The 144,179-nt window shown below is 39.7% G+C and overlaps 4 protein-coding genes across 9 annotated transcripts in view; 2 read left to right on the top strand and 2 right to left on the bottom strand.

Moving 5' to 3' along the window:
• The first annotated feature begins 4,244 nt into the window (after positions 1-4,244).
• Positions 4,245-40,233, top strand: RARRES1 (retinoic acid receptor responder 1). 2 transcript variants are annotated; one of them, XM_032146490.2, is made up of 6 exons: positions 4,245-4,671; positions 22,862-22,924; positions 25,787-25,982; positions 31,943-32,079; positions 39,157-39,219; positions 39,300-40,233. In XM_032146490.2, the coding sequence occupies exons 1-6, from the start codon at positions 4,396-4,398 to the stop codon at positions 39,447-39,449; spliced, it is 885 nt and encodes a 294-aa protein (XP_032002381.1). In that variant the 5' UTR covers positions 4,245-4,395; the 3' UTR covers positions 39,450-40,233. The 2 variants fall into 2 exon arrangements, with proteins under 2 accessions (XP_032002381.1, XP_032002382.1); XM_032146491.2 differs by having other exon boundaries at positions 25,799-25,982; positions 39,300-39,994.
• LOC116463403 (elongation factor G, mitochondrial) lies at positions 22,305-90,596 on the bottom strand. 3 transcript variants are annotated; one of them, XR_009212040.1, is made up of 19 exons: positions 90,432-90,595; positions 89,383-89,535; positions 88,871-89,003; positions 88,220-88,424; positions 86,015-86,131; positions 82,957-83,107; positions 81,735-81,892; positions 80,574-80,658; positions 76,172-76,309; positions 74,256-74,357; positions 72,594-72,650; positions 69,818-69,955; positions 68,909-68,991; positions 52,887-53,049; positions 50,379-50,523; positions 47,272-47,432; positions 46,406-46,459; positions 45,951-46,263; positions 22,305-22,400 (listed from the first exon to the last, which is right to left on the bottom strand). XR_009212040.1 is itself a non-coding variant. In XM_058434617.1 (18 exons), exons 1-18 carry the CDS (start codon positions 90,510-90,512, stop codon positions 46,132-46,134), a joined length of 2,256 nt encoding a protein of 751 aa, XP_058290600.1. In that variant the 5' UTR covers positions 90,513-90,596; the 3' UTR covers positions 45,029-46,131. The 3 variants fall into 3 exon arrangements, 2 of the variants coding, with proteins under 2 accessions (XP_058290600.1, XP_032002380.1); XM_058434617.1 differs by lacking the exon at positions 22,305-22,400 and having other exon boundaries at positions 45,029-46,263; positions 81,735-81,888; positions 82,953-83,107; positions 90,432-90,596; XM_032146489.2 differs by lacking the exon at positions 22,305-22,400 and having other exon boundaries at positions 45,029-46,263.
• LOC116463407 (latexin) lies at positions 62,672-68,902 on the top strand. Of its 2 annotated transcripts, none has more exons than XM_032146495.2 (6): positions 62,672-63,017; positions 64,348-64,410; positions 65,739-65,916; positions 66,214-66,350; positions 68,223-68,285; positions 68,548-68,902. In XM_032146495.2, exons 1-6 carry the CDS (start codon positions 62,889-62,891, stop codon positions 68,644-68,646), a joined length of 669 nt encoding a protein of 222 aa, XP_032002386.1. In that variant the 5' UTR covers positions 62,672-62,888; the 3' UTR covers positions 68,647-68,902. The 2 variants fall into 2 exon arrangements, with proteins under 2 accessions (XP_032002386.1, XP_058290601.1); XM_058434618.1 differs by lacking the exon at positions 62,672-63,017 and adding an exon at positions 63,028-63,640.
• A 34,270-nt stretch (positions 90,597-124,866) lies between the features above and the next one.
• LOC116463406 (myeloid leukemia factor 1) overlaps positions 124,867-144,179 on the bottom strand; it is a 40,447-nt gene continuing 21,134 nt past the window's right edge. The window contains exons 2-7 of one of the 2 annotated variants that reach the window (XM_032146492.2): positions 137,469-137,616; positions 133,106-133,189; positions 131,845-131,973; positions 129,900-130,059; positions 127,153-127,285; positions 124,867-124,985 (exon numbers count right to left, since the gene is read on the bottom strand). In XM_032146492.2, the coding sequence (XP_032002383.1) occupies positions 124,883-124,985; positions 127,153-127,285; positions 129,900-130,059; positions 131,845-131,973; positions 133,106-133,189; positions 137,469-137,616 (757 nt within the window). In that variant the 3' untranslated portion in view covers positions 124,867-124,882. The remainder of the gene's footprint in view (positions 124,986-127,152; positions 127,286-129,899; positions 130,060-131,844; positions 131,974-133,105; positions 133,190-137,468; positions 137,617-144,179) is intronic. The other variant, XM_058434622.1, reaches the window with a different exon arrangement.

Here is a 144,179-nt window from a genome sequence, read left to right on the forward strand (position 1 = left end):
TGTGAGACTTCTAGGAAATCCATAAAGGGAGCCCTGCTGATGGCTAGTGCCCATCTTGGACCCTGAGGGCAAGGGGTTCACCCTCAGGATGTGGGAGCAGAGATCTGGAAAAGGCCTGGACCTCTAACAACCTCATGGATCTGCCAATACCAATCACAGATTGTCTACCACCCCACCTTTACCCCACAACTTCTTTTATGTCAGAAATAAGTTTCTCTCCTGTTTAAGCCAATGTCATTCAGGTGTTTATTCCATGCAGTTAAATTTAATCCTAGTTTACAGACCAGACCATTGACTCTGAAAAACGACAGATACTCAGTTTGCCAGCCTCCCTTGCAGCTAGGCTTTGCCAGTGTAACCCAGATCTGGCTGAGGAGGTATAAAGGAAGGTCTGTGAAGGGGTGGCCTTCCCCTCCACAACTGTGGATATTCCTAGTCGGGTGGCACAAGAGACTGAGAAAAGAAATAAGACACAGAGACAAAGTACAGAGAAAGAACAGTGGGCCCAGAGGACCAGCACTCAGCATACTGAGGACCTGCACCGGCACCAGCCTCTGAGTTCCCTCAGTTTTTATTATTATTTTCATTATTTCAGCAAAAAGGAATGTAGTAGGAGAGCAGGGTGATAATAAGGAGAAGGTCGGCAAAAAACATGAGCAAAAGAATCTATGTCATAGTTAAGTTCAAGGGAAGGATGTGCACGTAGGCCAGATTTATGTTTCTCTCCATCCAAACATCTCAGCAGAGTAAAGAATAACAAGGCAGCATTACTGCAAACATGTCTCGCCTCCCACCATAGGGCGGTTTTTCTCCTATCTCAGAATTGAACAAATGTATAATCCGGTTTTATATCGAGACATTCAGTTCCCAGGGGCAGGCAGGAGACAGTGGTCTTCCTCTATCTCAACTGCAAGAGGCTTTCCTCTTTTACTAATCCACCTCAGCACAGACCCTTTACGGGTGTCGGGCTGGGGGACGGTCAGGTCTTTCTCATCCCACAAGGCCATATTTCAGACTATCACATGGGGAGAAACCTTGGACAACACCCCGCTTTCAAGGGCAGAGGTCCCTGTGGCTTTCCACAGTGCATTGTGCCCCTGGTTTATTGAGACTAGAGAATGGAGATGACTTTTACCAAGTATACTGCTTGTAAACATTTTGTTAACAAGGCACGTCCTGCACAGCCCTAGATCCCTTAAACCTTGATTTCATACAACACATGTTTTTGTGAGCTCCAGGTTAGGTCAAAGTGGCTGGGGCAAAGCTACAAATTAACAACATCTCAGCAAAGCAATTATTTAAAGTACAGGTCTTTTTCAAAATGGAGTCTCTTATGTCTTCCCTTTCTACATAGACACAGTAACAGTCTGATCTCTCTTTCGTTTCCCTACAGTCTGGGGGGGAAGAAAGGTGCAGACAGGAGGTTCTGGAAAAGATATTTGTTCCTGATGCAAAAAACAAACAGGTGCCTAACGTCCAGCTCTCTTTCCACTCTGGCAACCTATTCCCTGCTACCTGCCTTTGGCTGCAGCATGTGAAGATGTGCTGTCTGCAGCTGTGGCAGCCATTCTATAACCAAGAAACTACAAGTGCATGGACAAAAAGCCAACCAGCTGAGGATGACTGTGCAGAAGGATGGAGAGAGCCTGGGTCTTTCAGAAACTCACTGAGATCTCCCACTCCAGACCAATAAATAGTCCACACTGTTAACGGGTTTTCCATTACATACAGTTGAAAGCAATCTAACATACAGGGAACAAAGGACTGAAGTAAAATCACCTGGAGGTGATCAATTCTCAAAAAGCCTGCTACTATAACCTCTTGGAGGGTGCTATAGTTTGGGTGTTGTTGTCCCCTCCAAAATTCATGTTGAAACTAAATTCCCAATGCAAGAGTGTTGGGAGGTGGGGCCTAGAGTGAGGTGTTTAGGTCATAAGAATGGGTTCTCTCTCACTCTTCCAGCATGTGAGGACACAGCGTTCCTCCCCTTCATGGGATGAAGCATGCAAAGCCCCATTTTGGAAGCAGAGACAGAGCTAAGCCCCACCAGACACCAAGCCTGTTGGTGCCTGGATCTTGGAGTTCCAACCTCCAGAACTTTGAGAAATAGATATCTGTTCTTCATAAATTACCCAGTCTCAGGTATTCTATTATCGCAGCACACAACAAACTATGGGGAGATGACTGGGTTCTGGGAGGTGATTACCTGTGCTAGGCTTGCCTCTGAGGGCAAGAAACAGCAACTCCAGCTTCAAAGAAATCAAACAATAAGAAATAAGCTCTGGGATCAGCTGATTCCTGTGTTCAACAATGCCATCAGGAACCCAGGGCCCTCCCCTCTCTCTGCTCTGCCACTCTTGAAATGGGCTTCATTCTCAGGCAGCCAGAAAGACAGAGGCATGCTTCTGGGCAGCACAGCCAGACCTAACTGGGGCCTATTGAGGGCCTGCACTCTCCCCCTTGGCTTCTCCCTCCAGCTGGATTTTCTTGCTTTTCTTCAAACATGCCAGGTAGACTCCTGCCCCAGCCTCTGCACTTGCGTTCCCTCTGCCTACAGTGCTTTTGCATACATGTCCACCTGGCTCCCTCGCCTCCTTCAGGTCGTCACCCAAATATCACCTCCCCAGAGAGGCCTGCCCTGACCACACCTTTTAAGATTAACCACCTCCTAACTCCCCACTTCTTTTTTGGGCTTAATTTTTCTCCCTGGCAGGTAACTGCGTCCAACATAGAGCACATTCCCTTGGCCTCATTGAGTGTCTGGGCCCCACTTGCCTAGAAGGTGTGCTCCAGGAAGGCAGAGATGTTTAAGATTGTTCACCCTCATTTCCCCAGGGCCTGGCAGAGTAGGTGTTTCACAATTATCTGCAGAAGGAAGGAAAGACGGCCAAGGGACAGATAACAGCCAGAGGAAGAAGTGCAGTGAGACAGGATCTTTCCAGAGATGGCACCACATCCATCAACCCACAGGCTTTGCTCACCATGCAGAACTGGCACATGCCCACTCTCAACCAGCCACTGGCAAGAAGGGATTTCCTTTAGCCCCACAATGGCACTGGGGTCCAGGTTTGGCGCAGGGGTAGACCCCTGAACAAAATGCAGGATGGAGAAATGGATGTTGGGAGTGCCTAGCAGTACCAGTTCTCCTCCCTCAGCCCTGGTTCTCCAGGGCTTTTTCTCTTGTCTATGGTTTAAAAACAATGGCTATCTCAGCCCTTCACTGCCACCTGTCTAAAAAGAGTTGCCGCCGGGCACGGTGGCTCACGCCTGTAATCCCAGCACTTTGGGAGGCCCAGGCGGGCGTATCATGAGGTCAGGAGTTTGAGACCAGCCTGACCAACATGGTGAAACCCCATCTCTACTAAAAATACAAAAATCAGCCGGGCATGGTGGCGGGCGCCTATAGTCCCAGCTACTTGGGAGGCTGAGATAGGAGAATTGCTTGAACCTGGGAGGCAGAGGTTGCAGTGAGCCAAGATTGCGCCACTGCACTCCAGCCTGGGCGACAGAGCAAGACTCGGTCTCAAAAAAAAAAAAAGAGTTGCCAACACTTGCTGCCTCCATTCCCTGAAGCCCCATCCATGCCTCACCCCGCTGGAATCCGACTTCCACCCCCGGCCTTTAAATCTGCCTCGCACAGGGGTTATCAATATATCAATGACCTACTTGCTTCTGAGACAAATGGGACTCTCAGGCCTTATCTTACCCTGCCTTGCTGCCCACTCCTCCTGCCTCTCCTCCTGGGCAGGACCGGCAGGTGCTCAGGCCCGTCCCCAGCCGCTGGCTCGGGCGTCCCAGGCTCCCTGCCGGCGTCCACCTTCAGCCTCCTCTCCAGCCCCAGCCCTCTGGCGACTTCTCCCACCTCCACAGTGGCTGTGCCACGATGAGCCCCATCAATGCCCGCTGCAGCCTGCCCCTTTCTCCGCCGGTCACCTGCTGGGAAATCACACAGCCCTAAGGCTTGGAGAATCCAAGAAGTTTCCCTCTAAAACCCCAGGGTTGCGAAACCGCAGGGGAAACGCCAAGTCCCTGAGCTGGGCTAGGGGCGCTGTACGAGGTAGCACGGGCGGGACGCGATTCCTCGGGGGAGGCGTCCCCACTGTCCCCCCAACCCCGTCCCTCTCCCCCTGCGGCCCGGGCCAGAAGCACCCGGCCCCGCGCCGCAGAGGCGATGCCGCATCCTGGCACCAAGCCCGCCAGCGGGGAGGGGCAGAGAGAACCCAGGGGCTGCGCGAAGCGTGGAAAGGGAGTGGCCCCAAGGGGACCCGGGCTCGCTCCAGACCTTCGCCCCGGGGGCGGAGGGGAGGGGCCCACCACGGCCTTATTTCCGCGCGCGCCGGCACTGCCCGTTCCAAGCCCGGGTCTGTCCGGTGCCGCGCCAACTTTCTTGCGTCCATGGAGCCCCGCCGGCAACCGCTGCCCGCTCCCTGGTCCGGGCCCGGGGGCCCGCGCCCCACCGCCTCGCTGCTCGCGCTGCTGCTGTTGCTCGCCCCGGTGGTGGCGCCCGCGGGGTCCGGGGGCACCGACGACCCTGGCCAGCCTCAGGATGCGGCGGTCCCGCGCAGGCTCCTGCAGCAAGCGGCGCGCGCGGCGCTTCACTTCTTCAACTTCCGGGCCGGTTCGCCCAGCGCGCTGCGAGTGCTGGCCGAGGTGCAGAAGGGCCGCGCGTGGGTGAGTGCGGAGCGACGCGCCGGGGCACGCGCCTGCCTGTCCGCGCACGGCGCTGGGCGGTGACACCTGGGTGCGCGCGCCTGCCGGCCCCACGGCTGATCCGCCAGGGAAGGTGCAGTGCGCACGACGCCCGGGGAGATCCCAGCTGGGCCTAGCGCCCCCGAAGTATCCCAGGGCCTGGAAGGGGCCCTTTGGAGCACAGCCTCTGCAGAAATCTGGCTTGTTCCTTCCAGCATTTATGAGGCCATAGGTTTTTCACAGGGCAGCGCTCTTGACTGCTCCCATACCTGGGAAAGAGATGCTTTGGGAAACTGAGGAACAGGCTGAAAGGGCAACATTTAATTTTTTCTGGAGGTACCCAGAGTTGGTTGCTATGGGTGTGCTTATTGTGCGCGCGCCCTACTGGTGGCTGCAGCCAAAGTTTTGGGCGGGATTTCCAAAATCTAAGCCAGTAGCCATACCATACCGCGGACGACTCTCACTTGTTAATTGTAGTCCACCACGCTAGGGCTTCGGGGTAATGTGGTTGGAATTTACACGTAGGCCTGGGCAGAAACCTGCTAATGCTGGCCTCTGCTTTGATCTAATAGAAGTGAGTGAATCCGGGCTCAGTGTTCTATATGAACCGAATGAATGAGAACTTTGCAACCCGTTGTTTGGTTGCTGATTTCAAGGCATTCACGGTAGGAATTGTCTTGTATGTGTCAAACTACTTTGCGTTCTTCATCCTATAGATTACAAAAGTTACAGGACTACACTAAGTCTATCCCAAAAGCAAAGTTGCTCCTTCTACAACCCCCAGATATTCCACAAAGCCTGCAGACACACGGCCTCAAAGAATCTGGAATTGAGTATCGCATGTATTTAATAAATAGGTGGAATTTTAAAGCGTAGCAGCAGGATTTTCATTTAACAGTACCGAACGCCTGGTAGCAGACACCATTGGAAAGTCCTTCAAGAAGCTCAGCCTCGGTTCTTCAAAACTTATTCCTGCAGCCGGCATGGCTATATTTATTGAATGATTAAATCAAATTGTTCCTAGAAAAAGGCAACCTGGCACGGCACGGTGGCTCATGCCTGTAATCCCAGCACTTTGGCAGGCCAAGGCGGGTGGATCACCTGAGGTCGGGAGTTCGAGACCAGCCTGACCAACATGGAGAAACCCTGTCCCTACTAAAAATACAAAATTAGCTGGGTGTGGTGGCACATGCCTGTAATCCCAGCTACTTGGGAGGCTGAGGCAGGAGAATTGCTTGAACTCGGGAGGCGGAGATTGCGGTGGGCCGAGATTGCGCCATTGCACTCCAGCCTGGGTAATAAGAGCAAAACTCCCTCTCAAAATAAAATAAATAAAATAAAATAAAATAATAAAGAAAAAGGCAACCTGGTGGGGCATGGTGGCTCACGCCTGTAATCCCAGCACTTTGGGAGGCCAAGGTGGGCAAATCACTTGAGCTCAGGAGTTGTAGACCAGTCTGGGTAACATGGCAAAATACAATCTCTGCCAAAAATAAAAAAATTTAAAAATTAAAAAAAAAGTTAGCCGATGTGGTGGCATGGGCCCATGGTCCCAGCTACTCAGGAGGCTGAGATGGGAGGATTGCTTGAGCCCAGGACCCCAGGACCTGGAGGTTGCAGTGAGCAGAGAATGCGCCACTGCCCTCCAGCCTAGGCAACAGAGCAAGACCCTATGGGGAAAAAAAGAGAGAGAGAAAAAGAGAGAGAGGAAGGAAGGAAGGAGCAACTTATTCTTGTCACCTTTTTGTTTGTTTGCTTGTTTTTGTTTTTGTTTTGAGACAGAGTCTTGCTCTGTTGCCCAGGCTGGAGTGCAGTGCCACGATCTCAGCTCACTGCAACCTCCGCCTACCAGGTTCAAGTGATTCTCCTGCCTCAGCCTCCTGAGTAGCTGGGATTACAGGCATGTGCCACCATGCCCGGCTAAGTTTTGTATTTCTAGTAGAGACGGGGTTTCACCATGTTGGTCAAGCTGTTCTTGAACTCCTGACCTCGTGATCTGCCCGCCTGGGCCTCCGAAAGTGCTGGGATTACAGGCATGAGCCACCGCGCCCGGCCATCTTGTCACCTATCTTAACAATCCTTGCTGTCTGAGATACAAAAAAGTTCAGTTTTCCTAGTCCAACAGAGCAGTGAGATAATGGAGCTTGAGAACTTTCTATCAAGGTAGGAGAGTAGCCAATGCCCAGAGCCTAAAGAAGGGGCCTCTGAGGATTTGCTCCCTGGTTACCAGGGGCAGGATTCCCTACAGAAAACCAAGCTCACTCAGATTTCTAAGTTACACCAGTTTTCAATCCCAGAGATTTTTTTCCCCCTTCCAAACCCATTTTATAAAAGAATAATAGGCTGGGCATGGTGGCTCACGCCTCTAATCTCAGCACTTTGGGAGGCCGAGGTGGGCAGATTACAAGGTCAGGAGTTCAAGACCAGCCTGGCCAAGATGGTGAAACCCCTTCTCTACTAAAAATACAAAAAAAAGTCAGCCGGGCATGGTGGCAGCCACCTGTAATCCCAGCTACTCGGGAGGCTGAGATAGAGAATGGCTTGAACCCGGGAGGTGGAGGTTGCAGTGAGCCAAGATGGCGCCACTGCACTCCAGCCTGGGTGACAGAGCGAGACTCTCATCTCAAAAAAAAAAATGGGGGGAATAATAAAATAGCTTGCATTATCATGCACTTAGTCACCCCCTTGAAAATAAAATAAGACACTTGACATCCTTCATAAAATAATCAAACTAGCTCTCAAAACCTGAGTGAATAAAGTAAAAATTCCCAGCCTCTGCATTGCTCCAATGAGGACGCAGGGGCTGGGAATTTTATGTAAGTTATATAAATCTTAAAGAGGTCTTAAACATCATTTAGTCCAATGGCTTTGGGGAAGGTTATTTAAGTCTTTTCTGGCTATTTCCCTGTTTAGAATGGAAATAATTCATGTTCTGCCAACAATGTCAGGTGGTCTGAGGAGTCATATAAGATGATATGAGTGCCAATTAGAAACTATAAAAATGTGAGTTCAGGGGTAGTCTGTTCATCCATTAGCTATGTATTGAATGCTTACTCTGTGCCAGGAACTGGGCTAGATAGTATGGCCTGATTCACATTTAGCATAGGGTCATTAGGGAAGGCCTCTTTGAGATTCCCTCAGTTTTGAAGCACTCTGCTGCCTGAGTGAAGAGTGAGACACACCCACATGGTGCTTTCAGTGTAGTCTTAAGAAATTCCTGCCTCCATTATAAGAGCAGTCATAGCACTGGGGAGAAGTAAAACATGGGCCAGGTGCGGTGGCTCCCGCATGTAATCCCAGTACTTTGGGAGGTTGAGGCAAGCAGATCACTTGAGGTCAGGAGTTCGAGACCAGCCTGGCCAACATGGTGAAACCCCCATCTCTACTAAAAGTACAAAAATTAGCCAGGCATGGTGATGCGTTTCTATAATCCTAGCTACACAGGAGGTTGAGGCATGAGAATCACTTGAACCCAGGAGGCAGAGGTTGCAGTGAGCAAAGATCATGCCACTGTACTCCAGCCTGGGTAACAGAGCAGGAATCTGTCTCAACAACAAAAAAAAAACCACGATTGATCTCCAAACGCAGGTTTGCACTCTACCCAACCAGTGCATTGTTGGACTGAGTGCTCAGCTGCTGCAAAATGTCTATCATCCATCCAGAACTGACCCTGAGGGGCAAGCAGGTAGCCAGGTAGGGGAGAGAAGTGTAGCTCATGGGTATCCCTCCCCATTCTAGGGGTCGCTGCATTCCTTTGTAAGATGAGAGGCTGAGATGAAGTCAGGGCTTTTCAAACTAAGGGCTCACTAGGGTTATAACGTCAATTTAGTGTGGGATCCGGTTTTTTTTTTTTTTTTTAACGAAATAGTATAGACTACAAACGATTAGAGTGTATTGCAAAAGCAAGGATAAGTAGTGTCTCCAAATATGTTTCAGATATATATGTGTGACCTAGGTCACAATGAGAAATGCAGTTCTTGCTGTGGGTTGCAGCTTTTAAAAGTTTTGAAAGCCTTTAGACTAAATGATGTTTAAGACCTCTTCTCCCTCTGAAATTCTTTGATTCCGTGAGCTGTTGGCACGTCATCTTTCATTTTAAAAACACTGTTGCCCTCTGGTGGTGAAATGCAGCAATAGCTGTGGTTGTAAATTCAAGGAAGAACTAAGTGCTAGCTGGAGTTGGGTGGAGTGGAGGAAGTGTTGTTTTGTTTTGTTGCTAATTGCAGGCGAGATCACAGACCACGATTTGTGTTCCCTCACTGCCCCCACCTGATGCCTTGCCTTTCTTACCTGGCCTTACACTACCTTTCCATAACCAATGAGGCTTTTACTTTTCTAATATTACATGGCATAGGCTCAGGACCCACAGTTGGAGTGGTGGGAGATTTTGGATGGTGCTGAGCGATCTTATGCTTCCCAGGGTTTCCTGGATCACCCCCCACAATGTTTGCCCTGCTCCTGACTATTCGAGGCTGTTCCTTACTTGGAGACAAGTCTCCTCTTGCCACTCAGCAAGTTCTGGGACCACTGGCTCTGCGTGGAGCATTTGGTGAGAGGCCGGCCTTTTACTAACATTTTGAGAGACTAGCTGAAATCTTCAAGTTCATACACTCTATAAGAAAGTCAACCCATTCTGGAATCCGCTATTGTTTAGGAATTGGCCACTTAAACAAAAAACCCTCTGACCCGGCCAAGACCAGTGGTTGGAAACATACTTTAAACAGTTGATCAAAGCATATGGGGAGAGGGGAGCTATGCCCATACCTTAATTGCTTCAATTTAAAATAAAATCTGTAAGTGTACATTTATCATCTATCTTTTGATATAGGGCCAAGGCCATTTAATTGGAGCTCCTTGCAGTCTGCATTGGTCATTTCTTGCATTGTTATAAAGGAATATTTGAGACTGGGTAATTTATAAAGAAAAGAGCTTTGATTGGCTCATGGTTTTGCAGGCTCCCCAAGAAGTGTGGTGCTGGCATCTGCTTCTGGTGAGGCCTCAAGGAGCTTACAATCATGGCGGAGGGCGGCAGGGAGCCAGCATGTCACATGGCAAGAACGGGAGCAAGAGAGCAAGTGGGGAGCTGCCACACACTTAAACAACCAGATCTCAGAGCAAGAATTCACATATCACTAAGGGGATGGTGCCAAACCATTAATGAAGGACCCACCTCCATAATCCAGTCACCTCCCAGCAGGGCCCTCTCATCTCCAAATTGGAAAGCACATTTCAACATGAGATTTGAAGAGGACAAACATCCAAACCATATCACAGTCTTTCTAGTAAGAAAACACACCCATAGGGAATCGTTTGTGGTTTCCATTTTTGTTTACTTATGGTAGAATGAGCTCTCAAAGAATACACTGAACAATCCTCTGCTTTTACTTTTTCTTGCCTAATCTCAGCTAATTGACACCAATTCAACAGCTAAATTTCTAAAGCATTTAACTTGATTTCATGGACACGACATCTTTCTTTGTACCCGCTCTTCACCAGTTTACATAATATTTACTTATGTAATTAGGTACTAAGTACATCTGATATATGCAAGTTTGGGAGCAAAGCAGCTGGCTTTGCGTAAGCATCAGGCCAGGCCCATACAGGCCACACCCGTGCTCTGGGGTTCAGGCCACCGTGGGTCTGACAGCAAGCATGGAGCCCTGTCCACTAGGCCACAAGGCAGTTAGGAGAGCACTTACTCTACTATGAAAAACTTTATTCCTTTGTGATTTCTCAATCTATAAAGCACATCTATAAAGCACGTTAATACACCATAATTTATCTAATTACTGCTCTTGAGGTCTTCTCTCCATTAATGTCAATAATTCAGAGGTGATCATTCAGGAGACTAGGAAAGCAAAACATTAAATTGTCCATAGAAACAAAAACTGGAGAATTAAAAAGGCTGCAATGATCATAGAGGGAGAAGATAAGTAATAAAATACTCAAGTGAACTAGTCTTAATTTTCATGTAAGGAAAGCTCCCAAGGGCTTTTATAAGCATTAGGAAAGAACGGCAGGGAGGGGGATATTTGCAAGATAAACTAGGATCTCTTCAGTGCCCTCACACTGCCCTAAGGATGAAACATAACAATTCTGAAAGCACTGAACAGACAGGCAGGAATCTCTCCTTCCAGGCAATGTTTGTGCCGAAATAGCACAGATGTGCCCATGGTCTCCACCCCACCACCCACCACAGCACCCACTTGGTCCGCAGACTCTGATCGCAGAGTCTGGGTCTAGCATGGGGTGGGAAAGGCCACTAGGTCCTGGAGTTAAAGCTTTGACTTTGACCTCCTTGGCACTTTGCCCCAATCTCCTAAGCTAACTGCACCCGGATGAGCTAGCCAGTAGGAATTTTTTTTTTACCATTTTATTATAAATTGTTTTTAAACCACAATTTTTTATTTACCAGCCCACGATATTTTCCACTTGGCTTTCCACATGTGGAGCCATAGCCAAGGATGCATGTAATCACAGAGCATTAGTAATGTCCCACATCAAGACCGGTGGTGGTGGGTCATGATTGTTAACTGCCAGAAGTCTGGCTTGGCTGCAGCCTCATCCTTTAAGGACCTAGGTCGTTCTTCTGGAGACTGCATGTAAATAATCAGCCCACAACGACTGACATTGTGAGGGATGGAAGGTTATACATACACACACACTCACCCAAATCCAACCTGACCCTTGATCTCACTTGCTGTTAAGCAGTGTATCACCCCAGAGATGTATGACACTTATGTGACCTCGGCATTTATTTGCCTTTTTGGATGGTGCCTCAGTTGAAGAATGTTTCACAGAGATGGTCCCACAGTGGTTGGGGACAGTAGCCATAACAAGTCCACTGGCTGACTTGCTATGGTTGTTCAGGATGTCCCTAGCCAGAAAAGTCAGATTACAAAAGGAAAATCTTGGCCGGGCATTTGGCTCACGCCTGTAATCCCAGCACTTTGGGAGGCCAAGGTTGGAGGACTGCTTGAGCCCAGGAGTTCAAGACCAGCCTGGGCAACGTGATGAGACCCCATCTCTACAAAAAATAAATTAGCCACATGTGGTGGCACATACTTGTAGTCCCAGCTACTTGGAAGGCTGAGGTGGGAGGATCACCTGACCCTGGGAAAGCTGAGGCTGCAGTGAGCCCTGATTGCACCACTGCCTTCCAGGCTGGGCTAAGAGTGAGACCCTGTCTGAAAAAATAAAAAAAGAAAGGGAGTCCTGTACCATGGCTGTGTATGGGATGTATGTGATCCATGGTCATCCCAAGGGCACATGCCCACACAGAACGTGACATTAAGGATCACAGTAATTCTGTATCGGTATTGTGTCCTATTGCTGCTGTAACAAATGACCTCAGATTTAGTGAGTCAAAACAACACAAACTTACTCACTTATGGTTCTGGAGGGTAGAGGCCTGAAACGGGTCTCCCTGGGCTAAAATTAAGGTGTCTTCAGGGCTTTGTTCCTTCTGGAGGCTCTAGGGGAGAATCCATTTCCGGCTTCTAGAGACCACCTGTGCTTCTTGGCTCATGACTCGATCCTCCATCAAAGCAAGCAGCATAGCATCTTCTGATTATGACACTACTGTCTGCTTCTCATAGGACCCTTGTGATTACTTTGTGCCCACAGGAATAATCCAGGATAATCCCATCTCAAGATCCTTAATCACATTGGCAAAATCCTTTTTGCCATGTCAAATAACATAGTCACAGATGCCAGGGATTAGGAAGTGGACATCTTTGGGCGCAAGGTGTGGTGGGGCATTATTCAGCCTACCACCCCCAGTGTCCAGACTGGCTGTGAGCTCCTGCAAATATTTACCACTCTGCCTGACATATGCCGGTACCCAGAAAATGCAGCTCTTGCTCCCACCTCCTGTCTTGCTGACCTCTGCAGCCTTGCTAACCTCACATGTGAACCCACCTGCCCTCTCCTCTCTCAGTACTCGACCATAGGCTGCTTTGTCAAAGCTCTTCAACAGCCAATTTTCTTTCCACTCTGCCCATGTGCTTGCCTATCCCAAATGAGATGGTCAGCTTCTACAGGGCGCCAGGTATTATATCATGTCTCTATCTCCTTCATTGCACTAGCACACAGCCTGCTAGAGACAAATATTAGATATTTGTTAAATTAAATGAAGGTAGCTGGAAGTGTGCTGAAATCATTGAGGCATCTGCAACAGGGAGACAGGCAAGACCCAGCCCATTCCCATTGCTCCCAGCAGGCGAAAAGGAGACCTGAAGCCTCGTGTCCCACTCTCAACCAGCCTTTTCTGATTATCCCCACCTGAGGCCAGAGGGGACGTGGAGGGGGCAGCTGCCTCTGGCCACTTCCACTCACTTCCTACCCCAAATCAAGAAAGTGGGACCCAGGCAGGGTTGGCTGAGAGAGAGGACACACAGTATTCTGGCTCTCCTCTCCACTGCTACTTAGCCTGAGAAAGCAAAGCATTCGCACGCAAAGGGCTCCTTGGGCCCCACTGCCTTAGCCTGATCAGAAGGTAACTGACTTCTGTTCCATAAACTGTATTTGCTTTATCTGGCCTTGCCCGAGAGAAGGAAAATGCAATAAGATGATTCCAGAGTATAATATAATATACTGATGCTGTCTCCGTCTGGAACATAAGGATAGCACAGCAATTTCTATGCACAAATGAGTTGTTTACTTGTCTCCAACCAAGCCTGACTCATAAAAGTAACCTTATAAAATGAAGAAGTTTGCTTTTACTGGAATAGCCTGACATTTATGTTTTCTTATCAAATGTGAATGCTGGAGGCGACATTTAGGAGCTGAGTCTGTTAGACCAGTGAGTCCCAAGATGCGTGGAGGGAGACTGGAATTACCTGTGAGCTCATCCCCATCCACCCACTGCCAGCCTGAGAACAGGAAATTTAACGTTGTCACAACCGGCACTAACACAACAGGAAGGACCAGCGCTTAGCAACCAGTGACAGACACCGCAGAGAGGGGGAAAATGGGAAGTGTTTTCTGTAGAGGAGCTTTGGGCAGAATCATGTCTTTGGAGACTCCTCCATGGGGTGGTACACAGCGAGCTTTCTCCAGGACACCATCCCTGCTCTTTCATTTGCTCCACGTTTTTGTGTTGTTTTGAGAGAGTTTAAAGGGGATGTTAGATTTTTTTCTTTTTTTTTTTGAGACGGAGTCTCGCTCTGTCGCCCAGGCTGGAGTGCAATGGCGTGATCTTGGCTCACCGCAACCTCCACCTCCCGGGTTCAGGCATTCTCCTGCCTCAGCCTCCCAAGTAGCTGGGACTACAGGTGCCCACCACCATGCCCAGCTAACTTTTTGTATTTTTAGTAGAGACGGGGTTTCACCATGTTGGCGAGGATGCTCTCAATCTCCTGACCTCGTGATCCACCCACTTCAGCCTCCCAAAGTGCTGGGATTACAGGCATGAGCCACCGCGCCCGGCCAGGATGTTCGATGTTTTAAATGTGCTCTTAGAATACATAAATACCTATTCTCTATCCCTCATCAAGTTCCTTGGGTTCATTTCTAACACACCCAATATTTCAGTAACTTTACCCAATCTTTCAAATATTGGAAAATATTTAAATATTTTAATATTTCAAATGGACTTTATGCAATTTTGGTGATTTTATGCAATATTTCAAAAAAAGTGGGTAGCATCTAATGTAAAGATAGTACAGACACCTACTGGAAGAAAAATCTTTGATCCATTAATATGAAAACAAAGCTTTGTGGTTTAGTATAAACAGCTTTCACTGAAAACAGGACATGACATTGTAGAGTTGCTATTAGAGTAAGCAGTTTTAACTTCTTGGTGCATATACAAATGTCATTATAAAACAAAGTAGTTACCCATCTAACAGGAAGCAAGGAGGGAATTTTCTTTAAAAATTATTTTAGTCCAAACTGCCTTCTTCAAGTGTTCCTTCTGGATACTCATTTTTTTTTTTTTTTTTTTTTTTTTTTTTTTTTTTTGTTGCCCAGGCTGCAGTGCAATGACGCCATCTCGGCTCACCCGCAAACTCCACCTCCTGGATTCAAGCGATTCTTCTGCCTCAGCCTCCCGAGTAGCTGGAATTACAGTTGTGCGCCACCACGCCCAGCTAATTTCGTATTTTTAGTAGAGATGAGGTTTTCTCCATGTTGGTCAGGCTGGTGGTCTTGAACACTGGACCTCAGGTGATCTGCCCACCTTGGCCTCCCAAAGTGCTGGGATTACAGGCATGGGCCACCATGCCCAGCCCAAGTGTTCCTTCTCGAAGAACAGCACATACTTTGTCACCATGGAGTTTATCAGTTGCAACTGCTGAAGCAGAGGGTAGACCTGTCATCTGCACTTTCTAAGGTATCATAATCTGATTCACCAGAAACTCCAGGGTCCTGAAGTCACCACACTTTGAAAGAACACTCCTCCATTTCATTTGGTCCTGATGATATTCTCAGGCATTTGGAGAGAATTAATGGTCCCGGTGTCAATCTCCTAATTAGCCGTCAGCTGTATCCTAGTGATTATCATCTGATCTACATGTCACTTCCTACCTGCACCCCTTAGACCTTCAGTGGTTCCACTCAGTAGCTAGAGAGTTCTCAAAGTGTAGTCCCTGGACCAACGGGATCAGCATCATGTGGAACTTGTTAAAATGGAAGTTCTCAGGCCCCACCCCAGACCTCCCGAATCAAAACTCTGGGTGTGGACCCAGCATGCTGGGTCTTAGCAAGCCCTGTAGGGGATTGCATGGCACACTCAGGTTTGAGACTCACTGCTCTAGAATGAAGTCCCTGTAAGAGACCATCTCTAATCGGATCCCCCACCCACCATTGTGACCTCAACCCCAAGTCTACCCTGACTTAATCTGCTAACTGCCCCAGGCTGGGCTGCTCGCTTCCATGCCCTAGCACACATGCTACCTTTCCAGAGCACCCTCTCCCTCTCTCTTGTCTAATCCTAGTCCTTCCTGGAGATGTCCCCACCTGCACTGGGTTATACTTTCATTTATACCTTGTCTGAAAGGGTCTGCATCCAGGGGCTCCTTCTAAAGTCTTAGATCACCTTTTGTTATGAGTTGAGGTGTGTCTTCTAAAAAGAAATGTTATATCCAAAAAGTTCTAACCCTCAGTGACTAGGAATGTGACCTTAGTTGTAAACAGAGTCTTTGAAGATGTAATCAAGTTAAGATGAGGTCATACTGGATTAGAATGGGCCCTAAATCCAATGGCTCCTGTCCTTATATAATATTAAGGCCATGTGGATATGCAAACAGACTTAGACGAAGACCACCATTTAAAGATAAAGGCGGTCTGGAGGATCCCTTGAGCCCAGGAGTTTGAGGCTGCAGTGAGCTATGATTGCACCACTGCACTCCAGCCTGGGCAAAAAGAGCAAGACCCATCTCAAAAACAAACAAACAATAATAGAGGCAGAGATTGGAGTGATTCAGTTGCAAACTAAAGAATGCCAAGATTGACAGCCACCACCTAAAACTAGGAAGAGGCAAGGAGGGATTCTACCCAGAGTCTCAGAGGAAGCATGGCCCTGCTGACACCTTGAGATTGGCCTTCTGGCCTCCAGAACTGTATGAGAATAAATATCTGTTGTTTTAAGCCACCTAGTTTGTGGTACTTTGTTATAGTAGCCCTAGCACACTAACACACACACCATGCCTGGCAGTCTCCCTTCCAGAGGAAGGTTCGGAGTGGTTCTTGTCCACAGGGACCTTGGTTACAAGCACAGTCCAAGAGCATCCCAGCTCTCTCTCTCTCTCTCTCTCTCACACACACACACACACACCAGCGACAGCTTTTATTCTTCCTTTTCTTAGAGAGGTTGCTGGGCTCTATTTTTCTGTGCAGTCCTGTGTGGTATTTGGGAAGAACGGGGCTCGGCAGGCCAGTTTTCCTGCTTCCTGTGTTGTGACTTTGGCCAATTCCTTAACTTTGGTCAAGTGCTTCCATTTCTTCATCCCTAAAATGGTGATAACAATCATACCTACTAAAGGGCTTTAGTGATGTAATAGGTTAGTACATGGGTACCATGTTGGGTCGGGTGAGGCACATAGTAAGAGTACAACATGTAATCACTTTTATCATGATTCCCTCCGATGGTGGCAGGAAGCTTCATATGTAAGCACTGAATGAATGCTTAATATTGATTTGCTAAGGATTTGCGGATCATTTACCAAAAAATAAATAAATAAAATCTAGTGTGATGAGTTCAGGTCTTTGAAAGCATTCCATTGTACATTCTCTCAAACAGGTCTTTGAAAGTGGCCTGTTTCCCTCCAAACTGATTGCAAATCAAACCAAAATCAAAGTGCTGATCAGTCACTAAAGAGTACATGGTGGTATGGCGTACAAGGAAGGGGAGGTGGAAGGTATACGGGGAGGGGGATGGGACTGCCTCTTCTCACTGTCCAGTGGGGCCAAAACTCACCTGTAAAATAAACACACAAAAAGTAAGGGCCGGGTGCGGTGGCTCAAGCCTGTAATCCCAACACTTTGGGAGGCCGAGGCAGGTGGATCACCTGAGGTCAGGAGTTCAAGACCAGCCTGGCCAAAATGGTAAAACCCCGTCTCTGCTTGAAATACAACAATTAGCCGGGTGTGGTGGCAAATGCCTGTAATCCCAGCTACTCGGGAGGCTGAGGGAGGACAATCACTTGAGCCCGGGAGGTGGAGGGTGCAGTGAGCTGAGACTACACCATTGCACTCCAGCCTGGGTGAGAGAGTGAGACTCTGTCTCAAAAAAAAAAAAAAAATTAGAGCATAAATCATGTTATTAGTGGCCCATGATTATGAAGAATTTAGTTCCAGGCTGTAGTACACAAGTCTTCTTTTATACATAATTTTTTAAAAATCTGCAGTGAAGAGCTACTAATTAATTCCTGCAGGTTATACAGTCATATGGTCATTTGCTTGCTTTTTCTTATTAAATAGCCCTTTTCCGAAAAATACTGGAACAATGTGCTCTGCCTTTGGCTGTGTTTAAAGAAAGGGATGTCAAGTTTCCTGATCTGTTTCACAGATGGGCAGTTATGGCAGTGTGTTGGGGAAAGGAATGAAATCACTGTAATCTATATTACAGGAATCCTTCTTTCCTCAGGAAAGCTAGAATTGTTGGTCACCTTTCCTCGTGTCAGATTTGGCTGTTTCAAAAAAGTCTACTTACTTTTTTCATGGCTTTGAATTTAATGGATTAGCTTTACACCATGTGGCTGCAGCAACCTGCTGTGTAAGTCCCGGAGGAAGCATCCCTGGGCAAGACCAGAGGTCTTTATAAGGTGAGTGCCTCCAAAGCCCCACCTCCCCACACGGTGCCTCAGGGAACATCCTTATATGAGTCAGTTTCTTCACAGACCTCCATCATAATTTCTCTAGGATACATGCCCAGAGTGGTATTTCTAGGTCACAGGGCATTCACACATAAGCTTGATTTGACCACGTATGCCAGATTGCATATGCCAGACTGCAGTCGTAAAGCCCCAAACCCCGCCCAGCAATGGGCCCTGTCCACTTTCTGATTGCCAGTCTACTAGTGGTACTGTACTAACTCATTGCTTATTTAATTTGCATTTTTATATTTCTGTAATTACTAGTGAGTTTGAGCAGGCCTTCAGAGCTTTGTTAGCATACTTAATACATGTGGGGTGCTTAGAACGGTACCAGGCAATTGGCCAAATTATTGGGCTACTTGCATTATTCTGTACACACAAGCATATTTTAAATGACACAATGTTAAAAATGTTGTTTTAAGGCCAGGCGCAGTGGCTCACACCTGTAATCCCAGCACTTTGGGAGGCCGAAGCGAGCGGATCATGAGGTCAGGAGATCAAGACCATCCTGGCTAACATGGTGAAACTCCGTCTCTACTAAAAATACAAAAAACTAGCTGGGCATGGTGGCATGTGCCTGTAGTCCCAGCTACTCGGGAGACTGAGGCAGGAGAGTCTCTTGAACCCAGGAGGGAGAGGTTGCAGTGAGCTGAGATCATGCAACTGTGCTCCAGCCTGGGCGACAGAGCAAGACTGTCTCAAAAAAAAAAAAAAAAAAAGTTGTCTTAATATAAAGTGTATTCTAGTGATGATTTCTGATCTTGAATTACCTGCTTATTTTTTACTTTCTGATAGGACTTGGGATTTGGTGGTTTGACTGCTCTCACATGGCTGGTGGGAGGGTGGCCTGCTGCAGCCTGGCTGGGGGGCAACCTGGCATACTTGGTCCACCATATGCTTCTCTCCATTTCCACTGTCGTCACCTTGGCTCCAAGCCCTGCTCCCTCTCCCCCGCCCCCTCAGCCAGCCTCCTGCTCTCTCTACATTCACTCTGCCCAAGCCCTCACTCCAGCATCATTCTCCACACTCCAGCTAGAGGGATCTTTTCAAAATCCCTCCTTCTGGTCCCTGGCTTTCCATTTCTCTCAGAACAAAATCCTCTCTGTGGCCTGCAGGTGTGGCCCTTGCCACCCAGTCAGCCTCTTACAGTGTCCCAGCTCCAGCTCCAGTCTTTCTGCCCTGGGGCCCCATGGCTGCTCCTCAGGCCCTTGCCAGCTCTCCTCCCCCAACCAAGACCAAGTCCTTCTTCACCTTCAGAGTTCAGCTCAAATGTCGCTTCCCTGATCCCTAGACTAGACCAATTCTCCAGCTATCCTCTCATAGCTCTTAAGTCAGCCACAATCAAATAATCAATCCTACAATGCTCTGTTTAAGGCCCTCTCCCACTAGGCTGCCCTGAGAGCAGCCACTGCTGTTTTGCTCTGTCTTTCCTGCACCCAGCACAGTACTTGGAATAAGGTAGAAGCTGAAATCATGGAGTGATGTTGCTGAACATCAAGGACCCCTTTATCACAGAACATTTTAAATCAAGGACAGCCAAAGTTCAACACAATCCTAAAACCACTGGAGAGCAAGTGCGAGACACTGTGTCCAGAGGAAGGTGGCCCTGGCTCCTGCCCACCCCACACACAGGCCTGTGGCTGTGTGGCTCATCTCACCAGAGCAAAACAGCACGGGGCACTTGTGACTCAGAGGAAGGGAGAAGGGATAGGCCTTTGTGAGAGATAAAAGCACTGTGTCTTGATACATGATAAAGTACAACCAAAAATATAAACATTTTATTTTGGATGAAATGTGGACACTTTTAAGAGTGCCTTGTTAACCGGGCGCAGTGAGTCACGCCTATAATCCTAGTACTTTGGGAGGCCGAGGCAGGTGGATTGCCTGACCTGAGGAGTTCGAAACCAGCCTGGGCAACACGGTGAAAACCTGTCTCTACTAAAATACAAAAAATTAGCCAGGTGTGGCAGCGTGCACCTGTAGTCCCAGCTACGCAGCAGGCTGAGGCAGGAGAATTGCTTGAACTCAGGAGGCAGAGGTTGCAGTGAGCCGAGATCGTGCCACTGCACTCCAGCCTGGGTGACAGAGCAAGACTCTGCCTCAAAAAAAAAAAAAAAAAGAGTGCTTCCTTAAAATAAAATAAATCAAATCAGCAAAGAAAATAACTCTTTAAAAAAAGGACAGACTCCACACCAGCTCAAAGCCCTTCTCACTTTGCCTCCATGTGTTTCCAGAACACTGTTGCGTCAAATCATATCTTAAGTCCTGTATTTAAAATATGCACAATTATATCAAGAATAAGGAAGACTTTAGTGAATCTTTTTGCATAGCATATAACCATGCCCCAACGTATCGACGTGAAGGCTGATGTTCCTCAGGATTCTTATTCTCTTATTCTACACATCTTCCCTGGGGGATTGCATCAAATTCTATGGCTTTCACCACCTCTGCTGATCCTACTTCTATAACCCTCAGCATTTTCCGAGACATCTCAAATTTCCCCACGTGCCAGAGATTGAACCCTCCCAACTCGGCTTCTTCCTCATCTCATGAATGGCCTCCGCGCCCACCCCTGCCCACCTCACAGCTAGAAACCTGAGGGTGTCGCTGACTCCTCTGCAGGAGGCTGTACCTAGGAAGCCCCTACTCAACAGGACAGGCAGACTCCCAGGTGCTGCGGTGCACAGAGCAGGGGCGGGGCTGGTGCAGCGACCCATTCAAGGCTTAGAACCCACTGGCAAGCAGAAGTGTCGCCTTCTGAGTGTTAGTTGTTTGTGGGTGCCCATGTGGCTGGGAGTGTGAGAGGCAGCAAGCCACAGCCCTGTGTTCCTCCCACACTGGCAGGTACTAAGGATGCTGAACTTCAGGAATCTTTGAGATAGAGATCATGGGAGCCTTGTCCAGCCACTGTCAGGAATGTCTCATTTATATCCTTTCACTACTCATTGGGTGTTTCAGGAGCAACCCTGATGGGAGCCCATGTTATATAACGTCCCCTATCCTTGAACTTGGGTCAGTCTCGTGTTTAGCCCAGTTCTTCTGCTCTCTCATGCCTATAGATTTTAGTAATAATAAAAATAGTAAACAGACATTGAAGTTTGCGTTGACCCAGGCACTGTCCTAAACCCTGTTTATGCTGTATCCTACTGTTCACAACACCCTGTGTACTGTGGATATGTTTAATGTTACTCTTGCAGACTTTGGGATCAAGTTCCAAGTCATCTTCAAAAAAAGTGAGGCTTTCCATGCCCTTGCACCCACCTCCCCAGACACCTTTTCTCCAGCTTCACTGTCCCCCTGGAATTACAAACCCTACATCCCACTCCCACACCTTTGTCTAACACTGGCTCCTCAAAGAGTTAGTTTAGGCCTCACCCACTCTAGAAAGCCTCCCGCAGGCTGCGCTCTACCACACTGATCAGCTACACTACAAAACTGTTTCCAAGATAGAAGTAGATCTCTGGAAAGGCCGGGCTGGATGTCATATTTCTTCATATCTCCCCAAGGCCTGGCATAGGAGGTGATAAACAGCGAATGAGTGAATAGACAGACTTGTGTATGTGTGTTGTGTAAACCAAAATCAGTGCTTCAGCTTACAACAGAACTCGTTTGAAGACTGACGATGAGCCCTCAGCAAACTGCTCTGTGTGCAATGCTCTCGGGAATTCTCTCTCCTTCCCCAGCAACATCTATACATGTACAAGCTTAAATATTCCCTACATAAATAACTGCCAAGGAATCCTTTCCTTCCCTTCTCCAGTTTCCCAGCATTTTTTAAGAATCTATAATAGGAATGGATGCTATCCGGTCTATTTAAAATAAAATAATGCTGTTTGTTTATTGCATTGCTACGCTAAGATGCAAAGGAAACTGGTGTTTCCAGAGTCCAACCTTAATCAATGCTATGTGAAGTAACTTCAGCTGTATACGACAGCAAGTTCCCTTTCCTCTCTAGGAAATATTTGTTTTTACTGATTTATCATTTTGCTCTCTTAAAAAAAAGATGGCAAATAATAAGAACTTCTTCTAAACAGTTTAAATTGCCATAATGACACAGATATGTATATTCCAAAATATGCATTGGAATCAATTCAACAGTTTTAAAAAGCTAAACATTAACATTTCTGAAGTTTAAAAGTATGCTTGCCTGTAAAAACTGCAAACGAAAGAAAGAGGATAGCATTGGAAGACTTCTTCAGTGTTGCTGATTCATCCTGTTGCAGACTGAAGTTCCACCTCACGCCTGCACTTGTGGGTCCTCTCTGCCTGTACCAGGCATCCCCCACCTAGATCTGGGATGGCTGCTTCCTTCCTGTCCTGCCGGTCTCATCTTTGAGATCGCCTTGTGCCAAGCACCTTCCTACACCACCGCTGTCTTTCTTCATTCATCAGCCCCTGAAAGCATAATTATTACTTGTTGTGCGTTTGTTGCCAGCATCCCCCATTGGGCTATGGGTGGCAGGAGGGCAAGTCCTTGTCAGTCCTGCTCACTGATGTGGCCCCAGGACAGGGCGTGGAGCAGGCACTGAGGAGTTGGGGATGAAGAAATTCCCTCCAGCTCCCTGCACACACTTGTTCATTTCTCCTTTAGCTGCTCTCACAAAGTCACTTCAGTCAGAACGCAACCATTTCCCTTTCTCAGCCTCCCTCTTTGTGAGTAGGTGTCAAACTAGCAAGCAGAATGGCACAATCAGAACAAAATTTGAGATCTTTCTTCCAAGCAATCACCAATTTTATTCAGGTATAAATGCTACAGCCACCATTTGTGTGCCATGTTATCCTAAGAGTGTGATTCCTGGATATGAAGATGTTTAAGGGAGCTTCTACTACACTAAGATTCAGTTTCTGTGTTCCAGATTAATCCAAAAGAGGGATGTAAAGTTGACGTGGTCTTCAGCACAGAGCGCTACAACCCAGAGGTAAGCTGCCACAATTGGCAAAGTATCCTATTAGCAACTGCCATAAATATGGCTTTGTAAAAAAGTGAGAATCTTAATATATAGTGATCTGGAGGTTTGCTTTTGTTTTTTCCTGATTTATTTCCTATTTGTTATCAAGAACTAAACAGAACTAGGCAAGAGCTCAATATTTAACTACTTCAACTTCATGGTCTTACGCAGGGTTGCATTTAAAACAATCCATATAAGCGATCACCTTCCTCTTCCTTGGGACCCCTGGGAGGGAATTTCACAGCTCCCTCTGGTATCCCTCCTAGCTCCTCAGAGTCCTCAGAATGACTCACTCTCAAATGCCAACTTATTCTCTTCCTGTCAGATGGTGATATTTCTGGTTAGCAGGCCAGCATAGCGTGAGACCAACCCCATGAGCTAACGTACACAGAGGCACTCTGTAAAACACCAGCACGTGCTCCAGCCGTTATCAGCCTCACTACAGCTTTGACCAAGCAGACCATGTTTTGCCAAGTTTCCTTTTCCCTGTTTTCAAGAAGAGAGTAAAGAGAAAACTCGTATAGAAATTAGAGCCAGATGAACTTCCTTGTGCTAGGCCAAGCTGAAAGGCAGCAATCAGAGCATGGACAGAGAGAAGACCAGCCCAAATGCTCTTTGTCTTGTGCTGAGAAGCAGCCTAAAGCAGGCAGCATCCAGGATTAAAGTGTTCCAGGGTGACAGAGTTTCAGGAGTTGAAGGCATGACTCCCCCAACCCCATGCTTCTGGAAGAATGCTCACACTCAAGTTCCAACAAGTTCCAACATGACAGCAGTATGCTCTGACTCTGTTTATTAACCTATGAATTAAAATTTCCTTAAAGCATACGAAAGATGACTTTGATTGTTAGTGTTGCAAACTGAAAGTATTAAAGCTAGAGGGAATACAATTACTAGATTATTTTCACCAACAATATGCTTCCCTGGATTTGATCCTGCAGATGCGTTAAGAGCAGAGCCAGCTAATTGAAACTTTCCATTTCAGGGGGTGAAGGGCAGTTCTTTTAACCTCAGGCAACGGCTTTGATTCCATGGAGATGTTTTGAGGGGGAAATGGAAAGGAAAATGAAAGGGGGCAGTACCTGGTTCTTTTTCTCTTCTCTGGAAATGGCTTTGACAACAGAGGAGGCCATGTACTAGGTTCCTTCTGCCCTTTCATAAGCCTCTTCCTGAATGCTTCCTTCACTGTTTTTCTATGTTGCACCAATAATTAACATCTTAAAGCAGTAATGAAATCCCCTCTCACGCAAAACCGGCACTCACAGGAGGAAAAGTTGCCCACTGGAAAGTGTTTCTCAGTTTTTTGAGGTAGTTTTAGAAACAGGCTTATTAAGCAGATCCAATTTTTTTATTTTTAATTTTTATTTATTTATTCTTTTTGAGACAGGGTCTTGCTCTCCTGGCTGGAAGGAAGTGGGACAATCACGGCTCACTGCAACCTTGACTTCCTGGGCTCAAGCAGAGAGAGAATTTTGATTACAATTTGTTTCCTCATGGACTTTTTTCTTTTTATTTTTGGTGGTTGTTTTCACTGGGACTTCACCCAGTTTAAACAACCACAGAAGTAAAAAGAAGATTATCACCTCAACAGCGCAACCAGCCAATGAGAGTTGGATTTGGGTAGGGCCAAGACTAGTGGCCCATGAACTTCCTCAAATGCTAGGCCCAGTGCTGATATGTGCATTTTTCAGGGAATAGGTTCCCTGGCTTTTCTTATCTGGTTAAGGAATCTGGGGAATTCCTTAAAAGGGGGAAGAACCACTATGCTAGAAATGAGTCATATATCTGATGTCTAGTTGAAGCTCCAGATGTTTCTGGATTATAAAATAAGTGAGGGAGATCCAAGAATATCCAAAACATCTACATTTAAACATGAATGCAAGGCTAGGGGTGGTGGCTCATGCCTGTAATCCCAGCACTTTGGGAGGCCAAGGCAGGCAGATCACGAGGTCAGGAGGTCGAGACCAGTCTGGCCAACATAGTGAAACCCCATCTCTACTAAAAATACACACAATTAGCCAGGCATGGTGGTGGGCGCCTGTAATCCCAGCTACTCAGAGGCTGAGGCAGGAGAATCGCATGAACCCAGGAGGCAGAGGTTGCAGTAAGCCAAGATCATGCCATTGCACTCCCACCCAGGCAGGACTCCGTCTCAAAAAAAAAAAAAGATGAATGCAAATAAACATCACTCAGGCAGTTGAATGAATCCCATGTGGATGATCAGTGCTCCCATTTCTTCTGCATTAGATCTTGGCATAGAGAGATAAAGTTAGTACAGACAGCCTGGGCTTCAGTGTTAGAAGTGAGGTCAAGCCCTGGCTTATTAGCTGTGAGACATGGAGTAGGTTCCTCCTTAAACTTCAGTATCTTAATCTTTCAAACTGGAATCAGAGGACCTAATTCACAAGGCAGCATGAAGATGTTGTTGTTATTTTTGTAAATAGGAGCCAGCTTCATCTTTTAGTTCAAGTTAGTAACTTTGACGTCCACCTAAGCATTATGTTGGTCCACATTAGACAGTAAAGTGGCCACTACTCTAGAGGTTTGAGCCAAGCAGTGCTCAATGGATGTCAATGATATTTCTTTGGAAATATGCCCAACGTCATTTTATAAAGTCACAATCAGAAGACGAGAGTTTAAATGACAGCAAAGAGAGAAGGACTGTTGTATTCAGCTGTGAGCACAAAAACCACTTTCTATAAAGCAAAACCCGCTACATCTATTGATGCCAGAGCCTGCCTGCCTTGTACAATGAACTCTTCTCAATCTTATGTGTGCTTGTGTGCATTGGGGTGAGTGGGAGGTGATAAGAAAGTATCCTGTTTAACTCCACAGTCTTTACTTCAGGAAGGTGAGGGACGTTTGGGGAAATGTTCTGCTCGAGTGTTTTTCAAGAATCAGAAACCCAGACCAGCCATCAATGTAACTTGTACACGGCTCATCGAGAAAGAGAAAAGACAACAAGAGGATTACCTGCTTTACAAGCAAATGAAGCAACTGAAAAACCCCTTGGAGATAGTCGGCATACCTGGTATGAATCAGCATTTGGAATTTCTATATTCAGGAATGTATGTAATAACTAAATCTTTAAAAGAAAGATCATTAATCTTTAAAAGAAAGATCATTTAAGTTTTTATCCCTCAAGTGGCACTTTCATTCAACTAAAGACTGTGATATCCCCCTTAATTTAAACAAAACTCAGAGGTATCATCTTTCTGTTCTTCATTTCTAGTCCAATGCAGTAACTCCACCAACAGTATGTATCCCTTTAATCTCCTCATTGTCCAGCCGGGCACGGTGGCTCACATCTGTAATCCCAGCACTTTGGGAGGCCGAGGCGGGTGGATCACAAGGTCAGGAGTTCGAGACCAGCTTGGCCAACATGGTGAAACCCCGACTCTACTAAAAACACAAAAGTTAGCCAGGCGTGGTGGCGCACGGCTGTAATCCCAGCTACTCAGGAGGCTAGGCAGGAGAATCCCTTGAACCCTGGAGGCGGAGGTTGCAGTGAGCTGAGACTGTGCCACCGCACTCCAGCCTGGACAACAAGAGCGAAACTCCATCTCCAAAAAAAAAAAAAAAAACTCCTCATTTTCCATCCCAGAATGAGGGGCACAGTAAGAATTGAACTCCCAGGTAAGAGGTACAGGATTTTGAAACAGGATATGCATATAGGGGTGCTGTTTTCATGGTTGAGTCCAGGAGCTGAGGTGACATCTCTATTTTTGGCAGCGGCTTTGGAAACTTTAGACGACAGCCTCCAGAGCCTCTACTCTACTCATCACAGCCTTATGCTCCAAGGCCGGATGAGCCCTCTCTGGGATGCTGCAGGGGAGTCATGTTTATCTCATTTCAGGTCAGTGGTTAATGGGCAGTAGTGCTGTCTCTAACGAAGGAGCCCTGCCCTCTGAAGTGACTCAGCTGAAGTGAAGCAGAGCTCATTTGTTCCTGCACTCACCAGAATGTGTGGGCAGCAGTTGAGACTCAGCACATTTACTGGCAAATCCAATTTTCAAAACCACGAAAGTCATCTCTTGGGTATTAAGCTTGATGTCTGACCGCTACAGCACTCATCGCCCCACCCTTTCCCACAGTTCACTCATTTGCCCAGATTCTGTGGCAAACCCATGTCAACAATGGAGGCTCTGTAGTCTCCATTCCTGAATGTCTCTGCTCCCCATCGATTTACTGAGACTAAATGTCCTTAAAAACCTCGAAGTGGAGTACTGCTTCTTCCATTTCTAAAATTCTGAACCCTGAATGATTCTCACATGATAGTTCTCTGACAACTCGGATCAAATCCTGTGCCAAGGAATCAAGGGGAGCAATTAAAATCTTATGTTGTAGCAGAATTTGTTTATATTTAGTATTGCTTGAAATAAATGAGCTGATGACTGATACTTATAAATCTACACTTATTTAGGTATTGTTTTCCTTTAGTTGGGAAAATAGGGCTTATCTATACTCCTTAAAACACAAATTTTAGAAACTGTATTGGATCTTTTCTTTGAATATTTGCCACAGGATCATGAGATTTTAGACACTCTTTAATAGCGCAGGTTAACTGAATTATGTTTAGTTAATAAGTCCTGTATATCCATAGGGGCCATTCTATAATAATCTAACTTAATGTAGCTACTGTGAAACTTCAAAAAACTTTTTAATAGAGGGCAATTTTTCATCAAAAAACTTACAAGTTTTGCTGTCATAGTAAATTCAGCAGAGACATTTAATGGTGCTATCTATAGCTTGTCTGTGTATGTAAAATAATCTACTTAAAACCAAAAAGGTTTGGATTTAGATAAATTTTACCCAGTTCAAATCTCAGGGGGGCCAGGCGCGGTGGCTCACGCCTGTAATCCCAGCACTTTGGGAGGCCAAGGTGGGCAGATCACAAGGTCAGGAGATCGAGACCATCCTGGCTAACACAGTGAAACCCCATCTCTCCTAAAATTACAAAAAATTAGCCAGGCATGGTGGCATGTGCCTGTAGTCCCAGCTACTTGGGAGGCTGAGGCAGAAGAGTCGCTTGAACCAGCGAGGTGGAGGTTGCAGTGAGCCAAGATTGCACCACTGCACTCCAGCCTGGGCAACAGAGCGAAACTCCATCTCAAAAAAAAAAAAAAAAAAATCTCAGCAGATTCCTATTCAGTATTTAATGGATCCAAGGCACTGGACTGTTGTAGTACAATGGAGAAGTGAGAAGATCTAATCCATTTTGGAATATCCTTGCTCCACATTGTTTTTTTCCCCTTAAGTTGTCTGTTTTTTACGAATGAAAGTTTCACTTCTAATGAATTTGCAAACTTCCTAGCAATGAATCTAAGTATACTACATACAGAGGGCAAGACTGAAGACCTGGGAATAACCAGCTAAAGTTGTGTCTGCCCAAGTGATTCTACAGCAGTGTTGCCAGCACTTACCCCTTCAAATGTTCTCATTATTCACAGTATTTAGTATAACTGATTTATCTTCTAGGGTGATGGGTTTTTTTTTTTTTTTATTATACTTTAGGTTTTAGGGTACATGTGCACAATGTGCAGGTTTGTTACATATATATCCATGTGCCGTGTTGATTTCCTGCACCCATTAGCTCATCATTTAGCATTAGGTATATCTCCTAATGCTGTCCCCGCCCCCCCACCCCCCACCCCACAACAGTACCCGGAATGTGATGTTCCCCTTCCTGTGTCCATGAGTTCTCATTGTTCAATTCCCACCTATGAGTGAGAACATGCGGTGTTTGGTTTTTGATCTCACAAATCTGAACTCACAGCAGCACCATAAGATAGAACACGTGATGATGAGCTGGATCAAGGAAGTTTTCAGCGGCTCATAGCAATGAGGAAAAACAAATTCATTCATGAAATGCTGATATTCTTGTCAGGAAGTAGAAGTCTAAAACACATTTTCTACAATAACATCTGTAAAAATAGTCACAGCTCCCTATTGATTACTTATCATATGGTGACAGGAAAAAAATGACATTACCAGGTTAAAGAAACTACAAAGAAAAGCCAGTGAAGAGTACTGAAAGTCCTCAGTTCCAAGTTTGAAGGCACTTCGATATTAACAGGAAAGCATTATGGAACCAAAAAACTTACATATGTCACGTAAGGGTGATATGATGACAATGAAAGGCAACAAATAGCTTTTGCTTTATTCTCAACAGGTATTTTCTTCTAAAAGATTTCTCCAAGTGCTGAGCCCTCGATGCTGCTCGCTGTTTATTTCTAACATCTTACTACACTCCACATGACAGCTATGTTGAAGCTTTTCCATTTTTTCAAGGGCCACACCCCGGCTTCATGCACTTTCAGGAGACAGTCTTGCCTCCTGCTTTACTGAGATTGAGACATTTGATTCTGTCATTTCTTCCCACCTCACAAAGTCGCTACGTCTTCCCCAACCTTTTCTTTAATTCTAAGACTCCTTTTATTTATACCCTTGGTTCTAGTTTATCTGGTTCTTTCATAATTTTGCCCCATCAGTATCCTTCCCACCTTGAGAATCTTCAGCAACCAGTTCCTTCTCTTGTCCTATAAAGATCGTCAAGATCAGAGTTGTGTTGACCAATTTCTTCATAGACCCATCACCCCCTCTTTTTCCTTATTCTGTCTACTTTTCAAAAGTAGATTTTATACACATTGCCTCAAACTCAAACTCTTCCTATTTGGCTTCTACTCTATGTACATAAAGAGACCACCCAGATCACCAAAAACCCTAACCAGACATTGCTTCTTATCCTTCTTATCTGTAGCACTTTTTTTTTTTTTTTGAGACAGAGTCTCCCTCTGTCCAGTGTGCGGTGGTGCAATCTTGGTTCACTGCAACGTCTGTCTCCTGGGTTCAAGCCATTCTCCTGCTTCAGCCTCCCCAGTATCTGAGATTACAGGAGTGTGCCACCACACCCAGCTAATTTTTATATTTTTAATAGAGGTGGGGTTTCACCATGTTGTCCAGGCTGGTCTTCAACTCCTGACCTCAGGTGATCCACCCACCTCGGCCTCCCAAAGTGCTGGGATTACAGGCATGAGCCACCATGCCCGGCCTATCTGTAGCACTTTACATCATCCACCTTCATGACTTTCTTGACACTGTATTTAATACACCTAATAACAAACTCAACTTGTTTTCACCCAAAACGTTCCCACTTTCTGTCCTACATTTAATGGTATTACTATTCTCCTAGAGTTGGCTAGAAACTTTGGTCATTATCAACTAATCTCCTAACATTTAATAACTTGCCATTTCCTATCAAGCCTGCATTCACAAAGTATTTTGGACTAATCTTGTCATCTCCAAATCCACTGTCACCATCCTTCATGCCTGGGCTTCTTCTCCCTGAGACCACTGCATCCAGCAGTCAAAGTCATCTTCTACACTTACTACTCAATTGCAGTTCATATCCACTCTGGCAGCTCTGCAAACAAGGCCTTTCAAAATCTGCTGCCAGTATACTGTATACTCTACCAAGACCAGTCACTGAGGCTGCCCCTGCCTGGTGCCTTCCTACCTTCACATGCTCGCTTTCTCACTCAGACCCCCACAGACGTGACAGCAATTCAAGGCCCAGCCAAAATCTCATCTCTGTGAAGTTTCCCCCAACCCTCTCCAGCCCAAAGAAACCTGGTCCTTCCCTGCTGTCCCTCAGCTTTCTGATCCTCCCTCTCTTAAGGAATGTATCAACTATAACCCCACCATGCCAACATGTGAAGGGTGGGGACCCATCTTGGTATCCTACATAGATCCCAAGAAATCAGTGAATGCTGTCTGAATTACCTCTGAGTATAAACTAGCCAAGTTCTACCAATACAGAATAGAATTTATGCTAAGGATTACTTTACCCAGAAGGATTAGTTTCCTAATAAGCTTGTTAGTATTCCTCATGTATTGTGCTATTATTAGGGCTTAATATAGTATCTCTGCAAAACTGCATAAAATGATGGTTCATGAACAGTCATCTCATAAAATTTGAGCTCCTAAAAGTCACAAATAGTAATGTATTAGTCACTGTATCCCTAACCTCTCACAGTGTCTAATATTGTGCAAGTTTTAAGAAAGATGTTTGCCAAATTTAAAAGATTTTAGGTCCGAAAACAATGCCACAGAAAAAATCCACTTGATTTCTTCACGTGTTAAACAAGAGTGAGAGATGCTGCCAACATATTGATTAGCTTTAAAGCCAATGATCAGAGAAGCACAAAGATATTTTGGCAGACTGGAAGCAAAGACCACCATCACATTGACTGTAGACCTAAACCAGAAGGTAAGGTGGAGATTATCAGTGATAGAGTTTTCAACCTAATTAAAAATGTTTCTTGGCCAGCAGAGTGGCCCTCACCTGTAATCTCAGCACTTTGGGAGGCCATGGCAGGAGGATCGCTTGAGTCCAGGCATTCAAGGCTACTGTGAAGTACAATTGTGGAACTGCATTCTAGCCTGGGCAACAGAGCAAGACCCTGTCTCCTAAAAAAAGCTTCTTAACAAGACTAAGTTAAATTGAATGTCATCTTTGAGTATTCAGTAATGAGTATGGAAAAGTCACTTTAGCTCCTAGGTGCGAGACAGCTGGAAGGAGGAGACTGAAATCTGAGAGATTTGTAGCAGACTGTGGCCGTGGTCTCAGGGAGAAGCAGCCCAGGCCTGAAGGGTGGTGGCAGTGGGTTTGGAGAAGACAAGATGGGTCCAAGATACTTTGTGGACACAGGCTTGATAGAACGTAGGCTTCATGGCTCTTACTTTGCATGTACACAGTACAGCAAATGACCATTGATTTATAATAGATTTACTCAGTTTGGCAAGTTGAAGAATATAAATCTACATACTAACATAGAAACAGATACAAACAAATCACATATCTGGCTCAAGGTCTTGCTGTGAGAGAGATGACTGGTATGACTAAGTTTAAACCCTATTTCATTTCTGCAGCTTCTGAGATTTTGTCTCAAAAATGCATTAATACAAATGTGCTTTTTTTGTCTCTCTCAGATAATCATGGACATATTGATCCCTCTCTGAGACCCATCTGGGATTTGGCTTTCCTTGGAAGCTCTTATGTGATGTGGGAAATGACAACACAGGTGTCACACTACTACTTGGCACAGCTCACTAATGTGAGGCAGTGGGTAAGAAAAACCTGAAAATTAACATGTGCCACAAGAGTTACAATCAATGCGGTCTCCTTAGACTGAATTCATGTGAACTTCTAATTTCATATCAAGAGTTTTAATCACATTTATTTCAATAAATATTTGAGTTCCTGCAATGGGCCAAGTATTGTTTCAGGGGCTGGGGATACAGGCGTGAACAAAGACACAATGTTGCTGCCCTCATTGAGATTAATTCTAGTGAGAGAAGATAAAAAGAGACAGTGAGCTAATAAATAAATATGTATCATATGATGGTAAATGCTACGAAAAAAATTAAGTAGCCAAGGTGGAAGGATCATTTGAGGTCAGGAGTTTGAGACCAGCCTGGGTAGCATAGCAAGGCCCTATCTCTACAAAAAAATTAAAAATTAGCCAGATGTAGTGGCACATGCCTGTAGTCCCAGCATCTTGGGACACAGAGTTGGGAGGATTGCTTGATCCAGGAGTTGGAGGTTGCAATAAGCTATGATTGAGCTACTGTACTCTATCCTGGGCAACAGAGTGAGATGCCGTCTCTGTCTCAAAAAAAAAAAGGTATTGCAATATTCTAGGCAAGGCCTGGTGTTGGCTTGGACCAGAGTGGTAGCAATGGGGCTGGAGAGATGTTTGGATTCTGGCAGACTGACAGTATTTGCTCATGGGTTGGATATGGATATCAGAGATGAGAGGAGTTAAGGATGATTTTTAGGATTCTGGCATGATTAACTAGAAGGACACAGTTCTCATTTACCGATTGGGGAAACTTATAGGAGGAACAGAATTGAGGGAGAATTATCTTGATTTGGGGCATTCTAAATTCTATACAGAGAATTTGTATAATCTTCTGGACAGAAGAGTCTGAAGTTCAGGGGAGAGATCTTGGCTGTAGTTGTCACCATATAGTATTTAAAGCCACAAGACTGGATGAGATCACAGGTAATGAGTGTAGACAAAGAGGGTAAGTTATGTAAGGATTAGATCATGGAACACTTCTGACTTAAGCAGTTGGAGATATGGGAAAAGAAAGTATTTCAAGGATGAGGACTGGCTGGTAGTACTAAATGCTGCTGGAAAGTCAAGTAAGATGAGGACTGAGAACTGTCCATTTCATTGAGCAACTGGAGTCAATGAATGGAGAGCTTATCAAGAGCCCTCTCACTGGCACAGTGGGGACAAAAGCCTAATTGGGGTAGGTTCAGGAAAGGATGGGAGGAGAGGAAGTGGACATTCCATCCTTTCAAGAAATTTAGCTATAATAAAGGAGAGTAAAAGGAAGGAAGAGGACTACAGCTGGATGATGGGTGAGCATAGGGCTGAAAGGGTTTTTTCTTTGCATTTTTTTGGTTGGGAGACGTAACAGCATGTATATATGTTGACGAGGAAAAGTCCGGCATACAGAGGCAAAGTAAGACTTGCATGAAAGAGAGGGAAAAGTTGTTAGAGTTACTATCTTCGAGTAGGCAAGAGATGATGTGATTAATCCAGATGATATTAGAAACACGGAGAGTTCACCTAGAGGGAAAGCAGGAAACAGTGGCCCAGTGCTAGGACGGCAGATATCAAAGTGGGAGCCTGTGGAAGCTCTATTCTAACTGCTTCTGTCTTCTCAGTGAAAAAGGAGGCAAAGTAATCAGCTGAGAGCAGGATGACAGCAAAGGTGTTGGGAGTATTAGAGAGGCAAGCTGAACTAATCATAAGCACCAATTTAAAAAATGCGTTTTGTTCATAGGTTCACCCATGGATGGATCATCAGTGAATATCTTCTGAGCACAGGATTTACCCAGCATTAAGTCTCCATTTTAATGTCAATAATAAATAGTTTGGTTTGCTTTCCAAAGACCACATGTACAACACACATCGACTAGAAACCTAGATTTTGTCTTTACTTATCAAAATGAACATGTCTTTCCCCATATAGAGTGCTTTTAAATAGAAATTACCATCTAATTGATTGTTGCCATATAACAAGTCAAGATACACTACTAGTTCTTTTGCTAGATAAGTTTCTATCTGTTTCTGATACACTCTCATCTACCAAGGTAACCACATCCTCAACAGGAGGCTTTTACTGTACCTGATTTTAAAGTTATAGGGAAGAGGTTGTTTTAAGCATAGAAAATGGGGTCAAGATAATATAGAACTAATTGTAGTAAATGTGAGAGGAAAACTTAATAGGAATAGAGCAACACATTGAGATAACAGAAAAAACTAGGACTTTTAACATGTTTCCCTTTCTTTCGCAGTTGCATATGACACATTTTTACCACTAGGACATACTAGGGTACAAAAAATAGCAGGTGTATTTCTCTCCCATTCTAACCAGTCTTTCATGTCCATCATCTGTCCACTAATATCCCTCAACCAAACTGCACATAGGAAAGCAAGGACATACGAGTAACTAGACAGTTAAAAAGCAGAAATGCAGGCTGGGCGCAGTGGCTCACGCCTGTAATCCCAGCACTTTGGGAGGCTGAGGCAGGCGGATCATGAGGTCAGGAGATGGCGACCATCCTGGCTAACATGGTGAAACCCCGTCTCTACCAAAAATACAAAAAATTAGCCGGGCATGGTGGCACGCGCCTGTAGTCCCAGCTACTTGGGAGGCTGAGGTAGGAGAATCACTTGAACCCGGGAGGCGGAGGTTGCAGTGAGCTGAGATCGTGCCAGTGCACTCCAGCCTGGGTGACAGAGCAAGACTCTGTCCCAAAAAAACAAAACAAACAAAAACAAATGCAGAGGGAGAATGGTCATTGACTAAGAGTTTTACATTTTTTTTTCCCCCTGTGATGTCTGGGTGTTAGATAAATAATAGTTGAATATGCAGCTGACTTGCTGGGTCACCCAAGGCAAATCATTTAATCTCTTAGGGCCTATTAAATGAGGACTCACAAATGGATTGAAGTGAAACTAATACAAATTTAAATCCCTGGAGCAATTAGGATATTTCGTTTCAAGGTTAATATGCATTTCAGCTTAGAGTTCTCTTAAAGAAAAGTATGCACATATCCACAAAGATTTTCAAATTCTGCTATTCAGTGGCCACTAAGGTCTCCTGTGACCGACCCTTCATCAAAAGAAGCAACACAAGCAACAAGCAATGATTTTTTAAAAGACATTATGAGCAGAAGGTCTAAATACTGTTCTGAGAGACTAGCAACAGGACACTAGGGCTGAGAAAGCCAGTACGGCACGGAGGCAGGAAGTGACTGGAGGTGTTCTTGGCCCAAGGTAACTCAAAAAAGTATAAAGATTATAATTTTTCCAAAAACTTCCTAGGAATTACTATCTTGATACTCAGGGCTAATTTCACCTTTTAATGCAACTGTGTAAGGAAGTACAAGCTTATAAACTCACAGCCCCAAATGAACAAGGCCTGAGGGAAGAGTGTGCAAAAAAAAAAAAAAAAAAGACTGAAATGCAAATATAAAGTAAGACCCATCTTACTGGCACAACTCTTTCCTTAGAACTGAAGAATAGATGTCATTCCCAATACTATGAGGACAGTGCCAAGAATAAGGGATATATGCTGGCTAGGGAAAAAAATGGATAAGCCCATACGTTTTGCCTTTAATATGAATTGAGAAAAGTCAAGCTGAGTATTGTTCTAACTCTTATCAATCAGTACCAGATTTGTAAGCACCCCAAACTATCTAACCGGCAGCACATCACTATCAGTCAGCTCATCTTCACATTAAGTAGAAGTCTCCATTAGCCAAAGCTACATATAGAAACCATCCTATCTACCTTATCTGTTATGCTGAAATAGACTTTTGATAACTTCTATTACTAACTTAAGCCTAATTCTTCTCTACTAAAACCACCCTGGTTCTGTTAGAGATCCTTTGCTCCCTTTTGGGGGAAGCAGGGTGGAGGGGCATGGGGTGGGTTGGGTTATGACCAAGTAAAAGGGAACAAACAAAACACTTCCAGTCTGTCTGCAACAAGATTAAGTGCTGAGTTACCAGGAAATGTAACAACAAATCATCATCCATTTGGGCTACAAGATTTGGCACTTGTGATGATCTGAATTGAAGCCAAAAAGATAATTTCTGAATAACATTAAAAACGACTTCTTGGCAGAGCTTGACACGGGGAGGGCAGTCCGATCTTGGCATCCTTTGCCAGGCTGGGATGTGCAATGTCCTCTTCTGCAGTTTTTTTAATAAGCTGTGCTTTTTGGTTTGGTTTAAAGGTGATTCCTCCTAAAGGAGGAGGAATCTATAAAAACAAAAATGTAAGGGGATGTTTTGATAACTTTATTGAGGAAGTTCTCAATCAAATGATATAGGGTTTTACCAGCATTATCACGACTCACATTTTTGTATTTAAAAATGGGTAACACTCTTTCTGCTTTTACCAAAGTAGTCTGTCAAATGGGGCTGGAATCCTAACATTTGTTTTAAGCTCTGCCTCATTTTTGCCTCAATGAAGACTGCCAGGATTTCCTTCAGAAATGCCATTTTCAAAAGCAGAATAAGGCATTGTTCTCAAAAAAACATTTTAAGTGTATAAGTAAAACCAATTTATATATATATATATAGTTATTTATTAGTATTTTTTTAAATAAAGACGAGGTGGTCTCTATTAAAAAATAATAATATTGCCCATGCTGGTCTCGAACTCCTGGGCTCAAGTGATCCTCCCACAGCGCTGGGATGACAGGCGTGAGCCACCATGTCCAGCCTAAAACCAATTTTTAAATTATAAAAATACATGGTAAACAGTCAAGACTGTGCAGACAGCATAAAAGTCTGAGACAAATATCCAGCTGGTGTGGGACATCTTGGGATAGATAATCATGTCCTTCCAAGGTCAAGACATCCACCAAATGAAGGTCTAACAAGGCTAAACACACTCTCAAAGCGACAATGCCAGACTGATTACTGGAACCTCCAGTAACTGTTCCCTTAAGAAAGAGACACTGAATTTTCTCTCATGAATTCTCTGACTTTCCAGCTTGTGCCTCAGATGTTTGCTTTGAACATTCGTGGGTACACTGTGAGACAGGAGGGAAACCTACCGAGTATTGCCAAGAAGAATCATAGAAAATGCAGTTGATTTCTGATTTATCCAGGCCCTCTGGGGAAGGAACTGCCTCCTTTCCTTCAGGCATTTCTGAAGGAAATCATCGCCGTCTCCAGCGAGGCAAAGAAGAGGCAGAGCTTAAAACAAATGTTAGGATTCCAGCCTGTATCTTCCCTCCAGACTTCCTCACCTACTGGCCATTTCACGGCTTGTAAAAATCTCCATCAATGTAGGCAAAGGGGAGTCTAAACTTTTTTGGTGGTGGGGGTGGGGGGCGTTGCTTTTTTTGTGTTCTTTAGTAGTCTTAATAGAAACCTGGTAATGTAACCAAAATGCAAGTTTAGTCCCTTGCTGCTTGCAGAATCCAGTTCACAAGAGTGAGGTCTGGTATGAAGAAAGTGACTTTATTCCAAAGCTAGCTTAGGGGAATTAAGTATAGGCTCCTGCCTTTAAGGTACTGTTTCCCTTTTGGGACAAAAAACAAGGGCTTTTACAGGGGGACTTGGCATAAATGGCATGCGGAAGAGGGAGCAAGCAGGTGCAGGGTCTATGTGACTTCTTGGGTGCCTTCTCTACCGGGTGGTCAAGCTGGCGCCATTGTGGGCAGAGCTAGATTGTAAAATGGCCATTGTTTCAAGACACTTGGACAGAGTTCCCTCATGGGCCTGAGGTTGTAAATTGACTGTTGTCTCTTAAGGCCTTCTCCTGGTGGGAGAGAGTTCCAGCTCTCGAGCATTGAAGTGAGCACATACATAAGCTTGCCATGCAGGGAGTGTCTGGTAAAAGGGAAGGTAAAGGTTATGATTCCATTTCTAAAGAGCTAAGCAGGAAATAGAGAACAGGGGAAAAGGAGGAAAGAGAAAAGAAAAAAATTGTTTTTTAAGTAACTCATTCTCTTTCTCTTAGAAAAATGGAGTACTCAGTGATAGTAGGAAAAGACTCAAATTATAACCAAAATTAAGGTATTTTTAAAAAAATGTTCTTTCTTCCATTTTTACTTGTGAACAGATAAGCACTCTTGCAAAAAAAAAAAAAAAAGGAAATGTCAGAAAGAAAATACGGAGTTGGTTTAGTCACTAGTAAAATGTATAGAAACGATGTGAATAAAAGAGATGAAGACAACTGCCTGCCTACTGAAAAATATCCAATGAGCTGGTTTTAGAAACAGCGTGTATAGCTTCATGTGGTATATATGAAGAATGTGGGTGTTGGAGTCAGTAGATCTGGGTTGGAATTCCCATTTGTCACTTCCTAGCTGTAATCTCAAATTACCTCTCCTGTAAAACCAGGCTCATAATACATAGATTGTAAAGGAGAATTAGATGAGAACATGTAGAAGGTGCCTAGCACAGAAACCAGCCCATGGTAGGCCTTCTAGAATTACTGGTTGCCCCTCCCCTTGTCTTATTGCCTGTCATATCAGGGCTAATATATCAGCTTGAGGTATATATACAGTATCTAGATCCTTAAGGTTGTTAAAAGAATCTCCCTATTCCCACAGACTTCAGTCTCCATCAGAAAATGTGACAGACATTCAACCAGACTTTCATATAACTCAGTGACAAGACAAAAATGAGGATTCGGCTGGGCGCGGTGGCTCACGCTTGTAATCCCAGCACTTTGGGAGGCCGAGGCGGGCGGATCACGAGGTCAGGAGATCGAGACCACGGTGAAACCCCGTCTCTACTAAAAATACAAAAAATTAGCCGGGCGTGGTGGCGGGCGCCTGTAGTCCCAGCTACTCGGAGAGGCTGAGGCAGGAGAATGGCGTGAACCCGGGAGGCGGAGCTTGCAGTGAGCCGAGACTGCGCCACTGCACTCCAGCCTGGGCGACAGAGCGAGACTCCATCTCAAAAAAAAAAAAAAAAAAAAAAAAAAAATGAGGATTCATGACTTCCATATCTTGAAGCAAAATACCACCAAAAACTGTGAGGCTGAAATCTAAAAGGCAGTAGGAGACACAAGACACCCATTCAAAACAAGAATGTATTGTATAGTTATTACACTAAATACCACATTTATTACACTAACTCTTTTTTCTCCCTCTAGAAAACTAATGATGACACAATTGATTTTGATTATACTGTTCTACTTCATGAATTATCAACACAGGTAAAACGTAACATTGTATGTAGAATTGCTTTTACCATAAGTTTTTGCCGATTATAATATTTTATAACTCTATTTCCTAGGAAATAATTCCCTGTCGTATTCACTTGGTCTGGTACCCTGGCAAACCACTTAAAGTGAAGTACCACTGTCAAGAGCTACAGACACCAGAAGAAGCCTCCGGAACTGAAGAAGGATCAGCTGTAGTACCAACAGAGCTTAGTAATTTCTAAAAATAAAAAATGATCTTTTTCCGACTTCTAAACAAGTGACTATACTAGCATAAATCATTTTTCTAGTAAAATAGCTAAGGTATAGACATTCTAATAATTTGGGAAAACCTATGATTACAAGTAAAAACTCAGAAATGCAAAGATGTTGGTTGTTTGTTTATCAGTTAGTCTGCTTTAGCTTTTAACTCTGGAAGTGCATGCACACTGAACTCTGCTCAGTGCTAAACAGTCACCAGCAGGCTCCTCAGGGTTTCAGCCCTAAAATGTAAAACCTGGATAATCAGTGTATGTTGCACCGGAATCAGCATTTTTTTTAAACTGCAAAAAATGATGGTCTCATCTCTGAATTTACATTTCTCATTCTTTTGAATATACTATAGCTAATATATTTTATGTTGCTAAATTGCTTCTATCTAGCATGTTAAACAAACATACTTTTGATGAAAGTAAATTATAGGAAAAAAATTAACTGTTTTAAAAGGAACTTGATTATGTTTTAAGATTTCAGGCAAGTATTCCTTTTTAACTTGCTACCTACTTTTAAATAAATGTTTACATTTCTAAACAATGAAATGTGTAGAATGTTCTCGTGGAGATTTGTATACAAAGGAAAAACTTGTGCTAAACTAGAATTAAATGAAATGGTAATATTGCTTAACTTAAATTTTACAAATAATAGAACGTCTGTCTCACCAGATAAAGCTGTCTGCAAACATGCATCAAAAGAAACACTGATGTAACTGAAAGTATATTAAATATTTACAATTTTCATTTACAAGGACAACTTGGACCGAGTGTTGGCCTAAGTAATTTATAAAAGCAAACACAGTATGTACCATAATCAAATTCAGTGGAGTATCTCCTTAAGGCAGGAGACATTGATCCAGGAAATGTTGTCATCATTTGCCTCTCAAAATTAGTATCACTTAATGGAATGTTCACGTTGGTGTGTAAAAACCTTGAGCCAGGTTCTGTAGTCAGTAACTGATTAGGAAATAGCCTTAAAATATACCAAAATATTACTTCTAAGTGTGCACTGTTAGACAATAAAAAAAGTTTACACTAAAGAAGGCATGAACTCATACAAAATAAAATAAGCTGATCTAGTTTATATATTTTTCTACTTAAAACTATGCTTTGCATTTATCTTCCCAAAATCCAGTTGATTTACAATTAAAAAAAAGTTTTTTTAATTAAAAAAAAAAAACAGCTGGGCGTGATGGCTCACGCCTATAATCTCAGCTCTTTGGAAGGCTGAGGTAGGAGGATCACTTGAGCCCAGGAGTTCACAACTAGCCTGGACAACATAGTGAGACTCCATCTCTTTAAAAAAGTTTAATGACTTAAAGATTTGTGGCTGGGTGTGGTGGCTCATTCCTGCATTTTGGGAGGCCAAAGGCAGAAGGATCACTTAAGCCCAGGAGTTCAAGATCAGCCTGGGCAGCACAGTGAAATCCAGTCTTAATTTTAAAAAATACACATATATACAAAAAATAAAGAGTTGTAAGTATTTGGAAGCACTGCAAACAATCATTTAAAAGACAAATCAGCTCTCCCACCTATGTGATAATGAAGAGATACTTTTTCTAAATTATCAGAAATAATCCACAATGATTAAATTATGCCAAAATCAAGTGATAAATTTCTGTAACTGAAGTTCCCCAAATGATCTTCAAAAAAAGACCTAAGAGCATTACAACAGTATATTCAATGTCCTATGATATTTAATCAATCTTTTAGTGTCACATTAAGGACTAGAAAAGGGCATTTACTTGGTGTTTCAGCTTTCTAGAGTCAGAGCTTTCTCCAAGTCCTCACCTCCATAAATGTATTTTTCTTTTTTCCTTTTTTTTTTGTTTGATCTTCATTGGGTAGCTATCTTGACTTTGGAAGGAAATGGTTATCTATCCCAGGATGTCCCACACCAGCTGGTTATGTTGCCCAGGCTGGTCTCAAACTCCTAGGCTCAAGGGATCCTCCCACCTCGGCCTCCCAAAGTGTTGGAATTACAGGCATGAGCCACTAAAGGCATTTCTCATTACTGAGATTAGGCTCACAAACGCATCCATAATCCAACCAGGTAATGATTCTAAGGTAACCCTTTAGCAAATTTATTACAGTACAAACAGATTATGAAGGGGAATTCTATACATACAAATAATATACAAACACAATTACCTAATTTATTAATTTTAATAATAATTTTATTAATATAAAACCCAAAAAGTTAAACCAACTAAAAATTTATCAGTATCACCATCAGAACATCTTTTCTTTTTTTTTTTTTTTTTTGAGACACAGTCTCATTCTGTTGCCTAGGCTGGAGTACTGGAGTGCAGTAGTGCCCTCTCAGCTCACTACAGCCTCTGCCTTCCGGGTTCAAGCGACCCTCCTGCCTCATCCCCCTGAGCAGCTGGGGCTACAGGCGTGAGCCACGCCGCCTGGATGATTTTTGTATTTATAGTAGAGATGGAGTTTCACCGTGTTGGCCAGGGTGGTCTCGAACTCCTGACCTCAGGTGATCCACCCACCTCAGCCTCCCAAAGTGCTGGAATTACAGGCGTGAGCCACCACGCCCAGCCTCAGAACATCTTTTCTAGCATAAACTCTAAAATTGTTAACTTAATTTTACCAACATTGGTTTCACTAGCTAATAAACAACAGAAAAATCACTTGGCATAAAATGAAAAACTATTCCCTATGTCCTCTTTCCATTAAGAGTCTAAATTATTCTGAATCACTCTTAGCTAATTACAATTACATACAGCATGACATTCATTTTCCTAATCCCTTTAGAACTTTCTTAAGACATAAAATAATACCAGGGATTTTGTCTACATTCCATTTTATTTTATTCATAGTTTCATTTTCTTCCTACCTGAATTACGGATTTTTAGAAGTGAAACAAGTTCTTTTGAAAGTCAGTTGGAAGCTTACATATTTGCACTTAAATGTTAGTCATTCATGACATCTTAGTTTATTACATCAATTTCTCTCAAATTAGAAAATTCTGACCTGTTCTGTGATCTTTCCTAGTTTTCAAAGTACTATAGTCACCTAACATGCTGCCTAAGACTTACTGGAATGGATAAATGAATGAATGCTCACAATAAATTTTCCTTGAATACAATTAACTTATTTCAATGATGCACTACAATGTTATTTGAAGACACTTTCAGTGGCAATTAGAGCTCCAGTTCAACAATTTACAGTTTTAGCAATGCAAATAGCTATCACGTGCAAAAGGATACATTCCAACATATCATGATTTACTCCTGCTGGGTTGGCTATCAATTTTGAGACTCACCCAGATTTCAAAAACATTAAAATATGAAAAATCCTAAACTTTGGAGTTGATTAACTTTTAGTGATTTTACAACTACACAATCTAAGAGTGAGCAGAGGAAAGAAATAACAAAAAACAAGAACACTTTTTTTTTAAGGTAAAGTTATCAAGCCAGGCATGGTGGTGTGTGCCTGTTGTCCCAGCTACTCCAGAGGCTGAGGCCAGAGGATTGCCTGAGCTCATGAATTTGTGAGCAGCCTGGGCAACATAGCGAGACCCCATCTCTTTAAGTTCAGGGGTTGATGTGCGGGCTTGTTACATAGCTAAACTTGTGTCGTGGGGGTTTGTTGTACAGATTATTTCATCATCGAGGTATTAAGCCTAGTACCCATTAGTTATTTTTCCTGATCCTCTCCCTCCACCCACCCTCCACCCTCCAATAGGCCCCAGTGTGTGTTGTTCCCCTCTGTGTGTCTGTGTGTTCTCATTATTTAGCTCCCACTTATAAGTGAGAACATGCAGTATTTGGTTTTCTTTTCCTATGTTAGTTTGATGTGGATAATGGCTTCCAGCTCCATCTATGTCCCTGCAAAGGACTTGATCTCATTCTTTTTTATGGCTGCATAGTATTCCACAATGTGTATGTACCACATTTTCTTTATCCAGTCTATCAGTGATAGGCATGTAGGTTGATTCCGTATCTTTGCCATTATGAACAGTTCTGCAATGAATGTGTGCATGCATGTGTCTTTATAACAGAATGATTTACGTTCCTTTGGGTATACAGTAATGGTATTGCTGAGTCAGATGGTTTTTGTCTTAGAAGACCCCATCTCTTAAAAAAAAAAAAAATTTGTTAAACAAAAAAACCAAACTCTAATATCACACAAAAGAATACAATATGACACTTCTGAATTTCACAAATTTTTCATTTCATGTCTTGGGCTTAAGCGCAGTGCAGGCGATATTTCAGCGGTCTTTAATTTTGTCTGCATATTAGAATCACCCAAAAAAGTTTTTATCTTGATCCAGCCAAATAATCTAAATATCTGGGTGTAGGCCTAGGTATTTCTTTTTAAGGCTCCCCCAGTGATTTTTAAAGTACAGTGAGGGTTGGGAATCAGTACAATACAACCTAGTGCTGCTACTGTTGTCCAATACAAGTATGTAATATTTGAATTAGCCAACAATTATCCTTCTTGATAGTAGTATGAACAACCCTCACCTATGAATATTCTCATTAATTTTTCTCCATGCTACAGACTTTGGTTAGTATGTGATCTTTGCCAATTATAACTAATGATTTAGAAAGAGATGTGGGTTCTAGTCCTAATCTGTCCATTTGTGAACCTATTCTAATTACTCCCACCAGCTAGGCCTGAATCATCACCTATGAAATGCTGGTGTTGGATTAAATATCTAGGACCTTTTCTAACACTGTAACATTATAACCAGGATGTTTTACAAATTAAAAATAAGTAAATTTTTTACTTATTTATCCAGGTTAGTTCCAGTAGTTGTGACTATTCTCAATAGCCATAGGAATCACACTAAATTCCATGAAGTACACAGAATGTATTTCCTCATTAGGAACAATATTCAAAGTTACTGTGAATGGCACAAGATGCTGATGCAATGCCAAAGCAACCACATTTTTTCAGACCTGATGCTACTGTAGCAACAGACATTCATGGGGGAAGTGCACTTGGTGAATAATTGTAATTAAAGTATCAATTTAAAAACTTAGGTTTTGTGGTCTCATTAAAGTTATTTACCTTATCTGTGCTTCCTCTATTACAAAATGGACATAATAATAGTACTTAACTCTCAGAGTTGTGAGAATGAAATTATACAATGCATTTAAAGTATTTAGCAGCGAGGCATGGTGGGTCACGCCCATAATCCCAGCACTTTGGGAGGCTGGGGCAGGCAGAGAGCTTGAGCCCAGGAGTTTGAGACCAGCCTGGGCAATATGGCAAAACCCCATCTCTTCAAAAAATGCAAAAATTAGCAGGGAGTGGTGGCGCACACCTGTAGTCCCAGCTACTTGGGCAGCTGAGATGGGATAACTGCTTGAACCCAGGAAGCAGAGGTTGCAGTAAGCAGAGATAGTCCCTCTGCATTCCAGCCTGGGGGATAGAGTGAGACCCTGCCACAAAAAAATAAAAATTAAAAAAAAAAAAGTATTTAGCAAATGCCTTGAAAACATGTGCTCAATACTTTTTAAAGATCTTTTTTCCCAAGAAACCTTAAAGTATAAAGCCACGTCTATAAGTCAAGAAAAGCAAAGGAATTTAAAATCAATTATTTTATTTCTACCATCAGGTAATGGAAAGGACTAGGATCCATCTACACCATCAGATGTTTTTGGATGAAGCAATTCTGAACTGGGTAATAGAACTGCTTGGGAAAGCCCAACTTTTTCTGGAAACAAAAGATTAACATTTGTCCCTTCACAATCTCAGTGAATACAATATACGATAAATTCCAAGGAATTCAAATTTAACTAGCATTCATTAGGTTGATGAAACTAACTCTATAAATTACATTTGATTTAGCTGTACAAAAACATTAAGATGAACACAAACAAGAATAGTATATGCAAGGGTCTACTTTTTAATTCACAATAGACCACAAGGAAGTAATACTTATACTCCTAAAACAGAGGCAGTTACAAATTTGCAGAAACCACAAACTGAAATAATCAGACATATATAAAACAGAGAGAAATTTGGCTAATATTTTAATATCCCAATGAAGAATCTGAAAAACACTCTCTATGAAGATCATACGGAATCCACTCTTCAACAGAAAAGCCTGCCCATTAACGACACTCTAAGAAGTGTCATGATGTATGCGATTCACTTTCAAGTCTTCAGCAAACTAAAAATACAGAGTTATGAGACTTAAACAGATAATAGACAGTGAAAACAAATATGACAAAACAAATTATTATATGATAAACAACCTGTTGACAAAGGAAGGTAGATAGAAAGTATGTGGTTCTTTGCATTTTTTCAGCTTTTCCCTATGTTGAAAACTCTTATGATACAAAATTTGGAAATGAACATATATTCTAAGCTTAAAAGTATAACCGAAATTAGTCTCTTCTCCCCTTAAATATTAAACATATTTCAGTAATAATTATATTTTATTTGAGGATTTTCAATAAACTATAAAACCAATCAATAGAGGTGAGATAGACATAGAATTACCTTTGAATATAACAGAAGCTCCTGAATATGAACAAGAAGGGCTTCTTTTGAAGAAAGAAGAGCCCGCTTCCTGGGCTCAGAATTTCTTGTTTCAGCAGCCTGAGTTTATTCCACTGGAATCCATCAAAGTATCGAAACCACGCAGATTCAATTAAAGTCAGTCAAATCACAGTAAGCAAAGTTAGTTCTTGGCTTTTCCTTTTTTAACAGGAAGTTGACCTGTAGCTTCCAAATACTTATTAATGATGTCTTCTTGTGTGGATGGTAAACATGGCTGATACCTGCAGTACTCCATTGTGTATTCTCCCTTTCCCTAGAGATTTAAAAAAAAGAGAGGTTTTTGTTTTTGTTTTTTTAAACTATCAAGTAAAAGTCATGCAAGGTCAAGATTTTGTATGATCATTCTGCAGGGTGGTCTTTTGAAGGGTATGACAGTAAAGTTTAAACTTGCCTACCTCCGTGCATGACCTAAGTTCAGTGGAATAACCAAACATATCATTTAGAGGGACCTGAAAACAAACACAGTAGATATTTTAGCATTGCTTATTGGAAAATATTTGAGAAAAATACAGGTGCATTTTAGCCATTTAATTCCTTTAGATTAAGATTTCTACTCACTACTCTTAGTTTAAAATAATTAAAAGCCAAAGAGAAACATTTTTGTTTTATTCCAAGTGGAAATCCTATTTGAAAATTATTTCATTTGACAGTCGCAACCAGAAACCAAATCTTTCCATTTCATGGAGTGAACACCATTGACAGCCTTCCCTCCTCATCCCCACTCTGCTCTGTAGCCCCAGCTCAAGCACTCAGAAGTGTTTCTTCCGAGAAAATGTGAATATGACTTTCCTTTGGACACCTTAATGATATGCCGAGAGTAGTGTTTTCCAGGAGGCCTTATGAAATGTAATAAACACCTTCTCCCTTGAGATTTAAGTCAAGAAAGGTATAGGCAAGGTAATTAAAAGGGATAAATCAAAGAGAATAAAGTAACTATGCAAATAAAGCTAAAATGAGAGAGATAATATACATCTTATTTTATTTTTCCTTTTCTTTTTAATTTGTCTGTCTGTGCTTATCCAAGAAAGAGAGATAATATACATCTAAGAAAATGACACATTCACAAAAGGTCAAGATAAAATAAATCTTATTTTTAACTTCTGCACTTAAGAGTTGCTCTAATAGCAAATTACAGAAAATGCCACATGTATAAAGCCACAAATTCAGCAAGCAAATGTGTCCATTTGCAAAAACAAAAGCTAATCTGGATTTCCTTCTATGGTTAATAAAAGCAGGACTGTCAATGACCAACAGTACTTACATCTGCATACAGTGTAAAATAGTCCTCAACTCCATCTTGCCCAGTGATTACCCCATGGCGTCGGTTAATTCCTGCAATTACTTGTCCCTGAAATTCATTTGGAGCTACAACTTCTACAGCCATAATAGGTTCAAGAATACATAATGTTGCATTTGCCAAGGCTGGGATAAAAAAAAAAAAAAAAGTTCATTAGTCTTCATACAAACTACAAGTCTTCTGTCCAGATATAAAAAAGGGAGAAAGATGATGCTTTCCCAAAGGTACAAACACAAATGGCAAGGTTAAAATATTTGACCTAGACTCATTTTTCCTGTAGTAATAACAGTCACTCTTCTAAATGGAAATTCCAACATTTAATTTTAATATTGGTATTTCCATTATCATATTTTTATCCTTAAAACTCATTAAATAGCAGAGAATAATACAAAAGGGTCTTAAAACAACATCTGATCAGGTCCTTTACCATCTAAGTTATCCAGCTGAGTTATTTATTCTCTCTGAAAATCGTCAGGGGTAAACATAATAACTGTTCCAAATTTGACCAAGGTAAACCCATTCTTCTTTTTTTTTTTTTTTTTTGTCACCCAAGCTAGAGTGCAATGGGGCAATCTCAGCTCACTGCAACCTCCGTCTCCCAGGTTCAAGCAATTCTCCTGCCTCAGCCTCCAAGTAGCTGGGATTACAAGCGTCTGCTACCACTAATTTTTGTATTTTTAGTAGACACAGGCTTTTGACATGTTGGCCAGGCTTTCTCTTGGTCCCTGACAGACAGTTATTTTTAATTATAAGAAAATAACTTTTGTCACGGGGCAGGAGGGGACGTGGAGGGTACCCTTCCTATACTCAGAAGCAAGAATCAAGCCAAGCCTACGATCTGTCTTTCCTTTTCTAGTCTGAACAGTTTCAACACCTGATTGAGAATGAGAAGATCAAGTTTCTAGTTTTTGCTCTACCTCAAAGAAGCCTTATATGCCTTCTGGAAAAATACAATTTGTCCAGGTCTCAAATTTTTTCATCTACAAAATAAGGATTCTGGACTAAATTGGGCCATTTAAACACTAAAACTCAGTGTGTTTGTATTTATTTTTATCCCATTTAATACAAAACCAAAACACTTCTTTCTGTTAAATTGCTAATGTTTAAATGTAACAATATGGCGAGAATATAATAAAACTTCAAACACTTACACTTAATTTGGAAGTTGTGATAGTGATAAATACTTTAGCCTCAGGTTTGTTAAATTATCTCCAAATAAAGGCTCTCAGCAAAACACAGCAATGATGACAAGGGTAATATTTTGTTTAAATATAATCACAGGTTTTCCAGAAGCATCAATTTGTTTACAATAAACCAAAACTAACAATTTTTCTTAGTCATTCAGTGCTTCTTCTAGAGACAGTATAGCTTAAGTGCAATAATTATGACAACAGGAATGTAATTAGAAATATTTTTAAATTTAAATCATATCCTAGCTCACACCTACCCTCGACTAATTAATTCTAATGAGTGAATTTTGTTCTGAAAGAGAAAGAACTGAACTCAAAGAGATACTGCAGACTCCTATGCTTCACTGGCTAAGCCCTGCAGAAACCTACATGGATATCTAAATCAAACTAACAATTTCTATTCCTTGCATAACTTCTTTACAACAGGAGAGCTTCCTTGGCTCTCTAAAGAAATGTAATTAATATGAAAAAAAGCACCCAGAAGGAGAGATGTGAGCAGATATAGCTAGATTTAGTTACACATTATCTAATGTTCTCAATAGGATAGTAATGTAAAACATCCAGATTGTGAAAGGGTAAAGGGAAGGAAAGAGGCAAGTATATGGTATCCATCATTCAATTATTGAGGACAGCCTTTCTGGTTCTGTTTCACATCCCCTTACCCTGCTCTCTTCCTTGTAACTCTCTAAATCTACTCCCTGATTTAGTTCCAAATGAATCTTACCCTTACATACGCCTTCCTCTAATCCTATACCATGAGATAAGATTCCAAAGACAACTCGCCTGCCATTTTTCAATAGCCACATTGCATCCAAGTCCTAAAAGAAATGTTTCCTCCAGCAGATCTGTAGTCAATTTCACCTTTCAGTTTTAGGTTACCTCACTGATCAGTATCATGAACAACATTTAAAATTAGGCTCAAATGAATTCTAGTGTTCATTTTTAAATCAAGAATATGGGAGAATTTGAATTATTGTTCTTCCAATTTTGATGATATATAATAATAGTACACTATTATAATAACTATAATATCTTACAGTTATAAGCTATTCTTATACTAAGCTCATTTACCAACATTTTCACTGTAAAACTCTAATGTGGCATTCAACAGACATGTATGTAAAAAAAAGAAAGTTGATTTTCTTGCTGAGTGTGGCAAGAACTTCCTTTCACCTGACTTTTATATTTTTGTCTTTTTTTAAATCAGGATAGAAAAAGCTAATTTTTATTTTTACTTCAAATCTAATGTTTTTTAAAAAGTTTTAATTTTTAATTGACAAATAATAATTATATAGGCCAGGCGCAGTGGTGGCTCACGCCTGTAATCCCAGCACTTTGGGAGGCGGAGGCAGGTGTATCATACTATTCTGTGAGAAATGTTGACAATTTTAGCAGCTTTGCAAGAAATCTGCATTGTGAATAAGGTTTACCAAATTCTTTCAAAATACTTTGCCATCCTCAAAATGCCTAAAAGCATACAATGTCATAATGAAGAGATTACTTACAAATTTATGGATTTCTTGAAATTTGAATAAGTCACTAGAAATAACAAGACTGTAGTTAAGATACCTTTTAAAAATTTCTTAGAATTCTGAACATTTCCGTCCTCCCTATTAAAAACAGAACTGATAAATTATCTATGAATTCAAATACATGAAAGAAAACCCCAGAGAATGTAGGAGAATACAGTAGTCTTTTAGTTTTGCAAGAAAGAGAATAATCTACCTTGATCTCAAGTCCATAAAGATTTGCCCACTACCTACAATATTCCCTGTGGTGCCTAGCATTCTGGGTGAAGATGACTGAAAACAGTGTTGCCTTCTGAGGCTATGATGATCTATCAGGAAAATAGACACGCTAAGGTGCCCGGGCCCAGCATACCTTGTTTAAGAGCACCTTCTCCTGCTCGGATGAAAGAGATTTCATTAGAATCAACCATGTGGTGCGCTCCATCTTGCAGGACAAACCGGAGCCCAGAGAGCTTGTGACCAGAAAGAGGGCCCTTCTCGCAGGCATCTAAAAACCCCTGTTAATGAATGAACACAACTTCTGGAGTGAGTGGATTTTACTTGCAGATACATTATCAAAAACCCCAAAATATTTCTGTTCAGAAGTGTACGTTTTTATGTGTGCTGTATTTCACCGCTCAAAAAGAACTTTTTAAAACTGTTTAACAACTTTACTATTTTTTTTTAACTTTTAAGTTCAGGGGTACATGTATAGTTTTGTTACATAGGTAAACTTATGTTGTGGGGGTGTGTTGTATAGATTATTTCATCTCTCAGGTATTAAGCCTGGTATCCATTAGTTATTTTTTCCTGATTCTCTCCTTCTCATCCTTCACCCTCTAATAGGCCCCAGTGTGTGTTGTTCCCCTCTGTGTGTCCATATGTTCTCACAATTTAGCTCTCATATTTATAAGTGAGAACATGTGGTATTTGGTTTTTTATTTCTGTGTTAGTTTGCTAAAGATAACGGCCTCTAGCTCCATCCATGCCCCCCCCCACACACAAAGGACATGATATTGTTCTTTTTTATAGCTGCATAGTATTGGTGTGTATGTACCACATTTTCTTTATCCAGTCTATCATTGATGAGCATTTAGGTTGATTCAGTATCTTTGCTATTGTAAATAGTACAACTTTACTATTTAAATGTTATTATCGTGGCATTTAGATGAACAATTCCTTGGAAAAGCATATTAGTTAAGGGCGTAAGCTGGTTTGAAAGCAATGCTTAGAGTGCTAACAATCACTTTCTCATAACCTCATCTTCAGAATTACTCAACTCAATTACTCATAACCCATCATAGAGACAGCATGATCTTAATTTTACAATGAGGAAACAGTGGAAAGGCAAAACTAAGAAATTCCTTAAAAGAAAATCCCCACCAAAATTGGTGTTTATTCACTAGCTGTGTCTTGAGCCCCTACTGCATACCTCTAACTGCTTTGCCTCGTTGGCAGATCACTACATTATAGCTCTGGTGTTACAAAATGTCAGTAAGAACTAGAATTAAAGAGTAATTCACCATTTTTTCAAATCTAATTATTTTAAAAGGAATAGCTTCGTTGAAGTATAACTGATATACAATAAACTGTACATATTTAAAGAGTACCATTTGATGAGCTTGCAATTTTTATTAATTCAGTCATTTAACAAATACTTGTAGAGCTCCTACCACTTTAGTTAGTTTTTCTTGGCAACACAACATGGCTGCACAGATAGCACAAAATATTTCTTGACATTTCAAAACTGTAAGTTATATATGCTGTAAAATGTCTAAATTCTCCTTCATCTACATTAATATTAGTGGATTTAAGAATTTAAAGTGTGTGAATGACAAAATATTGTCTTGAAATGGAATACATTAATGAAAAATGCTCCACCACTGAAACCAAAAGTATAACCTGTTAATAAGATCTTCTAAGTTAAAACGTTAAAAACAAAAACCACAGTCTATATGAATTAAGTAAGGGTTTACAACAGTTTTTTTTTTTTTTTTTTTTTCCATTTTGGAGACAGGGTCTTAACTGTCGCCTAGGCTGGAGGGCAGTGGTGCACAGCTCACCACAGTCTCCATCTTCTGGGCTCAAGCAATCCTCCCATCTCAGCCTCCAGAGCAGCTGGGACTACAGGTGTGTGCCACTACACCGGGCTAATTTTTTTTCTATTTTTATTTTTCTGTACAGACAGGGTTTCAGCATGTTGCCCAGGCTGGTCTCAAACTCCTGGGCTCAAGTGATCTGCCCGCCTCAGCCTCCCAAAATGTTAGGATTACAGGCGTGAACCATCGTGCCTGGCCTACAACAGTCATAAAGCAAATGACTGGAAAGCGAACAAAGCACTAACCCCTCATATATGCAAAGCACTTCTCCAAGGAAATATCACATAGTCTTATCTGATCCTCAGTTTTGTGAGGGGTGCAGGTTTAAGTATTTTCTCTCAGTTTACAAATGAAGAAACTGTTCTGAATACTGATTTAACAAAGCATATTACTCAGTAGTAGAAATGAGACAGTAGCACCCAGGTGTTGGGAATCTAAAGAATGATCATTCTGCTACAGTAGTATACATAAAACTCTTATAAATCCCTAAGAACTACTACAAATTGCTGATTACAATCAATATAATAGTTTCAATTTATTAAGAAAAACGTAACTATGATTCAGAAACATAATTTCCCATCATTGTCACAGCATGGATTTACAGCTCTTCTATTTAATGAATTAGAGATTCTAAATCAGATGGAAAGCTTAACAATCAGAACAACAGGACTGCAACTAAAACAAACTGTGATAGACAACATGATGGAAGATAAAGTATGATTTAATACCTGATAAACTGCTTTTAGTAAGTAAAAATGCAAAAACACTTTTTAAAAATTTACCTTTTCTACAGCAGGCACAAACGGCTTTGGAATATTTGATCCGAATGTTTCATCTGAAAACTCCAATTTAGTGTAGTCCTCTGGGTCCAGAGGCTCCAGGACACCTATTACTTTTCCATACTGGCCTGCACCGCCTGATTGTTTTTTATGTGTAAAGTCAAACCTGAAAGTGATTTAGGAAAAAAAAAAAAAAAAAAATGAAGCATTATGTAATTACAAAATAAAATAACTCCTATTAATTTAAAAGAACACATTTGATTATTTTTACTTTTTCATTTGTATATGATGGTCTTGCTATAAAAGTTTATTGTAGAATTTATTTTAAAAAGAACCCTCTGTTTTCTGTTCTTACTTGAAGTGAGGGTGGGATATACTACCCGAGGTAATACACAGATAAATTTCACAAATAAAAAAGTAGAAGTCGAGTAATTAAAAGAAAAAGGTCAGTCTAGGGTTCTTGTTCTAATAATCTATATTCTGAAAACCCTGCCCATTTCCCTGGAACACAGTGTTCTTTCCTTACATCTCTGTAACCAAAGACAGCTACTTGAAAATAGGACCTTTGATGGCTACAGTTAATTTATTCAGATAGTTCCTATTTGATTTTATTCCTTGGGCATTATAGACTCAGGCAATACAAGAAAAGGGATTTCCAAGTGAAATAATTAATATCTGAAAATGATCAGTGGCAAAACAGTAGAGACTAACATAAGTCATTCAAAAGACACAGAAAGATATGTAAACACAGTTCAGTGTTTACTTCAAACCACTAATGGCAACATTAATATGATAGAATAAGCACTTTACATATATACTAAAGATATGTAAACACAGGCTACTGTTTCACTGGAAAAATCATTTGAGTATCTACTGTTTGCAAGGATTTCTTCCTTTAAATTGAAATCTTCCTCAAGACCACAAGATGGAAGAGGCCAGCTGCTTTCAAAATTATTAGCACATAAGAAAATAGACATTAATGAGTGCACATTCCTGCATACAAATCTGAGAGTGGTTTGGAAAAAGCAAATATCAATATTTGCCTGTTGTAAGCTGGTAGGAGATGCCAGCTTACAACAGGCAAATTTCCAAAACTGTGGAACGCTGACATATTCTCAAGTATACACAAAGTTCTCTATGAGACATTTTAAATCGTGTTTTCGATTTGCCAACAATATAACATCTATACAAACGTACTCTAGATCTGTGATGTCTATATGGTAATAACTAACCATGGCTGTTTACATTTAAATTAAAAGATTTCCATCACTGCACCAAGTTCTATTGGGCAGCACTGCTCTAAAGGACCAAATCACAAATGAGTAATTCCACAGTTTCAGGAACCATATCTGAATTTATAATCGAGAGAGTGCCAAACAACAGAATACTTATGCGCCAGGCTTATGTTAAGCACCTTATATGGATTGTCTTACTTGTTCTTTACCACAAACCCATGAAGCAGGTATTACTTTTATCACCATTTTACAGACGAGAAACCTGAGGGACAGAGAGACTAAATAACTTGCCCAATGTGACAGAGCATTAAGTGGCAGTCAGGATTTGCTCTAAAACCAAGGATCTTAAACATTCTTCTAGAAGGCTAATACAAAAAAAGATATAAACTAACTTACAAATGCTGGGGTTAGTTTATTCACTTCAAAAGCTAACAGAAGGTGCTACAAGAAGACAGATTTTGCAGTGGTTTAGAAAAAGAAAAGGTAGAAGAAGACAGCTTGACAGGCAGCTAAATAGAAATGCTGAAGGTGAAAGAAATGTCACATTATGAAAGACAATTTCATTTTGGCAAAACATCTGTCACATTAAAATGAACGTTCATTAGAATTGTTGGGTGGGGAGGGGTTGAGGGATGAGAAATTACCTACTGGGTACAATGAATACTATTTGGCAGGTGGTTACACTAAAAGCCCAGACTTCACCACCATCCAATATATCCATGTAACAAAACTACACCTGTACCCACTAAATCTATTTTTTTTAATTGAAAAAGAAAAATTATGTCAGGGCCACAATGTTTTCAACAACGAAAAAAAAATATATATAGATATGTAAGAACTGTGTTGGCTCTGTTGTTTACCTCAAATTTGCAGATTTGTTTTGACTTTAGAGTCATAACAAAGTTGCAAGCAATGGGCATTTCTACTAATTATGTTTTTAAGACAGCCTAAATTGGTATGTGTACTTTTAAATGCCTATTATCTCATAACCTATGTTACTAACTTTGATATACAGAGATGGTGACTGCATTCATAAGGCTTCAAAATGGTGACTTGAGGAAGCTCACATATTGTATCTCTCACTACTGGTGGTAACACAGGAGATATTAACTAGCAACTTGTGAAACTTAAAATTTCATTATCAGCAAAAAGCTCTGAGTTATCAGAATGTACTCAGCCACTTTCCTGGACACTATCAACGGAGGACCTATTCAAAAAACACACACAACGACAACCTAAGAGGCTGACCCACAGATAAATGACTCATCAAAAGGAAAAAAAAATTAAAAGAAAAAAATTCCTCCAACTTCTTAGAAAAAGCCTTAAGAGAACTAACCATTTCATCCTTTAGTTACTTTATAGTTGCTGGCTAATATAACTAGAAAAGATGAGAAATGCTGTATTGCTATTTTTTTTAAAAGCTACTTAGTCCAAAGAAACACTGTATTTATAAATAAATTAAAACAGTTTATGAGGAAGATAGTACATTACAAATACATTTTTGTTCATTTTCTTTTTCAAAGCATCATAACACACAGGCATATCTTGGAGGCACTGTGGGTTCAGTACCAGACCACCGCAATGAAGCTAATATCGCAGTAAAGCAAGTCACACAAATTGTTTTCCTAGTGCTTATAAAAGGTGTATGTTTACACGATACTGTAGTCTATTAAGTATGCAATAGCATTATGTCTAAACAAAAATCCCACCATACATACCTTAATTAAAAAATACTTTATTGCTAAAACATGCTAACAATCAGCTGAAACATCAGCATCAGAATTAGAAGCAGAGACTGAAGGTCTAGGAGCCTAGAGGGTCTTGGCTTGATGCTGATGGCTACTGACTGATCAAGGTGGTGGCTGCTGAAGGTTGAGGTGGCTGTGGCAATTTCTTTAAAATGTTTTTTAGAGATAGGTCTCACTATGTTGCCCAGGGCTGGTCTCAAAATCCTGGCCTCAAGTGATCTTCCTGCCTCGGCCTCCCAAGTAGCTGGAATTAAAGGTGTGAACCACTTCACTCAGTCACATGACAATTTATTAAGACAAGACAATAATGAAGTTGGCCACATCGATTGACTTTCCCTTTCACAAGACTTCTCTGTTGCATGTGATGCTGTTTGATAGCATTATATCCATAGTAGAACTTCTTTCAAAACTGGAGTCAATCCTCTCAAACCTTGCCATTGCTTTATCAACCAGGTTTACCCTTTGTTGTAATTTTAACAATATTTGCAGTGTCTTCAACAGGAGTAAATCCCATCTCAAGAAACTACTTTCTTTGCTCATCCATAGAAGAAGGAACTCCTCATCTGTTCAAGTTTGAACATGAAATTGTAGGACTTCAGTCACATCTTCAGGCTCCACTTCTAATTCTAGTTCTCTGGCTATTTCCAGTACATTCACTGTTACTTCATCCACTGAAGTCTTAAACCCCTCAAAGTCATCCATGAGGGTTGGAATCAACTTCTTCCAAACTCCTGGTAATGTTATTCTGACCTCCTCCCAGGAATCACAAATGTTCTTAATGGCATCTATAATGGTGAACCCTTTCTAGAAGGTTTTCAATTTACTTTGCCCAGATCCATCAGAGGAATCAACCTGTGGCAGCGATCACCTTACAAAATGTATTTCTTAAATAATAAGACTTGAAAGTCGAAATTACTCTTTGATCCAGGGATTGCAGAATGAATGTTGTACTGGTGGGCATGGAAACAACAATCTCTTTGTACATCTCCATCAGAGCTCTTGTGTGACAGGTGAATTGTCAATGAGCAGTAATCTCTTGAAAGAATCATTTTTTTCTAAGCAATGGATTTTAAACATTCAGTAAGCCATGCTATAAGCAGACGTGCTGTCATCCAGGCTTTGTTATTCCATTTGCAGAATACAGGCAGAGTAGATTTAGCATAATTATTATGGGCCCTAGGATTTTGACAATGAGAAAGGGGCACTGTCTTCAAACTTAGTCACCAGCTGCATTAGCCCCTAACAAGAGAGTCACAGCCTGTACTTTGAAGATTTGAAGCCAGGCACTGACTTCTTCCCAGCTATGAAAGTCACAGATGGCGTCTTCTTCCAAAAGAAGGATGTTTCATCTACATTGAAAATCTCTGTTGTTTGGCCGGGCGTGGTGGCTCATGCCTGTAATCCCAGCACTTTGGGAGGCCAGGGCAGATGGATCACGAGGTCAGGAGTTTGAGACCAGCCTGACCAACATGTGAAACTCTGTTTCTACTAGAAATACAAAATTCAGTCGGGCATGGCCGGACACGGTGGCTCACGCTTGTAATCCCAGCACTTTGGGAGGCCGAGGCGGGCGGATCACGAGGTCAGGAGATCGAGACCACGGTGAAACCCCGTCTCTACTAAAAATACAAAAAAAATTAGCCGGGCATGGTGGCGGGCGCCTGTAGTCCCTCAGAGGCTGAGGCAGGAGAATGGCGTCCTCCACCGGGAGGTGGAGCTTGCATGAGCCAAGATTGCGCCACTGCACTCCAGCCTGGGCGACAGAGCAAGACTCTGTCTCAAAAAAAAAAAAAAAAACCTTAGTCGGGCATGGTGGCGGATGCCTGTAATCCCAGCTACTTGGGAGGCTGAGGCAGGAGAATTGCTTGAACCCAGGAAGCAAAGGCTCACTGCAGTGAGCCAAGATCATGCCACTGCACTCCAGACTGGGCGACACAGTGAAACTCCATCTCAAAAAAAAAAAAAAGAAAATCTGTTGTTTCCTGTAGCCAACGTCATCAACAATCTTAGGAGACCACTGATCATTGCTGCAGCTTCCGCATCAGCACTTGCTGCTTCACCTTTCACTTTTATGTTAGAGATGGCTTCTTTCCTTAAACCTCATGAACCAACATCTGCTAGCTTCAAACTTTTCTTCTGCAACTTTCTCACCTCTCTCGGCCTTCATAAAATTGAACAGAGTTAGAGCCTTACTCTGGATTAAGCTTTGACAGAGAGAGAGAGAGAGAATGTGCAAGCACAACTGGTAGGTAGAGCAGTCAGAACACATACAATTATATGGTTGAAGTTTGCTATCTTATATGGGCAGGTTTCATGGCACCTCAAAATAAATTACAATAACATCAGAAATCACCAATCACAGATCACCATAACAGATATAATAATAATGAAAAAGTTTGAAATATTACAAGAATTACCAAAATATGACACAGAGATGTGAAGTTAGAATATGCTATTAGAAAATGGAGGTGAGGCCAGGCGTGGCAGCTCATGCCTGTAATCCCAGCACTTTGGGAAGCCGAGGCGGGTGATTCACTTGAGGTCAGGAGTTCGAGACCAGCCTGGCCAATATGGTGAAACCCTGTCTCTACTAAAAATACAAAAACTAGCCGGGCATGGTGGCGGGCACCTGTAATCCTAGCTACTTGGGAGGCTGAGGCAGGAGAATCGCTTGAACCCGGGAGGCAGAGGTTGCAGTTAGCTGAGATTGTGCCACTGCACTCCAGCCTGGGTGACAAGAGTGAGACTCTGTCTCAAAAAAAAAAAAAAAAAGAAAGAAAGAAAAATATGGAGCTGATAGACTTGTTCCACATGGGGTTATCACAAACCCTCAATTTGTAAAAAACATACTATCTGTGAAACACAATAAAGTTGAATAAAATGAGGTATGTCTGTTTAAAAATACATAATATATAATTATGTAAATGGAAAATTAGGGTTTTTTATTTTAAATTTTATATTTAATGTAATATTCTGACAACTCACTTTATCAGTATATTAAATAAAACAGCATATATATCATATTGAAATTACCATTCTAACAAACTAATAAAATTCATATCTTGTGTGTATATATAGAAATATATATTTATTTTCATGTTTGTCTGTAGTTATTATACCAAGTATATTCCTATTCTTATTAATCACCACTTTTAACCAAAGTAATCAACTTTTGCTTTCCCAAAGAGAAAACCAGAAGACAGAAAACCAAGAAATGTCACGCTAAAATTTTTTTTTGAGACAGGGTCTGGTTCTTTCACCCAAGCTAGAGTGCACTGGCGCAATCCCGGCTCATTGCAACCTCCTCCCTGGGCTCAAGTGATCCACCCACCTCAGCCTCCCGAGTAGCTGGAACTACAGGCACATGCCATCACATCTGGCTAATTTGTGTAGTTTACAGACGGGGCTTCGCCATGTTGCTCAGACTAGTCTCAACCTCCTGGGCCCAAGCGATCTTCCCACCTCAGCCTCACAAAGTGCTAGGATTACAGGTGTGAGCCACTGCACCTGGTTAGCTAAATTTTTATAAATACAAATTTTAGATTACTTCTATAATTTTAAGGTGGCAAAACAACACATATATAACAACCAAAGTATGTGCACATTGTGTTAATTCATAGTCATTTTATAATGTATAAGAATAAAGGTAAATTGAAACTCTCTTTAGTAACCAAAGCTCTGTATCATGTATTAGTCAGAAATTGTCCAATTATCCCAGGACTAATTTGACATTATGTAAGGGCCTGAAAGTTAACTGAAGATCTGAAAAATTATAATTTTAGTTAACACATTTGGTCTTTATAACAGAAGCATAATTTTATAAGATCAAAACTCCTTTAAAAGACATCTGTATTACAATTTTATTTAAACACCATTTTATATTTTGTAATCTTATACAACTGATCGAATCAGTAACTTACTTGGCCTATTTGATCAATATATAAAATTTAGAAAGTTTAGATCATGAAAAAATCAAATTCAGTTTTATATAAACTTGGAATATTTTATCAGCATTAATTTTATGTAATAAAACCTGGAAGACATATAATCAACTTTAAATAAATATTATTTTGTTACACTCACCCAAATTCATCTATTAATCAGAAATATTTTATACATTTTTAAAAATATAATTTATAAACTTTATATTCAAAAATCGTTAAATCATATTTAAGAGCTCCTCTTTTATCTTGAAAACTTGCCTTTTTTTTTTTTGAAATGGAGTCTCACTCTGTCACCCAGGCTGGAGTGTAGTGGCGTGATCTCGGCTCACTGCAACCTCCGCCTCCCGGGTTTAAGCAGTTCCCTGCCTCAGCCTCCCGAGTAGCTGGGATTACAGGCGCCCGCCGCCATGCCTGGCTAATTTTTGTATTTTTAGTAGAGACGGGGTTTCGCCATATTGGCCAGGCTGGTCTTGAACTCTTGACCTCGTGACCCACTTGCCTTGGCCTCCCAAAGTGCAGGGATTACAGGCGTGAGCCACCGCGCCCGGCCATAAACTTGCTCCTTATAAACATAATAATAAAGGCTATTTAAGTTCATTTGACCACATTTATTTTTACACATGTTTTAAAGCACAGTGATTTTTTTCTTAGACATTTTTAGCTGTTTATTTGGACTAGATATTCCTGGACTGCACATATAATTACAGAATGACTTAGTCTCATGAATCATCTTTCAAATTTTTAATGGAAGAAAATGAGAAACAGGAAAAGGTGAGCTAAAGCCAGTTTTAGACAAATATGAAATTATCACTGTAAAACGCTAATTATCTTTCCTTTTCAAGGAGAGAGGAAAAAGCTTAACGATAAGCCACGTTATTAATAAAAAACCTTGAAGTATGGAAATAAAATATGGACAGTCTTCTACTTAAAATGATCTTAGACAAATAAGACAAATACTGTTCTCCGAAAGTCTTATTTTTTTATTTCTGGTGTTCTTCTAAAGTGTCTCTCAAACGAACAGTCTTCTTCATGTCAAAGTTCCCCAAATTTCACCAATTCTTGGTAAATTTATGCCAGGAGACAATGTAAGTTTGTATCTGACAACCCCATCAAAAATTGGCTGATATTCTGTCTTTGCAAACATATTGCTATGGGTGGGTCAGGGTTTAACGAATGCTGAACTAAGAAACGTGGAGAGGCTGGGCATGGTGGCTCATGTCTATAATCCTAACACTTTGGGAGGCAGAGGAGGATTGCCCAAACTCAACACGGTGAAACCCCATCGCTACTAAAATACAAAAAAATTAGCCAGGCGTGATGGAGCGCACCTGTAGTCCCACATACTAGGGAGGCGGAGGCAGAAGAAATGCTTGAACCCGGGAGGTGGAGGTTGCAGTGAACCAAAATTGCACCACTACACTCCGGCCTAGGCAACAGAGCAAAACTCCATCTTCAAAAAAAAAGAAAAAAAGGTCATGTGTGAAAGATAGTGTCTCCCAAAGCAAATTTCTCATACACAGACAAGACTGAGAAAAGTTTCACTGACATTTGATATAAGATGATAGGCATGCAGACAGATGGTATTTAAAGGCAAAGTCAATCAGAACCCCCAAATCCCAGGAGACAATAATAAGCATGAAACTGGGGCCAAAGTCCAGAATCCAGATTTACTGCAGAATCTACATAATCAGAAAGAGAGACACCTCAAGAGTCTTGGGTGTGTGCATTACTACCAAGTTAAAGGTCCTGGCCAGGCACGGTGGCTCATGCCTGTAATCCCAGCACTTTGGGAGGCTAAAGTGGGTGGATTACCCGAGGTTAGGAGTTCGAGACCAGCCTAGCCTAAACCCGTCTCTACTAAAAATACAAAAAACTAGCCGGGCATTGTGGTGGGCACCTGTAATCCCAGCTACTCTGGAGGCTGAGGCAGGAGAACTGCTTGAACCCAGGAGGCGGACGTTGCAGTGAGCCGAGATTGCACCACTGCACTCCAGCCTAGGCAACAAGAGTGAAACTCCATCTCAAAAAAAAAAAAAAAGAAAAGAAAAGAAAAGAAAGAAAGGTCTCAATCCAGGCAGCGAAGACCTTGGCCAAACTTTGGTAGAATCTCCAAGTTATCCTAGCCCAATTAATGTAAGACCACCAAGGATAAACCCGTACTTCTACAAAGTCAGGTTTAGAGGCCCATTTCAATGAGGTAGACCACATACCAGAGATAGTGCTTTGTGTAAGTTCAGTTTTTAAGTTTATTTTAAACCTTGAAGTAAAATATTCAAAATGACTCAAGTTGAAAGCATGGCGTTACATCAAAACTTATCATTTTAAGATTAGTAAAGGAAAGGGGTACAGGTGCATTTTTTTTATTTCTCCTGATCCAAATTACATAATCTCCCAATTTAATACTATAGTTTGCAGATTCTCGTACTTTGATTTGGGCAGAACTGGTCCAAACCCACAAAAAGCTGAGGATGAGCAAGCCTCTTCCTGGACTCTCATAAGGGGAAGGGAAATGAAGGAATCGAATCACTACCTGGAGTACTGTCTACCTTGCCCTGCCAGGGACGCTGCGTGCGGTGTATATTGGTTGCTTCGCTCCAGTATGTAAGCAAAGCAACCAGACTTTTTTCCCATGGACAGGAAACTGGAGGTTTCACAGATGTCCTATATAAGTGAAGGCGAGAAAGCCCCACCCTGCACTTCTATAAAGGTTAATGAAACGAAAGATGCAATCCCAGCGAACCTAGCCCACTGACGCCCTCCCCACACCTCCACCTGCTGGTGCCTGACAGCATGCTGGCCTCTTCTCCAGTAGGAACCGGCAGGCGGAGTAAGGAAGCCGGCTGCAAGCAGTAGCGGGGCGGGGCCTCAGAAGCAGTCAGCCCAGGGCGCTCGGACGCAGGCAGCCTGGGCCCAAACAGCAGCTTCCGGAGTCGGAAGGAGCTGAGGAAGAAAACAGACTGAAGGAGCTTGCGACTTTTCCCGGCAACCGGACCCAGCAGCAAGCAGGACGGGCGGCGCTCTGCTACTGGCCCCGTTAAGCCTGAGTAGCCCAAGCCCTGAAGTCACTGCTCATCCAGAATGGAAATCCCGCCGACCAACTACCCAGCCTCCAGGGCGGCCTTGGTGGCACAGAACTACATCAACTACCAGCAGGGGACCCCCCACAGGGTGTTTGAGGTGCAGAAGGTCAAACAAGCCAGCATGGAGGTGAGTTTAGCAGGGGGTGGTGGGCAGCGGAGGCTTCAGGATTGCGCTCCCTCCACTCACCCGCGGTCTCAGTCTTTGGGTGCAGACACTCCGTGCCACCCCCTACCCACCTTCTGTTTTAGGACACACTGCTGGTATCTGGTCTTGAGATATTAAGGTTTCTGGGGGATTGTCTATACTCCAGTCTCTGGAGACAGCCCGGGACTGTTTTCACCTTAAGGCAGAGACAGTTTTTACGCACACAGTTACAAGAAAATGGGAACACGCTCTAAGTAAGGGGCAGCACTTTCCTTAAGTGTAACCTGTAGGAACCATTCAAAAGACTACTAAGGCTGCCACGTTTCTCATCTGCTACTCTGATCTGGACCAACAGAAGCTCCCATCTTCCAAACGACTCTACTGCCTACATTTTAAGACAAATCCTTATCAGATCCTTTGACCAAAACGAAGGGGGAAACAAACAGCAAGAGAAACTAACAATAAAAGTCAAAGAATAAAAGCACTGTGGGCTGACGCTGGCCTTTAGCCACCTAACACTGCTACCTCATGACTGCCTTAAATGATGTGCACCCTCTGCTAAAGGCTTGAATTAAATGTTTAAGGCCTCAGCAATCACTAACGAGGTTTGTTTTCATTTTACTAAAATCTACTGGCTTTGAGACTATCCCTTATTTATCTGACAGAATTTTAACTGCTAACAGTCTTTTAGAGGTGACAGACAGTAGATCTTATTTTGAAACTGTACCACATAACATAATTAGGTATAAATTTTCAATCTGTATCTTGATTTAAAAGTGAATTACAATTTCTTAGTCTTATAAAATGTGTTAATCATTTTGCATTTCCACTAATATACAAGTAAAAACAATACTTAATTGTATTAAGTCTCCGATTGCTTTGCAGTAATCTGCCTCAAAATGAAATTCACATTCATTGAACATTATTTGGAGGGTACACTGAACTTTACGAAAAAATCTTTTCAAAGGTGATATTATTTGTCATCTTTAGAATTAAACAGTTTCAAACTTTCTTATGTAGAGACTTTAAGATCACAGATCCAGAGGTTAAATAAAGTCTTCTGATGGTTGAAAGTGAGTTGTGCCCAATTTGTATGCTTTTATCCTACTCTTTTGTTTTCATCCAAAATAAACTTGATAGGGGACTTGCTAAATTAGATGTTACATTCATGGCGACATGCCTTTTTCAAGACCTAAGGCTTTCACCATTCCCCTTCAGCCAGCCCCTCCAACCAAATGAGATGGATGCTTCTAACAATGCAAGTATAATGTTGTTATATTTTCTTGTCTCCATTACATTTTCTTAATTTTAGGATATTCCAGGAAGAGGACATAAGTATCGCCTTAAATTTGCTGTTGAAGAAATTATACAAAAAGTAAGTTAAATTTTTTTTTTTTTCTCTGAGACAAGGTCTCACTCTATCACCCAGGCTGAAGTGCAGCGGCGGAACATGGCTCACTGCAGCCTCAACTTCCCGGGCTCAGGCCATCCTCCCACCTCAGCCTCCCCAAGTAGCTGGGACCACAGGTGCATGCCACTACACCTGGCTAATTTTTGCAATCCTCCTGCCTCTGCCTCCCAAAGTGCTAGGATTACAAGCATGAGCTACCATGCCCAGCCAAAATGTTCTTATTAAACAAATTTAATTCTAAATATTCCAGATCATCTTTGCTGATCAAATCCGTAAGACTGATTAGTTTTACCTCTTTTTAAAAAGTTGTTGTGAAATCCCTGCCTCTAAAAAATACTGACCATATGGGCAAAGTTTACAAGGATCAGTTCTTTACTATCTTTGGGTATTACTAGGTTTGTGAATTATTTCTACCAAACTACACAGAAAAAGACTTCCAAGAAGTTACATACTCTTAGGGCAGTCTGAATTTATGCCTAATATAAATGAGTGAAGTAATTTATTCCCCAATCAATCATCTTCTTACATCTGCTTTTCTCATTCTATTTTTCATTGGGTTTTTAGACAAAGAACGTGCTCTTAGATATTCACAAGCAATAGAATGCCAGCTGATAACCACCATTCAGATGAAGATCTTTCAGTAATGGGGAAGGGAAATTTTAAAGATTATACACAACTGTCAAATTATTAATGAGACAAACTTAAAGGAACTGCAATCTGTACCACAGCCATCTTGAAATTTTAAAAAGCTTGCCTTTCTGTTGAGCATAATTCATAAAGAGATTCATTAAAAGGCATCTGAGCTGCTAGACAGCCATCTTCACAAAGCATAACCCAATGCCATAATCTTCTAATTTTATATCCAGACACAGATTGCTGCCTCTGCATTTCAAAAACTTTCTGTTATTTCAGGAGCAAAGAGTAAGGGTAATGGAAAAACTTTAAAAGTAACCAGAGTCCAGAGTCTTGAGTTGGTATATAAAGTCAGATTAAAATCTGGCCTTGCAAATGGACACCCCGTTAATACCGAAATATACTGAAAGTTTTAAGACTAGAATTTATAAGATTATGACACCGTATCATTTATAAAGTTATCTATTTTAGGGTATTCACATGATAAGTCTAGAATATTAACAGGCCAGGCCCAATTAGATACCTCTGAAAACAAGCACTCTGAAGTCTAGTCTAAAACAACACCATTAGGGGCCTATGCTTTAAATCATATCTCAAAGATGATAATTAATAATGAATAGCCTTCTGTATATAAGGGTATTTTGCTAAATTTCAAACAGCAAGTTAAGGTGAACTGCACAGCTGAAGTACTTTACCCTTCAATGGGACAAGAAACTGCACCAGAAGTCAACTTCACATTTGAAGGAGAAACTGGAAAGAATCCAGATGAAGAAGACAACACATTTTATCAAAGACTTAAGTCCATGAAGGAACCGCTAGAAGCACAAAATATTCCAGGTATATAAATACAGCATGAAAACCATGTTTGTTTCAAACTTAAAATCAATCTCAATTATCTATGCTTAAAATTGTTAGTTGCTAAGTATGTTAGAAACATACAGGCTTTTGCAAAAATACTCATTTCTCATCTAATCCAACAAAAAAGAGGCCTCAGAAATTTTATAGATCCATAGCTTAATTAAATTATTTTCTGCACACATTTGAAGGAAACTAAGACATGATTTAGAATTTAGATTTTGTTTTAAAAGGTTAATACTATATATATAATTATCATATAAATGTTTCTCCTACCAGACAATTTTGGAAATGTATCTCCAGAAATGACACTCGTTCTACATTTAGCCTGGGTTGCCTGTGGTTATATAATATGGCAAAATTCTACTGAAGACACATGGTATAAAATGGTAAAAATTCAAACTGTCAAGCAAGTGGTAAGTAGTTTCTATAAAATACACTATTAATGGGGTTAATATTTATCGAAAGTATTGTAATTCATAATTGGATAAACAGTGTCCCTATAGTCATTTTGTATTTAATAGCAAACCTGGGATTTCAAAGGACAGGTCACGTACAATCAAGATTAGAGAAGGTGAAGAATTGTAGCAAGAGTCCAAAGCAACAGTAACTGGTCTAAAAAGTTGTTTGATTTGGCTGAGAGATGCAAACCACAGGCCTCCTTTGCCTCAAACTTGGCCTAATAACTGTGCTTCGTTAGTTGCATTCTCTGGGAACATACAGACTAGGAAGCATAATAAAAGCAAGGCAAAGCCAAGGATTTCAATGAAACACTTTCTGTTAATACACAGTATCTAGACTGCACTTTCAAAAAGCATCATGGTAATCGTAGCTCTTAATCTTTCAGGTTAGTCAAGTCAGATTTAACTATGATACTTTACTCAAACCCTCTTCTAGAACAAAAAGGTTGAGAGAGTTTTATTAGTAGCAGCAAGACAGAATCCCAGGTGTACAATATACAGTCAGGCCTCTCCATGGGTTCTGCATCCATGGATACAAACAACCGAGAATCAAAAATATTTGGGGGAAAAATGTCATGATTCCCTAAGTAATAAAACAACTACTTACATTTAGATTGTATTCGGTATTATAAGTAATCTAGAGATGATTTAAAGTATATGAGAGGGTATGCACAGGTTATATGCAAATACTGCACTGTTTTATGTCAGAGACTTGAGCATCCGTGGATTTTGGTATCTGAGGGGAATCTTGGAACCAATCCTCCATGGATACTAAGGGACAATTGTAATGACTCTCCTCACCTTTAATCTGCTCTATAGAGATCCTCAGGGCCACGTTTTATGGCAGTGACAAGCAAAGCTGTGCTTTCAGAAGAGTGAAGTCTTGAGTTATAATCCAACATTTAGCTTTTGTGCTCAGCTTAGTACAGATTATTTCCCTTAGCAATCTAAGTTTTGTGTTCAAATTACTATAGTCATGCCATACTGAAACTATCTGTTTTTTCCCTCTACTGTACAGTACAGAAAAAAGCTTTAATTACACAATCACACAACTACACTCACTACATTTTACTATTCTCAGGTTTTCTGGTTTGTTTGTTTGCCTGTTTTTGAGACAGGGTTTCACTCTGTCGCCCAGGCTGGAGTGCATTAGTGTGATCATGGCTCGCTGCAGCCTCAACCTCCCAGGCTCAGGCGGTCCTCCCACCTCAGCCTCCCAGGTGGCTGGGAGTACAGGCGCACCCAGCCATGCCTGGCTAATTTTTTGTTTATTCTCACAGAGACGTGGTTTCACTGTGTTGTCCAGACTGGTTTTGAACTCCTAGGCTCAGGCAAGTTGCCTACCTCAGCCTCCCAAAGTGCTGGGATTATAGGTGTGAGCCACTGTGCTCGGCCTTATTTTCAGTTTTCAAAAAGAGAATTTCTGTTATAAAATTGGATTCTTTCAATGTAAACACCCATTGCCATAGCTTATCCCATAAATTATGCTTTTCTGTACGATGGAAACACGAAGAGTTCTTAAATAACAAGCTACACTTGGTAATTCTCTTAAGTAGCCACCACAACTTGGAAACTAAAAACAGGTAAACATTTTTTGGGGAACAAATATAAGATCATGATTTTAAAATGCATCTTGAAAGAACACTTTATTTAGTATAAGAGAATAGATTTTGTCACATTAAATTGAAATTATAACGTTCAATTTTTATTTTTACCTAAATGGAAATATTATATTCATCTACTAATCAAAGATGATTTTCAAAATTAAATGTAATTTTTGCCAAAGATATTAAGTTTTAAACAACACATTTTTATTTTTTGTCATAGCAAAGAAATGATGACTTTATTGAATTAGACTACACCATTCTACTTCATAATATAGCATCTCAGGTAAAGTATAATTTACCTTTATTTGATGCCATTCTGAAAACTGAGACTCCTTGTATAGCCACGGTATGCTTTATTAATTTTGACTCTAAATCAGAATACATGTAAATCCAGATAGGCACCAGATTTAAGTATAATTGTAGCAATTTAACAAAAGTACTATTCTTTGTGAAGACTGTTTTATCTCTAACAAAATATAAACCCAACTACGTTTTCCTAAATGTTTTCTGAATTTTATCATGGCATTAATTTTCTTCACTTGCAGGAGATCATTCCCTGGCAAATGCAAGTTCTCTGGCATCCACAATATGGCACTAAAGTAAAACATAATAGCCGTCTGCCAAAGGAAGTACAACTGGAATAAACAAAAACCCTAACACTGGAAGTGTAAACATGTCTATTAATGATGTGTATGCTAATTTCACTGGCATCTAGCTTATGAGGCCAAATAATCCCAAAGTGTCACTTTATATAAATGTCTTGATTACAGTATAGAACTTTGCAGAGCCCATAATACAAAGTATCACTATATAAAAATGTCTTTACAACAGTAATAGTGGTATGTATATCCAAAATAAAAAGCTTCAATTTCAGCCTCATAATGTTTAATTACGTTGCATACTTACGGGACAGGGGCAGTAATGGTCTCTCGAAAGGCAACTTTTGGCTTTCCTGTGATACAAGGACAGCCATACTCTCTTTCCAGCCTCTAAAAAGAGTGGAGAAAATATTATTTAAATTTAAAAAAATAAACTGAAAGAAAACCTCCTAAGCATCTTATATATCTTAGTAGCATTCATTTAAATATAATAGATAAACAAATCTTAAATCATTTTAGTATCTTATAAGGATTAGGTATGTGATACTTAATACAAACTGCTTTTACAGATTTTATATAAATGAATTCTAAGTTACATTGGTTAATTTATATTTACCTCCAATTAATCTACCCACTAAAACGTCACCATTGTTGCATATTATTACATATTCACTGGAATAATATATAAATCTGTTGTCAGGATTTTCTATCTCAACTTCAAAGATACGATCTCACCAAAATTTCTAATCACGTTATCTTTGGTTTTTACTTATATATCAATACATACAAGACCTTTCCTGAGAAGGTACAGGCCCCATCTTCCCTTTCTTTTATCTATATTATAATGATCTTCAAGTATTGACTTGAGAAGAAATGGCCTGAAGAGTTGGTACAACCACAGGTTGTCTCCCTAAGGCTTGGACCAGGATTTACCTGACCCAGTTACCCAAGACCTGGGGATGGACAGATATTCTTGTTGCAAATCCCCTGAGCCTTGATTCTAGGAGTCCAGAACGTTTTACAACTAAAAAGATTTAGAGATCAAAAATAATTATTTTGTAACACATAGTAGAGGAAGCAGTAGACCACATCTGGATACAAACCAGAGTGAAGCATGAGGAACCAGAGATAGTTACAGACATTAGATTGAGAATTATTGACTTTTAATGAAACAGTAATAAATTGATTTCAACTTAACTTCCTTATTATTCATTACCTGAGCATAGATTTCCAGGTGTAATTCTCCCATTCCAGATATAACTGTCTCTTTGTTCTCAGTGTCAAAGTGTACTTTAAATGTGGGATCTTCTCTTGTAAACCTGCCAATGCCTTTTGAAAATTTTTCCAGATCGTTCTTTAAAAGAAGAAGAAAGTCACTATATGTTTTACTGCGCATGATAAGCAATGGGATTTTAGAAAAAAACTTTACTGAATGAAATAAAATATATCAGCGGTTAAGAAATAAAAATGATACATATCTAGTTCTACTTCACACCATTTTTAAAAACAATGTGAGCTTGGATACCGCACAGCCAAGAGAGCAGGGAATAGCTCACTGAACAGAATTTTCTTTCCATACCAAGATAGAAAACAAGAGTCCAAGACTTAACTCTATGCCTTTCCTCTTACATTGACACACTGTCCTTTTGTGAAAATTGCCCATAAAGCAGAAATTGGAATCTGTATTACATTTTAGAAATCCTATACATAATCAAAGGAATCAGCATGTTTACCAAGACACTACTGTAGATCTAAGCAGGATACTTAAGGCCAACAAATAGGCAAATACCACGATGAGACTTGTCCCTTTCAAAACAATCTGCTTGGATGTGGTATGATGCACCTTTTTTCTCCCTAGATGCCATGTAATTCCGCGTGGTAAGCAGAGTAATGGCCCTCCAAAGATACCTAATCCTCCCAAATCTGACAATATGCTGCCTTACATAGTAAAGGGGACTTTGCAAATGTAACTAAGGTTACAGACCTAGAGATGGGGAGATTGTTATCAATTATCTAGGTGAATACAACATAATCATGTGTGCCTTTAAAACATGGAGGAGGAAGCCAGAAGGGTGGTTCAGAGGGATTCCATAAAGGAAGAAGTGGCAGGAGATATCTGTAGCAAGAAAGGGACTTAACCAGCTGTTGCAGGCACTGAAGATGGAGGCAGGGGGCCACAAGCCAAGGAAGGTGGGTAGCCTCTAGAAGCTAGGAACAGCCCTCAGGTAACAGTCATCAAAGAAATGGGGACCCCCATCCTACAACCACAAGGAATTGAATACTGCCAATAACCTGAGTAAGAAGGAGAGAAATTCTCCCATAGAGCCTCCAGAAAAGAAAAAAGCATTGCCAATATCTTGATTAATTTAGCCTTTTGAGAACAGTTATCAGCCTATGATCCACAGAACTATAAAAGTATATATTTGTGTTGTTTTAAGCCACTACGTTTGTGGTAACTTCTTATGTCAGCAATAGAAAACTAACATGCCCAGTACAACCAACATTAACAGCTATCATTTACCACATACCTGGAGCTATGGTATGTGTTTTGCCTATGTTTTCTCAAATCCCAACTACAATGCTGCAAGGCAGAATTATCCACATTTTACAGGTGAGGAAACAAGGTACAGAGAGGTTAAGTGACTTGTTCAAGGCCACACAGCTATTGCATGGCAAAGCTGAGACTGAATCCCAGTTTAGTCTTTCTAGGTCTTTTGCCTTTTTCCTGCACAAGCCAGATACTCTCAAATTAGAAACATCATGCCTGCCCCCACTATTGAGACTCACAGAGACTTCATTATTTGATTTAACTTACTCCAGCAAGCAGCCATCTTTAAACTTTTTAATGCATACACAACCCCAAAACACCAAAAAGCCTTCTGGATATTGAAGCATTGATTTCCCTCCTTATTGTAAATTATCAACAGCTAAATGTCTTAAACTCTGAATTTAGGAAAGAAGAAGCATAATACATAAGCATAAGTTCTAACCTTGCATACTTCCAAAGAGAAAAGCAAGCAATTTTAACAATGTACTTGGAATAAACTATGGCATCCTACTGAGGTTAAGATGTAAGGTTCACCTTTCCTCAAATTCCTGAGAAAATGGAATAACTTAATATTTCCTGCCACCTCAATTTTCTCTTTTCTATATTGAGAAAAGGTCTGGAAAATCTCAAGGTTCCTCAAAATAGATGTAGTAGTAGCAGCTGTTAGTGATATTATCACACATGACAATTCATTAGAGTATGTTTTGTAATAAGTTCTGTATAGCAAATCATAAAATGTTCACTCAACGTATGAATAAGTGAATTTCAATATACCACATTAACATGATTGTTATGAATGCCAAGGCAACTTAAGAACTAAAAAATTATGGTTTGAGATCAGACTAATTCCCATGGCAAAGAATGAAAATGCAAAACCTAATCATGCAATTTTGGATTTATTAAAAGCTAAATTACATCAAACCCAATTATAAAACTATAAAGTATAAAATTATCTTAAAAAATATTTCAAAGTGGAAAAAAGTCTTATTTACAGGCTTTCCATGCAATACTCAGACATTTACCTCATAACTACCAGAAAACCTAGAGCTATATTATAACCCATGAGTCAATTAATCAGTTCAACATTCTAAAGTACTTTATAGTGGGGTTTTACTACAACTTAGGAGAAATGCCCCTGATTCCCCTTTTCCAATTGTGTATGATCTGAATCTGGGAAGTTACACTTAACACTCTGAAGCCAACAATAAAGAGTTATAAAATACAGTCAGGTGAATATTTTAATACCATCCATTTCTTCAAATATACTGTGGAGTTATCATTAGGAACAGACTGGTAAATTTAAAAAGAAGATCTCAATACCAACAGAGGAAATAGAGACCATAAGACTGCTGGTTATTACAAGATATCAAGTGCATTGTAGAGATAGATGAAAAAGAGCTCAAGTTTTAATTGTGATATACTGAGCTTTAAATCAAACTCCTACCTTGTTAGAAGGCTTCATTGCTATTGAAATGACAGGATCAGGAACATGAATTGACTCCTAAAATATTTTTTAAAAGAAAACAGAAGAATTCAAAAACAGACCCATATGGGTCAGGGATAGATTAATTTTAATGTGTCACTTTACAACAGAACAAAGGATAAATAGTAGCCAATGTCTTTAGGCTAGACAATATATATCTTGATCTGTTTTGCATTAAATAAGTACATTAATACAACATATTAATAAATAAATAAAGCTATCTACTTATATAAGTTCCTCCTTCCCAAAATAAAATTAATGAATGTATTTATTTACCTGTTTAACATAATCACTACAATTAATCCAAATACTGAGATGTGAAATTCTTATTGCTTGGTGGCTGTTGCAATCTTCTAAGTTATTTTATTTAATCAAAATATAATACAATTACTGATAAGGCAAACAGAGAAAGGGCACCAAATTCTTCATACCCATGACACCTCATTTAATGAATTACAACTCTGAGAAGCAGGTATTATCCCCATTTTACGAATACAGTCACCAAAGGCTTGGAAATAAGGTAAAACAAATTGGCTAAGGGCCAGTAGGTAGTACAGGGCAAAGGTGAGACTCTAACCAAGGCCTATTTGTTTCAAAGCCTTGGTAAGCACTTCCCACAACTACCAATCACTTCATGTTGCTAATGACAAGTACTTAGAGAAGGCCTTATCAATAATACTTAGAAAACATTCCTTTTATCTAGATCTCAAACAAAAATTGTACAGATTTATGTTTTTTTTGTAGTGTCTTAAATCAACAGGTAATACTATACACATTACAGGATATTATAGACAAAAAAACTAAACTATAAAATCATGAATTCATCATTAGATAGCAGGAAATATTACAGTGCTACTCTGTTAGAGTTGGGTCAGTACTTATATAAATGACCCATTGCAAATTACCCGTCACCCTATGTACTCATCATACGCTTTCTTTACTGAATTCATGAAAGAGATCACTCTCATAAACAAATGGTTATAATGTAAGAGAGTTTGCTCTCCTACAGAGGCAAAAAAGGTGAGTGAGTGAAGAGAATTCAAGGGCAGGAACTACCTGTGCATGCTCTTCCCTCAGAATCCCTCAATGATAAAAAGGGACTTCTGAGTTCCAAAGGGCAGGCTGTTTATATAAGTCAGACTGTGTAGTTGCATATTGCCTTCTGAGCCTGGTTATGTTCTGTTATCCCAAGTCTAGTCTAAATGTTACAGTCTGGTCTCACAAGGGATTGAGGGAACAGCACTGAAACTAGCTTGATGTTAGTGGTAACAATTAGAAATGCACCCCAAGTGTGGAAGCAGGTCTCAGGGTGGAGGAATCAGAGCCACACTGTCCAAGTACCATCTGGTGGAGATATTTCCTTCTTGCTAAACTTCAGAGGATTGTAGATCCTCTAAGTTTTCCTTTTTACTATGAAAAACCAGGTAAGTTAGCTTACAGAGCACTTGTCTAACTGACATTCAAAGAGCTATAACCAACATTCAAAGAGCCACAACTAACTTGATGACTGTGGTACTCAACGAAAACTTCTGTGGTTGTTTTTCTGAAGTATTAAATGCACTACATAAAAACACAGACTTTTAAAATTCTAGTGATAAGTACCTTTGAAATTAAATGGCTTACCATAGAAAGGCCACTGTTGGCTTTGTCTGTGAATGTGTCTCCACTAGCACAGTCAATGCCAAACAACGCACAGATGTCTCCAGCATATACTTCCTCAACATCCTAAAAAAACAAATAACACAAAATGATATTTGCAAGTAATACAAATAAAGATGTGGTAACTAAAAAGTAACTGTACAGTACACACATTGTATATAAATAAGCATGGCAGAATCTCTCAGCTTGAATTCTATAGTGAATTAGCTAGAACCAATACAATAATCAACCATGCTAAGACGTATTTTTAAAAGGCCTTCATTTAAACCATATATCAATAGACAAGATTTTACTTTAAACAGAAAACTCATTACTTGAAGGATGTGCAGTACTAACACAGTGCCTCAAAGTTCTAAAGTTATTTCTGTGGAATTAAAAGGCATGTACTGGCAGGGCATAGTGGCTCACGCCTGTAATCCCAGCACTTTGGGAAGCCGAGGCGAGTGGATCACCTGAGGTCGGGAGTTCAAGACCAACCTGCCCAACACGGTGAAACCCTGTCTCTACTGAAAATACAAAAAATTAGCCAGGCATGGTGGCGGGCACCTGTAATCCCAGCTACAAGGGAGGCTGAGGCAGGAGAATCGCTTGAACCCAGGAGGCAGAGGTTGCAGTAAGCCGAGATCGCGCCACTGCACTCCAGCCTGGGAGACAACAGCAAAACTCTGTCTCAAAAAAAAAAAAAAAGGCATGTACTATATATGTTGCTGCAGTTAGACAATGAGATTGTGTATGACAAAGATCTACTCTGTCATACATACTCTTCCTTTACAGGAAACCTGTAAAGGAAGTTTTGAAAACAAAGGTAGGAGAATGGAGCCCACTGTACTAAAAATAATTTTAATTTCTCACAGATGCAAGCAGTCAAGAAAACACAGGAAATCTAAGAACAAAGCATTGGTGCCTCCAAGCTTCCTAGTTTTTGTCCTTTTACATTGACAGTTCATTCACAACAGCTGTGGCCGTGAGTAAGCATGTCTTGCTTTAATGGTGACACAGCTGTAGAAATCTTCCAGCTTCTGGTCCATGAAACAGTTATGACAATCACTTAGCCTGCCCCCTGCTGCCTATCTCACAAAACAGCAATGCTGTCGGGTTTTGAGACTGACAATTACTCTTCTAGAAGAAACAAAAGTTATGGCTACCAAAAAATTCGTTAAGATTTTGCTTAGACTGATAAATTTCTCCAGGAATATATAGCTGGATTGGGAGGGGGTGGGGGTAGGGGACAAACTCATGCACTCAGTATTCCTTCCAAGGCCTAACCATAAGGACTACAGAAGGCTATAGCAGATTCCGAGCCAACTCAAGAATTCAAGGCATAAGTCAAAGTTTATCTCCCAGATCAGCCCTTGAAGCTTTTAAATCTTCAGGCGGATTCTGGCCCCAATATGGTTCTGCAGTGGGTTCTACAACAGGAATAAAAGCTCTAGGGTTAAACAGGGCTTTTGTGCCTGCCGTATTTCAGAAGGTAAATAAAACAATGTGGAAAACTGTGTAAATTTATTATTCTCTTATCTTTAAAAATCACAGTTCCACAGTCTTAAATGCCTATTACATTCTTTGTAATGATAGTTCTTGAGGAAAGTGCTGAATCTTGTATTCTGAGTGTTAGGGAACTGTCTCTTTTCCTTAACCTTGGCCCTTGAGAAAATATAGCTAATTCACAACTAGAGGTATTAAAAAAATGAGTTAACATCTGCTAATTTATCTTACAGCAAAGTGCTAGATCAGAGCTGCAATACATTTAAGTAAAATGGAAGAAACTAGAAACATACATTTAACCAGAATTAATTTTCTAGTGGGGCTCAGGATACCAAGAAGGGTCTATTTCACCCATATTAGAGGAATTTCTCATCTCACAATGACTCTGTACTTGCCTCCATCATGTCGGCATGCATGCGAGCCAGCCGTTGCAACCGTACTTTCTTTCTTGTCCTTGTGTTATAGATGGTGTTACCCTTCTTTAGCTCTCCCTGATAACTGCGAACGTAAGTTAACTGTCCAAATCGACCCACCTGAAGATTGGGTAAGGGCAAGAAGAATAAAAAGAAACATAATAAACAAAGTATTGAGGAAAGTTTCATAACTCCCTCCAAGTATTCTCTACCAATTTTAGTAATCTATCTTACATATTTCAGTTTATTGTCATAAACTAATACTAGCTTTGAACACAGATAAGATAAATGGCTGTTATTCATCAATCTTTTTGGTATCACAATCTAAGACATTTCTGTTTCCTCTGAAATAAGCTATTAGTATTAGAACAAAATTTTTAAATTGTTTACATAATAAGGAAGTATCTTTTGCTTTCTAACATTATTTCATAAGTTTAATACAATAAGATATAAAACAAAAAGAAGGTATAATTGGAAAAACAACAAAGATACCATTAGAAACAGTAGGTGTGTGCTATACATCTAAAACACAATCTCTGATAATCACATGGAAAATTATGCGAGTAAGAGTTCTGTGGCTGGGCTGGTCGCTCAGGCCTGTAATCCCAGCACTCTGGGAAGCCGAGACGGGTAGATCACCTGAGGTCAGGAGTTCAAGACCAGCCTGGCCAACATGGCAAAACCCCACCTCTACTAAAAATACAAAAATCAGCCAGGTGTGGTGGCGCACCTATAATCCCAGCTACTCGGGAAGCGGAGGCAGGAAAATTGCTTAAAACCGGGAGGCAGAGGTTGCAGTGAGCCCAGATCGCACCACACCACACAAACAGGGGAAAAAAGGAGTAAGAAAAAAAAAAAAAAAAAAAAAAAAAAAAAAAAAAGTTCTGTGAAGTGATTGAATATACTAGCAGTGACCAATTAACATATATTTAAAAGTTCCCAGTTCTTACCATGTTAATTATAGGCTTAACAAAATAGCAATCGAAATCCCAACAGGAAATTTTAAACATGTGATTAGTGATTTTAAAATTCATTCAGAGGAATAAATAGGTAAAAACAGAAATTTTTCAAAAACTATGGTAAGATAAAACTAACCCTGACAGATATAAAAACATATTAAAATGCTTGAACCTCAGAAAATTCAGAACCAGCACAAATTAGACTAAACACCCCACAGAGTACAGTACAAAAATCTAAAGTATAAAATATACTTGTCAATAGATGATAAAGAAACATGACAAATCAATGGAAAAGGAAGAAAGGATTGTGCATAAAGTACTAACTGGACAATTGATACTCTATTTGGAGACAGAGGAGATATATTTAGATCCTACCCACCAGAACAAATTCCAGTTGAATTAATGATGGGGAAAGAAAAACAACATAAAAAAGTAGAAGGTACAAAAGTGAATATTAACAAAATATATACAAATAAAAGGTTGCTAAGGTTAAAAATTAAAGAATGACTAAACAGAAAGACTGACATATTTGACTATACAAACTTCAAAGCACTGATTGCTTTTAAAAATCAAAATTTATTTCATCAAGATGAAAGATTACAATAAAATTTTTCATTTGTTAAATCAGTAATGATTTTTAAATAATACTCAATGATGATATTCATTGAAATAATCCAATACATTCATGTGGAGAGTATGAACGCAATCTGGCAATATAAACCATTAACTATGAAAACATTCTATGCCTTTAACTCAATAATCACTATTCTGGGAATCTTAAGAAAATATTCTTATATATGTATTTTTAAAAGCTTTATGTGTGAAAATTTTTACTGTAATGTTATTTCTACTTTTTAATTTAAAAAATTTTCCCCTCATTTTGGAGGTAATAAATATACTGTAAAATATTTTTAAAGAAAAAGCCCCCAAAATATAATCCCATCCCAGAAATAACCACTCTTAACACTTCCAACTTATCTACCATTTTTCCCCACTTAAAATATTATGTACAGAAGCAACAGCATTTCAACAAAAAGCCCATCCAGTCCCCAAATCTTGGTTTCTAATACCATTTTACTTAAAAAGGAGCCAGTGCTCCTTGGAGAACGACTGATTCTAGGGTTAGGGCATGGAATACATAAGATAAGCCTGGGGCGTCTTGTAGTGCCGGCAAGTAAGGAAGTATTCAAAAAGGCAAAACACTGGAAGTTGTTAAAGGAACACAGGAGCCAACTGAGAGTTGCCAATCGCCAAACCCAGCCAATCTGAACAACAAATGACATACTCAAAGTCATAGTCATGATTATAACTCAAAGTTCAAAATATATATACATAAGTCCATACTGATATTAAATGATTGTCCAAATAAATAAGCAGGGAAGAAAGACAAATCTCCCTTTCAGAAGAATTCCAAATAACTTATGTAGACAGTGCCCCCTCAAGAGGGTGGAACATAATTCCCCACCCCTTAAGTGTTGGCTGAGCCAAGTGACTTCCTTTTAAAAAGTACACTATGAAAAGGGGAATAAAAAGAGTACAGTAACTTTATAGCAGAGAAACCTGTCAAACACTATCTCAGCCAGGTGTGGTGATTGAGGTTAGCATTAACAATGATAAATCAGCCAGGCACAGTGGCTCACGCCTGTAATCCCAGCACTTTGGGAGGCCGAGATGCGCGGATCACCTGAGGTCGGGAGTTTGAGACCGGCATGACCAACAGGGAGAAACCACGTCTCTACTAAAAATACAAAATTAGCCAGGCGTGGTGGCGCATGCCTGTAATCCCAGCTACTCGGGAGGCTGAGGCAGAAGACTCGCTTGAACCTGGGAGGCAGAGGTTGCAGTGAGCCAAGATTGCGCCATTGCACTCCAGCCTGGGCAACAACAGTGAAATTCCATCTCAAAAAAAAATAAATAAAAACAAAAACAATGATAAATCATGCTGCAAGTCTGTACCTTGGATATGATGTGACAATAATAACACTTCACCTCAATGGTAGTCCTCCTAAAAACACATGACTCCAATCTAATCATGTGAAAAGCATCAAACCCAAATTGAGGGACACTACAAAAGAGCTGACCAATACTTCTCAAAAATGTCAATCTCGTGAGAAACAAGGAAAGTCTAAGAAACTATTACAGCCTAGGAGAGCGTAAGGAGACATGACAATCAAATATAACGTGGTCCTCTGGATGGGCCTTCTGTGGTCCTTCTGTCTAGTGAGACGGAAAAAGGACCTAGACAAAAACTAAAGAAATGCAAATGGAGTGCAGATTTTAGTTAATAATAATATATCAGTATTGGCCCATTAGTTGTGACAGTTTGTATTAATAATAGAGGAAACTGGGTGTAGGATATACAGGAATTCTCTGGACTATCTTCATAACTTTTCTTTAAAATATTCTAAAATAAGTAAGTTTGTTTCTTTTTAAATAACAAACATCTTTTCGTGTCAAAAATAGGCATTTCAACATAATTTTTAAAGTCTGAATAATGTTGTACTATAAGAATGTACCTCAGTTTATGTATCAAATTGTAATTACTGGGCATTTTCTTTTTTTTTTTTTTCCAAGATGGAGTCTTACTCTGTCGGCCAGGCTGGAGTGCAGTGGTGCGATCTCGGCTCACTGCAACCTCCGCCTCCCAGGTTCAAGCAATTCTCCTGCCTCAGCCTCCTGAGTAGCTGGGATTACAGGTGTCTGCCACCACACTCGGCTAATTTTTGTATTTTTAGTATAGACAGGGTTTTACCATGTTGGCTAGGCTGGTCTTGAACTCCTGATCTTGTGATCCGCCCGCCTCGGCCTCCCACTCCTGACCTTCTGATCTGCCCACCTCGGCCTCCCAAAGTGCTGGGATTACAGGTGTGAACCACCGCGACTGGCTGGGCATTTTCAATTGTTTGTGAGATTTTGGTTTTATAAGGTGAGCTGAAGCTAACATTAACTCGCTACCCTTCATTAGTTCCTTAGGACATATTTCTAGAAATGGACCCAATGTTATTTATAACAGTAGAAACTTGGAAACAATATAAACATCTAACAATTAGGAAATTTTAAGCAAATTTTGGTGTATCTACCTGATGCACTGTTATGCTACTACTTAAAATACTTAAACTATTTATAGAAACATGGACCATTACCTACTGTGACATTAAATAAAAAAAAGCAAAACAAAACTATACAGGTAGTATGATTTAGGTAAGAATTTACACTCTTCAGGCAAAGAGAAGAGACTAGAAAGAAATGCACCTAATAACAAAAGAACTGTCATGTCAGAGCTTTGGAAATTCTCTACCTGCTCTTTCTACTTTCCCTATTTTCCAAATCTTTCATAAAGGTCAGAGTCATTCTGTAATAGGAATAAAGCCTAGAAGTAAAAACATTCTACAGACAGCAGTTAAATACATTAGAAAGCAACTTACCTCCAGTTTAAAAGCCAGGCCAACAAATGGGTGGGAATTGTCTCTATTGGAGTTCATCAGGATTTTGGTTTTCTCTTTTGAGTCACTTAAAATAAAAGAAATATAAATCTATGAGATGTAATATTTGATATTTCTTTTATATCAATTTATTTCATCATGAAGTATTATCTGAGAAAAAGCACGTGTGTGGGATATTACTGGTGTCACACATAAGTAAAATTTCACTGAAAGAGATCAATAGAAGTAAGTTCTCAGCTGGGCATAGTGGCTCATGCCTATAATCCCCACACTTTGGGAAACTGAAGTGAGAGGATCACTTGAGCTCAGGAGTTCGAGGCTGTGGTGAGCTTTTATTGCACCACTGCACTCCAGCCTAGACAACCAAGATTTTTTAAAAAAAAAAAAAAAAAAAAAAAAAAACGGTCTTTAGAGCTTAGCTTAGTTACTACATAGTGATAGGACAAGAGTAGACTAAAAAACACAGAAATGGTCTCATAGGGAAAGAAAAGAAATAACCAATGAGCTTTTTTTTGAAGTTTGTTTCTTTTTTTTGGAGTCTTATTCTGTCGCCTAGGCAGGCTGGAGTGAAGTGGCACAATCTCGGCTCACTGCAGCCTCTGCCCCCGCCGGTTCCAGTGATTCTCCTGCCTCAGCCTCCTGAGTAGCTGGGATTATAGGCGCACACCACCACACCCAGCTAATTTTTGTATATTTAGTAGAGACGGGGTTTCTCCATGTTGGTCAGGCTTGTCTCAAACTCCTGACCTCAGGTGATCCACCCGCCTTGGCCTCCCAAAGTGCTGGGATTACAAGCGTGAGCCACTGCACCTGGCAGAAGTTTGTTTCTTAAACCTTTTTTTTTTTTTAACAGTATGTCTGAAAACAGCTAGTCCCAAATGAGAAAATTTTCTAATGATGTAAACCTTGAGAGATAGTAAAACAAATCATACTTTTAAGTCAAAACAGAATATGATATAGGAACTGGTATAATAAATATTTTTCTATATGTCAAAATTGTTACCCAAATAAAAACCGTGATTGTTTGTAAATTATGAAAAAAAAATCACAGACATAACTAGAAGGACTATCCTTAAATTCCTTCACAGTGCATAAATACGAAAGTATTTCTGCATAAACTAAGATTCAATTTTCAAGACTTACTCCTCCTTATTGAGAATAGCATAGTTCTGGACTTCAGACGGATTTGGGAGGTATTCTAAAACAGCATCTAAAAGAGGCTGAACTCCTTTGTTCTTCAAGGCGCTTCCCAAAAATACAGGAGTAAATGATCTTTTCAGAGTAGCTCTTCGAATTGCTAGCTACAAAAGAAAACAATTTAATGGCAGTTAATGTTAAAATTACATGTTGTGCTTCAAGTCAATTACAAACAAACGAATAAAATGAACTGATACTCTACTCTTTGGAGTGCTGACTCTATTAGAGACTAAAATCAGGTCTCCAATGAACTCAAGGTCAAAATACAAAGAAAAAAATCACTTTCTTCTTCAGGGCTAGGAAGTGATTTACTATACAACTGCTTTCGACACTCTTGTAATCACTAATTCTCACTAATTTTCAATTTGCTAAAAAAAAAATACATATACGCATAGAAAATAGACACACTAATAAAACACTGCAAACAGTACGCTACAATTGTATAAAATAGAGGAAAAAGTAATATATATGCAAAACCAAAAGCCTATGGAAAGGTACACCAGAAGCTATTAACTGCTAACCTGTTTCAGGGACAGGGAAGAGAACTGGGCAGATGGAAGAAAAAAATAAAAGGGTGTTTACTGTTTACCTTTGTATACCTTTTAAATATTTAAACCATATGAACATATGCTCTATTAAGAAACATTTAACTTATCTTTTTCTTTTTGTAAAGAACATATACACAGGAAACCAAACGGTACAAATCTCTCATAAATTATAGGTCATGACAGTAGCAGCTCCAGGTCCTGCCCCAACCCTTAGTGCAAACACCATCAATGTGTCCTGCTGGCTGAGCAGCCCTTAGAGAATACATAGTGGAGCTTTAGCTCTAGCAGCTGGAAGAGGCCAACAATAATGCTGTGGCCACAACCAACAAATGAATAAAATGAACTGACACTCTTTGGAGTGCTGGCTCTAATAGAGACTAAAATCAGGTCCCCAGTAATTTAAGGGTCCCCAATAACTTTTCTCATTTGAAGTTATTACATACCTCACTTAAAAAAAATATACCATGTGAAGTATTTTTTGAGGAAGCCAATTATGTTAAATAAATGTACTGAGATTTCATTAATAAAGCCCATACATAAAAGCATCATGTCCCCTCCCTACAAAAAAACAAAAAACTTCTTTTTGTTGTTAATATAAGACTTATTTTGAAAGCACTTGCCTTTAAATCAGAAATCGACGGGATTTTTTCTTCCAGAAACATCTCACCAAGCTGCTCATCTGAATTGGCAACACATTCAATTAGCTCCTGCCGGTGGTCAGCAGCCGCCGCCCTTAATTCAGCTGGAATCTCACCATATCGAACAATCTGACTAAGAAAACAAATATTTTGGTGTTTTAAGGATATTCAACTTGATATATGAAGAACTAATGAAAAATATATGATTAATGGTTAAAACATTTTTTTAGGTATGAAAGAGCTCTGATACATTTGCATTCAAATGACAAATAAGACTAATGTATACCTTTAAAATGTACACAGAATAGTAGATAAATATACTGAAACAGGCAAGTTTAAGGTCAAGGTTGTACTACCAGTAACTGGAAGAGCTAAAACAGTCCACTATAATGAGAAAAAAGTCTCTGGTTTTATAATAGACATCACATTCTACTTTTCTGCATATCAAGTTTTACAGAAGATAATGATAAAATATATAATACAAAATCTTCCCAATTTAATGCAACCTGGTTTATCCTTACTCAATATACAGTAAAATACAAGTTCAAAACAATGACTTGACAAAGTATCACCTAAATCAAAGTTTAAACTCTTCAGTGTAGTCTTTACTGTATTCTAATTATTTTAAAACTGGCAAGCATGCAAAGTAATAACAGCATCCATTTACTGAATACTTACAATGCAGTAAGCGCTAAACTAAATATCTGACAAGTTATTTATTTGATCTTCACATATGAAGTAGCTTCTATTATCTGCATTTTCAGATCAGGAAACTAACTTACACAGGCAAAGTAATTTGCCAAAGGCTGTCCTACTAGTAAACAGAAGAGGTAAGATTCAAAGCCAACCTGTCTGGGGCCCATCTGAGTTCTTGAAAATGCTATTAATCATATTCTTATTAATCACAACATAACAATCTCTAGTAAGCAGTACTAGGAAGACCTTACTCTATTCCTTTCCATTAATAACAGACCTGATCATACACTTTTTAACAAAGAATATCCCAATTTGTAGTTTAAAAAAAGGGTGACTAAATATGACAGACTCTTCAATCTGTGACATCAGTTCTCCATTCCTCCAGAGGTTGAATGGGTAAAATAAAATGTTCAAAGCTAAAATGGACATACTTGATATGATATTTAAAAGCAGTCTGAAATTTTTTCAAGGTTTTTTTTTTTTTTTTTTTTTTTGAGACAGAGTCTCACTCTGTCGCCCAGGCTGGAGTGCAGTGGCACCATCTCAGCTCACTGCAAGCTCTGCCTCCCAGGTTCAAGTGATTCTCCTGCCTCAGCCTCCCGAGTAGCTGGGACTACAGGCGCCTGCCACCACGCTCGGCTAATTTTTTGTATTTTTAGTAGAGACAGGGTTTCACTGTGTTAGCCAGGATGGTCTCGATCTCCTGACCTCGTGATCCGCCCACCTCGGCCTCCCAAAGTGCTGGGATTACAGGCGTGAGCCACCGCACCCGGCCTCAAGGTATTTCTTTAAAAATAGAAATTAATATCAAAAAATAAGCTTTTCAGAAAACATATTCCTAACTTTAATAAAGACAAAAGAAGCCATTTCCAAGGAAACAAAAAGTAACACTTAATATTCTAAGACTCCCCACAGCTTTCAGATCTTAATTTCAACCTTCCTGGCAAGCTCCCTGCTTCTTAGCCTTTCACGTGTCAGAATCATCTGTGGATTCCTTTCCAAACAAACATACAGTAAACTAGGGCTGGAGAAGGATACATGTACATTAAGAAGCTGCATCTGTGGTTCTGATGTACAACAAAGTTTAAGAGTCTCTACTTCTGACAACAGAAATATGTGCCTTGGTAATTCTGGGAAAGTGGATTTATTCATTCATTTACAAATATTTTTGAGTCCCTATTATGTACTAGGCAGTTACAACTGACTAGTTGTAACTAGTTGTCCTAGGGGCTGGGACATAGCAGTGAATAAAGTAGGAAAAAATAAAAACTCTGCCTTATTGGGCCTTATATCCTAAGGAGTGGTAGGTAAACTTTGTTGTCATTACTCAGTTGTCACATAAAAAGTGAGAGAAACACCTTATCCACCAGACAGACTCCATCCTTTTCCTGCTTACAAGATGGCTGATGAAGATAAATTCTATAGTTCACTGATCACAATGCCAATCGCCCACCTGCCAGACGTGCAATCCCAATTCCATAGCAGAGGAAGGAAACCCCTCAGGAAGTGCCTGTGGACAAACTACCAGGCTACAGAGGTCACTCCTCAGAACAAAGGATCATTTATGACTCCTCACATTGTCTAGATCAGTGTCACTCAAAGTGTGGTCTACAGACCTGTAAGAGCAGCATCACTGGAAACCTTCCAGAAACACAAACTACGGGCCCCCACCCCAATCTACTGATCAGAATCTCTGGAGGTAGAGCCAGGACTATGTCTTTTAACAAAGTCTCCAGGGGATTGTTATGAATGCTAAGGTTTGATAACCACCAGGCAATTACAGTACTTTGTAGGTAAAGGTCACTCAAAAGCTGATGGACCAAATACCACATCAAAAAGTTACCAATTTATTTCTTGCATTTCCCAAACCACATTTGTACAACTTTAACTGTTTTAATTAATCTTTTTTGTCCATGTAATTATAAAACAGGAAGAGAAATATTTATGATCCCTATTTTCTTCCTAATTTTTATCTCAATACCCCAGACCTGGCAGTTGCTCTATGAAAGTCCACAGAATGAATGAATAAATGAAGAAGTGCAAAAAGATATAATACATTTACTAACCCAAATTTACTAACCCAAACTGAAGGCTCCTTCCACCACACCATGCATGCCATAATGTGATATGTGTATATTACCCAAAAAGTAACATAGTCTCTCGCAGAATAAATACTAAATAAAATGGGGAGCAACTAGGATTACACATATTAAAACAAAACCATCTCAGAATATTCTTCCAGTCGCATTTCAAAAAGATAGTTACTTTGAGTTTGACGAACTTATCCCTTCTTTTTAATGCTTTTTAAAATTTAAAATTTTAATAATGTATTTTTAGCACTTACCCAAAGTCTCCATCAAAATAGATGGCTCGTTCCTCAATAAGATCTATAATACCTTTAAAATTAGCCTCCAAACCAATGGGTATCTGCGTAAACGCTGCATTATGATTTAGTTTAGACCTGAAAAATAAAAATACACTTGTTTACCTTTTTTCTTCTCCCCTAATCCCTTTGAAATGACAAAAATGAATGTTTTAAAAAATCAGTGGCAGACACTGGAGAACTGAGAAGGGTGTTACCATCAGGTCAGAACAGAAAATATAAAGCAGTTGGGAATAGACTGACAACATAACTCAAGGAGCTCAGGAAGCCACAACCCCATTTAGGCAACAAAAAGAACTCCAAAATAACTGTTTTACCATCAGATCCCCAGATACACTGGATCAAAAGCAGAAAGGGGAAGAACAGATAATAGGGGGGCTAGCCAGGAAATTAAATAGTAGGATAGCTGAGCCCACTTCTTTTTTTTTTTTTTTTTTTTGAGACAGAGTCTCGCTCTGTCGCCAAGGCTGAAGTGTGATGGCGCGATTTCCGCTCACTGCAACCTCCGCCTCCTGGGTTCAAGCGATTCTCCTGCCTCAGCCTCCTGAGTAGCTGGGATTACAGGCGCCCGCCACCATGCCTGGCTAATTTTTTGTATTTTCAGTAGAGACGGGGTTTCACTATGTTGGCCAGGTCTTGAACTCCTGACCTGGTGATCCACCGGCCTCGGCCTCCAAAAATGCTGGGATTACAGGCATGAGCCACCACGCCCAGCCCAGGCTCAAAACTGAATAGAAACTGCATTCACTGGCAAGAATCCTCACTGGAAAAGAATATGCTCTAGCTACCACTGTTTAGTCTAGACTCTAGACTCCCATCTATAACTATGGTTAAAGATCTAAGAATCACCAAATATTTGAAGGAAACCAAAAGCTTGAAAGAGAAATGTGAACTTAATAGCACTTACCTCCAAGAAGAGTTACTAGAGGAAAGAAAATAAAATGTAAACATTTGAGAAACGATTACCTCTACTGATAAAAATGCTGCAATGAAAGAGAAAGTTTATGAAAATTAAGTACATAATTGCTGAAAAAAAAAGTTTTAAGGCAAGCTAAATAACTGAAGAGACACAAATGAATACCAAATTAGTGAGCTGGAAGATCAACTCCAAGAATTCTCTCATAAGCCCAATCCAAAATGAGAGGAGACAGAAAGAATAAGTACCACAGAAAAGATAAGACATGAAGGTCAGATCTAGAAGTTCCAGATTTTTATCTGCTTTATAGAAGTTACGAAATGGAAAACAAATAAATGGCAGTGGAGAAAACAATGAACCAAAGTAATCAAATAAATGCTAAAACAGTGTTTCCTTGGAATTCAGAAGAAGATTTGGGGAAAAAAGTCCATCTATTGCCAAGCACAAGTAAAATAAGGACAAAAACTAAAAACATTTTACCAAAAAAAAGATATAAACACCCAACTAAGAAAATGTTTACTTTCACATCAAATATATCACTTCCATCAGATTTTTTGTCATCAGACACACCATTCTCAGCCTGTCCACTACCATAAACTTTACACCTACATATCCATCAACTATGCGATGTGAAACAGAAGTATGAGCTCTAGAGCTACACGTGCACATCTACAAAAGGTGAAAAGTGAAATTCTGACTCTTTTTAAAGGCTTTGTGAAATATATAGTATTGTGTAAAATTTAAAATGCTATAAATACTACTGGTTCTATCTGGTACAGACAGGAAGTGTTACTGTCATCCTAGAAAATATGTTTCCGTCCGAAAACAAGAAAATCTAATCTCTATGGCAAACTGCTTAAGGGCATTAATTAAAATGCTTCAAGGAAAAATTAAAACCAAAGATGATCTTTTGTCTAAATAAAACACAAGGTATTTTTAGAATCTAGATTATAACTTCTCTAAGAACAGCAAAACAGTATAAACGGTCAGACTGTTTTCTGAATTCATCTGCAACCTCCCTAGAATTTAAGTAATATTGTCCCCAATTTACAGAGAAGGTAGTTGATGAGATCATACCACAAGCCAATTTACTAAAATCAGTGTTTCACTTACTAAGTAACTCACATAAATACATTTAAAAAACTAAACTTAAGAATAAAGTTTAATGACAGTGAATTAATCATCCTTCTGGATATAAGGTTTGCTGTCTAGATCATCACATCCTCTTTGTTCATTCTAAGGCTCATTACCTCATTTGCTGCAGAGCCCTGGCTGGGTTGGAGCCCATTCGGTCCAATTTGTTAATAAAAGTTAGAAACGGAACGTTGTAGCGCTTCATCTGACGATTGACAGTCATGGTCTGGCACTGTACCCCTCCAACAGCACAGAGAACAAGGACTGCACCATCCAACACTCTCAGGGCCCTTTCAACTTCTATTGTGAAGTCCACATGCCCTGAATAAGATGAAGTATGAGAGGGTCTTAAAGATCAATCTGAATTTTTAATATATGCACTATTAGAAGTTTTTGTATCTCTGCTCATCACATAAGTCTTCTAATTAGAATGTAGATCACTGAGCACACCAATACTATTCACCAACCCTTGGGTGCAGGGCCTGGCAAGATCACTTCAAGAAAATACTAGGGCACAGGCAGCTTTAGAATCAGCTAGAATATGTGAAAGGCAAGAATCTGCCTACTCACAATTTACTTGCACAAATTTTCAAGAAAACTACATAAGGATGAAGTGCTCTAGGTCCTAAGTTAGTCTTCTCTAATAGGAATTCAGTGTTATACTTTTGAGTATTTGACACTCAAAAACTAATTGGGTCATAGTAAGAGAAAGAACCAAATGTGCTTTTGCCAAAAGAAGCTGCAATAAAACCAAGAATCCAACTCACCAGGAGTATCTATAATGTTAATATTGACATCTTTCCACATGGTGTAAGTGGCTGCTGACTGAATAGTGATTCCTCTTTGTCTCTCTAGTTCCATGGAATCCATGACAGCACCAACTCCATCTTTACCTTTCACCTAAACACAAGCACAGCAATTCAGACTTTCGCTCTCCCTGCATTCCAAGAAGGAAAGAAATCTTAACTGAAATGGAAACAGTTGCCAGGTGCAGTGGCTCATGCCTATAATCCCAGCACTGTGGGAGACTGAGGCAGGGGGATAATTTGAACCCAGGAGTTTGAGACCAGCCTGAGCAACAAAGTGAGACCTCATCTATAAAAAATAAAAAAGAAAACCAGAACACAGATACTTAAGCTACTTTCAGATAAGCCTAACTGTCAAAAGTCTGCTGTTACCACTGTTTTAATCTTTCAGGTTTATAAGCTTTATTAAATAATAGCAACAAAACAATTAAAATCACGTTCTAATTAATCCAGAATCAACCATGAATACACACCTCATGCATCTTTGCAATTCTGCCAGTGTAGTAAAGGACTCGTTCTGTTAATGTAGTTTTCCCAGAATCAATGTGAGCTGAGATTCCAATATTTCGTATTTTTTCATTAGGAATCACCCCTGATGAAGACCATCGGCAGGCCTTCCAATTAACCTGAAAAAAATACAAGAGCTCAATTCTATGCACCTTTTATAAGAGAGAACAACAGACAATTAAAACGAGTGTGGTGGACATTATTCCTCCAAGAAATCTCATTGGATACGAGATAGCTTGAATTAGGCACCACGGGAAACGTTTAAGCCTGGAACTCTTGTAATCAGAGGGCAGACTACAAAACAAGACAGAAAAGACGTATTTTTTTAATTAATGAATAAATTTAATTTAATTTAAGTGGGAGGTACTTTTTACACAGATTTGAAAATACACACCGGGGCAGATAAAATCACAAAGACAGCTCCAAAAACTAACAGAAAACACAAATTTTAGCTTAAATTTAACTTAATTTTTTCCTCTTTCTCCTTTATTGTAGTTCACAGATGACAAATATGTTTGAGAACGTATATGCTCTATGCAGTGATGCTAATAGCTCCAAGACAGCCCCCAAAGATTTCCAATTCCCTCGAAACAAAAACAATTCATGAAGTTTGTTTTAACTTTACTCTGGTGTCAGGGGATGGGGATCCCTATTAGATGGAATTAAGATACAATATAAACCTTTCCCCATAGGACTGCACATCCAAAATACACAATTATTCATGGGAAAAGAGAGGCCAAAAAAAAAAAACACCTTAGAAAAGGTGGATAAAATATCAAAGTATCTGAGTGACAGGCACTTTTAGTTGATTAAACCCCAGGATACCAGAGAGCAAAACAAACGAGTTAACGAGCTAATGTGCAGGCACCGAGGTGCTTTTCAGCACTGACGCGCGACCACCAGTATTCGGAGCTGTCAGACAGGAGGACCCAGGGGTGTCACTGCCTTCCATTGCCCAGAAGGGATCACAAGGTTCCGGGAATGGTCCCGATTCGGCCTCTCTGTGCTCCGGTACCTGCTTCCTCTGCCAACCTAGAGAGGCGTGGGCCCTTCCGCGCCCCAGAGCCGCGACGGCTGCGGCTCCCAGGAGTCTCATGGCAAGCGCAGAGCACGCGTCAAAGTCCCGCGGCTCCGAGTGGGTTCAGCTGCCGGTAAGGCACCGGGAAGCGCTCAAAGTCACGCCGGCAGCCAATGTCGTAAGAACACTTCCGGGGCAAAGGACGCGAGGAAAAAGAGAGGAAAAGAAAGAAGAGCAACTGGACTGGAGGCGGAGCAATGCCTACGCTGCTCGCGCGCCGTCTGCCGACGTGGAAGAGAAAGTGCAATCGCTTTGAGGAGCTAAAAAACTGTTTGCTCCCAGTTAACACGACACAGGTGTATAGGTGGGGGAAGGGGGTCCTTCTTTGGTCTTCGTCTTCTTTTTTAAATATTACCTCTGTATGAAGATACAGCCTTTAAACATGGTTGTTAGGCCTATAAAGCAATGTGGAGAAATGTATATAACAGAATCTAAGTAGAAAAAAAGCAAAATTGTCTATTACAAATAATATATATATATATATGACATGGCCTGAAAAAGAACGTGGACAAATTATAGTGAATGAACTATCAATTACAATTACAAATACTTTTCCTCATTTCAAAATGTTCTTTGTTACTGTTTGATGTCAGACATTTCATGTCCAGTCCATATGGAAGACTGCATCCTTGACCATTCTGCTTGGATGTGTTAAGAGGCATGCTAAACTTAACAGGTCCAAAACTGAGCTTCGGATCTTCTTCCCCAAACCTTCTACAGTCTTCTGCATCTCATAAATGTAAACTTTAGTGACTCTAGCCAAATATATTAGTTGCTTTGACACCATGCTGTGACATCTCCAGTCTAAATAGTCAGCATATCCTGTAAGCTCTACTTTCAAAAAAAAATCTAGGGTCGGGCGCGGTGGCTCACATCTGTAATCCCAGCACTTTGGGAGGCCGAAGTGGGCGGATCACGAGGTCAGGAGATCGAGACCATCCCGGCTAACACGGTGAAACCCCGTCTCTACTAAAAATACAAAAAATTAGCCGGGTGTGGTGGCGGGCGCCTGTAGTCCCAGTTACGCGGGAGGCTGAGGCAGGAGAATGGCGTGAACCCGGGAGGCGGAGCTTGCAGCGAGCCGAGATTGTGCCACTGCACTCCAGCCTGGGCGACAGAGCGACACTCTGTCTCAAAAAAAAAAAAAAAAAATCCAGAACTTACTTCTCCCCACCTCTCAGTACTGCCATTTCTGGAGGGAACTATTGTAATAGCCTTGTAATCTATCGCACTGCTTCTATCCTTGCTGTTGTCAGTGGGCCTGTTCAGGTGCTTGACTTCACCACACAAAACAATTTGAAAGCAAGTACAAAGTAAGAGTAGGCGAAAAAGTTTATTGTAAACCAAAAGTACACTCTGAGAGGCAGAGTGGGCTGCTCAGAGACAGAGAGACAGACAGCCTTTAGTGTCTTTAGGGAGTTCCCTTTATGGATGAGGCAGGAGAACAGGGTCTGGAGGCAGGGAACCGAAGGTCCTGCTGACTTCCTAGAGCTGAATCAAAAGGAAAACCCCACCTCTCCATGCTCAAGTAACAAAAGGATCAGAGGCTACTCCCAATGCACTGCATTGCAGATGAAAAAATGGAAAGTACCTCTGACTGGTCCCCTCTGGCAAATAATCAGAGGGGTAGCAGGCCAAGTCCTCATGTGTAACTTTGTAACTTCACTTCAGCCTCTGATTGGCCACCTCCTGCAACCAAGCAGGCTGGTTGTGGGCCACTCCTTCATTTACATAGGGTGTAACCAAGTAACCTATGGCAACGCTCTAGAGGATATTTAAATCCCTGAAAATTCTGTAGCAGGTGCTCTTGAGCTGTGGCGTGTACTCTTGTTTCAATACATCTGTGTCTTCATTGCTCCATTCTTTCATTGCTTTGCTTGTGTGTTTTGTCCAATTCTTTGTTCAAACGCCAAGAACCTGTATGACTCATAGTCAAGACCCTTCACTGGTAACATGGGAGCTGTACATATATATTCATAAAATACTGGTTAGGTCAAGTATGCAAAGGTGGACCTGTGGTTGGCACATGTACTCAGCATCTACATGTTCAGTACGAGTCCATGGCCTGTTAGGAACCAGGCCACACAGTAGGAGGTAAGCAGCGGGTGAACGAGTGAAGCTTCATCTGTATTTACACCCTCTCCTTATCACTTGTATTACCACCTGAGCTCTGCCTCCTGTCAGATTAGCAGTGGCATTAGATTCTCATGGGAGTGTGAACCCTCTTGTGAACTATCCATTCAAGGGATCTGGGTTACGCACTCCTTATGAGAATCTAATGCCTGATGACCTGAGGTGGAGCTAAGGTGGGGCTGCTGGTGCTGGGGAACAGCTGCAAATACAGATTAACATTAGCAAAGAGGTGTGACTGCACAGAGACCATAATAAATCAATTGCTTGCAGATTCATATCAAAACCCTATCAGTGAGTAGCCAAATGACAAAAGCTGCACTGATGGCAAGCTTTATAGTGGCAAGTGGGTTGATGTATTTCAACTGTACCGCTGCATCTGATGGCAGGCTTTAAAGTCTTGCATGGCCCGCCCATTATTTTATTTACCACTTCCGTCCGTGCTTCCTTCCCACACTGAGCACTTGTCTCAGTCACAGTTTTGGTAAGCCCACAAGCTAGCTCTAGCCAAAATGAGTAAAAAATAAATGTCACTGGAGAGCTTCCTTGAAAATGGGGAAAGACCCAATGATGAGACAATGGAAAACTCTAAGACTGCCAATAAAAGGAAAGCTGCATGTGAAAGAACATACCTAGAGTCCTACTTAAATTGCAGGTTGACTGCAACAGGTGATTCACATTCTCCAAGCCTGCTTTGTATAATATGTGGCAAGCAGCTATCCAACAAACCCATGAAAACCTTCAAAACTGCTTCACCACATGGAGACCAAGCACCTTACATTGAAAGAGAAGCCTTTGGAGTTTTTCAAAAGAAAAAACATGAACATGAAGAACAGAAGCAATTATTGAAGGCCGCCACTTGCATCAAATGTGTCTGCATTGACAGCGTCATTCTTAGTGGCTAACAGCATTGCTACAGCTAAGAAGCCCTTTACTATTGGAGAAGAATTGAATCTGCCTGCTGCTAAGGACATTTGTCATGAACTTTTAGGAGATGCTGCAGTTCAAAAGGTGGCACGTGTGCCTCTTTGGGCTAGCACCATAGTTAGAGGAAATGATGAAATAGCAGAGGATATTGAGGCACAATTGTTAGAAAGGATTAATGGGGCTGGGCGCAGTGACTCATGCCTATAATCCTAGCACTTTGGGAAGCCAAGGCGGGTGCATCACAAGGTCAGGAGTTCAAGACCAGCCTGACCAACATGGTAAAACCCCATCTCTACTAAAAATACAAAAATTTGCCAGGCATGGTGGCATGTATCTGTAATCCCAGCTACTCAGGAGGCTGAGGCAGGAGAATCACTTGAAACCGGGAGGTGGAGGTTGCAGTGAGCTGAGATCGTGCCACTGCACTCCAGCCTGGAAGACAGAGCAAGACTCCATCTCAAAAAAAAGAAAAGAAAAGAAAAAGAAAAAGAAAAGAAAAGAAAGGATTAATGCATCACTCTGGTACAAAATCCAGGTTGACAAATTTACCGAGGTTGACAACAAGGCAACAATGCTTGCTTTTGAGTTATTTTTCAGGAGGATGTGCATGAGGATATGTTATGTGCACTTTTGTTGCCAACCAACACCACAGCGGCAGAACTAGTCAAGTCTTTGAATGATTACACTGCAAAACTGAATTGGTTATTTTGTGTCAGTATATGCACGGACAGAGCAGCTGCCATGACTGGATGGCTTTCTGGTTTCACTACTTGGGTCAAAGAGGTTGTTTCTGAATGTGAGTCTACACACTGAGTCGTCCATAGAGAAATGCCAGCTAGCCGAAAAGTATCAAATGAACTTAACATTTTGCAGGATGTGATTAAAATTATCAACCACATTAAAGCACATGCCCTTAACTCATGTCTGTTCATGCAGCTCTGTGAGGAGATGCACACAGAACACACACACCTTCTTATACACAGAAATGAGATGGCTTTTTGAAGGTGGATCACTGGCCAGTTTCTGAGTTATGAGAGTCATTCCACAGATTTCTTTTAGAAAAACAGTCACCACTGGCAGCATATTTCAGTGACACAGAATGGGTCACAAAACTTGTGCAGTCATGTGACATATTTAACCTACTCAATGAACTAACTCATCTGTCACGTCAGGGGAGAATGACAACTGTGTTCAAGCTGGCAGATAAAGTGGCTGCATTCAAAACCAAACTGGAATTATGGGGGTGATGAGTTAACACTGGGATTTTTAACATGTTTTGAACATTAGCAGAGATTTTGAAAGAGACTAGGCCAGGGCCTTCTCTCTCCCAGCTAGTGCATGATCACCTATCTTAGCTTTCAAAAGAGTTTGAGCATTACTTCCCAACCACAAAAGACCCCTGAACTGGGAAGTAATGGATCTGTGACCCATTTGTGTTACGGTCCCCCCAAACAGAGGGACCAGCTGGAGCCGAGGCAGAAGAACATAAATTGTGAAGATTTCATGGACATTTATCAGTTTCCAAAATTAATACTTGTGTAATTTCTTGAGCTTATCTTTACTGAAATCTCTGAACATAAATTGTGAAGATTTCATGGACATTTATCAGTTCCCAAAATTAATACTTTTATAATTTCTTACGTCTGTCTTACTTTAATCTTTTAATCCCATCATCTTCGTAAGCTGAGGATGTATGCCTCAGGACCCTGTGATGATTGCGTTAACTGTATGAATTATTTCTAAAACATGGGTTTGAACAATATGAAATCAGTGCACCCTGAAAAGAAGAGAATAACAGCGATTTTCAGGGAACAAGGAAAGATAACAATAAGGTCTGACTGCCTGCGGGGTCTGGCAGAACAGAGCCATATTTTTCTTCTTGCAGACAGCCTATAGACAGACGTGTGAGTAGGAGAAATATCACTGAATTATTTTCCCAGCAAGGAATATTAATAATTGAAACCCTAGGAAAGGAATGCATTCCTGGGGGTAGGTCTATAGATGGCTTCTCTGGGAGTATCTGTCTTATGTGGTTGAGATAAGGACTGAAATACACCCTGGTCTCCTGCAGTATCCTTAGGCTTACTAGGATTGGGAAATTCCAGCCTGGTAAATTCTAGTCAGACCAGTTGTCTGCTCTCCAACCCTGTTTTCTGTTAAGATGTTTATCAAGACAATGTATGCACAGCGGGAAATAGAACCTCATCAGTTATTCTAATTTTGCCTTGCCTTGTGATCTTTATGGCCCTTTGAAGCATGTGATCCCTGTGACCTACTCCCTGTTCATACACCCCCTTCCCTTTTAAAATCCCTAACAAAAACTTGCTGGTTTTGTGGCTCGAGGTCGCCATCACGGTACTACCAATATGTGATGACACCCCCAGAGGCCCAGCTGTAAAATTTCTCTCTTTATACTCTTTCTTTTTATTTCTCAGACTGGCCAACACTTAGGGAAAATAGAAAGAACCTACATTGAAATATTGGGGGCTGGTTCCCCTGATACGTTTGTGAATAAATTATTTGTGAATCAACTTTGTCCTTGTTAGAAGAGGATCAAAGCTTTGAGATCACAAATAACAGTGGCCTTAAAAGTATGTTTGAGACAACTTCAAATCTCCATACATTCTGGATTAAAGTCAAGGCAGAATATCCTGAGATTGCCTAAAAAGCACTGAAAAGCCTGCTTTCATTTCCAACATCCTATCTTTGTGAAGTAGCATTTTCTGTGGTGACAGCAACCAAAATGAGATTATGGAGTAGACTGGACATAAGCAAAACACTTTGAATGTCACCGTCTCCTATCACCCCTAGATGGGATGTCTAGTTGCAGGAAGACAAGCTCAGGGCTTCCACTGATTCTACATTATGGTGAGTTGTATAATTATTTTATTATATATAACAATGTAATATATAATGAAAATGATAAAATTGTAGAAATAAAGCGCACAACAAATGTGCTTGAATCATCTTGAAACCATCCCCCCACCCTCTAACAGTGGAAAAATTGTCTTCCAAGAAACCAGTCCTTCGTGCCAAAAAGGTTGGTGACCACTGCTCTAACAGGCATTGCATGTATCATTTGCATATAAAATCTCTTCCTGGCAGTGTGATTTTTACTATTAAAATAAGGAAAAAACTATTATAAGCTAAACTTTGAGCCTAGCTACACATGCAGGAACCTGAAAAAGTTTCTAGCCACCCAGTCCCCCTCCCCTTGCCACTCACTCAAGGCCGGAATTTGTAGCTAATAGCTTTTTGGGTTTTGATGCTAATTGGCTGGAAATTGGGGAAGCCACAATATGAATAAAGGCTTTTGTTCTCTTTCCCGGCTGTATTGGGTGTCAGGAACTTGTAACCATTGGACAGTGGGCTGGTATCCTGTACAACTGCTTAGCATGGCCTCCTAACCTTATTTATCCTGCCTCAAATTCACAACACAGTAACTAAAGGGATCCTTTTAAGTCAGACCAGGTCCTTTGTCTGCTAAAGACACGCTATCCAGTGAATTTATTGTTACTCTTATCGCAAGGAATTCCTACTTCCCTGCCCCTTTTGCTCCAGCCACATTGGCCTCTGTGATGGTTAGTATTGAGTGTCAACTTGATTGGATTGAAGGATGCAAAGTATTGTTCCTGGGTGTGTCTGTGAGGGTGCTGCCAAAGGAGATTAACATTTGAATCAGTGGACTTGGAGAGGCAGACCCACCGTCAATCTGGGTGGGCACAATCTAATCAGCTGCCACCGTGGCTAGAATAAAAGCAGGCAGAAGAACATGGGAGGACTAGATGGCTAAGTCTTCTGGCCTCCATCTTTCTCTCATCCTGGATGCTTCCTGCCTTCAAACATAGGACTCCAAGTTCTTCAGCTTTTGGACTCTTGAAACTGTTGAGGACTAAACTCTGATTATTTTTATCTTGCCCAAATTCCTATCTAAGGGGTCTGGGGCATTATACCCTATGCCCTACAAACCATAAATTCTCATCAGATGAGTTTTATTTAACCCTGTATATCATGACTTATTTTCCAACCTGACCCTGGCATAACATTACGAGACAAGGAAGAAAATAAAAAGATTTTACCCCACAACATGTTTATTTGCCATATTTTGAAATAGCCCTGCAAAGCTGTTCTTTGTGGGGGAAAATGTGCATCTGTAAAGAATCTGTATTAAATAGCTAGATCTTTTTCTTCCAGACCCTCCCAATCCTTAAGATACTAACTAATATCTGAATAAGAAATATTTGTCATCTATTTTCTCTAAGGGCAGCCACTATAAGACTTCAAAAGAACTTTGGTCTCCACAATCTTTATCTTAACCTGAACATTCCCTTTCTATCAATCCAAGGTTTTCAGACAAACTCAACCAATTGTCAACCAGAAAATGTTTAAATTCACCTACAGCCTGGAAGCGCCCCCCCTCCAACCCGCTTTGAGTTGTCCCACCTTTCTGGACCACACCAATGTATTTCCTAAATGTATTTGATTGATGTCTCATGCCTCTCTAAAATGTATAAAACCAAGCTGCGCCCCGACCACCTTGGGAACATGTTCTCAGGACCTCCTGAGGGCTGTGTCATGGGCCACGGTCACTCATATTTGGCTGAGAATAAATCTCTCCAAATATTTTACAGAGTTCGAGTCTTTTCTTTGACATTATCAATCAAGGAAAATGACGAGTCTCAGTCATTTTAGGAGATTTATTTGCCAAAGTTAACAACGCACCCGAGAGACAGATCTATGCCTTTCTTTGAAGATGATTTTGAGGGTTTCAAATTTAAAGGGGAAAGGGCAGGATATTGAGAAACACACAGTTTTCACATAAACAAAAGGGGGAGAGGAAAAATGTGGGGAATCTGCATTTTACCTAAGATAACACAGCCAAAATGGGGTAGGGGAACAATCACATACACATTTGTGTCTGGCGGGCCAGGTTGACTGCACCTGTAAAAGATAAGCTATCGACTTGCATTGCATGGAGAAATTTTAACAGCTCACTAGGAATTTCCTTGTGGGAAAAATATGGGGGAGGCATGTAGCTTTTCATCTAGTAGCCATCTTATTTGGGAACCAAAAGGGGGAGGCAGGTTTGCGTGACCCAGTTCCCTGCTTGACTTTTCTCTTTGGCTAAATGAGTTTGGGGTCGCAAAATTTAACTTCCTTTCACAAACCTACACCAATGGTTTGCCAGGGCTCTTGGGCCTTTGACCACGGACTGCAGGCTGCACTGTTGGCTTCCCTACTTTTGAGATTTTGGGACTCGGACTGGCTTCCTTGCTCCTCAGCCTGCAGATGGCCTATTGTGAGACTTTACTTTGTGATTGTGTGAGTCAATACTCCTTAATAAACTCCCTTTCATATCTACATCTATCCTATTAGTCCTGTCCCTCTAGAGAACCCTGGCTAATACACCCTCCTTGCTGATCCTCATGTGTCTAGAGCCTTTGCTTTTCCCCAGATATCAGCATGGTTTTTTCCTTCACATTTTTTTTTTTTTTTGGAGATGGAGTCTAGTCCTGTCACCCAGGCTGGAGTACAATGGTGTGATCTCAGCTCACTGCAACCTCTGCCTCCTGGGTTCAAGCAATTCTCCTGCCTCAACCTCCCGAGTAGCTGGGATTACAGGTGTCTGCCACCACTCCCAGCTAATTTTTGTATTTTAGTAGAGATGGGGTTTCACCATGTTGGCCAGGCTGGTCTTGAACTCCTGACCACACGATGCACCTGCCTTGGCCTTCCAAAGTGCTGGGATTATAGGCATGGGCCACCACACCTGGCCTTCCTCCCTCCCTTTCTGTCTTCTCACTCTGATTCATTTTTCTTCAGAGCACTTCTTAAATTCAGACATTTTGCATACATATCTGTGTATTGTCTGACTCTCCATGTGAGAATGTAAGTTTCATAAGGACAACAGTTTTGTTTCTTCATTACTCTGTCTCCGTACATGTTTGAGGTGTTTAATAAATATTTGTTAAATGAATGAATGAATGAGATCAAGTAAATTGAAATCAGTACAAGGGACAAGAAAAGGAAAATGAGAGGCTCAATGATGAATTTCAAACTTACTTTTTGTATATCATCCATGTAGTGATATGCAATAAAGGATTTCTAAGCCACTTTAATGAATGAATCCATTAACATTAAAAATACTGTATTAGTTTGTTTTCATGCTGCTAATAAAGACATACTCAAGACTGGGTAATCTAGAAAGGAAAGAGTTTTAATTGACTCACAGTTCCACATGGCTGGGGAAGCCTCACAATCATGTGGAAGATAAAGGAAGAGCAAAGGGATGTCTTACATGGTGGCCGGCAAAAAGATAGTTTGTGCAGGGGAACTCCTCTTTATAAAAGCATCAGATCTGGTGAGACTTATTGACTATCGTGAGAACATCATGGGAAAGACCCACCCCCATGATTCAACTACCTCCCACCAGGTCCCTCCCACAACACATGGGAATTCCGGGAGCTACAATTCAAGATGAAATTTGGGTGGGGACACAGCCAAACCATATCAAATACTTTAAATAAACTTTCTATTTAGACTTCTAAAAATTTAGCCGTTATATACCTTTATAAGTATTGTTTTAAAATACATAATTATGTAAATATAAAATAAAGGTTTTTAATTTTTAATTTTATATTTAGTTTAGTACACAAATAACTAATCTTAAATAAGATTGTATATCTACTATATTGAAATTACTACTTTAATGAACTGCTTCCTTAGTAAAGATTTATATTCATTATTGTGTGTGTATATATATATATATTCATTTTTCCGTGATTATTATACCAAGTATATTTTATTGTTATTAATCACCACTTTTAATCAAAGTAATCCACTTTTGCTTTCTCCAAAGAGAAAAATAGAACACAGAAATCTATGAAATGTCTAGCGAAATTTTTATGAGTACACATTTTTGTGAAAGGAAAACAAATCTTGAGGACCCAAAATCACTTAGCTAATGGGAAGAGTCAAGCTGGGAACTACTTAGGGCAAAGCCTACCTCCCCTTCTACTCAAAGTCACCCCTCTGCTCACTGAGATAAATGCATATCTGATTGCCTCATTTGGAGAGGCTAATCAGAAACTCAAAAGAATACAACAATTTGTCTCTTATCTACCTATGACCTAGAAGCCCCCTCCCTGCTTTGAGCTGTCCTGCTTTTGCTTTGAGTTGTCCCACCTTTCCAGACAGAACCAATGTTCATCTTACATATGTTGACTGACGTCTTATGTCTCCAAGTGTATAAAACCAAGCCATGCTCTGAGCACCTTGGGCACATGTTGTTAGGACCTCCTGAGGCTGTGTCACAGTCATGTGTCCTCAACCTTGGCAAAACAAACCTTGTAAATTAACTGAGACCTGTCTCAGATATTCGGGGTTCACATTTTGGTAACCATGAAGGGAATCTGAGTGGAGGTACCTCTGATCTATAAGATACAATATATCTTTCTGAGTTCTCTTCAAAGCGTTTAGCCTGTTAACTTCCTTACCCAGGCAAAACACATCCCACTGCCCCACTGCGGTGGCCTCAGGGACGGGAGATCAAGACCCACTCGTGGTGACGAATAAACCCAGACTCTCAGCAACATGGGAAGGAGAGGTTTGCAATACCGCGGCGACCAGGTAAACTCTGTGCACAGACCAAGGCAGGAATCGTCACAGGGGAGACAAAGTGCTTCTTTGGTGGTCGGAGGGGGTGGTCGGGGCATTCTGGAGGTTGAAAGTGCGTGAATGGTAACAAGCACTACTGCTGTGCAGAGTGAGTGAGTCCAATCTGCGGGTCTGTGGTCACCTCATATGGCTTAGGGAGGCCCTTTGGGGGTCCCACCAGGGATTTATACTGACCCGCCATCAATGCTAAGAGGGACCTGAAACATTCCCGAGAGGGAAGTGGCCAGAGCAGACGAAGCAAAAGAAAGGTTCAAGGGACCTCCAGCAGGTGGAGATAGGCAAATTAAGCCTTAGCACAGCTTCCACTGAAGGATAGGCAAGAGACCACTAATATGAGGGGTTGAGCCACAAGGAACTCCCCAAATAGGCAAGAGATCCCTAATATGAGAGTTTGAGCCACAGCAAGACCCCGCTAGGCAAGAGATTCCTAATAAGAGGGATTGAGCCTAGCCAGGACCCAGTATGGGAAATATTACAAGCAAAAGAGATGAAGTTAGCAACAAAGATATCCCCCTTGATAGTCCCCTAGGTCTCAAAGATATACCACCTGATAGCCCTCTAGGTCTCATGCTAAAAGCTTGGGAAGAAAATGAAAGAACTAAACATAAGAAAAAGCAACAAATGATAAAATATTGCTGTTCTATTTGGACTCAAAGGCCTATCCTCAATCCCTCAATTTTCCGGCCAATGTTTGAGTCGACTGAGGATATACTATGTCAACTTTTAATTCAACATGTAAATAATAAAAGCCCAGTTTCTCAAGAAGAATTGGTCTATGCTCTTTGTTGGAGGCAAAGACCTGTCCTCCCTTTTCCCTTATGCCCCTGCCCCTACTGTAGAACCAGTGAGGGAAGAGGCTCAGGGGATCCTGGCAAATGAGAACAGCACATGGGATCCCCTAGACCATCCTCCACCTAATACCCCTAGTCCCCCACCTGATACACCCGACCCTTCCCTCAGGCCCAGCCTAAGCCCCCTCCCCAAAAGAACTCCAGGCTCCTAATTCGCCAGGTGGCTTTTGCCGGGCTAGCAACAACAAGGATCGCTGCAACATGTTGTCGGCGTCATCCAGCCCACAGTACGCCCCAGCGGCAGGCAAAGCCCGTGCTCCTGCCCCCTGGCTGGTCCAAGGTCCCGGCACCATATTGACAGCAGCTCTGCAAGACACATAGTCCAGGTCCCAGCCTATGCCCTGAGCAGACTACATTATGGGACATCTGCCTTACTTTTGCCAGGGCCAAGTAATACCGGGCCTCAGCCACAGCTCCAAGCAGCTAGGCATCTCTGCAGCTAAGTCTCCTGAGGAGGTAGTAGATAATCTTTCAGCTGATATATCCACTAGCATTTATTGCGGTCAGGCCAGTGTTAAAAGTGAAAATATCCACCAGGAAAGAACTTTGATTCTTTAAAGTTTTATATTATATATTAAGTTTTATATTTTATGTATTATATATATTTTTATATTATACATATTTATATTATATATTAAGTTATATATTATATATTAATATTTATATTTTATATTAAAACCTGCCACCAGAAAAGAATTATATGTGTATGAGGCTATTCTGTTAAAAAGGATGGTTTAACATTAACTACTGATAATTCGCTTAACCTAGGAAGTTTCTTAACGAGAGATCCAAATCTAAAAGCATACATGTTTAGATTTAACTGATTACCATACAAACATCTGGTCAAACTTAAAAAAAAAAACCCTCTCAAAAGTGATTAAGGGAAAAAGAACGCAACAAGTGTTCAGTGATTTAAAAAAGTTTCTAGAGAGATAAAATCAAAGTGTTTAATAAGTAGTCTATCCAAATTTATAAGCTGTCTGCACTTAGTCAAGCTTTAAAGTATCTGCGAGATCAGGAGAGAACCATCTACACTAATTCTAAATACGCCTTTACGGTGGCTCATAAATTTAGAAAAATTCAGACTGAATTAATAGTAAAAGTCAAAGCCTTGTTCATGAGGAGTTAATCACCCAAGTATTGAATAGCCTTCAGTTACCAGAAAAGAAAAAATAGCTATTGTCCATGTCCCCAGGCACCAAAAAGCCTGTCTTCCAAGAGTCAAGAAAATAACCTAGCAAATCAGATAAGCTGGACCGGCCACCATTTCTCCTGTAGGTGCTAAAGGGAACTCAGAGAAATGTTATTCAAACCTTTTATGAAGGAAGTCCTATCCCACTTACATGAGAGGACCCATTAAAGACCCCAAGCCATGTATAGCACAGTCAAAGTTTATACCTGTATAGAAATTTATACCCTTAGCCAAAGAAGTCTAGAGACTTGGTTGCCAAAAATCAAATGTCTTCTGACTTCCTATTACCCTAGTAAGAATCCGAACTACCTCTCAAAGCAATCCAGCATTCCTACATACTTGGTTTATCTTCTACTTTCTCTTCCTTCAGAACTCACAATTTTCCAGTACAAGCATCGCCCCTAGAGTTTCCAGTACATTGACACCAGCCTGAGGAGCTGGCCTAGTGCTTCTAACCACTGAAACCGTAGTCCAAATAGCAAGAAAAGATGGACCCATCATACCCAAGTCAAGAAAGCACCGCCTCATGCCTGTAATCCCAGCACTTTGGGAGGCCGAGGCGGGTGGATCACAAGGTCAGGAGATCGAGACCATCCTGGCTAATACGGCGAAACCCCATCTCTACTAAAAATACAAAAAATTAGCTGGGTGCGGTGGCAGGCACCTGTAGTCCCAGCTACTTGGGAGGCTGAGGCAGGAGAATGGTGTGAACCCGGGAGGCGGAGCTTGCAGTGAGCCGAGATAGTGCCACTGCACTCTGGCCTGGGCGAAGGAGCAAGACTCCGTCTCAAAAAAAAAAAGCACCGCCATCCCCAAAGTCATGGGTCATTATCCAAGAGAAAAATCTCCTCAAACTAAGGTTAAGAAAAGTTTAACTCTCTTTTATCTATTCTACTACCCTTTCTTCTTTCCTCATTATATTGCTGACCTTGTTATCAATGTAACTAGGTCAGAGTCACCCCAAATCATTATTTTTGATGCTTGCCTTGTCATGCCTTGTCAAAAGGATGAATACTGGCAAAGATATGTCTCTACTTAAGAAAAATACCTCTGCTCCTTCAGAGAAGCCATTGACTCCCTCACCTTGCTCATGGCGGGGGTACCAAGGCACCCTAAGTTAGGAGGTATGTTCTCAATGTGCAGATGTCATCCTAACTACCAGAGCACATGGCAGGACCTCCCCATAAGGCTGTACTGACCTAAAATCTTACCTCCGCCTTACCAAAGGAACCACCCCCTATAATTGTCAACTTGACCATTGTAACCCATAACTATCTCTATTAATGCCCCTACCTCCACCAACCCTGCGCCCCCTTTAGAACACTTGTACAGCTTAGGAGCAGAGGTCAATGGATATGACCATATAGGCTTCTTTAAAATATGCTTTATTGACCCCTCTTCTTCTTCTCCATCTGAACCTTCTACCCTACCTAACAACGTCAAAGTAAATATTTCAGAAGTAAAAGATTTAAGACAAACCCTAACAATTGAGACAGGATATCAAGATGTAAATGCCTGGTTGGAATGGATTCAATATTCCATCTGCACGTTAAACAAAAGCAATTGTTATGCTTGTTTGTACGGCAGCCCAGAGGCACAGATTGTCCCCTTTCCACTACGGTGGTCCTTCAATCAACCAGGCATAGGCTATATAGCAGCTCTTTTCCAGGATTCCACAGTCTGGGGCAACAAATCATGCCAGACTCTCTCTCTGCTATATCCTGAAGTCCAACACCCTGCAGGTCAGCCCCTGAGGGCCATCCAGCTTCCGTTTCCCAACTTCTATTTCACCTCATGTCTCTCACGACAGGGGGAAAATTTGCTTAATAGGATGCAGTGAGCTTAAGCCCTTCCAAGAGTTTACCCATCAGTCTCCCCTTAGTCATCCTCAAGCATATGTATGGTGGTATTGCAGTGGACCCTTACTGAATACTCTGCCAAGTAACTGGAGCGGCACTTGTGCTCTTGTCCAATTGGCTATCCCTTTCACCCTGGCATTTCATCAACCAGAAAAAGAAAAACCACAACACCAAAAAATAAGAGAAGACCGTTATGGGTCTTTTGACTCTCAAGTTTGCACAGATGCCATTGGAGTCCCCCGAGGAGTGCCTGACAGATTCAAAGCCCAAGACCAAATAGCTGCAGGATTTGAATCCATATTTCCATGAATAACTATTAATAAAAATATAGCTATTATATATAAATCTATTATAATCAGCAGCAGTTTATTAATTACACCAGGGATGCTATCAAAAGAATAGCTGACCAATTAAGGCCTACTAGCCAAATGACTTAGGAAAACAGAATAGCTCTAGACATGTTATTAGCCAAAAAAGGTGGAGTTTGTGTGATGATTAAAACCCAACGTTGTATCTTCATCCCAAACAACACTGCCCCCGATGGGAGCATAACAAAGGCCTTGCAGAGACTTATCACTTTATCCAATGAATTAGCTAAAAATTCTGGAGTCAATGACCCATTTCAGGATGGCTAGGAAAGTAGTTCGGCAAATAGAAAGGAATCATGGTCTCAATTCTTATTTCCCTTGCAGTCATAATAGGTGTACTCATTCTCGTTAGGTGTTGTGTCATACCATACATCCATGGGCTAATACAAAGAATTGTACAAACAGCACTTACTAAAGCCTCCCTTAGTTCTCCTCCACCTTATTCAAGTAAGCTTTTCCTTTTAGAAGATAAAATCAAACAGCAAAGCCAAGACATGTTATAAAAGTTTGAAGAGAAAGAACCGTAAGAAAATTAAAAGAGAGGAATTGTAAGATACAATAAATCTTTGAGTTTCTCTTCAAAGGGTTTAGCCTGTTAACTTCCTTATCCTTTGTTGTCAAACTCAACTCCCTTGTTCTTCCTTGCCCCTAGTTACCATAAACAGCCTACCCACTTCCCATCAGCTCTAATCAATAACTTACGTCTGTTCTTTTGGTTACCTGTATCCACTGTTCCCCCGAAACTGCATGTCTTACCCGCTCCACCTCTGTACCTCATGTTCCCCTCCCCTTGTATATTTAGGAAAATATATACAAGTAGCAAATTGGGTCAGCTCAGATTGTGCAGTCCAACTTCAGCCCATGGGGGAGTGACACAGAGATAGGGACTGCATTAAGGATAAAAACCCTCTGGTCTCCTTTGTTCTCTGTGCACTTGCGATCTTGATTGACACAAGTGGCACACTTTTGCAACAGTAAATTGCCTTGCCAAGAGAACTAAACTTTTGCCTGGGTGCTGGTTTTACTTTGCTGCACCAAGCATTTATTCCTGGAGCATTTTATATCCAACAGATCTTTGAGAAATCTTTTATCAGTGCTTGGTACCAGCATGAGATAATTTTATGGCTCAAACCAATAGGACAATTTGCTGAGGTCTGGGAGCACCCCCTCCAGAGAATACCTAATCTCCCCAAATTTGGTCGAAATCTAAAGTTTATTTTGCTGTACAACTCCTGTTTTTAGAGTTTTACTTGCTTCCAACAAGGAAGGCAAGATTTCCTGCATCCATGATGATGGAAGGCAGGTAACTCCTTTAACAGAGTTTGAGCTTACTCCTAAGCAGAAAGACAAGTTTGAGTTTTTTACTGCTTGTAGGACGGTAAAGCAGTCTTCAGCCTGAGACCCGACCCTAGGTAAATAGCTGAATTGGGGTTTTGTCTTGGCTAAAGTTAAAAACTTAAAACTTAAACTTGGCTAAGCTTAAAAAGCACCTGGTCTTAATTTCTCCTTACCATTAGAGTGCTCAGTGATCATATTGTTGAGTTTTTGGTTGTTGTCTGTTCTGGTCTTTCCCTCATCAGATTTGTCCAACTCTACCTGACTTGGTTAAATCTGAGTGAGAATTCCAAATTATGGGTAACAAAGCCTCTCTAATTTGGCTAAAATTCCTCACAGCTGCAAAAGAGGAAAAAAAAACCCAACACAACAAAACAAAAAATACGATGCAATTGGTTTCTGTGTTTGCTTCCTGTCTTAAAAACCAAATGTTCTTTAATTAACTTTTCTTCCACCCTATACCTCCTTCCCGCTTTGCCATCTGCAGTACCAAAAAAAAATCTAGAGAAGGCTTCTAATGACTTGAACACCTTTAAAGAATTCAGAACAAAGCCACCACTCACCTCTTTTGGTGTGTTCTGTTTTCTTTGTGAGTTTCAAGAATCATGGGCAGACTCTTCTTAGGTCTAAAGCTCTTTCTTCCTGTATTGAATGCCCTGACCTCTTTGGCTCCGGGGGTACCAGAGATGACCTTGTACTGTGAGAGGCATGTGTAATGGCAGACAAGAACTACAATGTTGGGGTGGTTGAGCACAGTTTACAGGAAGTGGTCTTGGCTGTTTTTTGTTTTTGTTTTTTTCTCCTAGGAAGTTGTTGTTTAACAATCCTAATTCTAGTTCAGAGATGCATCCTAAAGGGTCTTCTCTATTGCTTTTTCTCTGAAAATTAATCTTGATTTGGCTTCTTGGTGCATATTTGCATGAGGAACTGAACTAATGTTCATTTCACAGGTAAATGAGACGCTGAGTTTTCTCAGCTCCGAAGAGAAAGGGCATTTTGCTCCTCCCAGCCAAAAGGCACCCCTGGGTGACTGGGGGCCTTCTGGGAGTATCTAGGGGGTTGGCCCCTTGTTGGGAGCCGAAAGGCTGAGGGTTGTGACCAACTCAGCATTCCACTGGAGGCTGTATGATCAAACAGCAAACTGTTTATCATGAATGCAGGATGTGGGCAAACACATCTGCACCTGCTGCCAGAAGGTATGCTGAGGGCAATCACTCCCTGGCACCATGCTCCTTGAGGTTATCTACTGAGACATCTGGAGCCTACTGTTCAAAGAATGCAGTCATGCAGGCCTGCCCTAAGTCAAGCAGCTGACTGACAACCACCCCCTTCTATCTCCTTTACTCAATAAATACGAAGGGCTCTAGAAGCTCAGGGCCCTTGTTCACTAGAAGCAAGGAACCCCCTGACCCCTTCTTCCGAAGATACACTTTTGTCTTTGTCTTTATTCCTGCATTCATCCTCCTTTGTTCAGTCCACCAGAGTCTGCGGCAGCCCCTCACAACATGCAGTGGCCCTACAGGGAAATCCCCAACAAAAATTGATTTAAAAAAAGGCAGCCGGGCACAGTGACTCACACCTGTAATCCCAGCAGTTTGGGAGGCTGAGGTGGGTGGATCACAAGGTCAGGAGTTTGAGACCAGCCTGGCCAATATGGTGAAATTCCTTCTCTACTAAATAAAATAAAATAAAATCCAAAAATTAGTCAGGGGTCGTGGGGCATGCCTGTAGTCCCAGCTATTTGGAAGGGTAAGGCAGAAGAATCACTTGAACCTGGGAGGCAGAGGTTGCAGTGAGCTGAGATCATGCCATTGCACTCCAGCCTGGGTGACAGAGACAAAAAAAAAGTCTTGTCCAGGAAAAGCATATAAGGGCTGATTATCCAACATTTTGAGCCCTCACCTCAGGAGAGAGAAACTGAGACATGTAAGGGGTGGAAACAACTCAGTGGTGATACACTGTGGAGTCCTGCCCATAAGCAGCATACATTGACCCACCACACAAAAACTCTAATCCAGGGCCAGGCATGGTGGTTCACACCTGTAATCCCAGCACTTTGGGAGGCCAAAGCGGGTGGATCACCTGAGGTCAGGAGTTCAAGACCAGCCTGACGAACATGGAGAAACCCTGTCTGTACTAAAAACACAAAATTAGCCAGGCGTGATGGTGCATGCCTGTAATCCCAGCTACTTAGGAGGCTGAGGCAGGAGAATTGCTTGAACCCAGGAGGCAGAGGTTGCGGTGAGCTGAGATTGCGCCATTGCACTCCAGCCTGGGCAACAAGAATGAAACTCCATCTCAACAAAAACAACAACAACAAAAAACCCCTAAGCTACAGCTCAGTTCTTCCTTTTAAGAAAAAAAGTAGGGCCAGGTGTGGTGGCTCATACCTATAATCCCAGCAATTTGGGAGGCTGAGGCGGGCAGATCACCTGAGGTCGGGAGTTTGAGACCAGCCTGACCAACATGGAGAAACCCTGTCTCTACTAAAAATACAAAATTAGCCAGGCATGGTAGCACATGCCTGTAATGCCAGCTACTTAGGAGGCTGAGGCAGGAAAATTGCTTGAACTCAGGAGGTGGAGGTTGCAGTGAGCCGAGATTGTGCCATTGTACTCCAGCCTGGGCAAGGAGAGCAAAACTCCATCTCAAAGAAAAAAAAAAAGAAAAATAGGAAACAAATAATCTAAGAATGAGGAGAAAACAAGGATAACAACCCTCTTTTGAACACTCCATAGGTTTTATGGCACCTCTACTTGCCGGAGTTTACATAAAATGGAAGTAATACGGTATTTGTGAACATTTACATTAAGGAAAAAGAGCCCTAAGGTTGACCTGCAAACTGTGGAGTTCCTAAGTTCTCTTTTTTTCTACTTTCTTTTCTGCATGCTTTAAATCTGCTGTTATTTTTCTACAAAGATTAAAATCACTGTTTGGATCTAACAAGTTTTTTTATTCGCAAATTGGTGAATTTGTATTTATCTCGTGGCTAAAGTTCAGAAGTAAATGCTTTAGGGTCTTTGTGTGTGTGTGTGTGTGTGTGTGTGTGTGTGTGTGTATTTAAAAGGCCTTCATAATTTCTATAATTTTATGTTTAATTGGCAATTAAACCCATTTTAATTTCCCTCTAGCACACCAGACTTTTTCCGTCTGTACCTCATGATATAAATTTTGCTATTTGATTTTCACCTGAGTTGTTTCCTTTAATATGCAAATGTAGGGCTATTTAGCTGACAACTGTCTAGGGTGGTGAAATAGGTTATCAAGAATTTGAAAGTCTAAGATACGAAAAATAAGGGTCTTTATGAATTTATAAGATGTACTTCTGGCATACCTAATACATCTATGTTATATGTGTTGTGTACACAATGTTTCACTACTGAAAATATATGTAAGAGCTCTAATTAATTGGCATAAGAAAATAAAAGCACTTGAATGAAATACTTTATCAGGAAAAAAGAGAAGACTAGTTAAATGCTCTTTCAAGTTTATGTAACTTAAGTAAAATCTTTAATAAATAAGCTAGCTTTAAAATTATTGGTAAAGTAATATTAGAAATGTCTTAAGATTTGCCACTATACCCTTTTGTTTACATTTATTAATCAAGAAATTTTATACTTATCCCTGCCAAATACTATAAGGTGTCAAAATTTGGAATGGGGTTACAAAACTGTAAACCTGGTCCAAAATAGAATGATCTTTGCTTGTGTAATTTTAAATAAATAAGACATTGATATTGGTTTAATGAAAATAGCTACATCTTGAATTCAGTAAGATTAGCATAACTTCTAATCTTGTGGCTTTAGGCAGTCTGGTCCAAAAGCAGTAAGGTTTGTATTGGCAAAGGGCAGTTATCATCTTTGTTTCAAAGCTAAACTATAAATTATTCCCAAAGTTAGTTTGGCCTGTGCCCAGGAATGAACAAGGACAGCTTGGAGGTTAGAAACAAGATGGAGTCAGTTAGATCAGATCTTTTTCACTGTCTCAGCTATAATTTTGCAATGGTGGTTCCATAACTTTAAATGATGACTATTGCAGTTTTCATAAAATATCTAGGTAAAATGGTTAAAATAATTAGGTAAATATAATGGGATAAATACTTGTAGACACACATATCATAATTTAGAATCTAATGTGATATTAAATAACAGATATTTCATTATTTGGGTATTTTCCAATAAAAATATACTGTAGAAAAACTTTCTAAAAACAAAAAAAGTGTGTCCTTCTTAAAAAAGTGAAGAATTTTTGCCTAATTCAAAGCTTATTTTTAAATAACTTTGTTATATATAAAACAAGGCAAAAGGAACTGGGAAATAACAGAGATGTAAAGAAAGTTATAAAAATAAAGAAGTTTCTTTTTGGTAAGAAAGCTTAAGGAAAAATAATTTCATATGAGAAAGAATCTTGTATGGTAAATTTAGTCCTTGAATAAAATGACTGGTTGTTTAAGAACGAGGGATGTTCAGGACAAGCCAGAAAGTCCAAGCATGTCATGAATGGTCTGTGTCAGTCGCAATAGGAGGATTTAAAAAACACAAAACAAGCTGTATATAATCAAATATAATGATCAAGTTGTCTGTAATTAAAGGGAAATTATAACGGTCTTTCTAGAGATTGGGTTTGATGTAAAAAAAACACTGTACACTAAATAATTGATTAGAACAATGAAATTCTCTTACAGGATTGTTTTACTCTTATTTTCATTTTTTTGAGACGGAGTCTTACTCTGTCACCCAGGCTGGAGTGCAGTGGTGTGATCTTGGCTTGCTGCAACCTCCGTCCCCCAGGTTGAAGTGATTCTCATGCCTCAGCCTCCTGAGTAGCTGGGATTACAGGCGTTTGCCACTATGTCTGGCTAATTTTTATATTTTTAGTAGAGACGGAGTTTCACCATCTTGGCCAGGCTGGTCTTGAACCCCTGATCTCATGATCCACTTACTTTGGCCACCCAAAGTGCTGGGATTACAGGCATGAGCCACTGTGTCCGGCAAGGATTGTTTTACTCTTAATAAATTATAAGAGATTTTAATTTTTTTAACCTAAAGTTCAACTTTTATTGCATCTTGCTGTTTTCAGTTTTCTCTCCCTTCTTAAAGGGCATGAAATAGTAACACTCTCCTTCAACTCATTTTCAGCTCATATAATTTTTTCCCCTCAAGTTCTGTTTGTTGTGAGATGAAATTTTGGTGGGGACACAGCCAAACAATTTCGCAAGGATTTCAAAAAAAAAAAAAGGCAAAAATCTTCATTTTTTTGAGAGAGAAGACTTAATTTTCCAAACAATAACCCCTAATAAAAACAGCATGAACCATTTTTTTTTTTTTTTTGAGATGGAGTCTCGCTCTGTCGCCCAGGCTGGAGTGCAGTGGCGCAATCTCGGCTCACTGCAAGCTCCGTCTCCCGGGTTCACGCCATTCTCCTGCCTCAGCCTCTCCAAGTAGCTGGGACTACAGGCGCGCGCCATCACGCCTGGCTAATTTTTTTGTATTTTTAGTAGAGACGGGGTTTCACCGTGGTCTCGATCTCCTGATCTTGTGATCCACCCGCCTTGGCCTCCCAAAGTGCTGGGATTACAAGCATGAGCCACCGCGCCCAGCCAGCATGAACCATTTTTAAATAAATGCACCTAACAATGCACCTTAAGGGACTAGAGAAGCAATAACCAACAAAACCCAAAACTCACAGGAGGAAATAAATAATAAAGATTAGAACAGAAATAAATAAAATTGGGACTAAAAAATAATAGAGAAGATCAATGAAACAAAAAGCTTGTTCCTGGAAAAGTTAAACAAAATTAATAAACCATTAGCTAGACTAACTTAGAAAAAAAGAGAAGACCTAAATAAATAAAATCATAAATGAAAAAGAAGTCACAAGCAGATACCAGATAAATAAAAAGGATCATTAGAGACTATTGTGAACAACTATACACTAATGAATTTGAAAATGTAGAGGAAATGACAAAATTCCTGGACATATAAAACCTATCAAGATTGAACCAAGAAGAAATAGAAAACTTCTACAGACCAATAATAAGTAATGAGATTGAATCTGTTAGAAAAGAAAAAATCTTCCAACAAAGAAAAGTCCAGGACTGGATGGCTTCACCACTGAATTTTACTGAACATTTAAAAAACAATGAATACAAATTATCCTCAAACCATTCCAAAAAAACTGAAGCACAGGCAATGTTTTCTAACTAATTCTAACTCATTCTACAAGGCCAGCATAACTCTGATACCAAACCAGACAAGGGCACAGAAAACAATGAAAGCCAATATCCTCCATGAACATAGACACAAAAATCTTCCACATAACTATTAGCAAGCCAAATCTGGCAACACATCAAAAAGATAATACAACATAATGAAGTGGGATTTACATAAAAATGCAAGAATGGTTCAACATTTGCAAATTAATAAATGCCATATATCACTTCAACAGAATGAAGGACAAAAACTATGATCATCAAAATAGATGCAGAAAAAGCTTTTGATGAAAACTTCAACATCCTTGCATGATAAAAATCTTTTAATAAATTGGGTATAGAAGGAAATAATTTTAATGTAATAATGGCTATATAAAAAAACCCATAGCTAACATCTTACTGAATGGGGAAAAGCTCAAGCTTTTCCTCTAAGAACTGATACAAAAACAAGGATTCCCAGCCGTACTACTCTTACTCACCGTAGTACTGGATGTCCCAGCTGGAGCAATTAGGCAAGAGGAAGAAATAAAGGGCATGCAAATTGGAAAGGAGGGCATCAAATTGTCCTGTTTGCAGATGACATAATCTTATACATACAGAAAACCTAAAGACTCTACCAAAAAACTCTTAAAACTAATAGAGGAATTTGGTAAACTTGTAGGATACAAAGTTAATATACAAAAATCAGTAGCATTTCTATTCACAAACAGTGAGCTAACTGAAAAGAAATCAAGAAGGCAACCCCATTTAGCTCTAAAAAATAAGATAAATGCCTAGGAATAAATTTAACCAAGGGAATAATAGACCTCTATAGGGAAAACTATAAAACAATGATGAAAAAAATTAGAGGGCACAAACAAATGAAAAAACATCCCATGCTTATGGATTGGAAGTATTAATATTGTTCAAATGACAATACTACCCAAAGTAACCTACAGATTCAATGCAATTCTTATTAAAATACCAATGACATTCTTAACAAAAATAGAAAAAAAAAATTCTAAAATTCCTTGTGGAACTAGAAAAGACCCTGAACAGCCAAAGCAATTCTGAGGAAAAAAGAATAAAGCTGGAGGTGCCAAACTACCAGACCTCAAATTATGCTACAAGCTGTAGTAACAAAAACAGCATGACATTGGCATAAAAATAGACATATAGACTAGTGAAATAGAATAGAGAATCCAGAAATTAATCCACATACGCACAGCCAACTGATTTTTGACAAAGCTGCCAAGAATAGTCATTAGGAAAAGAACAGTCTCTTCAACAAATGGTACTGGGAAAACCGGATATCCATATGCAGAAGAATCAAACTAGACCCCCACCTCTTACCTTAGAAATCAACTCAAAACAGATGAAAGACTTAAATGTAAGACCTAAATGATAAAACTATTATTAATAGCAAAAAACATATGGGAAACATTTCAGGACATTGGTATGGGAAAAGATTTTATGAATAAAACATTAAAAGCATAGACAACAAAAACAAAAGTAAACAAATGGGATTATATGTAACTAAAAATTTTCTGCACAACAAATCAAACAGAGAGTGAAAAGAAAATGTACAGAATAGGAGAAAATGTTTGCAAACTGCTCCTCTGACGAGGGATTAACATCCCAAATACATAAGGAACTCAAACATTTTAACGGCAAAAACCCCAAACAATCTGATTTTTAAATGGACAAATAATCTGAACAAACATTTCTCAAAAGACAACATGCAAATGGCCAAAAAATATTTGAAAAAAAATGTTCAACATCACCCATCATGAGGCAAATGCAAATCAAAACCACAATAAAGTATCATTTCACCCCTGTTAAGATGGCTATTATTAAAAAGACACACAGTAACAAATGCTGGAGAGGATGCAGATAATTGAATTCAAGATTATCCATGTTGACCAACTGCTATCCCCAAGCAACCGCAGCTAGAAGAACAACATAGAAATCCTTTTTGAGAGAGAGAGAAAAAAAAAAATCTTCAACACAGGACTAAAGAATTCTTGGCTGGGTGCAGTGGCTCATGCCTGTAATCCTAACACTTTGGGAGGCTGAGGTGGGTGGAACACTGGAGCCCAGGAGTTCGAGACCAGTCTGGGCAACATGGCAAAACCCTGTCTCTACAAAAAATGCCAAAAAAAAAAAAAAATAGCCAGGCATGGTGGCACCTCTAGTCCCAGCTATTCAGAGGCTGAGGCAGGAGAATCAGTTAAATCCAGGAGGTAGAGGTTGCAGTGAGCAGAGATTGCATCATTGCACTCCAGCCTGGGTGGCAAAAAATTTAAAAAAAAAAAAAAAAAAAAAAGGATTCCCACAGATAAAAGTCCAAGGGAAAAAAAAATGAGTTCATAGAAAAAAATTACAGGCCAGGCATGGTAGCTCTCGCCTGTAATCCCAGCACTTTGGGGGGTTGGGTGGGCAGATCACCTGAGGTCAGGGGTTCGAGACCAGCCTGACCAACATGGTGAAACCCCATCTCTGCCAAAAATACAAAAATTAGCTGGGCGTGGTGGCAGGTGTCTGTAATTCCAGCTACTTGGGAGGCTGAGGCAGGAGAATTGCTTAAACCCAGGAGGTGGAGGTTGCAGTGAGCCAAGATTGTGCCACTGCACTCCAGCCTTGGTGACAAGAGCAAAACTCTGTCTCAAAAAAAAAAAAAAGAAAGAAAGAAAGAAAGAAAAAACTACAAAACACAGGGAAAAAAGCAACATGAGTAAAACTGGTAGAAACAACAAACATAGAAATAGTCTTCAAATAATTAGAATTATTTGACACAGAAAATATTATACATATGTTAAGAGTAATAAAAGAGCAAAATGAAAATTTAAGCAGGAAACAAGAGACTATAGACACCAAGCAAAATTGAAAAAGGACCAAATAGAACTTGTAGAAATGAAAAATAACTGACATTAATGACATAGCAGAAGGGTTAAAGATAGGAATAAACAGAGCTAAAGAGAGAATATCACTTTAGTGATAAGTAGAGCTAAAGAAACTATCCTGAATGCAGCCTGAAAAGACAGAGGTAGGAAATAAGAAAAGATTAAAAGACATGGAGGATGTTATGGACTGAATGTTTGCTCCTCACCTCCCCTCTGAAATTTGTATGTTGAAATCCTAATCCCCAATATAATGGTACTAGGAGGTGGATCTGTGGGAGCTAATAAGGGTGGAGCCCTCATGAATATTAATGCCCTTATAAGAGGGGCCAGAGAGTTCTCTAGTGCTCCTTCCACTAAGTGAAGATAGAAGAAGTTGGCAATCTGCAACCTGAAAGAGAGCCCTCACCGGAACCCAACTGTGATGGCATCCTGATCTCAGACCTCCAGTTGCCAGAACAATGAAAAATACAGGTTTGTCATTTAAGCCATCCAGACTATATAATTTGTTATAGCAGCCTGAACTAAGATGCAGATAATGTGGGAAGATCTAACAGATATCTTTTGGGAGTTCCAAAAATAGATAACAGAATTAGAAGCCCTATTCAAAGCAATAATGGTTGATAATTTTCCAGAATTGGTAAGACATCAAGTCTCAAACCCAGTAATCTTAATGACTCCTAAGTATGATAAATAAAAAGAAATCCACACCTAAATATATCCCAATTTTAAAAAAAGTGAAGAGCATCAAAGACAAGTTAAAAAATTGGCAAAGCGGCTGGGCATGATTGCTCATGCCTGTAATCCCAGCACTTTCGGAGGCCCAGGTAGGCAGATCACCTGAGGTCTGGAGTTTGAGACCAGCCTGACCAACATGGAGAAACCCCATCTTTCCTAAAAATACAAAATTAGCCAGGCGTGGTGGCACATGTCTGTGATCCCAGTTACTCAGGAGGCTGAAGCAGGAGAATTGCTTCAACCCAGGAGGCAGAGGTTGTGGTGAGCCGAGATTGCACCGTTGCGTGACGCTATCTCAAAAAAAATGTATATATATATAAATATCGGCAAAGCTGCCAGAAATAAAAAGATAAATCCTCTAAGGAGGAACACCACCATACTGGTTGCATATTTTTTCATGAGCAACGGTGAAATGTAAACACCAAGGAAGTACTATATTTAGTATTATTTGGGAGAAAACTATTGTAAAATTACAATTCCATTACCAACAGTTTTGCTCAATTAGTGGGTTAAATAACAACAATTTCAGATAATCTCCACTTCAAACCTGGTTCAATTTAACTGTGAAAATAGTCTTTCTTTTTTTTTTTTATTATACTTTAAGTTTTAGGGTACATGTGTACAACGTGAAGGTTTGTTACATATGTATACATGTGCCATGTTGGTGTGCTGCACCCATTAACTCGTCATTTAACATTAGGTATATCTCCTAATGCTATCCCTCCCCGCCTCCCCCCACCCCACAACAGGCCCTGGTGTGTGATGTTCCCCTTCCTGTGTCCACGTGTTCTCATTGTTCAATTCCCACCTATGAATGAGAACATGCCACGTTTGGTTTTTTGTCCTTGCGATAGTTTGCTGAGAATGATGGTTTCCAGCTTCATCCATGTCCCTACAAAGGACATGAACTCATCATTTTTTATGGCTGCATAGTATTCCCTGTTGTGTATGTGCCACATTTTCTTAATCCAGTCCATCATTGATGGACATTTGGGTTGGTTCCAAGTCTTTGCTATTGTGAATAGTGCCACAATAAACATACGTGTGCATGTGTCTTTATAGCAGCATGTTTTATAATCCTTTGGGTATATACCCTTTCTCAATGAACTTCCAAAGAATATAGTTCAGGCCAGACACAGTGGCTCAAGCCTGTAATCCCAGCACTATGGGAGGCTGAGGTAGGAGGACTGCTTAAGTCCAGGAGTTCGAGACCAGCCTGGGCAACATAATGAGACCTTGTCTCTACAAAAATGCCTAAAAAATTAGCCAGGCATGATGGCACTTCCCTGTAGTCCCAGCTACTCCAGAGGCTGGGACTCTCAAGAAAATAAAAAACAAAGAATATAGTTCAGGCAGGAAAAAAAAATGATCTCAGATGGACAGTCTGGGGTACAAAAAAAGGATGGTGAGCAAAAATATTGTGGGAAAATATTTTAAAAATTGATGATACAGAAGAATATTTGAAATGATGAATTTGGTACTACATGATCTCATTCATATATGGAATCTAAAAAAGTTGATCTCATAAAGAGTAGAATAGTAGGTGGGGCATGGTGCCCACCCCTGTAATCCTAACACTTTGAGAGGCCAAGGCAGGCAGATATCTGAGGTCAGGAGTTTGAGACCAGCCTGGCTAACATGGTGAAACCCCATCTCTGCTAAAAATACAAAATTAGCTGGGCGTGATGGCGGGCGCCTGTAATCCCAGCTACTTGAGAGGCTGAGGCAGGAGAATTACTTGAACCCTGGAGGCAGAGGTTGCAGTGAGCCAGGATCACGCCACTGCACTCCTGCCTGGGAGACAGCGTGAGACTCCATCTCAAAAAAAAAAAAAAAAAGAAAAGAGTAGAATAGTGGGTCACCAGAAGCTAGGGACAGTAGGGAAGATGGGAAAATGGGGAGAGGTTGGTTAATGTACAAAGTTACAGTTAGAAGTTCTAATTATTGCACAGTATGATGATTACAGTTAACAATAATGGATTGTATATTTCAAAGTAAGTAGAAGAGAGGATTTTGAATGTTCTCATCACAAAGAATTGATAAGTATCTGAGGGATAAGTATACTAATTATCCTGTCTTGATCATTACACAGTGTATACATGTATCAAAACATCACATTGTCAAAATTAAAAAATGAATTTGAATACAATCAAACAATCCAACTATTCCAGGGCATAAGAAGCTTGCTACTTTAGACTCTGCTTTTCTCACCTCCACACTGCATTTTGAACTGCTGTCTACTTTTTTGCACATTTTTCCCTGTGCTCTGACCACAGCCTTCTCCCAGTGTCAGCCTCCATATGCATGGTAAAGACCCTCTCCTGTCTCTTGTATGTAACTTAGATGTTACTACCATGACCCTGGATTAAAATAATTGGTAGAATGGGCCTGGATGATCCAGAAACTTTAGAGAAAGAACTGAAAAATATGTGACCATCCATATGGCAAGCCATCCAGTGCCTTAATTTTAGAGAAAATATAAAATGTTGATTACGTTCTTCTTGCAAAGTATGGGAGGCAGAAAACCATTTTGTTTTTCGAAGTCAACTACTAACTTGCATTAGTCTGGTTTCTCTGAGAAGCAGATGCCAAGAAAGGATTAAACGATCAAAGATTTTATTAGGAGAAACACCTGAGAGAGAAAATGGAGGTAGCTAGGTAAGGTTGAGAGGGCCACCAGTCAGTCATATAAGTTTGATCCTGAGTGAAAGAGAGAGGGAAGGAAGAGTTGGTGAAAGCATCCTATATTGCCTTTCACTCTCCAGAAGTTTTGGCAAGGCCACTGGGGAGTTCTTGAGCCAAAGTCAGATGTCAGAGTCCGACAACTCTCAGGAACAGACCTATCCCTGCAGGACTTAGTCATTGACTGGGAGCGGCCCATGGGAAGACTGTTCTCAGAGAAAATGCACAGATGGATCAGACCACAGCCAGCCAACCCCTCTATCAACTAAATCCCCTGTAGTTGGCCAGCCAGGTGTAGTCTCTTGGTCACCACCCGAGCAAACATCTGGGCTTTGGAGGAGGAGATTTCTATACATATGTAAAAGAAGAAATTTCAGCCTGGTGACATCATTATTGATCAGTTCATTGACAGGACAATTGTAAGTTCTCAAATCTTCTATGACAGGAGTCACTCTTGTGCCATATTCCAAAGCCTAAACCAAGCTGCCCCCAAACTAAAGAGGTTCTCTGCAACTGCCAAGAAGCTAGGACTGTGATGTCACTCAAAGGGGACAACGGACACAAACGTAGGCCTCTGTTTTAGCTCCTGAGCAGAAATATTCTTGTTCTATACTGAAGGGGTGGATATTGTATGACTACAAATCCAGAGGTGGAATTCTAGAGGGAATAAGCTGGAATTTACTATGCCAGCATTGCCATGGCTACAGACAGTGATTGCTATAAGGAGCATGAATATGCAGTTAACAGAGTTTTGAAGACCCTGACAGAAAATGCAAATAAGATCTTAAATTTACTCTTCACTTATCATATCACATATAGGGTTCATGGAATATTCAAAACCTCTTTATTATGTGAAGAATAAGAGCTAATTTTGTTAGACTATAAGACATTAAAATAACATGGCTGCCCAGGAGAAAAGATTATAATTTCAGTCACATTGGGATACTTAACTTGAAATAATGTGATAAATACATGCAGTTTCATGTCTTGCTCATTTAGGAAGAACTAACGATATGACAAGAAATTGCTTATGTTGGAAGCTCCTACAAGACCACTGCTTAAAATATACAGAAAAGCAAAGCAAATCAGCTGTAAACATATGGAAAAAGATCATACTTCATTAATTATCAGAGAAAAAGTGCAAAATTAAGATAACGAGGTAATATTTTACCTCTATTAAAATTTGTAAAAATAAAAGTTTGAGTGGTAACATCCACTGTTTTCTTTGGGCAAGGGATATGAAAAAAATGGACATTTCTGGGACATTCATTGGTATGACTATAAATAAGTACAATCTTTCTGTAAAGTAATTTAGTAAAATGTATCGAAAATTTAAAAGTAGCTATACTCTTTGAATTGGTAACTCTATTCTCGTAATTTATCTTAAACAAATTATCAGCAATACAGTTATATATAAAAATTATATTCATACAAATTTACAATAGCAAAAATTTAAAACAATCTGAAATACCAAATATTTGGAGGTAAAGTATGGTACAGCTATAATTAGACTCTGATGTAAACAATGAAACTGAAGATCATGTTTTCAAAGAATATTGTCCTCAAGAAATGGTTACTCCAAAATGTGAAAAATCAGGATATAATTTTACAGTATTTTGTTTTTAAAATTCTATATATCCACATAAAAGGACTAGAAATGAATACACAAATCTTCTGTTGTTTGGGGGATGATGGGATAATGGGTACTTTCTATTTTAGCACTCTTCTGCATATTTACATTTTCCACAATAAATGAAATCAAATAGCAAAGTCGATCATTTTAAAAAAGGAAAACATCCTGAGAAAGTTCCAGTTCTTGAAAACACACTGATTCTGGTGAGGCAAAATTTGAGGCTGGAGTATTATGAAAAGTCATTTTTTTCTTAAAAATAAACTCTATGCACCATAGAAAAAGGATTATTAATGTCTATATCCCACAATCATATTTGTATGTATCAGTTTATGATAGTCTATAAACTATTTTAAGACTATATACACAATGTAACATGTTGTATACTTTTCAGATTTATATTTTATTTCCACTCCTTTCACACCATATCATTCTTCAAGTACCAAAGTCCCTAGCTAGTCTTTTTCTCTCTTCTCTAATGTTTAAGAATTATTTCCAGAGCTGTACTTAGTGGGAAGAATAAGAAAAAATATGTATGCTCCATTTGTTTAGAACCAGAAGTCTCTTCTCTCAAATATCGCTTCTTATATTTTAATGCTGTTATTAGGTATAATTGGCTTAGAATTGATGTTATCTTTCTGATCAATCAAATCTTTTATTATTTAGCAGGGTCCCCCTTTATAATCTAGTAGTCACTTTTTGCCTTAAATGTTTTATTATAATATAGATAGTATCTAACTTTCTTATGGCTAATATTTGCCATTGTATCTTTTCCATTCTCTGTCAACCTTTTAATGTCTTTTGAATATGACTTTTGGAAACAGTATAGTGCTAGATTTTTTAAAAATTTGAACGGACAATTTTTGCTTTTTAATCTTTTTGTCACTAATTATATACATATTTGCATTTCTCATCAATTTTTTATGTTTTGTATTTACCTTTTCCTCATTTCTTGTCTTGAGATTATCTCCTTCAAAGGTATACACTCTATTGTCTATTCTTTTAGTGGCTAACCTATTTTGACAAGCATTCTTAACACAGTCATCAGTTAATCATTTATTTTTACCTTGAACCTTAAGAATACAATGACCTTAGAAAATTTTAATTCTGATTATCTTCTTCCAATTTATACCTATTGTTCCTTATTTTAATTCTAGGATTAACATTTTCCAAAAGATTAGCCATTAATGTTTTATAAGTCTGGATTTTTTTTTTTACAATTAGCAAATTACGTGGAAAGTAATTTCATAGATCTAAACACATTGACTTTTCAGACTGTTCTTTTTTTTTTTTTTTTGAGATGGGAGTTTCGCTCGTCATCTGGGCTGGAGTGCAATGGCGCAATCTCCGCTCACTGCAACCTCTGCCTCTCGGGTTCAAGCGATTCTCATGCCTCAACCTCCCAAGTAGCTGGGATTACAGGTGCCCACCAACATGCCCAGCTAATTTTTGTATTTTTAGTAGAGATGGGGTTTCACCATGTTGGCCAGGCTGGTCTTGAACTCTTGAACTCAGACAATCTGCCTGACTCAGCCTCCTAAAGTGCTGGGATTACAGGCCTGAGCCACTGCGCCCAGCCTTCAGACTCTTTAAGTAGGCACAAGGTACATCACTTTAAAACACCCTGTAACAGAGCACAGTGAAAAGAAAAAATATAGTTCTTCCTGTAGAAGACTTCCAAGAATAAAAGCAAATGTCATTCTCATGAAATTAACAATAAGGAATATACAGATGAAAAACAAGCTTCTATTTATTTTATTAAAAAACCTCATGAACTCACGTAAAATAATTCATTGGCTCATAAAAGGAGTGGAAATAAAATATTAATCTTAAAAATAAACCATCCTACCTAGTATGTGTATATAGGTTTTTTTTTTTTTTGAGATGGAGTCCCGCTCTGTTGCCCAGGCTGGACTGCAGAGATGTGACCTCGGCTCACTGCAACCTCTGCCTCCCAGGTTCCAGCAATTCTCCTGCCTCAGCCTCCTGAGTAGCTGGGATTATAGGTGCCCGCCACCACACTCGTCTAATTTTTGTATATTTAGTAGAGACAGGGTTTCGCCATGTTGGTCAGGCTGGTCTTGAACTGACCTCAAGCAATCCACCTGCCTCAGCCTCCCAAAGTGCTGGGATTACAGGCATGAGCCATTGCACCCGGCATGTATATAGTTTTAAATAGTTTCGATTTACAGACTAACAGTATTAAACACCCATCATAAGAAGCTGTTGCAAACAAATATTATTCTGGGGTATAGATATTGATAGTTACTTTTTTATGGTGCAAAGATAGAGTTGACTTTTAAGAAAGAAACAGAACTTTTCTCAGTACTATCGTCTCAAATTCTGCCTCACCACAATCTCTAACTGCAATCTGATGTATAGGAATCATACTGTTAAACACATGATTTATTAAAGGGTGTTTTTATATTTGACTACAATGATTCAAGTTATCATCAGTGTAATGATTTAGGCAAAAGGAAAATAAAGTATGTACTTTATTAAGACTTTGCTCTATCAGGTTAATTTATATCAAGATGTTATTTAAAATTTGTGCCTTATGACAATTTCCCAATGTGTTATGGTATGTTAGGAGTATACTAAAGTATGCCTAAAAGGAAATTTTTAACTAATACATGATCAACTTCAACAATGAATTAACATATTTGCATTTTATTTTAATGACTAAAGGCATAAAACACAAACTAGTAAAATTAACAAAAATATTATATAAAAATTTAGAGAAGTATGAATATAGTCATATAATTTTACTTACGAAATTGAAAAGAAAAATACTTAGGATTATAGAGTGATAGCAATTTTTTGGGGCTTTTTTCCTTGATAGAAATATTAAACAACAAATATGAGTTAAGATTTTATATTCTTATAAACTTCAAACCTAATTTTTATAAAAACAGATTGATGCTTAAATTCTAGAATTAAAAAGCTAAAGCTGATTTTTAATGGTATAATTAAAACAGAAACAACTGAATTATTAAGATGTTGCTCAAAAACACCCATCAGCTGTCTAACAAATTTTGAGACAATGTATCATTCTGGTTTGGAGAATACCAAATGCATTTTTCTAACTGTCACAAAAAAGCTGAGGAGAGTTTCTCCAAGGACTCTCCAGCTTCAGAATGTTAACCTTGGACATAGATGAAGCTGTTTGTGGGAAAGGAGAGTAGAAATATGCCACATTAAGAAGTTAAAGAGAATGGTCAATATAATATCTGCTGAATATTAAGAATGTAATATAGAAAAGATTCATTCTATAAATAAATTATAACCAAAACAATCATGTACACTAGCAATTTAAAATATTTTTCTCTGAAAATGAACTATTTAATTATTCTTGCCCTTTTATCAAAATAATAACTATTTTCTCATAAAAGAGTACTAGTGTAGTTTTGCTTTATTATTTTTAAAGTTTTAAGCTAGCTGGCTTTACAACACATTATAAAATTAGAGATAAATTATTTAAACCTTTATTAATATCACCCTAGTACAGTGTTATAAAAACTGAGACTTTTTTAACATTATAATTTCTTATAACTAATAATAAGTGATAGAACTGCTCTGCAATCAATCTTGATAAATATAAAAGAATACCTAGCCAACACAAAAACTGGGGAAGCAAAATCAGCATATAAGCTTTAAAAAATTAGTATGTTTTAAAGAGTTTTATATTAAATAGACTTTCACAATTTACTCACATTGCTGAAAATCAAAATTTTATTCCTAAAAGAGGGACAATATAAAGCTAGGACCTTCATGAACACTCAGATATCAGAAGAAAGTTGCCAAGGACAGAACTGATTTAACAGCAAGAGATTGGTCTTATGCTTATTACCCAGCACCATTACTAACTGTTAAAACAACCAAAACTAAACAAATCAAATGCACGGCTATTTATTTTTTGTTGCTTTTCACAGATGAGCCTTTGATGTGGAGTTTGTCCCCCAAAACATTTGATCTTCCATGTTCAATGGCTGGACTTTGTTGAGGTTTCTCCCTGAGAAATATACATGTGAATATTAATATCATTTAAAAAATGGCCAATGGTTTATAAATCAATACAAACATGTTAAAAACCACTGTAATATAAGAAAAGTTTTATCTTAAAAATTCCTTAATAGCTTTGAAAAACAAGGCTGGCCAGGTGCAGTGGCTCATGCCTGTAATCCCAGCACTTTGGGAGGCTGAGGTGGGCAGATCACAAGGTCAAGAGATCGAGACCATCCTGGCCAACATGATGAAACCCCATCTCTACTAAAAATACAAAGATTAGCCTGGGCGTGGTGATGTGCGCCTGTAGTCCCAGCTACTCAGGAGGCTGAAGCAGGAGGATTGCCTGAACCTGGGAGGTGGAGGTTGCAGTGAGTTGAAATCGCGCCACTGCACTCCAGGCTGGCGACAGAGCCAGACTCTGTCCCCCCGCCCCAAAACAAAAAATAAAAAACAAACAACAACAACAAAAAAAAACAGGAAAACAAGGCAGACTATTTCAGTGAATTTAAGACAGCAACAGCTGTTTCCCTAGATAGATTTAACTGTTTATAGTTTAAACACTGTTTAATGTTAACAGTATGGTAGCCACTAACCACATTTATATTTGAATTAAAATAAAATAATTCAGTTCTTCAGTTGTACCAGCAATGTTTCAAATGTGAATCAACAGCCACATGTGGCTAGTGATTACTACACTGGACAGAATAGATATACAGCATTTTTGTCATTATCGAAGTCATTTCAGAAAATGCCATTGGACAGTGCCAGTTAAGAGAAAATGCCACTGTTAGGGCCAGAAATTTATAGGTCATCCATAAAGAGCAAGCCTTCTCTAAGTGCGACCTGGATTTCCTATTCAAACTTGGCACTGCCAGGTTTTTAATCAATACATTTTTCAAATGAGGCAAATATCTATAACGAATATGGGAGCAAGTTTTCAAGCAATTCAATAGAAAATACTAGGGCTCTAAATTCCTAAACAAGCATTTTAGAAGAAAAGATCCTAGCATATGAAATTCTGCATAAGGCTTCTGATTTACTTGATACCCACATGTCCACTGCTAGTTCTGTGAAGGCTTCCACCTTCTGCAGCAATTCTCCACTCTCTTATAGCTTAGAACAGATTTCTATTTAAGGTCTGGTGAGGCCTTTGAGTGTAACTTCACAGGAATTAGATATTATTATCCATTTACTCCCCTGAGAACCACATTAAACTGTAGCTCAAGAGTATGTACAAAACGTATTAAAAAAAACTCTATAATATTTATTTATTTTTGAGATGGAGTCTTGCTCTGTCACTCAGGCTGTAGTGCAGTGGTGTGATTTTGGCTCACCACAACCTCTGCCTCCCAGGTTCAAGCAATTCTCCTGCCTTAGCCTCCCAAGTAGCTGGGATTACAGGTGTGTGCTACCACACCTAGCTAATTTTTGTATTTTTAGTAGAGACGGGGTTTCACCATGTTGGCCAGGCTGGTGTCGAACTCCTGACCTCAAGTGATCCACCTGCCTCGGCCTCCGGAAGTGCTGGGATTACAGGTATGAGTCACCATGCTCAGAGAGAAATCTCTATAATCTTTAATATGTGGTTTCAGCAAACTTATTTTTCTCAGCTATTCTAAAAGGGAATTCTAAAAGAAGCTAATGTTCTTGCAAAATTCTTCCAAAATATCTAATACACATCGAATATGGTATTGCACGTACTGTTACATATTATACAAGTGTCTGAAATTTACTATTAAATGCTAAATTTTGATTTGTTAAGAAAGTTGTTAAGTCTTCCAAATAGAGCCCCTCTCCCCTTATCATATCTCTAGATATCTTTACCAGTGTGAAATGTATGACTATCTATATCCATATTAGAATCTGTTTTACAAGAATAACTACACTATAGGATATCAGTTTTCCTTAAGAGGATTTTGGTCTCTATCTTCTGAGACATAGTTTACTAGTGAATTACTAACCATAAAATCCTAAACTATTATTGATTTTTAGATATAAATTTAAATTTGTGTGGAATAATCAGCTTTAACATAAAATTATTACATCTTTCACAAAAGATACTGTGGATACGACTTGGATGATCATCAAAACTTTCTGATAACAGAAGTAAATTACATAATTTACTTCAAATTCTTCTTAAAAAACCAAACTATTTTAGAAACAACTTTTACCTTCTTTTAAGTTCTCGGGAGCCAGGATTCTCATGGCCAACACTTCTCATTCTAGTGTTTTCTAGATTGTGTCGTCCTGGTTTGTACTTCAAAACCTCACTTTGCCACTCCTCATCAAAAGCATGAGCATCACCTATGTTAAACAGAAAAATAACGAGAATAAGTATTAAGGTATCGACTGTCAGTAACTGCCTTGCTCCCACATATTTCAGTCTAGTCTGGTGTTTTCATTAGTGTAACCTCAATATAGAGGCAGGAAGCTGCTTCAAATATAAGGGTCTTTGACAAAAGTAGTATTTCTTTTCCTGTCTGTTCCTCTCCTATTCCTACTGATGATCTAGTTATTGATGATCTATTTTTTCACCTGCCTGGATATTCTACCCAATGGACCAGCCGACCCAATTATATTAACTAACAGTTTTTCTTCCTGGGTCATCTCACAGTGAATATACTCTTCCTGTATAGTGTATACTTCTGTGGCTAGCACTTCTATTCACCTAACCATCTTTCTATGTAACTTGACCTCACAAGTTTCTGTTGTCAATTTCCTAAGACAGGTTACTCAGCTAGAATGTCAATTCATGTTGTTATGAAGTAATCTAACTTCCATAATAGCAACAATAGAGATATGATAGTACTTCTTTAAGACTGCTTTAAAATATTATGTTCCTTCACTAAATTTTTCATCAAAATGTTGATTATTGTGAAATACTCAGTATATATATAAATGTGATAACATTACAGAGGTTACAAATAAACACAGGTCACAATATCGTGGCTTCTATCTTATTGCCTAAGAATAATTTTATCAAACCCCAGCCAGGTGTGGTGGCTCACGCCTGTAATCCCAGCACTCTGGGAGGCTGAGGTGGGTGGATCACAAGGTCAGGAGATCAAGATCATCCTGGCTAACATGGTGAAACTCTGTCTCTACTAAAAATACAAAAAATTAGCTGGGCATGGTGGTGGGCACCTGTAGTCCCAGCTACTCGGGAGGCTGAGGCAGGAGAATGGCGTGAACCCGGGAGGCGGAGCTTGCAGTGGGGTGAGATCACGCCACTGCACCACTGCACTCCAGCCTGGACAACACAGCGAGACTCCGTCTCAAAGAAAAAAAAAAAAAAAAAAGAATAATTTTATCAAACCCCAATGTTAATAGAATTTCTTTCTCCCCTCCACCCAAAACGGAGTCTTGCTCTTTTGCCCAGGCTGGAGTGCAGTGTGTGATCTTGGCTCAATGCAACCTCTGCCTCCCGGGTTCAAGAGATTCTCCTGCCTCAGCCTCCCAAGTAGCTGGGATTACAGGTGCGGGCCACCATGCCCAGCTGATTTTTGTATTTTTATTTATTTTATTTATTTATTTTTTTGAGACAGAGTCTCACTCTGTCGCCCAGGCTGGAGTGCAATGGCTCAATCTCGGCTCACTGGAACCTCTGCCTCCTGGGTTCAAGCGATTCTCCTGCCTCAGCCCCGTGAGTAGCTGGGATTATAGGCACGAGTGCCACCATGCCCAGCTAATTTTTCTATTTTCAGTAGAGACGGGGTTTCACCATGTTGGTCAGGCTGGTCTTGAACTCCTGACCTTGTGATCCGCCCGCCTCAGCCTCCCAAAGTGCCAGGATTACGGGCGTGAGTCACTGTGCCTGGCCCTGATTTTTGTATTTTTAGTAGAGATGGGGTTTTACCATGTTGGCCAGGCTGGTGGCCTCATGATCTACCTGCCTTGGCCTCTCAAAGTGCTGGGATTACAGGCATCAGCCACCGTGCCCGGCCAGAATTTCTTTTTTAATACAACAATTTAAAATTTAAACATTTTATTATGGAAAAACATTATTCAAAATACTTTCTGAAACTAGGAGATGAATCCAACTAAATTTTAATATAATTTCATTATTGAATTAATACAATTAAATATAAAAGCTTAATATTGATTTAAAAATTAATAAAAATAATTTAAATTTAATTATTAAATTTGTTAATAAATTGTAATATAATTAAAAACTACAGGGAGAAGAGTTAGGACACTAGAAGGATGTAAATGCATTGAAGAATAAATATAAAATCTAGAAAAAGAAAAGATTTACTTGAGAGAGAGAGACATACATGTAATCTAACATATAACAGAAATTAAAATCTTATCTATACAAAAGCCTAAGTACTGAACAGTACAGAATGATTTAAGTAAAAATTATGGCTTATTTACAATAAAACTTTAAGGTAACCACTTAAAATGTTTTTGAAAAACAGCATCATAAGTAACTTTACAATTATAATGGTAAATTAAAATAAGCACAATATAAACTATATAAAAGTAAAATAATAATTTGAGAAAAAAGTATGTTTATATATATAAAATGATTAGGAAGAAATACATTAAAATATTACTAGCATTTTGAGTTTGGATTATGGATGATTTTTGTCTTTATACTTTTCAAATGTACTTTCTTGATAATCAGAAAAAATATTTAAAGATGCATTTTGCCTAATGATAATATTACTAAATAACAATTCAAAAGATTCCACTTTCCAAGGATAAAATAAAGTAATATCCCATACTGCCAAAAATCACTATAAAAAAGAGCTCTCCTATGAAAGGATGAAACCACAATCCTATTACTTTGATGAGGTATTCTCTACACGTATTATTCAAAAACTACATCTTATGACATGTTTCTAAAAAAAAATGTCAAGTACATCTGTTATTTTAACTTTATGAGAAAGAATACTATCTTTTTGTGATAACTTACTTTCATTCATATTGATGAACTCCTGGTTGACCTCTTCATCTCCAGTCTTTTTATTCTTTGACTTTTTAATGACATGAGCTCGGTCATGGATATGATGACCAATAGCCATTTTTTCTAGTCCACTGTCAGAATCTCTCATTGCTTTCCTGGTTTCCTTTATCTGTAAAAATAAATAAATATTATTTAAACATATATAGAATGTATATCTCAGGGCCAGCTTACCTACAGAGATATGGCCATAGATCTACTGCTCTAAAAATAATGTGTACTCAGTTCCACTATTAACTTGTGGTAAAACTGTGGTAATAAGTCTGGTATTTCCTGAACTCCTTAAAATGAAAATGTCTAGAACAAACAGAACCCATACAATTTAACCTTTTTCCAAATTTTAATCAAATATTAAAACAAAAGTAGCAATTATAGTTTAATGCCTTCAAGACTGTCTTAGATAATGTAATGAAGGAAGTTAATGGTGGGATTCCTACAAGTAAGGGAAACTAGTTATTCATCAGTCATGTTGATTGGCTTGAATCTCATGATTCCTGCCTATCAACTCTATGGAAGTATTATTAGAATATTTCTGATAGCTACTAACATGATTTACTGTGGGACATCTACCATTATATTCTGTTTACATTTAAGATTGTCACTTTTAGAAAGTTAAAATTAAAATGTCTGAGATTAATTAGCAGACCTATGGCAAGAGCATCATTAAAAGGTTCATCTTTATATGTAAGAACTAAAAAATGTACTACTTCACACTCATTAGATTGGTAAACCTAAATTTTTACTGTAAGTACTAACAAGGAAGTAGAGAAATGGAAACTCACAAGCCACAGTTTTGGAAGCCAACAGTTTCAATCACTGGGATAGTAGCTTGGAAATGCTAGGTAAAGAGGAAAGTACACATACCCTACAACTCAGCAATACCACTCCTAGACTCTTTGTATAAGGAGCCATGTATAAAGATTAGTGAAAGATTAGACTCACCTACATATCTATCGACAGAAAATGATTTAAAAATCATGGTACATTCATACTTTGGATATTACATAGAAGTTAAAGAAACCAGGGCCATATGTATCAACTTGAATAAATCTCAGAAGCGTATTAATCATAATATATTCATATTTTGGATACTACATAGAAGTTAAAGAAACCAGGGCCACATGTATCAAGTTGAATAAATCTCAGAAGCATATTACTCAGCAAAGACAAGTTGCAGAGGACACATGCAATATGATACCCTTTATGTAATGTTGGGAAATCTGGAAAATAATCCATTTTTTTAATGATAGAAAAGTTAAGTAATAAAATTGTAAAAACATGTGTGAAAAAAACTCCAGATACAGGAAAATGGTAATCTCTGAGAAGGGGAGAAAGGGAAAACAGATCTCAGAGGAATGTATTAGAAGGTTTAACTGCCTCTGTACATTTTTGCTTAAAAAGAAAACAAAGCAAGAGACAACTTGAAGCAAATAGAGAAAAATGTTATGATATGACTAAACTGGGTGGCAGGAATATGGGCACTTATGTTATTCTGTATATCCTTTCTGTACACTTGAAATATTTCATGAGTTAAAACATTAATTCGCTTCAAATGTAAACTTAAAAATAGACATCAATTTCATGAAACAAAGGCTTATTTTCATGTTTTGTTTACCTTGTCAACATGTAAAGGTAATAAACATCCATAGATATTTACATGAAAAAAGGCACCCTCACGGGGGATGGGGGGGCTACAAAAAATTGCCACAAACTAAGTAAATACAGTTGAGCTTTAATGGTTTCCACAGTGAGGACTACCTTACCCCCAACCCCCACACCTCCCTCCTGTCCCCCTGCCATCTTGTACCAGATTAAATTTTAATAGTTAAAATTTGATCTAGACAGTCTATCATCCCCTAACTTTATAAAACTGTAGGAATGCTTATAGAAAACTTACTCCTCCTGGAGCTCGACGAGTTTGAGATGAGGCCTGAAAAACCTTTGGCGGTTCATCTCCTCTTTTAGAATAAGTCATAACTGAGGAAGAACAAAATGAATGTCGATTTGGATCCACTGAAAGTTGACCCTACAGGTAAACAAATTGTAAATTCAGTTGAGTCAAATATAAATAATTATTGCCAGAGAGTTCAAATAAGTAACAACACTAACTGTAAGTTCTACTAAGGATACTAAACTACCAATATGGTGTAGTCAAAGGCACACCCAGGTTCTCAAGTGAGAAGTTACTTGAAAAATTACCTCCACCCAAAAAAAGTCACCCCTAGAGGGTCCTAACGGTCGTCCATTTTAGGTACCATTATCCCACTCTCGTTACAAAGACTAATAGTGACTCACTCAGAGATCCTTAAGTCTTTGGGTGCTCGTGGCTTAGATTTCAATAAAGATGCTATGCCCCCAAACCTGTGATACTTCTATAGTCAGTGGTTGACCCTTGTGCGTAATCTTGCCAACATCAAGCCAATCAATTAGTTATACATCAAGTTTCATACCTCCTCCTGTAGGTACCAGATTGCTACATTACTAAAACCAATAATGCCCTAGATTATTTGGGCATTCTGAAATGATCCATAGAATTCAAACTGGATGACTAGAATGTTATGGGTCTTCTTCAGATCAAATCAACTGACTGGTTTTGATGTTAATATAGAGAGTATTATTATAGTACTAGTTTATTTGGACTATTAGGGATCTATACTTAAACATCATTCCTAAAATTTCTGTTTTCAGAGTTGTTTATAAAACCCTAAAACTCTTTAGATGTTACAAATCCTTTTAAGTAGACAGGTTATTAATAATAAAATTATGCAAATTCATATAAAATGTTCATTTACAATAGTGACTTTCAATAGAATCAATGTTTTTGAGGTTAATTTTTTCCAATTTTTAAAAAATTTTGAAAGTTAACATTATTTTTCAAACTTGGAGGTTATGAACTCAATTTAGTGGGTTGTAACCAGGATTTTTAAAACATGAAATAGACTAGAAAATAACTGTATATACTGTAAATAGTATAGTCATTTTTTCATGAAACTTTTGCTTCAAATATATTTATAAAGTATACAAATATTGCTTATTGGGTTAATCATGTAAGGTATCTTTTTTAACCACTATGTTTAAAAAAGTGTTTGAAAGCCACTATGAAATAGAATATACCAAAGTATACACAATGTTCTCAATGCTTTGTTTTTAGTACTTACAAAGTTTCTTTCTAATTTCTGCATATACTTTCTCATATTTGACACCATTTGGTCCACTGTCTGGAAAGAGCTGACATCTGTATGCTACAGAATATCAGGAAGTATGTTATTAACTATAGGTAACAACACAAAAGATGCAAATACATCTTCCAAAACAGCTAAAACATTTTTTTTCCAATTCATTTAGTGAAATCTCATGCAGTAATCAACCAGACAAAGATAACTTAAAGAGGATATAGTAACAGTGATTAGTTAAAGAGAAAATTGAAGCATACATAAAATCCCAAAGAGCCAACATACAAATAATTAGAGAATTGTACATTATAAATACATATATGTGCATGTATATATAAAAACACATATACATCTAATCACTCATTACTCACTTTTTCAAAACATAATTTGGTGTATGTTAAATACTAAGTGATATATTCTCTAGCATATGATAGTTTCCATAATTTTCCTTATCTCTCAATACTCCACCATGCAAATAACTAAATTTGGGTATAAGATGCCAGTGTCACCTCCAGCAGTACCATATGGCTGACAGAAGTTGCCCCTCGAGTAAGTAGCCAGGCTTCCTCTCATCATAGTAGGATCCGGGTGACAGAAATCAATTCACCTTACTAATAGGCCTTCAATTTGCTGCCTACTGAAGGGTCAGTAGGCTATACCCTTGAAGCATGAGGTATGTGTCTACAGAAAAACAGTTAAGAATTCCTCTAAACAGTAGTTTCTCAACCAAGATTGATTTTGACTCTCAGTGGACATTGGCAATAACTATACTCATTTTTGGCTGTCACAGATGAGGAGAGCATATAACATCTAGTGGGTGGAGGTCAGGGATGCGGCTTAACATCCTACAACGGATAGGACAGTCTCCCAAAACAAAGAATTTTACCCAGCCCAAAATGACAGTAGGGCTGAGGTTGAAAAACTTTGCTCTAGGAAAATCTACCACTGATTTTAGGTTTTAAAATCTACCACTAATTTTAGGTTTTATCACTGGAAGACTCACCAGAAAATAAGAGTCAGGTACACATTCCAATGTGTTAGCCAGTAAATCATCTGTTATAAAACAGAATGAGTTGCTTGGTTTAATGAACTTCTCTGTTCAACCAAGCAGAGCTCTGAATCCTCTAAGTTCTGTTTGTGTCTCTGCGTTCTACTGCTATTGGATTTTTACAGATATTAATAATGCAAAACAGGTGGGAAAACCAAATTCCTCCTTAGAACCTGCACTTAATATTGTATGGAACAACAAAGGCACATTTAGGAAATACTAATATATATTTGGATAAAAAAGGACTGCAGTAGAATTAATTCTGCATTTCAGAGAGGCAAACACAATTCAGGGAATATTCTGAATATTTGCTTTAACACTAGATTGAGAATCCGTTCTTATTTCATGAGACATGGAAGGGTTAACCCAAAGAAGGATAAAAAGAGAGAGAGGAAAAGATTAGACATTTGGGTATTTCTGCCCCCTTTTCAATTCATGTTCAAATCAACCATCAAAAGATGTATCTGCACTTGCTCTGGGGTGACCCAACACACTGGAGTGACAAAAAGTTGGGGTACAAAATGTAGTTGAGACTTCAGTGGGCCCTTAAGGCCTTCAAAAATTTTGTACACATTCTCCTCTTTCTTCCTTAAATGTTTCCTCCTGACTTTAAACCTAGTTAGTTCCTTCTCATGATTCAAGTATCACCACCTGAGAAAGGCCACTGCTGGTCACCTGTCTAATCCCTCCTTCACTTCCCCCCATCTCTGTATCATTACCCTGTTTCATCTCCTTCAGGGTACTGTGACTATCTGAAATTATTTTGTTGTTTATTGTCTGTCTTCCCACTTTATAAAAATAATCTCTCTGAGGGCAGGGTGATTTTGTCTATTTACTACAATATCCCCAATACATATATAATAATTCCTGGCACTTAAGAGGGTTTAATAAATATTTGTGGAATGAATGAATGAATAAATTATCTCTAGCTCAGCTCAAATCCATATATCCAACAGTTTACCAGATAAATCTACCTGGAAAACCCACAGATGCCTCAAATGCCAAATATCCAAAACTAAAATGATTGTTTTGACCACCTCACTCTTGTATCTGTACTGAATCAATGCCTTATCTCAGTGGCATTCCCATCTACCTTATTCTTCATGCCAGAAAAATGGGTGTGATACTTCCCTTCTCCCTCTCTACTGCTCCTTCAACCCTATCAATCACCAAGTTCCATCCATTCGCCCTTTTAACTCTCTCTCAAATGAGGTAATTCATTTTTATCACCACAGACATTACCTAGTAGAAGTAAGCCATCACTAATACTTTACCAAGAATGCTTCAACAGCCTTCTGGCTTCCCTGCGTCCACTATGGTCTCTTCTAATCTTTCAAGAATCTGACTCTATTACCACTTTGACGTAAGTCATCACTGCTTCCTCTGCTCTTAAGATAATGTTTACTCTCCTTACTATGGCCTAAAGAAGTCTCTGGTTACCTCTTCTTCCTCATCAATATCTACTGTTCAACTCATACTCTAGGGCTAAGTGATACTAAACATGTTTTAGCTCCCTAGCCTCCAGGTCTTTGCACATGCTGTTCCCTCTCTGTTGAACAGTATTCCTTTCCCCTCCCTCCTTTTCTGGCTAACTTCTATTAATTCTTAAAGTTCAAGAAATCCACTTGGATTGACCCACCCCACCTCAAAAGGTGCTTTTTTCCATCTGTGCTCCCATAGCATGCTGAACTTCCTGATCATTTTACTCATAACTCTGTGTTATAACTGCTTTTTTTTGTCATTTGTCTTACTAAATACTCTGGTCAGGAGGGACAAATGTTACACCTGTATGCCAAACTTCAAGGAAACAAATGTTTCAATTGCAGCACAAAATAATTTAAAAAAAATCCTTTTTATGAGACTGTAGATACAAATGTTCCAAATTCATGTTATTTTCTGCTACTCCCCAGAATGCTTTTAGTGTGTTGGAAGCTAGCATCACAGACACAGCACAAAAACCCTAAGAAACAGGTGGTAGAAACGCTGGTTGCAGAGTGGCCATTCTTAAGAACAGACAAGAAAAAGCTGCATGGGCAAGGTGGCAACAAAATCCTAGAGAAAGCAGTCAATCTGTGCTTTTCCAAACGTTGTGCTTATCTATCTACAGTTTAGTACTTTTTTAAAAACCTTTTGGAAAGTAATCATAAGCATGTGGAAGTCCCCAACTTTCAAACACAACTATGAGGATCCCTTTTGTAAAGCAAGCAAATATTCATTCAATAAAATCTACTTTTTATTTTTGAAGATGAATTTTATATATATTGAAATGACTTACTTCAGGAAACATGTGCCTAAAGTTTCTAAGGTAAGTTTGATACTTGAAACAGAGGTTTTCAGTACAAATATTAAAAAGCCATTATGAAAGTAGGGCTGCGTGCCAATTTAGTCAGCTTCAGTTAATGAAAAATAAATATTTGTCAGAAAATATTGCTAAAATGATTTGTGTCTTAAGATACGAACCATACTACCAAAATCGCCAAAAGGCACAAGAGAACAACTCGTTGCCTGGAAAAATAATATCCAATTCATTTGATTATGACATTTATTATAGAGAAGTTTCTCAATTTACCAATTAAATGTTTACTGAGTTTCAAATATCTACATTTCAATTGTTGAGATTCATCTTTATAGAAACTCCTGAGGGCTTGTTATCTTAGAACTATCATTCCTGAGGCTGAAAAAGCAAAAGAAATAAAAGAGGCAAAAAAGAAAATGGTTACGATATATAAATATCCTTTTTTTTTTTAATTTTTAGTTGAGTATGTTTGTAACCTCTAGCTTTGCTCTAAAGCAAGACATATGAAAATATATTTCAGTTGTAAAGCTTTTGAGATACAATTAAAGGTTAATCTAAGCTTTGAAGGTTCATAGGTAACCATATAGAAGATTAGTGTTTCCTGGTCCAATAAAGACAATCCTTTGTAGCTTTTGATACTATTTTCAAGTATTAAAACAATGAGTATGGGAGAGAAAGGATATTTCCTTGCCTGTTCTAATTTCAGATATCAGAGGAAGTTATAAGGTGAGAAATGTATACATAAATATAAAAAATAATGGTTTAAGTTTTGCTTCTAATATATGCTTCTATGGACCCAAAAGTTTTGGTAGCATAGTGGAATTCCATATAGCTGACAAGTCACTGTTCAGGATTTACCTTTCCAAAGGTCCCCCCTTTTATATTATAGTGATTTCTAGAACAAGAATATTAGTCATATCCTATCATTATAGATATATACTTCTGTAATACTTTTCTTCAAATTCCTACAGGGCCTTCTCACTGTCTTAAAAAAAAGAACTTACAGTCAAAGAATCTTCACCATCATTATGTCCTCTACGATTATGAGCTCTCCCTCTACCATCAGAGATACTGAGCAAGTCTCTTCCGAAGGGTTCAGAAAAACTTCTCATCATCTGTTGCATATTTTCTCGGTGTGCAAGAAAGGACTCACTGTTGAAAATATACATAATCATGGAAGATTCAGTGTTGGAGTTTAAATAGTAAGTAGGCAGCTAAATACTACAAAGAATTATTTTGGGCTAATATGTTTGTTAGATAAAATAAGAGTCGAAGAGAATTCTACTTTATTCACCAATAGAATAGAATTATCTCATAAAGATCCATTATTAGATGGTTCCCTACTTAACAATGGTTTAAGTTAAGGTTTTTTGACTTTACTGTGGTATGAAAGCACTACACATTCAGGAGAAATAGTACTTCAATGATCCATACAGCCATGCTGGTTTTCACTTTCAGTATAGTATTCAATGAAGTACATGGGACATTCAACACTTTAAAATAAAGTAGGCTTTATGTTAGATGATGTTGCCCAACTGTAAACTAATGTGTATGTTCTGATGATACTCAGTAGGTTAAGTGTATTAAATGCATTTTGATGTAAAATATTTTCAATTTGCGATGGGTTCATTGGAATGTAATCTTATCGTTGAGAAGCATCTGTAGTTATAAATAAAATTAATGAAAACCTGTTACTGTTATCTAATATAATTCATTTAATGCATAATAAAAACCACACCTTTATTTCTCCCATATTGCATAAAAATATCAACACTATAATCTGATGTTTACCCTTTGATCACAAGTCTCATTAAATAACCTAAATTTTTTTTTTTACCTTACCACAATGGTTTCCCAACTTTGTTCCAGTTGGACAGTTACTGACCCACTAATCAATTCCTTATTCCTCATTCTAGAACTTAAGGTACACCATGAATGGAGCTCACTTTACCAAGGCAATCTTATGCTTTCCTGCAGCCCAGTGGAACTCCCTCTCCAACAGTCTGGCCTCCTTTCAGATTCTCCACTTCAGTTACATTCTTCTTAGGTCACCCTTCCCCCTTCTAATTCCAATCCTCTGATGTCATCATAAAGAAGCTAGAAAGTTTTTAAAAAAATTTTCTTGGCCAGGCGTGGTGCCTCGTGCCTGTAATCCCCACACTTTGGGAGGCTGAGTCAGATGGATTGCTTGAGGTCAGGAGTTCAAGACCAGCCTGGCCAACATGGTAGAACCCCATCTCTACTAAAAATACAAAAATTAGCTGGGTGTAGTGGCATACGCCTATAATCCCAGCTACTCGGGAGGCTGAGGCAGGAGAATTGCTTGAACCCGGGAGGCAGAAGTTGCAGTGAGCCAAGATTGCACCATTGCTCTCCAGACTGGGTGACAGAGCCAGACTCTGTCTCAAAAAAAAAAAAAAAAAAAGAAAGAAATTTTCCTTGCAACTCCAGCTCAAAGGAGGAAGCTCAAAAATTCTGTCTTCTGCTCGTAAGTCCAAGTAGAAAGAGCTTTTCCTCTGAATTTCATAGTATTTGTATACATAAACCTATTCCAAAAGAGCTCAGATTTATTCACACATTACCTTGGAGGTTAAAAAAAGCATAATTGTTCCAAGTGTGAGTTTAAGATTAGCAAACTGCTTAACTGGATTTGTGCTTGTGTGTATAGACAGATGTTTTCATGTAGCCTTGTTTAGGCATAGCTTACATTCAACGAAATTTACCAATTTTAGTTGTACGGTTTGATGAATTTTAAAAAGTGCAGTCATAACCTCCACCATAATTAAGATGTAGAACATTTCTATCATTCCAAAAAGCTTCCTCGTCTCTTTGCAGATAATTACCTGCTCCTAGCCCTAGTTACCACGATTAGGCTTTCTGTCATTATAGTTTGGTCTTCTCCAGATTTCATATAATGGAATCACATAGTCTGTCATCTTTTGTGTCTAGCTTCTTTCCCTTAGCATAATGCTTCTTTGATTCATCCATGTTGTTTTCTATTTCAGTTCATTCAGTTTTATTCCTAAGTTCATACATATATCAGTATCATAATCACAAAACTGTTTTTAGTTTTTGGCTATTATGAATAAAGCTACTATGAATATTTAGATAATTTGACTTAAGTAAACACCTAAGAGCAAGGACTGCTGGCTTGTATTAGAAGAGTATGTACATTTTATAAAAACTGTAACTGAGAGTTCCAGTTGCACTGCATTCTTGATGAAATGTAGGATAGTTGGATGTTTAACTGTAGCCATTTGAGTGGTAGTGTCATAACATCTCATTGTGGTTTTATTTTGTATTATTTGTCATTCATGTATGTTCTTTGATAGAACTGTCTTTTCAAATACTTTCCCCATTTCTAAAAATCAGGTTATAAGAGTTCTTTATATATTCTGGACACAGACTTTTATCAGATACAGGTTTTAAATTTTTTTCCAGTCTTGGACTTGCCTTTTTCATTCTCTTAACATGAATATATTCAGCCACACAACCATGAATCTTTGTTAGGTCTTCAGTTTTTACCACATTTTGCTAATGTGTAAGGATTTTGAGATGGGAAGATTATCCTAGATTATTCCAATGGGCCCAATGTAATCACAAGGGTCCTTACGAGAAGGAGATAGTAGTGACATAATCAGAAGATGCTACACTGCTGGCTTTAAAAAATGGAGGAAGAGGCCAAAAGCCAAGGAACACAGCAGTCTCTAGATGCTAGAAAAGACAAGGAAACAGATTCACCCCTATAAACTCCAGAAGGAATGTAGCCCTGCCAACACCTTGATTTTAGCCCAGGGAAACCCATTTTGGACTTCTGATCCCCACCGTAAGAAGATTTGCTGTTTTAAGTCTCTAAATATGTGGTAATTTGTTATAGCAGCAATAGGAAACTAATACAAGTTTTTTAATTTTAACTTTAAAATATACAAAAGTCTCACTCCTCTTTTAGAGTATAAGTTCTTCTAGATTAGGAACTGTATCTTCATTCATTCATATTACCAACCTCTGTGGCTTGACACACAGTATACATTATTAAATGTTTATGGAGGGCTGGGCGTGGTGGCTCATGCCTGTAATCCCAGCACTTTGGGAGGCCGAGGTGGGTGGATCATGAGGTCAAGAGCTTGAGAAGAGCCTGGCCAACATGGTGAAACCCCATCTCTACTAAAAATACAAAAATTAGCTGGGTATGGTGGCAGGTGCCTGTAATCCCAGCTACTCTGGAGGCTGAGGCAGGAGAATCACTTAAACCCAGGAGGTTGAGGTTGTGATGAGCCAAGATCATGCCATTGCACTCCAGCCTGGGCAATAGGGTTAGACTCCATCTCAAAATAAAATAAAATACAAAAATTCAAAATAAATAAATAAATAATGTTTATGGAATTTGAACCATCCTATATATCAGATGGTCCCCCCTACCATTTCTTGGCAAAATTACTAACTGTTCTTAATTAAAGGTTCTGCTCACCTTGGTGCTTGCTACACAGAGAAAAATCTCCACTGCAACCAATGCCTGCAGTCTTGAAGTTCCTCCTTAGTGACTTTTGATTTTAGGGGAGGGGAAACTCCTATTTAAACTATACTTGGTTTTCTCTGGCCCAAGTATTTTAGTACATGGGACTTACATGTCCTGATAATAGTTCCAAGGGCTTCTTGTGCTTCAGTTTCAGCTGCTGCAGAGTAAGACCACCTGTATGTCTGAGAAACACCACCTTCATATGAGGTTTGTTTATGCCATAGAAGCTTATGTCTTAATTGAGGCCATCCTGAATGTGGTCTCAAAATTTTGCGAATATCTATAAGTATCTGTTTCTTATGATGCAGAAACACACGTATAAACTTTTCGTAGATTTGTAGTTCATTTTCCTGCCTTTAGATGAAACCAACAAAACTGATGACTTAGAATGAGGGCAGTTTTTTTCTTTGTTTTTTGTTTTTTTTTTTTTTTGAGACACAGTCTCGCTCTGTTGCCCAGGCTGGAGTGCAGTGGCGCAATCTCGGCTCACTGCAAGCTCCGCCTCCCGGGTTCACACCATTCTCCTGCCTCAGCCCCCCGAGTAGCTGGGACTACAGGCACCCGCCACCACACCCAGCTAATTTTTTGTACTTAGTAGAGACAGGGTTTCACCGTGTTAGCCAGGATGGTCTCAATCAATGTGCTATTCTTGTGACATAACATGTATTAGTTATCTATTGCTGTTGTAACTTAGCAGCTTAAAACAACATTTGTTATGTCACAATTTCTGTTGATTAGGAATCAGGAGCAGTTTAGGTGGGTAGTTCTGACTCAGGGCCTCTCTGTAGGCTCCAGTGAAGTTATCAGTTGAGGCTTTAGTCATCTCAAGTCTTGACTGGTGGAGAATCCACTTCCAAGTTCCTTCACACAGCTATTGGCTAGTCTCAAAAATCTGCTTCTAAGCTCATTGAGGTGGACCTCTCCACAGTGCTGCTTTACATCATGGTAGCTGCTTTCCCCAGCGTAAGCCATCATGTGTGAGAGAACACCTAAGACAGAAGCCGTGCTCTTTAATTTAATTTTATTTATTTATTTATTTTTGAGACGGAGTCTTACTCTGTCACCCAGACTGGAGTGCAGTGGCACAATCTCTGCTCACTGCAAGCTCTACCTCCCAGGTTCACGCCATTCTCCTGCCTCAGCCTCCCCAGCAGCTGGGACTACAGGTGCACGCTGCCACGCCTGGCTAATTTTTTTCTATTTTTAGTAGAGATGGGGTTTCACCGTGTTAGCCAGGATGGTCTCGATCTCCTGACCTTATGATCTGCCTGGGTGCTGGGATTACGGGTGTGGGCCACTGCACCTGGCCAAGCCATGCTCTTTTAAAAATGTAATTTTGGGAGTGACATCTTATCTCTTCTTTTGTATTCTGTTTATTAGAAACAAATTAGTAAGTCTCAGCCCATGTTCAAGGGGAGATTACATAAAGGCATGAATATCAGGGAGTGGGGATCACTGGAAGCTATCTTAGTAGCTGTCTACCACACATAAATTAGTAGGTTCATTAGCTTACCAGAGACATATATAATCAAGTTTGTAATATTCTTAATTAAAATTAAGCTCAACAATATCAGTACATTTTGCAGCATGCCATAAATAAATATTGATATTAGATGATATTAAGATAACAAACGTTCAGACAGGAAATTCAGAAGGTACATTAGAATAATCAACACAATTTATTCTTTTTTTAAATTTGTAAAGAAATAAGTGAACGAGCTACAAGGAAGTAAATGACACATACAGATGACTATTTGAAGATTTTCTAGTGCTAAAGGAAAAAAGATAATAGCTTGTGTATCAAGAAAGTTTTAGGAAAAGGGAGGGAATGTATATGAGAAGCCTTTCTTTGCTAGATTAAAACAGTTCTCATTGGCATAGATGTCATAAATTCTGATTATTTATTTCATAATCTTTCAATAGTCCCAGAAAAAAACTCAAAAATTTCTTTGAATTATAAAAGGAAATAATAGTTACAAATCAGGCCATTAGTATAGACAGAATGCTGCCATTGGGATGGATACTTCTTCAAGAGCTGATGCTTTCAAGATCTCTTTTTGACTTGTCCTAATTCAAGCTTGTATTCTTCAAGCTATCACTCTCTTAATCATCATTCATAGACATACCATTCAACATAATAGTGCCAGGTTAATAAAAAGCTGTATTTTACAGCACTTCACTTCTGAAACTATGTTATGTAGACTGGACAGTAAGAGCTGGACAGTTTTTCTAGAAATTGCTTTAAATAATGTTATTTTTAAGGAACATATCTGTGGTAGGCAGATGGTTTCCCTAAAGATGTCTATGTCCTAATCCCCAGAACCGGTGAATACGTTACATTACATGGTAAGGGGGAATTAACGTTACAGATGTAATAAAGGTTGTTGTTCAGGTAACTTTAAAATAAGATTAGCCTGGATTATCCAGGAGGGCTCCTTTAATTAAAGATCCTTTAAATCTGGAAGAAGGAGGCATGAAAGTCAGAAAGATGTGATGATGCCTTTTTCCTTCCCTTCACTTGTCCATTAAAACTGCAAGGATTCCCTTGACCTTCCAACTACTGAAACCCAAAGGTCATTCTTCTTCCTCCTCCAATTTCAGCAGCATGTATCTCTAACTTTGATGGCAATGCACTGTTTTGAATTCTGACTGATAAACTTCTCCTTAATTGTTCCTTTTCCTTCTGGCCCTTTACAGAGCTTCTGAGTGTCACAGATAGGTTTCTGGTATCTCAAAATGTTGATACTCTCAGCCTTGGGGCAGCCAGTGAGGACTGAGCCCTGGAGCTGGTTACCTACGCTCTGGTCTCTGTCCCTTCTCGTACCCCAAGTACATGGGCAAACACCTTTTAAAAATGAATGACATTAAAATGTTAAAAAGCACTGCCCCCTAAAGACATGCTTTCTCCAGTTTTAATCCATTATCTGTTCTCTTGCCTGTCCTCTAAGGACTACTTCAACTTGAACATGCTTAAAAAATCACTAGAGGTACTTATTAAAATTACAGATTCCTGAGACATACACCTAGAATTTTGATTCAGTATATCCCAAGCATGGCCCATTAATCTGCATTTTAGCAAGCATTCAATCTATCCAACAATATTATGAGGAATCTGCATTCAATTTCTTGTTTTAATGCAAATTGTCTCATTTATTTAACAAATATTTAATAAACACATATGTAAAAGGCATGGTTCCAG

Source organism: Hylobates moloch, unplaced genomic scaffold, assembly GCF_009828535.3.
Source record: "Hylobates moloch isolate HMO894 unplaced genomic scaffold, HMol_V3 SCAFFOLD_35, whole genome shotgun sequence".
Lineage (NCBI taxonomy): Eukaryota > Metazoa > Chordata > Mammalia > Primates > Hylobatidae > Hylobates > Hylobates moloch.

Excerpts from the sequence above, each read along its gene's own strand:
- RARRES1 (XM_032146490.2), top strand. The coding sequence starts at position 4,396 with ATGGAGCCCCGCCGGCAACCGCTGCCCGCTCCCTGGTCCGGGCCCGGG. Across the intron at positions 25,983-31,942 it reads GGAGATAGTCGGCATACCTG|ATAATCATGGACATATTGAT; the intron begins GTATGAATCAGC and ends TGTCTCTCTCAG. Across the intron at positions 39,220-39,299 it reads TTCATGAATTATCAACACAG|GAAATAATTCCCTGTCGTAT; the intron begins GTAAAACGTAAC and ends TCTATTTCCTAG.
- LOC116463407 (XM_032146495.2), top strand. The coding sequence starts at position 62,889 with ATGGAAATCCCGCCGACCAACTACCCAGCCTCCAGGGCGGCCTTGGTG. Across the intron at positions 63,018-64,347 it reads TCAAACAAGCCAGCATGGAG|GATATTCCAGGAAGAGGACA; the intron begins GTGAGTTTAGCA and ends TCTTAATTTTAG. Across the intron at positions 65,917-66,213 it reads AGAAGCACAAAATATTCCAG|ACAATTTTGGAAATGTATCT; the intron begins GTATATAAATAC and ends TTCTCCTACCAG.
- LOC116463403 (XM_058434617.1), bottom strand. The coding sequence starts at position 90,512 with ATGAGACTCCTGGGAGCCGCAGCCGTCGCGGCTCTGGGGCGCGGAAGG. Across the intron at positions 81,889-82,952 it reads GATTTCTGATTTAAAGGCAA|CAATTCGAAGAGCTACTCTG; the intron begins GTGCTTTCAAAA and ends TTTTGTAGCTAG. Across the intron at positions 47,433-50,378 it reads AGAAGGTGCTCTTAAACAAG|CCTTGGCAAATGCAACATTA; the intron begins GTATGCTGGGCC and ends TTTTTATCCCAG.